The sequence below is a fragment of the Salminus brasiliensis genome, chromosome 23, assembly GCF_030463535.1.
Source record: "Salminus brasiliensis chromosome 23, fSalBra1.hap2, whole genome shotgun sequence".
NCBI classification, from domain to species: Eukaryota; Metazoa; Chordata; class Actinopteri; order Characiformes; family Bryconidae; genus Salminus; species Salminus brasiliensis.
Genome location: NC_132900.1, coordinates 741,552 through 854,051, shown reverse-complemented (window position 1 = coordinate 854,051; position 112,500 = coordinate 741,552). Strand labels below are relative to the sequence as shown.

General features: G+C 42.6%; 6 protein-coding genes and 2 non-coding genes across 10 annotated transcripts in view; 2 read left to right on the top strand and 6 right to left on the bottom strand.

The window, feature by feature from the left end:
* grk7a (G protein-coupled receptor kinase 7a) overlaps window positions 1–5,621 on the bottom strand; it is a 14,250-nt gene extending 8,629 nt beyond the window's left edge. Inside the window, exons 1-2 of the mRNA XM_072668752.1 lie at window positions 5,022–5,621; window positions 4,330–4,767 (exon numbers count right to left, since the gene is read on the bottom strand). Coding sequence (XP_072524853.1) covers window positions 4,330–4,767; window positions 5,022–5,621 — 1,038 coding nt within the window. The remainder of the gene's footprint in view (window positions 1–4,329; window positions 4,768–5,021) is intronic.
* Window positions 5,622–19,832: 14,211 nt separating this feature from the next.
* Window positions 19,833–23,230, bottom strand: fbxo36b (F-box protein 36b). Its single transcript, XM_072669127.1, has 4 exons — window positions 23,131–23,230; window positions 20,824–20,932; window positions 20,501–20,673; window positions 19,833–20,293 (listed from the first exon to the last, which is right to left on the bottom strand). The coding sequence occupies exons 1-4, from the start codon at window positions 23,224–23,226 to the stop codon at window positions 20,048–20,050; spliced, it is 624 nt and encodes a 207-aa protein (XP_072525228.1). The 5' UTR covers window positions 23,227–23,230; the 3' UTR covers window positions 19,833–20,047.
* Window positions 23,231–24,686: 1,456 nt separating this feature from the next.
* Window positions 24,687–42,125, bottom strand: agfg1b (ArfGAP with FG repeats 1b). 2 transcript variants are annotated; one of them, XM_072668298.1, is made up of 12 exons: window positions 41,770–42,125; window positions 35,846–35,939; window positions 35,350–35,465; window positions 34,545–34,689; window positions 34,074–34,230; window positions 31,016–31,150; window positions 30,747–30,882; window positions 30,585–30,661; window positions 30,264–30,359; window positions 29,997–30,137; window positions 29,513–29,589; window positions 24,687–27,222 (listed from the first exon to the last, which is right to left on the bottom strand). In XM_072668298.1, the coding sequence occupies exons 1-12, from the start codon at window positions 41,928–41,930 to the stop codon at window positions 27,163–27,165; spliced, it is 1,395 nt and encodes a 464-aa protein (XP_072524399.1). In that variant the 5' UTR covers window positions 41,931–42,125; the 3' UTR covers window positions 24,687–27,162. The 2 variants fall into 2 exon arrangements, with proteins under 2 accessions (XP_072524399.1, XP_072524400.1); XM_072668299.1 differs by lacking the exon at window positions 31,016–31,150.
* Window positions 42,126–42,677: 552 nt separating this feature from the next.
* Window positions 42,678–50,134, bottom strand: LOC140545519 (probable flap endonuclease 1 homolog). 2 transcript variants are annotated; one of them, XM_072668300.1, is made up of 11 exons: window positions 49,957–50,134; window positions 49,213–49,285; window positions 47,721–47,823; window positions 47,366–47,540; window positions 47,015–47,076; window positions 46,790–46,926; window positions 45,961–46,021; window positions 45,740–45,871; window positions 45,458–45,603; window positions 43,952–44,093; window positions 42,678–43,351 (listed from the first exon to the last, which is right to left on the bottom strand). In XM_072668300.1, exons 1-11 carry the CDS (start codon window positions 50,039–50,041, stop codon window positions 43,301–43,303), a joined length of 1,167 nt encoding a protein of 388 aa, XP_072524401.1. In that variant the 5' UTR covers window positions 50,042–50,134; the 3' UTR covers window positions 42,678–43,300. The 2 variants fall into 2 exon arrangements, with proteins under 2 accessions (XP_072524401.1, XP_072524402.1); XM_072668301.1 differs by having other exon boundaries at window positions 47,486–47,540.
* A 2,545-nt stretch (window positions 50,135–52,679) lies between these two features.
* On the top strand, window positions 52,680–90,796 carry atr (ATR serine/threonine kinase). Its single transcript, XM_072668726.1, has 47 exons — window positions 52,680–52,854; window positions 54,044–54,135; window positions 54,224–54,376; window positions 55,806–56,680; window positions 59,457–59,638; window positions 59,807–59,962; window positions 60,247–60,446; window positions 63,116–63,268; window positions 63,398–63,596; window positions 63,908–64,158; window positions 64,969–65,156; window positions 65,251–65,351; window positions 66,195–66,366; window positions 67,192–67,362; window positions 67,901–68,095; window positions 68,421–68,606; window positions 68,784–68,879; window positions 70,036–70,166; window positions 70,449–70,592; window positions 70,680–70,773; window positions 70,918–71,043; window positions 71,192–71,398; window positions 72,148–72,261; window positions 72,339–72,454; window positions 72,689–72,809; window positions 72,900–73,037; window positions 73,741–73,948; window positions 75,165–75,337; window positions 75,943–76,107; window positions 76,588–76,679; window positions 77,944–78,035; window positions 78,138–78,315; window positions 78,983–79,180; window positions 79,490–79,649; window positions 80,381–80,560; window positions 82,035–82,177; window positions 82,275–82,372; window positions 83,445–83,677; window positions 84,278–84,412; window positions 85,398–85,598; window positions 85,783–85,926; window positions 86,512–86,662; window positions 86,747–86,903; window positions 88,096–88,249; window positions 88,411–88,562; window positions 88,978–89,083; window positions 90,298–90,796. The coding sequence occupies exons 1-47, from the start codon at window positions 52,802–52,804 to the stop codon at window positions 90,469–90,471; spliced, it is 7,908 nt and encodes a 2,635-aa protein (XP_072524827.1). The 5' UTR covers window positions 52,680–52,801; the 3' UTR covers window positions 90,472–90,796.
* Window positions 90,797–92,106: 1,310 nt separating this feature from the next.
* amer3 (APC membrane recruitment protein 3) lies at window positions 92,107–112,363 on the top strand. Its single transcript, XM_072669322.1, has 3 exons — window positions 92,107–92,377; window positions 92,813–95,551; window positions 108,172–112,363. Exon 2 carries the CDS (start codon window positions 92,834–92,836, stop codon window positions 95,531–95,533), a length of 2,700 nt encoding a protein of 899 aa, XP_072525423.1. The 5' UTR covers window positions 92,107–92,377; window positions 92,813–92,833; the 3' UTR covers window positions 95,534–95,551; window positions 108,172–112,363.
* Window positions 96,978–97,060, bottom strand: trnal-uaa (transfer RNA leucine (anticodon UAA)). The gene has a single exon. It is a non-coding gene; the product is annotated as a tRNA-Leu (tRNA).
* Window positions 97,317–97,399, bottom strand: trnal-uaa (transfer RNA leucine (anticodon UAA)). Its single transcript has one exon. It is a non-coding gene; the product is annotated as a tRNA-Leu (tRNA).
* Window positions 112,364–112,500: the final 137 nt, after the last annotated feature.

The window sequence follows — 112,500 nt, the reverse complement described above, 5'->3', positions numbered from 1 at the left end:
CTGGTGTTTTTAGATGGTCAGTTGGTTTTTATTTGGTAGAAACAGCAGTTTCTGGTGTTTTTAGATGGTCAGTTGGTTTTTAGTTGGTAGAAACAGCAGTTTCTGGTGTTTTTAGATGGTCAGTTGGTTTTTAGCTGGTAGAAACAGCAGTTTCTGGTGTTTTTAGATGGTCAGTTGGTTTTTAGCTGGTAGAAACAGCAGTTTCTAGTGTTTTTAGATGGTCAGTTGGTTTTTAGCTGGTAGAAACAGCAGTTTCTGGTGTTTTTAGATGGTCAGTTGGTTTTTATTTGGTAGAAACAGCAGTTTCTGGTGTTTTTAGATGGTCAGTTGGTTTTTAGCTGGTAGAAACAGCAGTTTCTGGTGTTTTTAGATGGTCAGTTGGTTTTTATTTGGTAGAAACAGCAGTTTCTGGTGTTTTTAGATGGTCAGTTGGAAGAAACAGCAGTTTCTGGTGTTTTTAGATGGTCAGTTGGTTTTTAGCTGGTAGAAACAGCAGTTTCTGGTGTTTTTAGATGGTCAGTCGGTTTTTAGCTGGTAGAAACAGCAGTTTCTGGTGTTTTTAGATGGTCAGTTGGTTTTTATTTGGTAGAAACAGCAGTTTCTAGTGTTTTTAGATGGTCAGTTGGAAGAAACAGCAGTTTCTAGTGTTTTTAGATGGTCAGTTGGTTTTTAGCTGGTAGAAACAGCAGTTTCTAGTGTTTTTAGATGGTCAGTTGGAAGAAACAGCAGTTTGTGGTGTTTTTAGGTGGTCAGTTGGTTTTTATTTGGTAGAAACAGCAGTTTCTAGTGTTTTTAGATGGTCAGTTGGAAGAAACAGCAGTTTGTGGTGTTTTTAGATGGTCAGTTGGTTTTTAGCGGGTAGAAATAGCAGTTTCTGGTGTTTTTAGATGGTCAGTTGGAAGAAACAGCAGTTTCTGGTGTTTTTAGATGGTCAGTTGGAAGAAACAGCAGTTTGTGGTGTTTTTAGATGGTCAGTTGGTTTTTAGCGGGTAGAAACAGCAGTTTCTGGTGTTTTTAGATGGTCAGTTGGTTTTTATTTGGTAGAAAAAGCAGTTTCTGGTGTTTTTAGATGGTCAGTTGGTTTTAAGCTGGTAGAAACAGCAGTTTCTGGTGTTTTTAGATGGTCAGTTGGAAGAAATAGCAGTTTCTGGTGTTTTTAGATGGTCAGTTGATTTTTATTTGGTAGAAACAGCAGTTTCTGGTGTTTTTAGATGGTCAGTTGGTTTTTAGCTGGTAGAAACAGCAGTTTCTGGTGTTTTTAGATGGTCAGTTGGTTTTAAGCTGGTAGAAACAGCAGTTTCTGGTGTTTTTAGATAGTCAGTTGGAAGAAACAGCAGTTTCTGGTGTTTTTAGATGGTCAGTTGGTTTTTAGCTGGTAGAAACAGCAGTTTCTGGTGTTTTTAGATGGTCAGTTGGTTTTTAGTTGGTAGAAACAGCAGTTTCTAGTGTTTTTAGATGGTCAGTTGGAAGAAACAGCAGTTTCTGGTGTTTTTAGATGGTCAGTTGGTTTTTATTTGGTAGAAACAGCAGTTTCTAGTGTTTTTAGATGGTCAGCTAGTTTTTAGTTGGAAGAAACAGCAGTTTCTGGTGTTTTTAGATGGTCAGTTGGTTTTTAGTTGGTAGAAACAGCAGTTTCTAGTGTTTTTAGATGGTCAGTTGGAAGAAACAGCAGTTTCTGGTGTTTTTAGATGGTCAGTTGGTTTTTATTTGGTAGAAACAGCAGTTTCTAGTGTTTTTAGATGGTCAGCTGGTTTTTAGTTGGAAGAAACAGCAGTTTCTGGTGTTTTTAGATGGTCAGTTGGTTTTTAGTTGGTAGAAACAGCAGTTTCTGGTGTTTTTAGATGGTCAGTTGGTAGAAACAGCAGTTTCTAGTGTTTTTAGATGGTCAGTTGGAAGAAACAGCAGTTTCTGGTGTTTTTAGATGGTCAATTGGTTTTTAGTTGGTAGAAACAGCAGTTTCTGGTGTTTTTACATGGTCAGTTGGTTTTTATTTGGTAGAAACAGCAGTTTCTGGTGTTTTTAGGTGGTCAGTTGGAAGAAACAGCAGTTTCTGGTGTTTTTAGATGGTCAGTTGGAAGAAACAGCAGTTTCTGGTGTTTTTAGATGGTCAGTTGGTTTTTAGTTGGTAGAAACAGCAGTTTCTAGTGTTTTTAGATGGTCAGTTGGTAGAAACAGCAGTTTCTGGTGTTTTTAGATAGTCAGTTGGTTTTGTAGCTGGTAGAAACAGCAGTTTCTGGTGTTTTTAGATGGTCAGTTGGTTTTTAGTTGGTAGAAACAGCAGTTTCTAGTGTTTTTAGATGGTCAGTTGGTAGAAACAGCAGTTTCTGGTGTTTTTAGATAGTCAGTTGGTTTTGTAGCTGGTAGAAACGGCAGTTTCTGGTGTTTTTAGATGGTCAGTTGGTTTTTAGCTGGTAGAAACAGCAGTTTCTGGTGTTTTTAGATGGTCAGTTGGTTTTTAGTTGGTAGAAACAGCAGTTTCTAGTGTTTTTAGATGGTCAGTTGGAAGAAACAGCAGTTTCTGGTGTTTTTAGATGGTCAGTTGGTTTTTATTTGGTAGAAACAGCAGTTTCTAGTGTTTTTAGATGGTCAGTTGGTTTTTAGCTGGTAGAAACAGCAGTTTCTAGTGTTTTTAGATGGTCAGTTGGAAGAAACAGCAGTTTCTGGTGTTTTTAGATGGTCAGTTGGTTTTTATTTGGTAGAAACAGCAGTTTCTAGTGTTTTTAGATGGTCAGTTGGAAGAAACAGCAGTTTCTGGTGTTCTTAGATGGTCAGTTGGTTTTGTAGCGGGTAGAAACAGCAGTTTCTGGTGTTTTTAGATGGTCAGTTGGTTTTTAGTTGGTAGAAACAACAGTTTCTAGTGTTTTTAGATGGTCAGTTGGTTTTTATTTGGTAGAAACAGCAGTTTCTGGTGTTTTTAGATGGTCAGTTGGTTTTTAGCTGGTAGAAACAGCAGTTTCTAGTGTTTTTAGATGGTCAGTTGGTTTTTAGCTGGTAGAAACAGCAGTTTCTAGTGTTTTTAGATGGTCAGTTGGTTTTTATTTGGTAGAAACAGCAGTTTCTGGTGTTTTTAGATGGTCAGTTGGTTTTTATTTGGTAGAAACAGCAGTTTCTGGTGTGCTGAAGTGCTGAGTTCACACATTACAGACACAGTATGCTAAGCTAGCTTCACCAGGCTTAAGCTAGGTAGTTTACAGAGGTAGTCTGCCTTAGATTGGCCTTTTTTGGCTTCTGTAGAATAAAAAAGGAGTGAATTTACTTGGCAGAAAGTCATAATTTGAACAACTTGAAAACTAAGGGTTTAGGACAGTTATCAGACTAGACAGACTTGAATGTTTATGTATGTGGTTGTTTGAGTCATATCTACAACCTACAAATCCAGTTTCAACTTTCTAAGTTTATTACCACTATAATTAATCAATCAATCAATTAATTATTTAATTAATAAATGTATTGATTACTGATCTCTAAAAATAGGTTTTGTCATTCTGCTAGGATTATCTTATTCATCAGTTTATTACAGATTGTCTGACCATGGAGGCGTTTTGTAATTCTCAGTTCTAGAAAACATATCCATCCATGTACCAGACATTGTGGAGCTGAGGTCCAACAGAGCAGATGAGGTCACCAAAGCTCATTGATCAGGATGCAAATGAGAGTCTTTTAATTGGCGTGGCTATACTCAGCATGAGATCAAATGGGTTATATAATGAATGAAGAGGCATCCCATCAGAGCACTCCTAACAAGGCAGTAATCCCTAGGTTTACTCAGATAGAAAACCAACGGGATGGAGAACCTGGCCACCGTGGGGCCAGTAACAGTGATTTAGAACAAGATCCCATCTACTGTTATTATCCCCTTACATCTTAACCCCTTAAAGAGCTTCTTGAACTTGATAATTGACCTTATATTGTAATCCAAAGAGCGTTTAGAGCACTCTTTGGTATTGCATGTACCAAGTGATCTTCATCAGCATGCAAACCATCCCTGATTGTCACCAGCTGACAAAGTGTAATAGCTCTTAACTAGTTCCTATGGAACCTCATATGGGCGAGCTATGTGTTTGGCGAGCAGGGTGGAAGCAAAAGTCTGGACTGTCTGGTTTGCTCTGAGAATTGGTTGGAGATTACAGGCTAGTAATTTCTCAAATATCTATATTTCAAGGATATCATTACACTATCTACAGGTCTTTCCCTGTTGTGCAATGTTTAGTCTGGTTCTGGCAGCTACACTTTATACAAGTTGGGCTCGAATGTGTTTCGTACTGACGTATACCTGTCTAAATGGTGGCTACTAATTTTACACCAAAGTAATAACTGCTGGTATCTCACCTTCTGGGTAGTAGTTTTCCCATTTGGAAGCTCAATAGCCAGACCAAGATCAGAGAGACGGCACTGGCCCTGGCTGTCCAAGAGAACGTTCTCAGGCTTCATGTCACGGTACACAATGTCCATGGCATGCAGGTGTTGGATGCCAGTAACGATCTGAGCGGTGTAGTAAACGATCCGTTCCATCTCGATACCTTTCTCCCCGATGCTGTAAATGTGATACTTAAGATCGCCACCATTCATCAGGGTCATGACCAAACACAGGTGGGTCTTGGTGTCGTATGCATAGGCCAAGCTCACTATGAAAGGGCTGTTGACCCTTTCCAAGATCTTTTTCTCCAGCAGGGCCATTTTTTCACCATGCTTTTTCTTCAGACGCTTCTTGCACAGCTTCTTGCAGGCGTACATCTGGCCAGTGTTTTTCACTTGCACTGCACATACCTGGGAACAATCAGCATGACCGAGTTAGAGGAAGCCTGGCAGCTATTGAATGCTCTTGCTTTGTCTTTGAGGGGGAATTTCACAAAAACTGTGACTTCATAAGATGCCAACAAGTTGCAATCTCTCAAAGGTACCATTGACCTCTGACTTGTCTTTCTAACCCTTCTAACCTCTCAAACATTGCCAATGACTGATTTTTACTAACTGACAGCCTGTAAAGCTACAGTATCTGCAGGCATGCGGGAAGAACTTACCTCTCCAAATCCACCCTTTCCAAGCGTCCTGAACTCGTAGAAGTATTTGTCAGTGATGGGCTGCTTCTCGTACTCCTTCCACTGCAGGAACTTGTCGAAGAAAGGGCTCGCCTGGTAATCCGTGAGTGGCTTGCTTTTGAGGAACTCCCTTGTTGCTTCTTTCACTTTGTCCATCATCACTTCTTCGAAGTCCTTGTCCGAGACAGCCTTGCACTTCGCCAGCACATCTCCGGTCAGGTAGGACAGAAAACTCTTGGATCCTTCCTTGCAGAATTTGTTGATAATGTTGGTTCGGGCCTTGTCCTTGGCGGCGCCCTCGGCCAGGTTCCAGTCGTTCAGTTCATCCAGGAATTCGGCAGCAGCTATGTATTCGGGCGAAGCCTGACCCAGGTACTGCCTGAAAAGCTTCTGTCCGATGGGCTGCTGTTCGCACAGGGACTCAAAGTCCTTCTCCACGGTGGCCCTGAGAGGGGCACACTGCTCGGCTTTGGGCAGGGACAGGCTCCGGCGCCGTTTCTTCATTTCCTTGTCGTCCCCACCTTGGGCTTTCAGGTAGGCCGTATTGGCCACCAGGTTATCGAGTGCCCCCATATCACACATTTTGGCGGCAGTTTCAGATCAGATCCCACCCTGAGAACTTCGAGCTCCGCGGAACAGCTAGTGGACGCTACGGCTTACTCTCAGGGTGTGTATGTGTGTGTGCCTGTGTATGTGTGACCCTCTCCAAAGCCAAGGCGCGAATGAGCTGCTCAGAAACACGCACCTGCAGGACCAAGACACACTGACAAACCCAGTAATTACTCATTTAGAATTAAATACCTGCCAGGGATTTTCACTTAAGTATCTTTGTGTGGTCTATACTTGGATACTATTCATGGAAAGAACCCATAAGAGGGTTCTCCCCTAAGAAGCTTTATGGCCAACTAAATTTAGCCAGAAGCAGAACACCAACTGATAGTCGTCCAATGGGCGATGCTGCCTAAACATTAAGGTTGATACAATGAGCAGAAAGAAGGTGTGGGAGCTAACAACTCAGCACAACTGAGAACCACAAAAATGCTGAGGCCATCTACATAGCTGAGACTATACTACGCTACTTGGACAAAAGTATTGGGACATCTGCTCATTTAATCATTTCTTTTGAAATCAAGGCTATTAAAAGAGTTGACCCTGTCTCTACTGTCCAGGGAAGAAGGCTTTCGGCTAGATTTTGGAGGAGCATTGCTGTGAGGAGTTGATTAGTTAGTGAGGTCGGGATGCTGGGTGATGATCACCACCCCACCTCATCATTCTGAACTCCCCTACTCATCTCCAGCAAAAGTACTGGATGGAGCTCCACCATCATTCCAGAGAACACAGTTGCACTGCTTCTGCTTCTGCAGTGGATGCAGCTTAAAGTAGACGAATGCATTCCTTAGAAGGGGTGTCCACAAAGTTTCAGCTACTGTTTAACTGGACCATACTGCTCTTGTCGAAAATCGAATGCCAACCACTTTTTTGCATCTTCTGGAAAATGTACACTGAATATCAATACTATCAATATTTTGGTCCCGACAGCCTTTACTGCACACACCAGACATCAGTTTGAGAACTGAAATCTACTAACAGCAGGGTTCTGGGATCTGTACAGAACATCACTCTGCTCCAGTGTGACCAGGTTACTAGGGGAAGATACTCTATCACCTCTATATCTACTTTACTTACACTCCACTTTTTCAAAGAGCTTACCCTCAATCTGGCCCCCTCTTTCTCACCTCTCTCCCTACCTCACGTCCTACGGAGATGGGCTGGACATGAACTAAAATGGATTCACTGACCAGGCCTGCAAAGCTGATTAACCCTAATGAGGTCCACTACTCAGGTTCGACTCAGCTCAGGCTTCTCAGGCTGTTTTATGTGTGTATCATCCAGTCCACTAACAGTCCTCCATCATTTTCTTTTTTTTTTTTTTTGCTCTCAGTAGTTTAACATGAGCACATTCTCACATTCTCTGGCTTTAGTAAATCATATTTTATATACATTGTAGTTTCATTATGGAAAAATCACAACTTTTCTTATACATATCCTTCCATGTCTTTTGCATGCAGCAACTGCCTGAAGCCTCTGACTCCCCAGATTTCACCAGATGTTCAGTATCTTCTCTGTCGATGCTCTGCCAGACTTTTTCTGCAGCCATCTTCCAGGCTTAGTTCCCAGTTTAAGCAGATCTTTCAGGTCAGGTGACTGAGTTGGCTTTGAAAAGCCTCTTTGTTGCTTTGGCAGTATTTTTTGAGCATTGTCTTGCTGCTGGTTGAAGCACCATCTACTGAGATTAGAGGCATTTTGCCTGGATTCTAGCTGACAAGCTGTTTCTGTAAACCTCAGAATTAGTTTTGCCACTGCCGACATCAGTTACATCGTCAGTCATTTGAGACAAGTGAGCCAGTACCTGGGGCAGCCGTGCAGGCCCAGGCTATAACACTACCACCATCATGTTTAACAGATGCAGTGGTATGCCTCAGATCTTGGTCAGCTTCTTTGCACCTGCACATTTTGCTCTTGTCATCACTGTGACACATCTTGGATCAGCTGGACAGTTCATTCAGGCTGTTTGTGAAAACTAAGCTTTAAAAACAGCAGTTTTAAATTCACTGTTTTTAGGATGTCACACATTTACACATTTACACACATTTACCAAAGTAATATAGTTATGGTAATTTATATAACGTATATAAAGATATTAAAATTCTGTGATGCACTGGCTCCCTATCCAGGGGATACTCTTACCTTGTGCCCAGTCATTGCAGGTAGGCTCCAGACCCACTGCAACCTTGACCAGGAAGAAGGATCAGATAAGACGATGGACATTGATATTTTTATATTTATTAAAGTTGATCATTTGTTGGTTTATGTTCTGATGTGAAGTAAAAAAAAAATCCAACGTCTTTCGCACATCACATGCAAAACATCCACCAAAAATGCTAACATCACTGGACGTTGATATTTTGTTGGCTACCTCACACCCCAGTTCAACCGTCCAGTGATGTTACAATGTCTCACGTTGAGTGGATGTTTTGGCTTTCAACATGAGTAAGGCGTTGGAATGTGTCTGGTGAAAGACGTTGGATTTTTTAATACTCAACATCAAAACTGATGTTTAAGTTCCTTCATGTCATAAAAGTTATAGAATGTACATGATTACATCATTATTAACTGATGAATCCACAGCTGCCTCCTGACAAGTGTTTCTGATCTGTTGGACAGGTGCAGGGGGGGGGGGGTTCTTAAGCTGTGGAGGCCTTCCAGTCCCTGCATGGTTCCTAAGCTCACCAGTCCTCTCTTTTCATCTTAATGAAGTTCCAAACAGTTGATGCTGGTGAGCCTCAAAAACATTTCTTCTACCTGTGTTGCTTTGGCACTAAACCTGCAAAATCAGACTCCAAGGGTTACCACAAGTCTAGAATCAAGACTAGATGCTGAAAGCTGTCCCATACATGCACTAATGGACCAGTTAAACACACCTGGGTGATCATACACACCTCTACAGCTTTACCTAAAACCAAAATTCATCAAAATAACATTGATTAAGACATGGAGAATGTGCACTTTCACCACAAGTGACTGGTCTGAGTGGTGCACATTTATAACGTTTGCTATTGGCCGTATTCACTCTAAAGGCTGCAGCCAACACTGCTGCATTACACTACAGATTAGAGCTGCTCCTATGTTCAGGTGTGTGTGTGTGTGTGTGTGTGTGTGTGTAAAGCTCTCACTGTGGCTGATCCTGTCCTTACACATATAATGTCATTAATTCTAAAAGCAGCCACTTCTAAAAGTGTCGCCATCATATCAGAATCCTTCTCATTGTTTAATGACAGTCATTTTCTGTAATTAATAAAAAATAGTAACACAATCATTTCCACTGTGAGGTTGTTGATGCACCTGCAAAAATGTTAGTGATGATAGTAAATCTGAAAACGAGGCCTTCAGAAAATGAGCTCATGTCCTTTCTTTTTGTTATGCCTTATGTCTATGTGTTTTAGTGCTGTACGCGTGCTACGGATGACCTTTTTATGTGCAAGCCTGCCGTTTTTATAGTTCTGGCCTAATCAGCTCCTGATCTGAAGGCTGGCTTTCTCTCAGGCCTTTCACAAATCTCTTCATGATGTTACCTCGCGTCTACCCGGCCTCTTACGTCAAGTTTCTCGCCTGCTCTTTCTCATATGCTCACTGCTGCACCCTGCAGGGAGTACGCAGATCTGTAAGCGTTACCCCATTTCACCCTGACTGACCACTTATGAGGGTCAGCAAGCCAATAATCTGCTTCTTCTGATTGTGTCCTGTTGTGTTATTTAATATATGTGTAATATGTGAGCTGGTCATGTCGGGGTTTTTTTACCTTATGCGATCCAGTGACATCAATTACATCACCTTGGCAGACTGTCCGTTACTGGGCCGGCAGGGAATCTGCATCTAAAGCTGTGCCTCGATATAGGTTGACTCAATGCTTTAGTGCTAAGCTGATATGAGATAATCCCAACCGAAAGAGTCCCGGGCTCCCTAATGGAGCGGGTCTCGTTCACGTACACTATAGTATTACAGAATTAAGATTTTCAACTCCACTTTCCAGGTCACGCTGCCCTGGACTGACATGTTTGCGGTTCACTCTAGAGCTGGAGGTGAGGCTTAATCATCGTATATCGGTATCGACGGTATCGACGGTATCGTAGAAAACATGGTAAAGGTGAAGAGCATTGATATAGTGTATAATCACTGCTTCCAGCCCATCCAGGCCATTTGGGAAAACTGTAAGAAAGCTGCACAGTCAACACATTTACACACATGTACCAAAGAGATTCAGTCTGCAGCGTTTAACAGAGCGCTCAATAGTTTTCAGCCTCTTAAAAAAAGTCCTCACTGGGCTTCAGCACAGCCAGCAGGAGGGCAGTTAGCATGTCTGGAAGTCTCTCCAACATGAACAGACGGCTGGTCTGTCTTGGCTGAAGTGCGACACCCTAAAGTTCTTAACATTAGAGTCTGTACGACTGCTGCAGAGCGCTGTTTACCGCTGCACAGTGCTCGGTGTTCAGACGGCGGGGCATATTAAGGAATCATCCTGTAAGTGTATGTATAGCGTATGTATAGTATGTATAGCGTGTAGTGTGTGTATAGTGTATGTATAGTGTGTATAGTGTATGTATAGTATGTATAGTGTGTGTATAGTATGTATAGTGTGTCTATAGTGTATGTATAGTATGTAGTGTGTATAGTGTATGCACAGTGTGTATAGTGTGTGTATAGTATGTATAGTGTGTGCATAGTGTATGCACAGTATGTATAGTGTGTATAGTGTATGTATAGTATGTATAGTGTATGTATAGTATGTATAGTGTGTGTATGTATAGTGTGTATAGTGTATGTATTGTATGTATAGTATGTCTAGTGTATGTGTAGTATGTATAGTGTACTTACATTTACACCTGTGTAATGTGGTGTGTCAATAAACCTTGTTTGATTTGTTGGCCGTTCAGGCACAGTGTGGTGTATCTAGGGATCCACCCTGACGTTGTATTGTGCAGCGTCTACATCTTTAGGGGTCTTTAGGATTTTAGCCTCTACAAACTGGCTAAGGGTATTTTCTGAGTGAACAGAGCAGCACTGCTGTCAGTGGCTCTGGAGAAGAGCTTCTGATAAATGCCTTTAATGGAAATGTAATTGCACATGAGTACAAAACTACAGGTCAGGTCACAAATGTTACAGCTTACATCAACACAGTTAAACCTCCATCTTTAACCCACTCCTTTACACACTTCAGAAACACGGTGATGGGTCATTTATCAGGTTAAACGCTTGACCCTGTCAAACTGCACAAAAGCAAGAACATTTGCTAAGAACAGGAAATGATCTGGTTTGTAAGTTTGTAAGAACAAATAAGTGATAAATGGAAATATGGCGGTATGAACCATACAGACCCAGATCTGCAGCCCTGTACTAATCCAGTTAACCTACAGAACTTCCATAAAGACAGAATCAAACATACAATTAATCATAGAATGACATAAATATTACATATCCACTATATATCTAAATGTTTGTGGACACCCCATCTAATGAATGCATTCAGCTACTTTAAGATGTGCAAATTCACACACACAGCTTGTCTAGTCCTTGTAGAGAAGTGCTACCAATAGAATAGGACTCTCTGGAGCCATGAACCTATTGGCACCATGCTGCCTAATGCCAGGAATGATATCCATTTTATTCAACATCTTGACCTCACTAATGCTCTTGTTGCTGAATGCAATCAAATCCTCACAGCAATGCTCCTCCTCCAAAATCTATTAGAAAGTCTTCTTCTCTGGACAGTAGAGACAGTTACTCCAACATAAGCAGGATCAACTCTTTTAGTACCCTTAATTTCAGAAGAAACAAGGAATGAGCAGATGTCCCAATACTTTTGTCCACATAGTGTAAAATATAATTTATTCAGTACAAAGGTAAAAACCTGCTGACCTATAGCTTCATCACTCAGCACATGCAGAACACACTGTCCCTGTAGAGACCTCAAACAAGACCTCCTCAATAAGATTCCTACCAGAAGCTTCAACTCCCACCTTCTCTTAAACTGACCTCTCATTTCTGTCCTCTGTACGAGCTCTGCTCCTCACCTGCAATCACCTCCCCTGTGAAGAGAATTATGGGTAGAGGGTGACAGATCATCCATCCTCCATCTGCTCACTAAACCTCTCAGATCAGCAAAGGAATGTTTGTGTTACACTGTTGTGGTGTAAGCTGTTTCAGAATGAAGTTCCAATAACATTAATATCCAGTATGAAGCTCTAATAACATTAATATCCAGTATGAAGCTCTAATAACATTAATATCCAGTATGAAGCTTTAATAACATTAATATCCAGTATGAAGCTCTAATAGCATTAATATCCAGTATGAAGCTCTAATAACATTAATATCCAGTATGAAGTTCCAATAACATTAATATCCAGTATGAAGCTCTAATAACATTAATATCCAGTATGAAGCTTTAATAACATTAATATCCAGTATGAAGCTCTAATAGCATTAATATCCAGTATGAAGCTCTAATAACATTAATATCCAGTATGAAGTTCTAATAACATTAATATCCAGTATGAAGTTCTAATAACACTCATATCCAGTATGAAGTTCTAATAACATTAATATCCAGTATGAAGTTTTAATAACATTAATATCCAGTATGAAGTTCTAATAACACTCATATCCAGTATGAAGTTTTAATAACATTAATATCCAGTATGAAGTTCTAATAACACTCATATCCAGTATGAAGTTCTAATAACATTAATATCCAGTATGAAGTTTTAATAACATTAATATCCAGTATGAAGTTCTAATAACACTCATATCCAGTATGAAGTTCTAATAACATTAATATCCAGTATGAAGTTCTAATAACATTAATATCCAGAAGGAAACTCTAATAACATTAATATCCAGTATGAAGTTCTAATAACATTAATATCCAGTATGAAGCTCTAACAACATTCATATCCAGTATGAAGTTCTAATAACATTCATATCCAGTATGAAGTTTTAATAGCATTAATATCCAGTATGAAGTTCTAATAACATTAATATCCAGTATGAAGCTCTAACAACATTCATATCCAGTATGAAGCTCTAACAACATTCATATCCAGTATGAAGTTTTAATAACATTAATATCCAGTATGAAGTTTTAATAACATTAATATCCAGTATGAAGCTCTAACAACATTCATATCCAGTATGAAGTTTTAATAACATTAATATCCAGTATGAAGCTCTAACAATATTCATATCCAGTATGAAGTTCTAATAACATTAATATCCAGTATGAAGCTCTAACAACATTCATATCCAGTATGAAGCTCTAACAACATTCATATCCAGTATGAAGCTCTAACAACATTCATATCCAGTATGAAGTTTTAATAACATTAATATCCAGTATGAAGCTCTAACAATATTCATATCCAGTATGAAGCTCTAATAACATTAATATCCAGTATGAAGCTCTAACAACATTCATATCCAGTATGAAGTTTTAATAACATTAATATCCAGTATGAAGCTCTAACAATATTCATATCCAGTATGAAGTTCTAATAACATTAATATGAATAATCTGTACCAGTTAAGGTGATTTTTGGGAGGGGGCCTTGATCTGTTCCAGGCCAACAACTGAGAAAGTGTGCTGCCCTCTAGTGTCTAACCTCATTCACTGCTGTGAATGTAATGACCACTGGTCAAAAGAAAACAAACTGCCTTTTAACTACATTTTAATAATGCATAGACATTTATTACAGGTCACACACTCACACACACACACACACACACTCACACACTCACACACTCACACACTCACACACTCATAAAAGCAGCTGTATTTATTTTCACAGTAATCAGCTCTTAAACTCTTCTGTACTCAAATGAGCTGCTGCTGCTGCTGCTGCTGCTGCTGCTGATGGAGTTGAACACATCCTCCACGCTGTGCTGGCTGGACTGGGGGGCGTCCAGGAGAACCCTGGAGGAACCGAGCTCTGTTCTTCAGACTAGCTCACCGACAAGATCTCACTACTTTCTTTCTTCAGAATGAGAAGCTCTTGTTTCTCCTTTTTACTGGATTTATGTTCAGCTGCTTTATCTGTTCTGATGAGATCTGGAGCTTCTACAGTAGAACCCTCTCACTGCTGAGAGACGGGGGGTAGAGTGACGGGGTTAGGAGTGTAAAGCCTCTGAACAGTGCTGCATGTACACCTGCTACCATGAATCTGATTTTTGTGCCTTAATATGAAACTGATCTAATCAGGGATGTCCCAATGAGGCTATTCAGCCACCTGATCTGCAGCTAGAGTCAATCACAGCACAACTACTGTCGACATACTGTCTGCAACTGACCGTGATATTTACTGTATGGACTGTAGATCAGAGAAAACGTGTCTGTGACAGTGTCGTCACGCAACTCTTTAAAAGGTGGTTCTTCTAACCCTGGTTCAGGCTGTTTGCCATCAGCAGCTGGAATCAGAGAGAGCACAACTGGCCTTGCTCTCTCAGAGGTGGGTACCCTACACTACACCACACTGCACTACACCATACTGCACTACACCACACTACCCTACCCTACACTACACCACACTACCCTACACCATACTGCACTACACTACACCACACTGCACTACACCACACTACACCACACTGCACTACACCACACTACACCACACTGCACTACACCACACTACCCTACCCTACACTACACCACACTGCACTACACCACACTACCCTACCCTACACTACACCACACTGCACTACACCACACTACCCTACCCTACACTACACCACACTGCACTACACCACACTACACCACCCTACCCTACCCTACACTACCCTACACTACACTGCACTACACCACACTACACTACTCGGCCAATCAGATCACACACAGATATGGCCCGAGGAGAGACAGTAATGCAAGGCCCATTCAGGACAATCAAGTTTCTAAGCTGGGTAATTGGGCCGCATCCTCCTGATCTCGCTCTGTCCCAGGTCGTATTTTGGCCTCCTCGACCGTGCCAGGCAGAGTGATGTTTGCGTGCCAGATGGACGTGCTGATCAACACCGTGGTGGACAAATCTGTGCTAGCTGTTCGTCCTGTGTTGGTTGTGGGTCCAGTGTTGGGACTGTACAACTCCACAACCACACGATTTCTGAGGCACTGTGGGAGAAATCTGGGCAGCTCTTCTTGGAGCGCTTTGTAGCGCAGACCATAAAACACAGGGCTAAAGCACTGGGCTATGGTTAAGACCAGGAAGGTGGTCAAGGCAACTGCTAGGGAATGGTGAAAACCGGTGATGAGGATAATTGCTGGAAATATGTACAAGATCATTTGCAGGATGTGGATTAGGATGGTACAGCAGGCCTTGCAGGACCAGGTTAAGTGTCCAGCACGGCAGCCTTTGAAGCAGATCAGCAAATAGCTGCCGAAAACGAGAAGGACCATGAGGCCGAGCAGGAGAACAATGCTGATGACGCAGGCCTTGCTTTCCAGAGGTGTAGCACCATCAGTGTTTAGACCAGTCACGTAATCCCATGGTTGCTGGATGCAAGCTAGGATGGTGAAGACCACAGGGTTGACCAAAGCCAGCAGCCAGGACAGGAGGATCATCCAGGGGAAGTAACAGTGGACGAGCACTGGGTAGTGAAGCGGCTTTACGATGGACAGGCAGACGCACATGCACATCAGGGTGAGGGTTATAGTCAGGCAATGGGTCATCACCACCTGCGGACAGTAAACAAACAAACAATGAAAAATGTTCCACCTACACTACCGGTCAGAAGTTTTAGAACACACCCATGTTTTGATCAGTAGTCCAGTGGCCGTGCTGCTCGGCCCAGACGATTTTACTATCTTAGCACAGACTCTTTTACTGCCACTCCACCTGCAGTCCAACCTGCAGCTCCAGGTCTTCTCTATACAGCTGAAACTCAGTCATGCTCCAGTGTTCAGCTGAGCTAGGTATCGTGATGTGAGCCACCTATCACACAAGATGCTGCTGACTCTCAGAAACCTCTGACGCTGTTGTAGATTTGAGAGTCAGGCCTCTTCCTGCATCACCTGTTCTGGTCTCTCCAGTTTCTAAGAGTCTTCTGATGGTGTAGGAGACTGTCCTCCCCTCACTCTGCCTTTATCTGAAGTTCCTCTAAAGGAAAGAAAATACAGTCACAGCCATGAGTCTGTTGTATGTACCTGCAGGTCTAAAAGGATCCAGTAGGTGAGACGTTTGGTGGGCCAGTGGAAGAATCTCAGGCTGTGCAGGATAGACCCCAGGACGTTGAAGCCAGAGATACACACACAGTGCTGGCACAGGAGGAGGTACCATGGGTTCTTATACAGTCGAGACCCCATAACGGTCATTGTGATCAGAAATGTGAAGACTCCAGTGGATATGAAAGAAACTGTGTGGACACACGCCTTCACTGCATCTAGAACCTGCAGGTCCTCAGAGGAACTGTTCAGTGATGCTAATGGAAGAACAGAGGGAGAACACACACATGACTGTTCGCAAACATAGACTCCAACAAATAAAACAAACATGATAATACAATAATACATTAATATCCAGTATGAAGTTCTAATTGCATTAATATCCAGTATGAAGCTCTAATAACATTAATATCCAATATGAAGTTCTAATAACATTAATATCCAGTATGAAGCTCTAATAACATTAATATCCAGTATAAAGTTGAATAACATTAATATCCAGTATGAAGCTCTAATAACATTAATATCCAGTATGAAGCTCTAATAACATTAATATCCAGTATAAAGTTGAATAACATTAATATCCAGTATGAAGCTCTAATAACATTAATATCCAGTATGAAGCTCTAATAACATTAATATCCAGTATAAAGTTGAATAACATTAATATCCAGTATGAAGCTCTAATAACATTAATATCCAGTATAAAGTTGAATAACATTAATATCCAGTATGAAGCTCTAATAACATTAATATCCAGTATGAAGTTCTAATAACATTAATATCCAGAATGAAGTTCTAATAACATTAATATCCAGTATAAAGTTGAATAACATTAATATCCAGTATGAAGTTCTAATAACATTAATATCCAGTATGAAGCTCTAATAACATTAACATCCAGTATGAAGTTCTAATAACATTAATATCCAGAATGAAGTTCTAATAACATTAATATCCAGAATGAAGCTCTAATGACATTAATATCCAGTATAATTGAATAAGTAAATGTTGAGATTTTATTTCTAAGAAATAAATATTCCAATCATGGTGTAGCTGCTCTGTACACTGTGTAAATAACTCTGGATAAACAGATATTAGTCTATTCTAACTAGCTAAGGCTTTTCTTGGGTAAATAGCAAAGCACTTTGTAAGTCGCTCTGGATAAGAGCGTCTGCTAAATGCCATAAATGTAAATGTAAATGTAAATGTAGACCAATAGAAACACTCTAAAATTGCTTGGATTAAACTCTTATGTGTTCAAAGTTAGGAACAGCTTAGCCTTCTCCTGTAAAGTCTCCATTTAGGAGATACATGTTTTTTAATGGACAGAGATGATCTAAAAAGTGACTATGACTTATATAATCCAAAATGGTTTTAGATCTATATTGTATAGATTGAATATATAGATCTTAAACGGTGCTATCTATATAAATTAAATAATAATAATAATAATAATAATAATAATAATAATGATAATGATAATAATAATAATAATAATAATAATAATAATAATAATAATATAATTATTATCTTACCTGTCTGGTTCTCAAAAAGAGAATCCGTTTCACAGCTGAGGGTCAACATCTCTTCACGTCTGGAGAAAGCTCACCTCTGACGCTCTTCAGATGCTCTGAGTAAAGCAAACTGCCATCAGCAGCCTTATATACGCTCCTCAGACTCAGCAGAACAAAACCTGGTGTACAGGCGGGGTGATGGGGTTGACCTGTAGAACTGACACATCCTCCTTCTGACAATTCACACTTTACTGTCATTTACTGGAGCAATGCCTGCTTAACCTTTGATGATGAAATCACCAGTGTTTCAAATTGTCTGCATAATTAAATGGTTAAGATATGAGCATTCACAACAGGTTTGGAGTGAACCGGACCATTCTGAAGAAATCCAGAACTACAGTTCTACAGAGGAGGTTCTAGATAAGCTCCCCCAGTCAGAGCTGGAGTTCTACAGTGGAGGTTCTAGATAAGCTCCCCCAGTCAGAGCTGGAGTTCTACAGTGGAGGTTCTAGATAAGCTCCTCCAGTCAGAGCTGTTCTACAGTGGAGGTTCTAGATAAGCTCCCCCAGTCAGAGCTGTGGTTCTACAGTGGAGGTGAAGGGAAGCAGACGTCTGAAGCTCTAATAAAAGCTCCTCACAGAAAGTTCTTCACCTAATGGTGATGAAGACGCTGCCTGATGCCTGAGACACTGTTCTACCAGAGTTCTGAGAAGAGTTCGGCTCTAGAACCTGCTTTTAGAACCAGATCATTAAAATGGTGGAGGGATACATGCTGCAGGGTGTAGTGCAGCTACAGAAAGTAGTCCCTAAAGAAAACTGCATTAGTTCAGATTCTCTATTCACTATTTTACCTTCATCATCATCATCATCATCATCATCATTCCATATAAAACTCAGAAGACTCGTGTAGCTGCACTGGTGGGTTTGGATAGAAGATAAATTATGGGCTGTATCTGTGTTGTAGTCATGGTGACCGACACCTGCTTCCATTCACCTCCACTGTAGAGAGATCAGAGTGGGTCAGTTTCTCTACAGTGAAGCTCAGTTTCACACAGAACTCGACTCTGAGCTCAGCTCTCACTCTGAGACATGTGGGTTCAGACTGAAGGCTGAGGTACAGAAAGCAGCATGGTGGACGCAGTTCTGCCTGAAAAGCTTAGCAACTGCTTTAATAATCTGTGGTCTTCTGGTTCTCAAAGACAACAAAATAAACGAGCAGGTGTGGGTTACAACCATGACTCAGTCAAACGTCTAATTTCCACAGTTTCCACCCAGCCACGGCATGACTGATGCCTAACACTGGAGCTACGGCACATTATGGAAGCTTATACTCCACCAATTAGCATAGAGCTAACTGCAGGTGCAAATCATCAGACTCGCTCTCCGAGCATGTGGAGGTGTTCAGTAATCTCTAATAAATCTGATTATGTGGAATCTGACTCACTGTTCTCTACAACACAGGTACAAATATGTACAGTCATGGCTGAACTATCACTTTAAAGAAACATCTGTATTTAAATCTCACATTATTTAACTAACCATTTCATTAATGCTTGAAAAAATATGAGATCAAAATATGCAGAACACTGAAACAAGCAAAAATGCTTTTAATCAATATCTCACTCATTTAAATATTAATAAGGCTCTAAATGTAGGTATTGTGATACACACTGAGGAGGCGGAGCTACAGTCTCTCATTAGGGCGAATATTAATAACACTCTAAATGTAGGTATTGTGATATACACTGAGGAGGCGGGGCTACAGTCTCTCATTAGGGTGAATATTAATAACGCTCTAAATGTAGGTATTGTGATATACACTGAGGAGGAGGAGCTACAGTCTCTCATTAGGGTGAATATTAATAATGCTCTAAATGTAGGTATTGGGATATACACTGAGGAGGAGGAGCTACAGTCTCTCATTAGGGTGAATATTAATAACGCTCTAAATGTAGGTATTGGGATATACACTGAGGAGGCGGGGCTACAGTCTCTCATTAGGGTGAATATTAATAACGCTCTAAATGTAGGTATTGGGATATACACTGAGGAGGCGGGGCTACAGTCTCTCATTAGGGTGAATATTAATAACGCTCTAAATGTAGGTATTGTGATATACACTGAGGAGGAGGAGCTACAGTCTCTCATTAGGGTGAATATTAATAACGCTCTAAATGTAGGTATTGTGATATACACTGAGGAGGCGGAGCTACAGTCTCTCATTAGGGTGAATATTAATAACGCTCTAAATGTAGGTATTGGGATATACACTGAGGAGGCGGAGCTACAGTCTCTCATTAGGGTGAATATTAATAACGCTCTAAATGTAGGTATTGTGATATACACTGAGGAGGCGGAGCTACAGTCTCTCATTAGGGTGAATATTAATAAGGCTCTAAATGTAGGTATTGTGATATACACTGAGGAGGCGGAGCTACAGTCTCTCATTAGGGTGAATATTAATAATGCTCTAAATGTAGGTATTGTGATATACACTGAGGAGGCGGAGCTACAGTCTCTCATTAGGGTGAATATTAATAAGGCTCTAAATGTAGGTATTGTGATATACACTGAGGAGGAGGAGCTACAGTCTCTCATTAGGGTGAATATTAATAATGCTCTAAATGTAGGTACTGTGATATACACTGAGGAGGCGGAGCTACAGTCTCTCATTACTGTTCTGCAAAGCTTGTCCACTCTCACAACAGTAGTTCTGGAAGAACACTTCAGTTCAGTCCATGTTTGGTCTCAGTGGTCCAGTCCCCCAGCTTGATCATCGAGTCCACCTGTAGGCCGGCACTGACCATTTCATTCTTTAGTTTCCGGCGGCTGATCTGTTTCTGCAGCTGCAGTTTGTTGGTGAAGAAAACGGTTCTCCAGCCCAGTTCCTCGGCCAGTTCCTCCATCCCAGCCGAGACAGTGCCGCAGTGCATCCTCACTGTCTGCTCCCAGAACTCCTCCGAGCTACAGAGCTGGAAATAATGCACATGGAAAGATGTCAGTGTGTCTGCTGTGCTGAGAATGGACCACCAGTCCATTAATATTTGGACAGTGGAGGGCCTGTGGTGGTCCCTCTCTTGTGATGAATGCAAACCCATATAGTGCACCGATATGGTAGGTGTTTCTGATAAAATGGCCATGATAAACTTAGAAACTCCAGCAATAATCCACAGACAAACCTTTTTAAACCTGGAACAGGTTCCTGCCAGCTGCGCAATGTCCTCTAGGCCCAGGTGAGCCATGATGGTCAGGATTAGAGAGTCGGGCAGACGCTGGATATAATCACCCTGGCCCCGGCACAGATCCCTGGAGTATTGTAAGATGCGTGGACCAAACACCAGCGCCACCTGACCTGAGGGTCCACACCCAATCAGCCTGTTAATAAAACTACTTTATGAATTCATAACCAGCCAATACATATTTAAATACACAGATCAGGTTTAACACATAAAGCTGGAATATCTAACATTAGTTATTATAAACATGTGAAATGCATCATTACTCTGCAGTCTGCTGTCTTCTAAATAATCGCTGTGGGATTCCCTCAGTTCTCCAGGTTTTGTGTTTCGAGATTCAGTCCTGAGAGAAATCTTCCACCACCTCCAGATAACCTAGAACATTATTAAACATGTTCGAATAAACAAATAAATAAATAAACAAAATCAAGTTACATACTTTCATATCATCTACACCTCTATACATGCTCAAATATTAAAATGATAAACCTCCAGATCATCAAATATTACAATTATAAACCTCCAGATCTCCAAATATTAAAATGATAAACCTCCAGATCATCAAATATTACAGTTATAAACCTCCAGATCTCCAAATATTAAAATGATAAACCTCCAGATCTCCAAATATTAAAATGATAAACCTCCAGATATCCAAATATTAGTTATAAATCTTCAGATCTCCAAATATTAAAATGATAAACCTCCAGATCTCCAAATATTAAAATGATAAACCTCCAGATCATCAAATATTACAGTTATAAACCTCCAGATCTCCAAATATTAAAATGATAAACCTCCAGATATCCAAATATTAAAATGATAAACCTCCAGATATCCAAATATTAGTTATAAATCTTCAGATCTCCAAATATTAAAATGATAAACCTCCAGATCTCCAAATATTAGTTATAAATCTTCAGATCGCCAAATATTAAAATGATAAACCTCCAGATCTCCAAATATTAAAATGATAAACCTCCAGATCATCAAATATTACAGTTATAAACCTCCAGATCTCCAAATATTAAAATGATAAACCTCCAGATATCCAAATATTAGTTATAAATCTTCAGATCTCCAAATATTAAAATGATAAACCTCCAGATCTCCAAATATTAAAATGATAAACCTCCAGATCATCAAATATTACAGTTATAAACCTCCAGATCTCCAAATATTAAAATGATAAACCTCCAGATCTCCAAATATTAAAATGATAAACCTCCAGATATCCAAATATTAGTTATAAATCTTCAGATCTCCAAATATTAAAATGATAAACCTCCAGATCTCCAAATATTAAAATGATAAACCTCCAGATCATCAAATATTACAGTTATAAACCTCCAGATCTCCAAATATTAAAATGATAAACCTCCAGATATCCAAATATTAAAATGATAAACCTCCAGATATCCAAATATTAGTTATAAATCTTCAGATCTCCAAATATTAAAATGATAAACCTCCAGATCTCCAAATATTAGTTATAAATCTTCAGATCGCCAAATATTAAAATGATAAACCTCCAGATCTCCAAATATTAAAATGATAAACCTCCAGATCATCAAATATTACAGTTATAAACCTCCAGATCTCCAAATATTAAAATGATAAACCTCCAGATATCCAAATATTAGTTATAAATCTTCAGATCTCCAAATATTAAAATGATAAACCTCCAGATCTCCAAATATTAAAATGATAAACCTCCAGATCTCAAAATATTACAGTTATAAACCTCCAGATCTCCAAATATTACAGTTATAAACCTCCAGATCCCCAAATATTAAAATGATAAACCTCCAGATCATCAAATATTACAGTTATAAACCTCCAGATCTCCAAATATTAAAATGATAAACCTCCAGATCATCAAATATTACAGTTATAAACCTCCAGATCTCCAAATATTAAAATGATAAACCTCCAGATCTCCAAATATTAAAATGATAAACCTCCAGATCTCCAAATATTAAAGTTATAAACCTCCAGATCATCAAATATTAGTTATAAACCTCCAGATCTCCAAATATTAAAATGATAAACCTCCAGATCATCAAATATTACAGTTATAAACCTCCAGATCTCCAAATATTAAAATGATAAACCTCCAGATCTCCAAATATTAAAATGATAAACCTCCAGATCATCAAATATTAAAATGATAAACCTCCAGATCTCCAAATATTAAAATGATAAACCTCCAGATCTCCAAATATTAAAATGATAAACCTCCAGATCATCAAATATTACAGTTATAAACCTCCAGATCTCCAAATATTAAAATGATAAACCTCCAGATCTCCAAATATTAAAATGATAAACCTCCAGATCATCAAATATTACAGTTATAAACACAGAGGGTTGTATTGACTGTGCTAAGCTACAGCTGTTTGTGTCTGAGTATAAAGCCTGTGTGAGGACGGTCAGGTGTGTTCAGGTGTGGTCAGGTGTGTTCAGGTGTGGTCAGGTGTGTTCAGGTGTGGTCAGGTGTGGTCAGGTGTGGTCAGGTGTGTTCAGGTGTGGTCAGGTGTGTTGCTGCAGGTGAGTTAGGCTGGGGAGTGTACCTGTGTGTCTGTAATGTGGAGGTTGAAGTAGTCCTTCAGGGGTGCTGGGCCCTGACCCCCGATGTCCAGCAGACTCCCTCCCTGCAGAGTCGCCATGTTAGAGTCTCGTCGTCAGGGCAACGAGGACGCGCAGACCCGTTGTCAAAGCGACGCAGAGGCGTGGCTAAACCAGGTCCGCCTGCAGGTGACGTCACGACCACGAGCCGAGATAAAAACCGAATAATAATCCAGATTTTATTAGTTATAGTTATAAAACACTACAGCTGCTCCTCGCGGCCTTCCACGCGCTGCTGAACTTCACCAGCAGTTTGGTTATATTAGCGATGACGTATGAGTAAGTAGCTTCCTGATTGGTTGAATATTTTTGACAATTGTTATTAGCAATAAACACCTTACAGATCATTAATAATCAGTTATAACACAAATGAAAGGGGAACAGTGATCTGTCTCACTGAGCCAGGTTCATCTCCACGGTGCTGGTTCAGGTGTTTCTGCTTCCTGCTCCTCCTCAGTCTTCTCGATCAGCCGGGGTTGAAGCTCTTCCTCCATAGGTTTCTACTATTGACCCCCAACCAGGATCAGTGTTTCACCCATAGATCATTTATTAATGAGTTATTAACTCTTATAAACTGCAGAGAGCCTCTCTCAGCGTTCGTTAATGAGCTCCAAACCTGAAGATCAGCACCACCGCTCACAGCTCAGACTGTGAGAACAGGCTCTTCACATGTTCCTGAGCTGATCAGATGATCATTAGTGAGACATCAAAGCTCCTGTTAGGGTTCTGCTGTAGTCAGGTACTAACAGATCTCTGCTGAGGCTGACAGCTAGAACACTGGCTGATGGAGAACCCACAGTAAGATCAGGAACCAGCAGCACCTGAGCTCGAACAGTGTGGAGGAATGAGGGGTACTGAAAGCCACTGATGCTAAATAATGGACTTTAAGTTGTGCATTAATGCTCAGAAGACCTTCTGAAGATGTTCACCATGATGCTCAATCCAACAGACCAGGATGATTAAATACAATATGTCCAAATATTTGTGGACACCCCCCTCTAATAAATAAATGCATTCTGCTCCTTTAAGCTGCACCCATTGCTGACACAGATGTGCAAATGCACACACAGCTTGTCTAGTCCCTGTAGAGAAGAAGTACTGCCAATAGAATAGGACTCTCTGGAGCAGATCAACATCATGACCCTATTGGCTCCACGCTGCCTAATGCCAGGCGTGGGCTAGAGGGGTATAAAGCCCCCCAGGTGGAGCTCCATCCAGTACTTTTAGGATAAGTTGGGGATGATGAGGTGGGGTTGTGATCATCCATCCAACATCCTGACCTCACCAAAGCTCTTGTTGCTGAATGCAATTAAATCCTCAGAGCAATGCTCCTCCAAAACCAGGTAGAAGGTTTTCACTGGGCGGAGCAGGATCCATTAAATCTGCATTAGTTCCTCTCATAGAACATCAGGATTCTCTAAATGGAGTGTTTTTGTGTGACTGTGTGTCTATTACTGAACCAAAACCTACAGCAACCACCAACATAACGCACCAGAGCACATTATACAGTAGTTAAAAAGCTTTAATATTTTTATACATGTATTTATATATGTACACATTAACTTATACACTCGTAATGGTAAATCTGATGGAGGACGAGACAGGTGAAGTCTGCTTCTGCAACTAAAAGCTTCCACAGCAGATCATATAAAAGCCTTATCCATCACACACTTTCTCCTGCTGTGCTGTACACCCCTGCTTTACCCCCACACCAGGGCCCGACCCCCACATCCACTAACCCACGAGCATCCCGTATTAAAAGGGGCAATTCAGGGGAAACTCTGAAGATCACGACTGATGACCGAGCCCAGGTTCAGCCGATGGGCCCAGACGTGTTTGGTATCTGCTGTGTGCTTCTTTAATTTACAACGGAAAATACTAGGCTAACGTCGCTAACAAACACTGGACCCGGGACTGTCACCAATCTCGTCTTTGTAAACACACCCCCAAAAATGCGTCTCTCTCAAAACACATTCAGATCTTCTTTAGGTGGGCGTGGACTGACGGGCGGAGCTGTTTCTATAATTACAATGTAATAAACCTAAGAGCTTGTGTTCTTATAAAAGCACAGAAGAATGCATTTTAAACGGCCCGTTTACTTTTCCTTCAGGTTGACGTACGACAGTGTTGGCTTGTGTACCAAAAAGCAGTCTGGACTGAAACACCCCATATAACTTCAGAATAAATGGGCGGGGCCAAAATGCTGCAAACTAAATAGGCAGATTTGCTAATATGATGGACTCCGCGAAATCACAAATCTGTCAAATTCAAAGAGGGCTGTTAATGGAGGTCATTCAGCATGTATGAGAACAGTACATCCTAAAACTGTGTTTATTTCAGTTTACGTTCAAGTTTAAGAAAAAAAGAAAGAAAAAAAAAGGATAGTATTGTGATTGATTTCTGACCCCAGATTCAACTGATCGGTCAAAACATGTTTGGTATTGGACGCGTGTTCTTTAGCCTACAGCTGGTGATGCTAGGCTACAACTGCTAACAAATACTGGACTTAAGTATAAGAGATATAAATAAAAAGTGCCCATATGACAATATTACGGTATATGAGGGAGTACGGTTCTGTTCACCTACAACTATATGAGTCTCTGAGGTTCTAACCAGATTTAATTATCAGTATTATCGGTTGACAATTTCCCAGCGGTCGGGCCCGACTACACACCTGCCAGTCACTTATCCTTTCATCTCAGTCTTCTTCTCCTCCATATGGAGCTCAGCGCTTTACAACTCCGCTGTTTTGGTTTCAGTCGTTCTACAGCGGCACGCTGGCGGTCCTGTCGAGCAGTGCGGGAGAGAAACCAGTCATTTCAGTCAGCTTCTTCACAGTGTCTCCAACTCCGCTTCACGCTCTTACCGTAAATAACGCATTTAAAAGGATTACAAATATTGATATGCACAAGGAGCTTAACTTCTAGGCGTAAAACATTACTTACTGAATCAAAGCCAAACACTGCCTGCCAAAAGTTTGGGGACACATTGCTGCCCCCCCCCTCCCGAATTTATTCATGTCCAACAGCTTCAACATAATTATGCACACTAAATTCATGTATCTGGAATGAACATTCAACAGCACCAATGGTTTGGTTCTTAAAGTAATTACTACTGTAAAACTAAAAAGATGAAACGTAAACAGAGCCCGAGTTTGGCGGGTTTTGTATGAAACGCTCGGTTCTGGATAACTTTCCCCAGTCAGAGCTGGAGTTGTACAGTGGAGGTTCTAGATAAGCTCCTCCAGTCAGAGCTGTGGTTCTACAGTGGAGGTGAAGGGAAGCAGACGTCTGAAGCTCTAATAAAAGCTCCTCACAGAAAGTTCTTCACCTAATGGTGATGAAGACGCTGCCTGATGCCTGAGACACTGTTCTACCAGAGTTCTGAGAAGAGTTCGGCTCTAGAACCTGCTTTTAAAATCAGATCATTAAAATAATGGAGGGATACATGCTGCAGGGCAAATTATGGCCTGTATGTGTGTTGTAGTCATGGTGCACCTCCACTGTAGAGAAATCAGTGAAGCTCAGTTTCACTCACTGAGTTACGCAGAGAATTCTGCAAAAGTGGAGGAACTGTCTGTTAAACCACCTTTGGGCCCAAAAGTGTTTAAATATGTGCTTTTAAAACAATTACCGAAGCAAAACCTAAACTGACAATTTGAGAATGAATACACTGAAAGCATCAGCACACTGCTGCTTCATCACCACCACTACTGCTGCAGGGAGATTTTTGTACTAAAGAGAGGATGCAAGGTGTCCCCAAACTGTTGAAGAGCATGAATCTCGGAGTTCTGCTCAGACTCCAGAATTTTTGCATTTTTTTTCCTGAACACACAGACGAGGGTGAGGTGAGGGAAAACTTCTGCATCCACGACGCTTACTCTAAAACGGTCATATGCTCAGTGCTGTGAATACAAAATCAGAATCATTTCAGTGTGTAGACGCCATGGAGCTTCTAAGCAGTGGTGTGTGTTGGGTTTAGAGGAACGGGTTGGTGGAGGATCCTCCCGTAGGATATGGTCCAGCTGGGGCTCCACTCTGGAGAAAGAGAGAGAAAACAGTATTAAAGCAATCGCTCTACACTACATTTCCACTGTAGATCCTGTAATGACATTAAGACTGTTGGAGTCTTCTTTCTCAGCTTGAGGTTCTGCTCTTGGGCTGATCCTGCTAGGACAGTCTGATCTGGTCATGTTGGTCAGCTGTTCTTCTTGTACATGATTTGGTGGACAGTGGAACAGTGTCTGATCTCTAACTGTTCTGAGATCTGTTTAAACCCCTTCCCAAACTCCTCTGCATCGGCACCCTTCTTTCTGAAGGCCTCAGAGAGCTCTCTAGATCTGGCCATGATGGTGATCATCTTCACCCCTCACTTCAACCATCAAGATTAGACCAGAGAAACGTGTGAGGTTTAAAATCAGACTCCTCCAGAATAATCTGCATCTGTACCTGATGTTCTGCTCCTGAGTCTGATTCTAGCTACACATTTGAAGGAGTATTAAATGTATTTAGCGTAACTGAGTTTTTAAAATCTGATTAGTTATATTACTAACATCTCTTGATGTTGCTAAAACGGAAAGGACATCAATTTGCTTAAAAAACAATAAGTAAAATTGTTTCTATTATTTGTTTTTCTTCTTCCTTCTTCTATTTGGTCAAATGTGTCTATATCTGGGTTTCACTCCCAAATCACTGACTGTGATGAATGAACTTTATTTGAGCCATACAGAGCGTCCGAGCACTAACTGCCATAACTGCTCCCTAATAGGAGGATGCAGCATGTTTCTGGGTTGCAGTGGGCGATAATGACTGTACCAGCTTTTGTCAACACGAACATGCTATTGTCACCAAGAATAGAGAGAAATCTGACACCACAATAAAATCCTTTAATTGTCTCCAAAGCTCAGATGCACAGGCTTAAAAGAAAATTCCAGTAGAGATTCCATCTCTATTATACAGGTGATGGCAAAACCAGAAGCAATACAAGAACACAGAACCAACACAAACAACCCTGTTAACGGAGACATGGTCAGAATGAAGTCAATAATCATTAGTGCTCGTTTCATTCATCACACAGTCATGACCAGAAGGACTACATGGTCACACCACATTACTTTGAACCTCTGCACTTGTTTTGATCATAAAAATGCTGCGTCCACAAGACCACCAGCCCTGAGGACCCCTGCCACCCAAGCTGCTGCTGGGAGAAGGTACCAGAGCATCCGTTTCACCAAGACCAGAATTCACAACAGCCCCATTCCTAAAGGCTGTCAGATTACTGAACACACTGCTGACCTACACTAACATACAGCTGGATCAACAATCCAATAGCCACCACACACACACACACACACACACACACACACACACACACACACACACACACACACACAATACGGACAAAAGTATTGGGACACCTGCACATTTACCATTTCTTCTGAAATCAGGGGTATTAAAAAGAGCTGATCCTGCTTTTGTTGGAGTAACGGTCTACTGTCCAGAGAACACGACTTTCTACTAGATTTTGGAGCAGAGCATTGCACCCCACAGCTCAATGTTGGGGGGCTTTATACCCCTCTAGCCCACACCTGGCATTAGGCAGCACGGTGCCAATAGGATCAAGTTGGTTCTATTTTATTGGCAGTACTTCTCTACATGGCCTAGACAGCTAAAGTAGCTGAAAGCATTCATTAGAAGTGGCGTACACAAACTAGGGATGCACCGATTCAGCTATTTCAATTATGTTACGACACCAATACATAAACGTTGCATCGGGGTCTATACCCGATACTAGTCCGACAGCATCGCTGAATAGACATTACTTTATATAACAAATCAACACAGATAGAAATGCAGTAAACTGGCATTTCTCATTTATTAATTTGCATATGTAGTTCAGTCTCACACCACCAAATTAAAGTGAAAGGATCGATTCCATGGATCAGCCTAATTATTCGATAGCCAATCCAGCTAATATTGTTAATATCAGGACTGATATTCGATCCTAATATCGGATCGGTGCATCCCTACCGCAAACATTTGGACATATAGCGCAGACTGATCACACATCTCAGACAGCTGCTAATATTAGGCAGCTGGTCTTAATGGAGACGCCTATTGTATTTAATGCTCTGGGCTGGGTTGATCAACACAAACTGAGCCCCGTGTGTTTATTGCACTCTGTAGTTCTGTGTACTGGGCTGCCCACCACACCGCTGCTCCACAGGACCTGCAGAGCGACCTCTCGTTCCACTGCACAGGGGTCAAACTGAGGAATGAGCAGAAAACAACTTGACTTCAGGGTTCAGAAGGTCAGCGTCTGACTCACCATAAACGGGTTGCTGGACATGGCAGGTTGGCCATAGGTCATCGGAGGTTTGGCCTGGCCATATGCAGGGAATCCACCTGCAGGACAAGGAAAGAGAGTACATAAGCTTCTAATGTGGACAAAAGAAATGAACGATGTGGTAAAACGTCACAATACTTCAAGACGAAGAGCGCAACTGGAGGCATACACTCAGTGTAGTGTTGTCCACAGCCAAGTTTTAAACGACACCAGCCTCTTGCTTAAATGAGACTGACCGTTTAGTGCAGTGGCTGCTGCATAATTATGTCAGTAAGGTTCATGTGCAGCAGCTGCATTCTATAGGGACGCCCCGATCCGTCCCAGTGCCTCGAGATCGGAGGCCAATCCAGGCATTTTGAATAGATTGGGTATCGAATTAAAAGGTTCCAATCCTCAAGTTTTCTGTAGCACAGTGCCATCCGGCATCCTCCAGGCGCCATTAATAGACATGATAGTCAGCGCGTACCATTGGGCTGAGAGTAGGCCGGGGGCGGGATGGGGTGGAACGGCCCCTGGCCAGGGAAGGGCTGCTGGAACGTCCCGCTGAAGCTGGTTGGCAGGCAGTAACTGGGGGTGTTCCCAAAACCAGCCGGCATGCTCATGGACCCTGAGACAGAAAGAAACGTGAGAAACCAACAGACACCAGAGAGGGAGAACACACTTCATTCACTTATCCGTCCGTCTGCAGAGACGCAGGGGAGTCAGTGGTCACGCGACTAAAGCTGGTCTCCACCTGAAGCCGAGGATCTACCATTGGTCTGGAACGGGTTAGTAGACATCGGTTCGGCAGGCATTCCGGAAGCCAAGAACGGGTTTGTGGAAGGAGCAGCTGAAACACAGCAGAAAAAAGATTACAGACAGAGATTTGGGGGTGGGGGAATAATTAAAAAAAGATCCCACCATTAAAAAGGGTAACACATTTAAACATCTGGACATGTAAAATGTAATCTAATTAAACTAAATGTTTTTATAAAATTGAATTATTAGAAAAGCAAATTTAAAATGAATAAAAAACAAAATTAAATCTAGGACAACAATGTAAAACATGCCAAACCTGTAAAACCCTGTTGCATGCTAGGTAGTACTGGCTGAGGTGGGGCTGCTGCAGTCCCAGGCACAGCATCAAACACACTTCAGAAAAGTAAAGAAAACACACACTTATGAGACCTTTTTGAAGAGAATTCTGGCTACATTATTAATAATAATAATAATTTACCCCTGTGTAGCTTTCTGGGACGAGCTGAGGGCGCTGTCCAGTTCAGCAAGCGCAGCATAGCGGTCCTCACTAGACATGCCAGGCTGCGCGGTGGGCAGTGCCATGGTAGGCAGTGGGGGCACAGACACACTTCCTCCTTTAGAAACAGATTACACACCGTTTTTCTGAGTGCACAGATCTCACACACTCTGACCTGCAGAGAAATGCTGTATAAACACACGACAAAGCTGTAACTGCCCGAGGCCCGGGCTGGAGACTGGGGTATGTACCTGTTTGGGGGGGCTGAAGGGAAGGCTGAGAGTGGGATGATGATGGCAATGATGATGGTGGGGGGAAATGTTGGGACACAGTGGAGTTTCCAAACGCTTCAAAGTTGGCAAAGTCTGTGGTTGAACTGCTCGGAGCTACGAAACGCCACAGGTTGAACAAAAGACAAACGGATGAACACAAGTGTTGCGGTGTAAAACAGCCAGGAATCCTGCAGCTGTAGAAGACTGAACTTCTAAAAGAACAGGATTAGTCCAAGTTTCATGCTGGATAACAGTTGTGAGAAATGTGGAGGGAGGTTTACAGGGAGATCTTTAATGCTGATCAGCCTATTGGTGGTGGTGTTCTTAAGGCTGTATTTTACCCCATAAGAGCAAGGAGACAGACACTGACCAACATAAATGTCTATTAAATCAGCTGTAGGTTTTACAGGGCCATGCAATAACAGTATTAGATAGAGAGATAGATACTTTATTGATCCCAAATAATAAAAAAAAAAAACTAATATCTAAAGGAAAGTTATGTACTTATTTTATATAAAGATAGAGATTATTATTGTTTATTTATTTATATATATATATATATATATATATACACATATACACATACACACACACATATACACACAGTCATGCCCGAAAGTATTCATACCCCTGTCAAAGTTTGACTTAAATTTACTTTTATTTAACCAGAAGTTATATTTTTGCCTGGAAATGACACAGGCATCTCCCAGGAGATAACACGATGGTGTACAAGAGGCATCATTGTGGGAAAAAATATTTCTCAGCTTTTATACACATTTGAACAAAAAGTGGCATGTCCAAAATTATTCATACCCTTCTCAATAATTAATAGAAAAGCCTTTATTGGCTATTACAGCAATCAAACGCTTCCTGTAATTGCTGACCAGCTTTTTGCATGTCTCCACTGGTATTTTTGCCCATTCATCTTTAGTGATGAGCTCCAACTCTTTGAGGTTCGAGGGTCTCCTTGCCATCACCCTGATCTTTAGCTCCCCCGACAGATTCTCAATTGGATTCAAGTCAGGACTCTGGCTGGGCCACTGCAAAACATTAATGTTTTTGTCTGCTAACCATTTCTTCACCACTTTGGCTGTGTGTTTTGGGTCGTTGTCGTGCTGAAATGTCCACCGGTTCCCAAGGCCAAGTTTCTCTGCAGACTGCCTGATGTTGTTGTTGAGAATCTTGATGTATTGCTCTTTTTTCATGGTGCCATTTACTGCGATCAAGTTCCCTGGTCCATTGGCTGAAAAACACCCAAAACATTAGGTTCCCACCACCATGTTTGACAGTGGGGATGGTGTTCTTAGGGTTGAAGGCTTCTCCTTTTTTACGCCAAATGGTGCACACATCATTGTGGCCAAACAATTCAATTTTTGTTTCATCTGACCATAAAACAGAACATCAGAAGTCTTCTTCTTTGTCCAGATGAGCATTTGCAAAGGTCAAGCGGGCTTTTGTGTGCCTTTTCTGGAGAAGTGGTTTTCCTTGGCCTGCGTCCGTGGAACCCAGCAGTGTGCAGTGTCCGTTGAACTGTCTGCCTTGAGATGTCGCCACCAGCAGAGTCCAGATTCACCAGGATGGCCTTGGTGGTGATCCTTGGATTTTTCTTCACCTCTCTCACTATTCTCCTGGCCAGCACAGGTGTCACTTTTGGCTTCCGACCACATCTTCTGAGATTTTCCACAGTGCGGAACTTCTTGTATTTTTTAATAATACTTTGCACTGTAGCCACTGGAACTTGAAAACATTTTGATATGGCTTTATAGCCCTTTCCTGACTTGTGAGCGGCCACAATGCACAGCCGCAGGTCCTTAGTGAGCTCCTTTGTCTTAGCCATGACTGTCCACAAACCAACTGCAGAGAGCTGCTGTTTTTCTCCTGTTGAGTTGATTAAAACAGCTGTTCCCAATGAATCAGGGTAATTAGGATGCTTTAAAACAGCTTGGACTATTTGGAATGGTATAGAACTTTGGATTTTCCCATATACTGTGACAGTTTTCAAAGGGTATGAATAATTTTGGACATGCCACTTTTTGTTCAAATGTGTATAAAAGCTGAGAAATACTTTTTCCCACAATGATGCCTCTTGTACATCATCGTGTTATCTCCTGGGAGATGCCTGTGTCGTTTCAAGGCAAAAATATAACTTCTGGTTAAATAAAAGTAAATTTAAGTCAAACTTTGCCAGGGGTATGAATACTTTCGGGCATGACTGTGTGTGTGTGTGTGTGTGTATATATATATATATATATATATATATATATATATATATATATATATATATATATATATATATATATATATATATATATATATATATAGAGAGAGACATTTTTGACTGCATTTAGAAGGAGGGCATTAATAATAGCACTCATTTGAATACACATTTACATACACAGTAACAAACTGGTTCATAAACACATGGTCTAACTGGATGTCAGGACGAAATATAAAATAGAACATGAGCTCTTTAATTACCTTCCCCAAGGTAATTAAAATCAGTCATGTGACTTTCCTTTATTCACATTACACTATTTATTCAGTTAATTAATTTCCATCATAATATATGTTTTTATTCCCAACAATTTTTCTATTAAATGTTTATGTTATTAAATCATGTATTTTATTTAGTGTGTGAAAATCTGCATAAAAAGATCTGCAAGCAGAAATCCAGGTGACAATATGGGTCACGTAAAGAGTTAAAAGCCTGCCTGAGGATGATTATATATATAGTTGTGTGCTCTGGCCTACTTTAACCCCTGGATACCTCTGGAAGTAGCTGGAGCTGGAAAATGAGGAATGAAACTTTAACCCTTTGTATACTGGGGTATGTTGAGCATTACAGCACTTTGGTTGAGTCTGTTCCACTGGCCTACTTTACGGCTACTACAGTTACTTTTACACTTAATCACCCACTCAGACGCAGCACAAATCTGTAGGTTTATAAACTTGTTGATTTGGTCATAAAGTATTAACATTAGGTATAACAGAAGACACTGGTGGCTACAGCAGCACTAACGTAGGTGCACTAAGGTACCTGAAGGTCTGTTGAAATGTGCAAAGTTGGCAAAGTTTGAGGTTCCAGCAGAGTGAGACGGCGGAGCCGCAAAGATATCTCCACCCAGATCAGACAGAAGGTCAAACTTCTTCTCCTGCAGGGCAGCCTGAGACTGCGCACGGCTGGACGCCGGAGACTGAGGACATTAGAATAAGAAAAGAGGCGAGAAGTGAATGTTCTGAAGCTCAGATTCATTACAGCTCCATGTCAGCCAGACGCGTGAGAGACTCTTCCTTAATAAGGAGAACTTCACTGCATTACAATGGCCCAACAAAGCTCCTCTGTGCAGCGCATCAAACTCATCCAGTAATCAACACCATTACTGCCATTAACATCACCTGGACTTGATCACAAGCCGTGAAAGACAGTCTCTAGACTCGTTTATGTCGTTTCAGACACCGTATGGCTCACTGTTCTGTACACTGCATGTGTGTGTACAGGTAAAGTTACCTGGCTGGATGGAATCTTGTTTAGGTGCAGTGTTTTGATTGGCTGGGGCAGGACCTCCGGGGTGCTGCTTGTGCTGCTCGCTGAGGAACCAGAGATGGAGGCCTGAACCGAGGCCAGAACCTTCGCCTGTTCTGGAGGAACATACCTGCGTGTAAAGTACAGAGTTACAAAGCGGTCAGGGTGCCCTCAGTTATCTAGATTCCTGCGTTGAGACTTTTCAGTTGCCGGTGCTTGGGGCAGGTTGTAATGTGGTTACGGATATTAAAACCATCGCAGAGCCCATATCTGAGCTACAGACCTATTAAATTTAATCCTTATCACCCTCTAATCTCCTTTTTAATCTGAAATCAAATCGTGATCTTTGCAGTGCAGTGTTTACAGACGATTTGCAAAAATGAATGGAATCGGTTTATGTAGAAACTATCTTCAATCAGCAGCTTCAGGATCATGCTGATGCTCCACTGCCTGAACTAAACAGGGAGAACAGCGTCTCCGTCATTCCCACTCCGGGCCGGAGCGCTGCTGCTGCTACTGCACTATGGAGGTTTGGTGGTGGAGCTGCAGGAGGAGAACCTCTCTCCAGAACTGCTGTGTAATGCTGCAGAACCCATAGTGTCATATAGCAATAGGGTACAGAAGCCTTTCATGGACTGTGGCCTTTACATGTTTGCGCAGGTCAAATAAAACGTCCAGCTTGAACATTAAACTATTTATAACTCTGCGGTAAAGGGGGCTCATTATGTCCTTTTCATCTACCCTCAGCTGTTAAAGCAAGCTGCTGTTGTGAAGAGCGAAAATGACTCACCACCTCTTCTTTTCATACTTCTCCTGAAGAAACTCCTTCACCTTCTGAGGCTCACGGAAGTCCGGCACAGCAGAGCTCCGGTCATCATACAGCCCGAGCCAGATGTGCTTACACACCTGTACACAGAAACCAGGGAGAGGAACAATCTAGAACCTGTGTGTCAGATCCACAACCTGTGACACCTAGGCAACCTCCCTAGCAAGAGGGAGAGTTTTAGAGCACTCAGAGAGCCAATTTCATCTAGTTTGATAAAATAATCCACAATTTATTTTAAAATATCCTTCAGATGGATTTGTAGCAGGTCTCAGTAAACCCACTATACCACTGAAATACAGTGAATACATACAAGTGGAGGGATGCATCACATGCTAGGGGAATACAGAAATATTAATAAATTAAAAATGCACATAATTATAATACAATTGAACTTAATATTCTAAACCTGATGCAGTCACATTCAGATTGATGCTTTTTACACCAACAGTGTACAATGTACCTCATTGCTGTGCTTCTGTAGGAACTCGATTTCCTGCTGTGTGAAAGTGGTCATAGAGATGGACTTCACTCTGTGCGGTGGGTTGAGCCCTCGTCTGAAACACAAACAAACACAAGGGCAGAAAAATAAGAAAGGAGCTCAAACTAAAGACTGCAGGACACCAGGAGCACAGCAAGACAGGAGAAACTCAACAGCTGTTGAGAGAACAGTGAATATCACCAGGTTAAAGCCTTAAAGCTTTCAAAAGGTAGAGTACCCAAAAAAACAATACCCGTCCAAACAGCATTGCGTTTACATTTACAGCATTTAGCTGACGCTCTTTTCCAGAGCGACTTACAAGGTTACTCATATTACAAAGACGGGCCAATGCAGTGTTAGGAGTCTTGTCCAAGGACTCTTATTACCGTAGCACAACACAGTCACCCAGACCGGGAATCTAACCCCAGTCTCCCACATGGTGTAGCTGCTCACTGGCAGGTAGTGGTGTTATCTGTTGTGCCACACCAACCACCGTATTATTCCTGTAGATCGCACAGACCCAACACCAAGTATGAGGATGGATGGTATGACCGAGCATGATGTGAAGATGGAGGACGGGTGCGTCTGGCGACGGGGACGCAGGATAGTTTGGGAATAATTGCGGACTGTGATGGCTATGATTGGGCACGACTAGTAACAGGAGCAGGTATGACTGGGCACTGGAAGGGCATAGCTGTGGTTTGGGGTGGGTACAGCCCGTGGGAATGGCTGTGGATTGGGGTGGATATTGTTGGAGACAAGATGGGGATAAAGATGGGAATGGGGACAGTACAGAATGGGAGCGGGTAGCTACGGGGCAGGATGTGGAGGGGGATGGTTGCATATAGGGCAGGATGTGGAGGAGGGTGGGTAAGGATATGTATGTTGCTGCAGTCAGCAGAAATTGCAGGATGGGAGATGGAGGAGAATAAAAGAAAGAATCTGATCCCGTAACAGATCTGTCCTGAAACCACACACACACACACACACACACACACACACACACACACACACACACACACACACACCCACCCACACACACACCCAATTGGAATGTTAGTTGCGTGTCTTTCTATAGGGTAGCCAAGTGTTTGAGTCGTTTGAACAGGACAGCTCAGTTTAATGAGCAGCAGATTTTAAAGAAAGCATGATTAGCTTCATTTGCCTTAAATACACCAGCACAACGTTCAAACAAACATACAAAGGAATCCATTGTAGCGGTGTTCTCCAGCTAGTGCTGTCTAATTCCTCTCTACATGACCACACGCCAAGCCCGATCTGATACCCTTACCCAGGCTCTGAGCTTATACAGCGCAATCCTGAGACCCACCCAGCTGTAGTACAGCAAACGGGTGCGTCACACACGGGTGTGTACCTGCTGATAAGGTTTACTGCTCTGTAAGCTGGGCGCAGTGATCTTCTCAAAAGCAGACAGAGATGACAACGAGGGATATGGTGCAGTTTCTCAACCCAAGAACACGACAGTACCCATCATCTACTGCCGCAAAACATCCTCAAACTACTGAACACTTACAGATATGCAAAAATCAGAACGGTATTTATATCCTGAGATGTGATCAACACAGAGATGGAGGTGATCTAATTAAACTCACAACTGAAGAAATATCTTTAATCATCATTTATAAAATGGAATTAATAGAAATATTACATAGAAATAAAATAAGTAGAATCAGACTCAGGAGCAGAAGATCAGCTGCAGATGATCAGAACATGGTTGGAGAGGATTATGCTGGAGGAGTCTGGAGTCTGATTTAAACCTCAGACGTTTAGTCTGGTCTGATCTTGATGATTGAAGTGAGGGTGAAGATGATCACCATGGTCAGATCCAGAGAGCTCTCTGAGGCCTTCAGAAAGAAGGGTGGAGATGCAGAGGAGTCTGGAGAGGAAGGGGTTTAAACAGATCTCAGAAAAGCCGCTGTTCCATTGTCCGCTAAATCATTTACTACAAGAGGAACAGCTGCCAGTTAGGGCTGAGCAATATGTAAAAATATAATCACGATACTAAGACTTTTCTTATTAATTGATATTTATTACAATATTGTCATGCAAACAAATTTTGTAGATACTTATATATATATATATATATATCAAATATATCACATACTCTCCTATACTGACTGTACACATTTTTCCTCAATTGTATTTTCTACTCCATCCAATTAAACAATTAATTAAAACACACAGTTGGTCAATATTCTTTAAGTACTACCAACGGTTAAGCTCTAGCTAAGCTAACAAAGTTGGGGCACAATTAAAATGTGGATTTTTTGGGAATAATGTTTTTTTTTAAGCTAATAAAGTCGCAAAGTAATGTTTTACAGCGTTAAATTAGTTTGTCCCCTTTATTTATATAAAGGAGACAAAAACTAAGCTTTCATTGTTTTTTCAACAAAAAAAAAAATCCGCCTTGCAGCAGCAGGCATGGAGCATGAAGGTGGAGCTGTCTTGGTGTGGGGCTGCTTAGCTGCAGCAGGGTCTGGCGAGCCCTCCAACATAGAATCCACTATAAATTCTTTATTGTATCAGAGTTAGCTTGAGGAAAATGAGACCATCTGTCCAAAAGCTGAAACTGCATGATATTGAAGGAGGGAAATAAATAAATAAATAGGATTTCAGTAAATTCACCAAGGAACGGCTCAAAAGAAATGGAAGGCTCTGGAACGGCCAGCTCGAAGCTTAGAACACCTGTGCAAACCCTAAGGGAAGAGCTTCCCTTAGCCAGTAGAATTACTTAAATGTGTTGCATAAAATCCTTCAAGCGTTTAACTTTGCTAAGAGAAAACAGTAAAGAGAAAACAGTGAGTGATTTACAGCCTTTTCTGTTTCCATGACAGTTAAAAATAACCAAAGCGGAAAATAACGGCCGATAAGAACAGCTGCACATTCATATAGCGATAATTCTTTCACATACTGGTTTTCATGCGGCCGAAGTGCCTGTATCTCATATATATATATATATATATATATATTTTCATAATTTTATTTATAAAAATTTAATTAATTTAAAAAACATCCTTTTTCAGCTCTTTCCAGGACAGGAACCTAGAGCAAGGAGTGCCTGCCAGTCAGTGAACAGACCAGCCCACACAGAAGACTTGTGGACATGGAGAACGCCTCCCACCACAGACCGGAAACTCCCAGTTGCAAAAAATCTCAGTGCCATCAGAAGCGTCCCGCTGCAGGTAAGGCATGGTAACACTGTGTGGAGCGGCCAGGATCTTAAACTGGAGCTCAAACTGAACGACGGTCAAATCTGTACTCTCTTAATAACTGTAGCTCATTTAGATGGTCTAGAGGATTTTCTCCCAGATACACTGTTGCCTTCAAAAACCTCTTACGGGCCCTGGGCGGTCCAGCGGACTATTGCGCCGGCACTGTGATAAGAGGGTCGCTGGTTTGAATCCCGATCATGCTGCTAGCCATCAGCAGCCGGGAACCCCAAGAGAGCACAACTGGCCTTGCACTCTCTAGGGTGGGTAGATGGCACGCTCTCTCTCTTGCTCCCACATCACTGTAGTGCAGTGCTGGCCGGCGCTGACCGTCACTGGCGCCTGCTAGCCGGTGCGTCAGTGCCTGGTGACGTCACATCGGCAGCAGTTCAAAAAAGGTGTGCCTGGCTGCGCACGTGTCAGAGGGGGCGCGTGATGGGGTGGAAAGAGAATACGTACGGGTTGGGTAACTGGAGAGCTAAATTGGTGCGAAACCGAAATTAATTAGAAAGGAAAGAAAAAAAAACAAAAAACTTTTGTTTCTCAGCGTTAGGGTGAGGTTTTGGGCAAGACTCCTAACGCTACATCAGCCCACCTCTGTAATACCAGTTACCTTGTCAGGCTCTGGAGCCTTAAACGTTAACATGTGTGATTCAGATCAGCTAAAATTAACAGCTCTGACGCCGTTTAAAGAAAACAGAGAGAAAGCACATGCAGTTAAGCACAGCACTGAGGCGCTTTACACACCGTTTTTTTTTATTATTTTCTCTTAGACAAAATTAGGAGGCCTCAATTATAACTCTATACACCAGCATTAAACACTAACAAACTCAAGATTCATTAACCAGGAGCTGGCAGACACGTGCAGTTACGGTCAGAGATGCTGGAGACAGGCTCGCATCCTCACTGACGTTCTCCTCACTCTGGCTGGTTACATCGGTTCCAGGCCGAATAAACAGATTCTCTGATATCATGCTTTTAAAAGTTAGACTCGAACTCAGAGTGTGAATCAACCGGACGTGGCTCTCAGAAGACATGAACACAGCTGTGTGACCAGTGTGTATCATTGCTGCCCAATGGAAAATTACACATACACCCCCCAGCCCCAATTTGAACCCTGTAGAAACTCTGTAGAAGCACTGTTAATAATCCTGAATGAAGATACACAGAAATTCACTGGATACTAAAACTATAACTACAATTAACTACAATAAACCATTAGTCTATTCTAACTAGCTAAGGTTTATTTGGGTAAATAGCAAAGCACTTTGTAAGTCGCTCTGGATAAGAGCATCTGCTAAATGCTGTAAATGTAAATGTATATTTTACATGAACTTCTATTGCAAGTTCGAGGCATTTTTGCTGTCGAGTCACTATTTTAGAAATGCATGTTTTTCATTAGACAGTGCGGCATATATGTAAAACTACCTAAATAATACAGCAGGTAGGATAATCTGATGTCCTTTTAGGCTAATATCACAAGATCATACCGCCTTTAAATCATCAGAATATCAAGCAAGTCATATCAGGAAGCTAAAATACACTGAAAAAAGAAAAATACACGTAAAAAAGTAAGGATATGCATATACGTGAGCCGCCGAACAGCACGTATTGAAGGACAACGTGCACAACCGATCCGTTTTAGTCGTGGCATGTGCTCGGATGGGAATTTCTGAAAGGTATGAAAACCCAGGCTTGGCTGTACCCGTTCTGTAAGGTACCTGCTGCGGGACCGTGCCACGGTCCGACCGTCAGCGAAACGACCTGCCAACAGAACCCAACAGAAGCGAGATCCCCTGTAACTGGGCCGATCGTGATCCTGCTTAGGTCATCGCCAACCTAAAACGACGTGCGTCTCCGCAGTCGCTCAATCAGACTCTGACTCATCTCTCCGACGTCTCCGGCGTTCCTGGGTGGCGCACCTGACATACCACAGCAACCCCCTGGGAGCGGTCTGGCCACAGTGACACTGCCAGGAAGTGGAAACCACTTACGCTGCTGTTTTTCAGGAAACACCACGTTTGAGTCATAATCTGAGCTTTTGGGTCATAAAAGAGGGGAAAAGGGAAGTTAAAAGTAGAAGAGATGATTTTTGATTTTTGTTTTAGTTATGAAAAATTTAAATATGCAAAATTAATATGCAAAAACATAATTGCAGTAATTAAGTTGTGTGTTTTTTAAGTAAGTTTTTTTTTTATTTGAGGATTAAAAGTATGTATTGATTAGATGAACATGGTGCTGAAGGGGAATTTGATGATATGCAGGCCTTCCTCAAGAACAGCTTCGGAAACGGTTAAGCTAAGCTAAGCTAAGCTAACTAGCTAACGAAGTCGGGCACAATCAAAATGAGGATTTATGAGGAATAATGTTGTATTTTTAAGCTAATAACGTGCTGAAGTAATGTTTTACAGCGTTATGTAATTGTTTTAAAAATTCTATATGTATATAAAGAGGGGAAATAAAGCTTTCGTTGTTTTTCGAATTTTTCCGTTCCACCTTAAATGGGGCGGCAGTTGCATTCTGGCGCCTCAGGCGCCAGAATGCAACTGCCGCCCCATTTAAGGTGGAACGGAAAAATTCGAAAAACTACCGGTGCTTACACGAACGTCCACGCAAAAATAAAAGAAATGAACCCCCAAACACACACCATTTACCCCTTAACCCCCGTCTACTCACAATATGCCCGAGCAGGTGGTGCAAACGAAGGAGCCCACGGTCATGTTGGCGTATGTGGGTCCTCTCTGGGCGCAGTCGAAGCAGCTCCGGTTGGGCGGCAGAGTCAGCATCTCCCGCAGAAGCTTCAGGTGCTGCTCCTCTTGCCGTCGTTTCGCAGCCATGGCTCAACCTCAGGAAAGGCTTCAGGGAGGGGATCAGGACGGGGTAGGGGGACAGGTCAGGCTTCTACAGCCCCAAAACCAGGGGGACAACGCGGGGGCAGAAGGGCTGGAGCCGCCAGGCACGGCCATAAACACGCTCTGCTTCTAGCTCTACCACTGAGGCCTTTATGGGGCTGCGTGTGCTGCCCACTAGAGGATGGGAGTGAACTGTGGCTGGTTTGGAGGTTAGCTGTTGTACTGAAGATAGATTTATAATACTTAATAATCAAAGTCACATTAAGCATTTATTTAGTATTCAAACCGAACCTACATGTGTCTTCTGAGGATGTGAATTATGGTAAGACTGAACTGAACAGCTATTTTGCACTATGACTATTTGCACACCTGTACAGATGTTCTTTTCTGTAAATATATTTTCAGCTCTTTATTACCTTTAGTACTTTTTACTTTTTTAATTTATCCCCTACCCTGTTTATTGTTTAGTGTCATTTTCCTTTAGTTTAAGACTGTAAATAGTCTGTGTTCTGTGTTTTTTGTTACTTGTCATACGTGTTGCTCTCACCAAGACAAATTCCTTGTATGTGTAACATACTTGGTGAAATAAAGAGATTCTGATTCTGAAATAGTGGAACACCTAAATAAATAAATAAAGAGATTTCTTTAGGAGCTATTTTTGCCGCACTACACCCTGCAGCATGTATCCCTCCACCCTTTTAGGTTTTAAAAATAGGTTTTAGACCACAACTCAAACTTTCAGAACTTAGATTTTCTCTTTACATATATCAGTCGTAAAGGTACAGTAACAGAAACAGGTTATTTAAATTAAAAGTAAAGAAAAAGATGTAAACTGTACATTTACAAACACAAATGTTGAAGCTCAAGTAAAGCTCAAGTAAAAGCAACACAAGAAAAGACAAAAAAAAGTAAGTTATGGGACTCTTAAGTACGTTCATAAACATTCGAACCCGTGTCTTCTTAAAGGATAATGAGTCAATAGCACACTCTTGTATTACTGCATAGCGTAAAAAAAAAAACGCCTTTGTGTCACCCCCCCCTCAGCAAATCATATTCAGCCCAAAGACTTGAGCACAAAATGTTGTATATTTTAAGACACATGATTTAAAGTAAAAAAGGTAAACAATGTGAGGTTCCACTGTGTCTAACATTACACATACTTATATATATATATATGTATATAATTTTTTGGCATCATTGAAGCAGCATATTCCAGAAAAACATAATCACTCAGTAGAAACTAACAGTAGAAATAAAAACCCTCGCACTGTCATGTCCAGCTATAGCTGTCTGGGTTGACCAAATGATCTTTTAGAGGCATGATTCTCGTCCAGCTCCAGCTCCAGGGGGCAGTGTTATTTAGTCTTTGCTCGCTTTTCCGAATCAGACAGCACAGCATCTGCAGACTGAACACAGCAAGGCAATGTCAGCACAGTACAGCACAGTAAATTCAGCTGAAACAGGAAAGATTGGTTACTGTGACTTTAAGACTGATATATGTAGATGATCTATGTTCTGATTGGCTGCCCTTTACCATGGCTCTAATGGATCCATTTGATTCTAGGAATGGCCAGAAATCACGTTCCCTCCAATATCTGATGCACATGGCCTACAGAACAACACTGCACATGACTGGGTGGGGCTAAGCTGCTGAAAGCTGAATGGGCAGGGCTTATAAATAAATTGGCGGAAAATGTAAATATGTAAATATGAGTTCATGACTGTAACAACCAAGATAAATTTAAAGCAAACCCTTTTTAAAGCGTAATGTCCAGATGTGTACTGTACGGAGAACACACTGTATACAGTTACTTTTTTTCATTTCTTATTTGTAGTGTTTAAATTAAATAATGTCTAAATTAAGTAATGTCTAAATCTTAAAGGTATCTTTGTATTATTAGTCTATTCTAACTAGCTGAGGTTTTCTTGGGTAAATAGCAAAGCACTTTGTAAGTCGCTCTGGATAAGAGCGTCTGCTAAATGCCATAAATGTAAATGTAAATTACCGATCTCTTCCGTGTCACTCGAAGGAATTCATCCATACGTGACTGTCTGGTTCGTCCTTCTCTCTTCTCCTCCTCCCTCTGTTTTCTCTGTTTGCTGAGATTCTGACGAAACTTCTCCATCCGGCCTCGAACCCTCTCCTCCCTGAAAGAGAAGGCGACGTTACGCCCCTAAACAGCTGGTGTGAAAATCACATAAACAATAGAGGCCATATCGCCCCCTATGCTTCCTGCAGTGTATTACAGTCTGTCAGAATGAGCGTGTGGATCATATGAGCATTATAGAGCGCCCCCTACGCTTCCTGTAGTGTATTACAGTCTGTCAGAATGAGCGTGTGAATCATATGAACATTATAGAGCATTATAGAGCGCCCCCTACGCTTCCTGTAGTGTATTACAGTCTGTCAGAATGAGCGTGTGAATCATATGAACATTATAGAGCATTATAGAGCACCCCCTATGCTTCCTGTAGTGTATTACAGTCTGTCAGAATGAGCGTGTGGATCATATGAACATTATAGAGCATTATAGAGCACCCCCTACGCTTCCTGTAGTGTATTACAGTCTGTCAGAATGAGCGTGTGGATCATATGAACATTATAGAGCATTATAGAGCGCCCCCTACGCTTCCTGTAGTGTATTACAGTCTGTCAGAATGAGCGTGTGGATCATATTAACATTATAGAGCATTATAGAGCGCCCCCTACACTTCCTGTAGTGTATTACAGTCTGTCAGAATGAGCGTGTGGATCATATTAACATTATAGAGCATTATAGAGCACCCCCTACGCTTCCTGTAGTGTATTACAGTCTGTCAAAATGAGCGTGTGGATCATATTAACATTATAGAGCATTATAGAGCGCCCCCTACGCTTCCTGTAGTGTAATACAGTCTGTCAGAATGAGCGTGTGGATCATATTAACATTATAGAGCATTATAGAGCGCCCCCTACGCTTCCTGTAGTGTATTACAGTCTGTCAGAATGAGCGTGTGGATCATATTAACATTATAGAGCATTATAGAGCGCCCCCTACGCTTCCTGTAGTGTAATACAGTCTCTGAGAATGAGCGTGTGGATCATATTAACATTATAGAGCATTATAGAGCGCCCCCTATGCTTCCTGTAGTGTATTACAGTCTGTCAGAATGAGCGTGTGGATCATATTAACATTATAGAGCATTATAGAGCGCCCCCTACGCTTCCTGTAGTGTAATACAGTCTCTGAGAATGAGCGTGTGGATCATATTAACATTATAGAGCATTATAGAGCGCCCCCTACGCTTCCTGTAGTGTATTACAGTCTGTCAGAATGAGCGTGTGGATCATATGAACATTATAGAGCATTATAGAGCGCCCCCTACGCTTCCTGTAGTGTATTACAGTCTGTCAGAATGAGCGTGTGAATCATATGAGCATTATAGAGCAAACGAGAGAGAACGAGTGAGGGAGAGATTACAAACATAGTCTATTAGTTGGCAGATGTGCTTCAACTGCAACAAATATTTACTTCACATGTTTCTCCACACACAGGAACTTCACCAGTCCCTCCTCATCCGGGTCGCTCCAGGCCAGCTCTGAAGTACCAGCCTGAGGTGCCTCCAAAAACAGCCTGCGGGCAGCCTGGTACTGCCAGCCTAAAGGAACTGAGTGTGTCTGTGGAGAGAGCAGGCTGTTAGATTACTACTCTGAGTAGTAATTCTTCACACAGCTGGTGAGAGGTGTCTCTGCGGTGCTGGCATGGAATACTTTGGGGCTGTGTACCATAAAACAGCCAGTGTAGTTCAGATACCTTTCTGTTGATGTTCTGCAATACGTCCTCTATGGTTCTGTGCTGCTGGATCAGCTTCAGCGCTCGGGTGGGACCCAGTCCCGCTATTTTATCACAGTAATCACAGCCCAGTAATATACACAGGTCTACAAACTGAACCAGAACACACACAGTGTCATTAAGACTGGTCTCCATATCTCCATACAGTCAATAACATCATTCACACACATACTGGCACTAACCTCTTTCTGTGTCAGCTGCAGAGTGTCCAGTAGCTTTGGTAAGGAGTACTCTGTGACCTCGCTGAAAAATCAGAACAGCTTAATTCATATTTAAATAATATTTATGAATAATTCAGTCAGAGCAGATTAATCTTAAGCATGCATAATAATGGTATGGTAAAACAATCATATATATATTAATATTAATTAATATAAATATATGATTGATATTAATGTTTCATTAATATCATTACAGATATACAGCTTCATTACAGATATTAATGTTATTAGAGCTTCATGTTAGATATTAATGTTAATAGAACTTCATACTGGATATTAATGTTATTAGAACTTCATGCTCAATATTAATGTTATTAGAGCTTCATGCTGAATATTAATGATATTAGAGCTTCATACTGGATATTAATGTTATTAGAGCTTCATACTGGATATTAATGTTATTAGAGCTTCATACTGGATATTAATGTTATTAGAGCTCCATACTGGATATTAATGTTATTAGAACTTCATACTGGATATTAATGATATTAGAGCTTCATACTGGATATTAATGTTATTAGAGCTTCATACTGGATATTAATGATATTAGAGCTTCATACTGGATATTAATGATATTAGAGCTCCATACTGGATATTAATGTTATTAGAACTTCATACTGGATATTAATGATATTAGAACTTCATACTGGATATTAAAGTTAATAGAATTTCATTCTGGGTATTAATTATTTCATTGAATATATTGATCCCATACTTTTGAACAGTAGTGTAGATTTGGTTAATCACTTGAATTAATAAACTATATGACTCATTTTTTTTTGTTCCTCACCTGACCCTCTTTGCATTGAGCTGACGGAGGAGGATGGTTCCTCCAAACGCCAGCGTGTCCATGTCCTCTGAGGCCACAGCGTGGGCTACACCACTTCTGACCAGGTTAGCACACAGCGCCTCTCCATCTGCAGGAGCCTGGCAGGACCAGGGAGGAGACAGGCTATTGTACAGCTACAATATGAGAGCAATCTGAATGATCTGTAGCTAATAAATGTGTAATTACCATGATGTAGGGCACACCCATGAGCTGCAGGAGACGCAGGAATTCCTGGGTTTTGGTGGACACTGGAGGAATGTGGGAAAATATGTAAACACACAGAAGCTGCGTTTATGACTGATGATGAGGAAGAGATGCAGTAGTTTTTTCTGAATCCTCTCTGAAAGGCAGTGATGTACAGACAGGCTTGTTTTGGAATAAGAAATCAATCACTGTTATTTTGCTGTTTTATACTTAAAAAAAAAAGAAAATCTCAGAAGTGCAGACACAAACCTGCCCACCTGCTTATCTACATCATTTACTTTGTGATTATTAATGTAATTGCGTGTGAGTGGTGCTGGAAAATGACGGTAATACCTCTGGAGTTGTAATGGTCAACGTGGGCGGACGGTAAGAGGGCTGGTTGGCTGTAGATTCTCTCTGAAAACAGAAGCTGAGCTGTTCTTTTATTCAGTACAGATCCCGTTCTGCACTCACCTGTGTCAGAGCGATGGGAGCTGTTCCAGCCCGCGCTCTGCGCTCTTTTCTCCAGCTAACAGAGCAGAAACAGGCAGGAATGAACAGTTTGGCTATTTTAAATGCATGTTTACACTGAGTCCTCACTGAGACTAATATATTAGAATCAACCAGCAGATTTCACTAAAAATACATCAAATTTGCTATTTTAACTTTAAAAAGTGAGGTTAAGAAATGGGATAAATAGGATTCTCACCACCGCTCTCTTCTGACTCGGCGGCTTCCCATCGAACACGAAGACTGGCTTGATGTCATGCTCCAGAAAAGTGAGGGTGCGGAAGAACAGGCCGAGGAGAGGGCTGCAGAGGAATCAGTGTTATCAGGACTAAAGCACACGAGCACGACTGCTGCAGAACCCCTCACCAGTTTCACAGCGGGCTTTCACAGGGGTTGTGATGGTTGTTTTCTTTCCAGTGGGTTTATTTAAAGGCGTGGGTGTCAGATGCCACCACCTTAACCATCAGCCGAGACCTATGGCCTGCTTTCCAGAACATAGATTGAGCCTAGTCCTGGACTAAACTGCAGTGCTGAGGGTAAATCAACACTGCAAATAGTTTCTAGTCTAAGCCAAAGCTGCCCATAGTTGACCAACTAAGGAGTTTCTCTAACAGCACCCCCTCACCCAAACAGGGAACATGTGTTTTAATAACTTTTTGGCCCTGAACCACCACAACTGTGCTTTGGACCCCCAAACATGATTTGACCTGGGACGAGATCTGTTATACCACTGGTAGAACTGAAGATCTGTTCTTGGTCTAGTCTTAAGTTTAAAGTAAGTGTGTGTGTTTATTTACATTTACAGCGTTTAGCAGACGCTCTCCTCCAGAGTTCTTCCAGAAGAGATTCACTGTTTACTGAAGAAGAAGCTCAGCTAGTTTAAATAGACTAAAATTTAAAACTCCTCTAATCTTAGACTCTACTAAACACAAGTCAGTATGGAGACCATAGTACTCTACTCTTCACCCAAGTCCTCTCAGAAGAGGAGGGTCTTCAGTCTGGGTTTGAGGACAGTGAGTGTTGGACTCTGCTGTTTGGACACCCAGGGGAAGTTCGTTCCTCCACTTCGGTGCAGGACAGTAAAAAGTCTGGACGCTCGTCTTCCGTGGATCTTAAAGGATGGCGGGTCGAGCCGAGCCGTACTTGAAGCTGGAAGGGCTCTTGGTGCGGATCAGCTTCTGACCATCGCCATCAAGTACGGAGGGGCTGGCTGGTCCAGTCTTGGCTTTGTAGGCCAGAGTCAGGGTTTTAAATCTGATGCGGGCAGCAGCTACAGGAAGCCAGTGAAGAGAACTCAGCAGTGGAGTGACATGGCTGAATTTAGGGACATTGAAGACGACCCGTTCTCTGTGTTCTGGATCAGCTGCAGGGGTCTGATGTTGAGCAGAGGGAGACCAGCCAGAAGAGAGGAAGGGTGGAATTCTCCGGATGTTGTACAGGAGGAATCTGCAGGACCGAGTCAGAACTGCAAAATGACCCGAGAACGATAACTGATCATCCATGACTCCACCAAGACTTCCAGCTTGTTATTTATCACAGGGTTGTGGGTTTGATACCCAGCTCGACTGAGCTGCTGATTAGGGCACCGGGGGCGCTGTGGCAGGGCTGACCCTGGTACAGGTGTGTGTGTATGACAGTTAGTTAAATCACATTAGTGTTATATTACATGATGAGGTGCAGGGTTTACTGACCTGAGCTGAAGACTGGGCACAGCTGAGCGAAACTGGTTCACAATAATAGAGGTGTCGAGAGCAATCACTTTCCCTAGAAAACACAAATAGTCATTTAAAAGCAGTTCAGCACCATCAGAATCCACATGCACATGCTAAACTAACACAGCTAAGCCTCATCATAAAGCTGGTGAGTTAGGTGGTGAAGCTGGTGAAGCTGGTGAGGCTGGTGAGTTAGGTGGTGAAGCTGGTGAAGCTGGTGAAGCTGGTGAAGCTGGTGAGTTAGGTGGTGAAGCTGGTGAGGCTTGTGAGTTAGGTGGTGAAGCTGGTGAAGCTGGTGAGGCTGGTGAGGCTGGTGAGTTAGGTGGTGAAGCTGGTGAAGCTGGTGAGGCTGGTGAGTTAGGTGGTGAAGCTGGTGAAGCTGGTGAGTTAGGTGGTGAAGCTGGTGAAGCTGGTGAGGCTGGTGAGTTAGGTGGTGAAGCTGGTGAAGCTGGTGAGTTAGGTGGTGAAGCTGGTGAGTTAGGTGGTGAAGCTGGTGAGGCTGGTGAGTTAGGTGGTGAAGCTGGTGAGTTAGGTGGTGAAGCTGGTGAAGCTGGTGAGGCTGGTGAGTTAGGTGGTGAAGCTGGTGAAGCTGGTGAGGCTGGTGAGGCTGGTGAGTTAGGTGGGGCTGGCTGTCTGCGCAGGGCCTGGGTGGGTGTTATTACTGAGCTAAGCTAAGCTAAGCTAAGCTAGCGCTGTGCTGTCCTACTGTTTCACACATGTTACCGATGTAATCTCCGATTTCCCTGTGAGACACAGCACCTGGAGCGGAGCCACGAATTAGATCAGCCAGCTTCGTGATTCCCATCATTAATGATCAGGTTTAAAGCACAGCTTTGTTAAAGAAACAGCAGCGCTAATACTTTTATTTTGCCCGGCCAGCCTCGCAGCCTCGCTTTCACCCCGTTCCCATGGCAACTCCATTAACCTTCTACTGCCCAGTATGAATTAGGCAAACTGTCCCAGTTCTGGACGGTCTAATGCAGGGGTGTCCAAAACGGTTTGCAGTTTTGTACCCCTTTATCTTTCAGAGTTAAGGTAAAATAAATTCTACAACCACCTTGACGGTGGCCCAGAACTTTACAACCCCTCCTTACTGTGGCCCAGAACTTTACAACCCCTCCTCACTGTGGCCCAGAACTTTACAACCCCTCCTCACTGTGGCCCAGAACTTTACAACCCCTCCTCACTGTGGCCCAGAACTTTACAACCCCTCCTCACTGTGGCCCAGAACTTTACAACCCCTCCTCACTGTGGCCCAGAACTTTACAACCCCTCCTTACTGTGGCCCAGAACTTTACAAGCCCTCCTTACTGTGGCCCAGAACTTTACAAGCCCTCCTCACTGTGGCCCAGAACTTTACAAGCCCTCCTCACTGTGGCCCAGAACTTTACAACCCCTCCTCACTGTGGCCCAGAACTTTACAACCCCTCCTTACTGTGGCCCAGAACTTTACAACCCCTCCTTACTGTGGCCCAGAACTTTACAAGCCCTCCTCACTGTGGCCCAGAACTTTACAACCCCTCCTCACTGTGGCCCAGAACTTTACAACCCCTCCTTACTGTGGCCCAGAACTTTACAACCCCTCCTCACTGTGGCCCAAAACTTTACAAACTCTTCTTTACGGTGGCCCAGAACTTTACAAGCCCTCCTCACTGTGGCCCAGAACTTTACAACCCCTCCTCACTGTGGCCCAGAACTTTACAACCCCTCCTCACTGTGGCCCAGAACTTTACAAACTCTTCTTTACGGTGGCCCATAACTTTACAACCCCTCCTCACTGTGGCCCAGAACTTTACAAACTCTTCTTTACTGTGGCCCAGAACTTTACAAGCCCTCCTCACTGTGGCCCAGAACTTTACAAGCCCTCCTCACTGTGGCCCAGAACTTTACAAACTCTTCTTTACTGTGGCCCAGAACTTTACAAGCCCTCCTCACTGTGGCCCAGAACTTTACAAACTCTTCTTTACTGTGGCCCAGAACTTTACAAACCCTCCTCACTGTGGCCCAGAACTTTACAAGCCCTCGTCACTGTGAACCAGAACTTTACAAACCCTCCTTACTGTGGACCAGAACTTTACAAGCCCTCCTCACTGTGGCCCAGAACTTTACAAGCCCTCCTCACTGTGGCCCAGAACTTTACAAACTCTTCTTTACTGTGGCCCAGAACTTTACAAGCCCTCCTCACTGTGGCCCAGAACTTTACAAACTCTTCTTTACTGTGGCCCAGAACTTTACAAGCCCTCCTCACTGTGGCCCAGAACTTTACAACCCTTCCTCACTGTGAACCAGAACTTTACAAACCCTCCTCACTGTGGCCCAGAACTTTACAAGCCCTCCTCACTGTGGCCCAGAACTTTACAAACTCTTCTTTACTGTGGCCCAGAACTTTACAAGCCCTCCTCACTGTGGCCCAGAACTTTACAAGCCCTCCTCACTGTGAACCAGAACTTTACAAACCCTCCTTACTGTGGACCAGAACTTCACAAACCCTCCTTACTGTGGCCCAGAACTTTACAAACTCTTCTTTACTGTGAACCAGAACTTTACAAACCCTCCTTACTGTGGCCCAGAACTTTACAAACCTTCTTCACTGTGGCCCAGAACTTTACAAGCCCTCCTCACTGTGGCCCAGAACTTTACAAGCCCTCCTCACTGTGGCCCAGAACTTTACAACCCCTCCTCACTGTGGCCCAGAACTTTACAAACCCTCCTTACTGTGGCCCAGAACTTTACAAACCTTCTTCACTGTGGCCCAGAACTTTACAAGCCCTCCTCACTGTGGCCCAGAACTTTACAAGCCCTCCTCACTGTGGCCCAGAACTTTACAACCCCTCCTCACTGTGGCCCAGAACTTTACAAACTCTTCTTTACTGTGGCCCAGAACTTTACAAGCCCTCCTCACTGTGGCCCAGAACTTTACAAGCCCTCCTCACTGTGGCCCAGAACTTTACAACCCCTCCTCACTGTGGCCCAGAACTTTACAACCCCTCCTCACTGTGGCCCAGAACTTTACAACCCCTCCTTACTGTGAACCAGAACTTCACAAGCCCTCCTCACTGTGGCCCAGAACTTTACAAACTCTTCTTTACTGTGGCCCAGAACTTTACAAGCCCTCCTCACTGTGGCCCAGAACTTTACAAACTCTTCTTTACTGTGAACCAGAACTTTACAACCCCTCCATACTGTGGCCCAGAACTTTACAAACTCTTCTTTACTGTGGCCCAAAATACTAAAATTAATCAGAATTATTTAATGAAAATTATAATAATAATTATATAATTATTAACATTATATAATTAATTATATAATTATAATTATGAAAGTTATACATATAAATAAATAAAAACATTGCTGAAAATAAATGGGTTAAATGAGAAGTCGCGTTTCGAAAATAGGGGAATTGTCCCTGCTGGGCTGCCGTTCGGCGTGTAGCTTTTGAAAGCACAGCTACAGAGATGTGAAGTTGAACACACGCGAGTTAATATGTGTAATATATGAATTATTATACGTAATAAACTCCGTTTAGGCTTGTTTCTGGTTTGTTTTGGGCCTTTGTAAGATCGTCAGAATGGAGGGACTGGAGATGTCAGCGATGATTCCTGCACTACAGGAGTTAGCAAGGTATGTAGTGCTGGTTATAGGTGTGTACAGTGTTTACATCCAGATTGGGAATAAACCGAGAGGTGTAGAGTGTCTTATAGCAGTTATCTGGTGAAATTATTGTTTCTATAAATAAATAAAATCATAAAAACAAGCAGATGTTGGCTTCATGTTGGAACTCTCCGTTCCACCTTAAATGGTGCAGCAGTTCCATTCTGGCGCCTCAGGCGCCAGAATGGAACTGCTGCACCATTTAAGGTGGAACGGAGAGTTCGAGCCCAAGCTGTTATATTGAAGCCAGTTTAAGCCTCGTATCATATCCTAATCCATCCAGCATCTCTTAGCTTAGTAAATAAAGTGTGTTAGACTATAGTATTCATATTTTTAATCATTTTGATGCAAAATAATACACTAAATCTCCAAAAAGCTAAACACAGTACAGCCAGCAGTGCAGTAAAGTGCTCCAATAACTGAACTGGGCAATATGACAATATTTTATCGTATTGTGATACATTTTGTTATTGTGGTATATAATATGCTTTTATGAGTGTGTCGTAGATATCCTCAATGTAAAAATGCAATGTTAAATACCCCCCCATGTGCAATTAATTAATATTGTTATATATAGTGGTATATATATATATATATATATATTAGTGTGTAGAGTGTCTTGCTATCCCTTTTCTGCTGTGGTACTGTGAGGAGATAAGGACTATCTTATCTTATATTGTCAGTGCTTAAAGAGCACGTCTTAAAGATCTGCACGTCTTATTTAATTTAATAGAGTGAAGCATATTTTGAGTATAAACCACGGTACTTATTAAGGGAGAGTATTTGGATAGCATTTAAAAAAAAAAGTTTGTTTCGCGAGAAATGTTGTATATCCTTAAAAATGTATTTAAATATTGTGATATACATTTATATATACAAATATATAAATATACAAATATACAAATAGCACTATATATATATATATATATATATATATATATATATATATATATATATATATATATGCTAAATTTACATGTGTGCAATTGAGAAATGAATTATGTGCAAAATTGAGCTAAAGAAACTTACTAATATACTGAAGTATAAGTAATTTGTTTAGCATTTTAAAAAGCATTTTATTTGTTTTAATGCACATTTTAACTACATGTTAGTGATTGCTTCATTACACACTAATGTAAGCAACGTTTCTTTATGTCAGTGCCACGTCAGAGGAGTACAACCACACTGTACAGAAGCCACGGCAAATTCTATGCCAGTTCATTGACCGGATCTTGACAGATATTGATGTCGGTAAGCTGCACAATAATATCACATACAGAAATTCTATAGATTAAATCTATAAACAGTCCAGGTTATAATGTTGTTTCCTTTCTTTTAGTGGCCTTGGAGCTTTCTAAGAAGACCTCTGCTGAGCCGGCCTGCGTCATGCTCCTGGATTTTGTTCAGCACATCGTTAAATCCTCATCATTAATGTTTATAAACCCTGCATGTCAGTCGGAGCAATTTAGGGACGTGGAGAATAGCTGCGCTGGTAAGTCCTCAAGTTCAACCCTAATGAGAGACTGTAGCTCCTCCTCCTCAGTGTATATCACAATACCTACATTTAGACCGTTATTAATATTCACCCTAATAAGAGACTGTAGCTCCGCCTCCTCAGTGTATATCACAATACCTACATTTAGACCGTTATTAATATTCACCCTAATAAGAGACTGTAGCTCCGCCTCCTCAGTGTATATCACAATACCTACATTTAGAGCGTTATTAATATTCACCCTAATGAGAGACTGTAGCTCCTCCTCCTCAGTGTATATCACAATACCTACATTTAGAGCCTTATTAATATTTACCCTAATGAGAGACTGTAGCTCCTCCTCCTCAGTGTATATCACAATACCTACATTTAGAGCGTTATTAATATTCACCCTAATGAGAGACTGTAGCTCCGCCTCCTCAGTGTATATCACAATACCTACATTTAGAGCGTTATTAATATTCACCCTAATGAGAGACTGTAGCTCCTCCTCCTCAGTGTATATCACAATACCTACATTTAGAGCCTTATTAATATTCACCCTAATGAGAGACTGTAGCTCCGCCTCCTCAGTGTATATCACAATACCTACATTTAGAGCGTTATTAATATTCACCCTAATGAGAGACTGTAGCTCCGCCTCCTCAGTGTATATCACAATACCTACATTTAGAGCGTTATTAATATTCACCCTAATGAGAGACTGTAGCTCCTCCTCCTCAGTGTATATCACAATACCTACATTTAGAGCGTTATTAATATTCACCCTAATGAGAGACTGTAGCTCCGCCTCCTCAGTGTATATCACAATACCTACATTTAGAGTGACCAGGAGTGCCCTTACTTACACTATATATGCACAAAAGTATTGGGACACCTGCTCATTCACTGTTTCTTCTGAAATCAGGGATATTAAAAAGAGCTGATCCTGCTTTTGTTGGAGTAACTGTCTCTACTGTCCAGAGAAGAAGACTTTCTACTAGATTTTAGAGATGCATTGCTGTGAGGATTTGATTGCATTCAGCAACAGTAGCGTTAGTGAGGTCAGGATGTTGGATGATCACCACCCCACCTCATCATCCCCAACTCTCTATCCCATCCCAGAAGTACTGGATGGAGCTCCTCCACCATCATTCCAGAGAACACAGTTTTTCCACTGCTCCACAGCTCCTCAATGCTGGGGGGCTTTATACCCCTCTAGCCCACGCCTGGCATTAGGCAGCATGGAGTCAATTATCTGCTCCAGAGAGTCCTATTCTATTGGCAGTACTTTTTCTCTACAGGGACTAGACAAGCTGTGTGTGCATTTGCACATTTCTGTCAGCAATGGGTGTAGCTTAAGGAAGCTAAATGCATTCATTAGCAGCTGTGTCCACAAACATAAGTCCTATTACAGTTTCTCTTAATAATGTCTTGTGTTCTGCAGACTTCAGTAAGTGGATCATCACCCGCCTCCTGAGGATCGCCGCTGCTCCAGAATGTGGAAGTCTCCATGAAAAGATCTCCTCCGTTATCTGCTCACTGCTTCATCTGTTCCGAGCGAAGGGGCCGGTCATATTTGGGGCATTTGGGAGGGAGTTTATCGGGATGGTTCAGGATCTGCTGCATCTGCACGCACAGCCCGGCACACCCCCTGCCAAGTGGCCGGCGCTAGTGGAGCGGTTCGGTGTTCATCCTGGACCTGCTGTTACTTATCTGACCCCCACCACACTGCAGCTAAACTCCAGAGCCTCAGCTCAGGCACTTCTAGCAACTGCACTGACGGTGCTCGCTGACGTCCTGCAGGGCATATTCTTCCCCAGGGAGGTGGGGAGAATCTGGGACGCCTCCTGTTTCCTCCTGTGCGCCGGTACCCCCAGGCTCAAGGCCGCTAGTGTGGTGCTGCTCACCAGAATTGTGACTCTAGGAGGCTTTCCTGAAGATCACTCGCAGGTGTTCTTCACTGCTTATCTGTCAGTGCTGGACTCCCTCGGCACGTGCGAAGAATCTGACGTTGCTGTCTACAGCTCAGAGTTCCAGAAGCTGACCCGGTGTGTTTTCGTCCCGGAGAAAGGTGCACACACCCGTTTTGAGAAAGTTCATCTCAACATGCTAATGGACAGCCTGCACAGGCTGGTGCTGAGCGAAGCCGTGGAGCGGATGAAGCAGACGGAGATCAGGACCACTCTGTGTGAGCTGTTCTGCTTTATGCTGGAGTTCGTGCCTCTGGGATACGAGTCCGCTGCTCTGATCCGGAAGGAGAGGGTGACGGCCGTCTGTAAAGCCATGGTTGATGCTATCGGAGCTCAGAAAGACCAGCAGGTGAATGCAGTAAATCATGTGTACACTGGTAGGCTAGCTACATAGGGACACATGCACATGCATTGAGTAACATTGGTATAACTTACAGCAAAAATCTTATATTATAATCTTATATTGCCATACGTGATGTATCAGAATCATAAAATCATAAATTAAATGCTCTATAAATAAACACTATAAATAAATGCTCTATAAATAAACACTATAAATAAATGCTCTATAAATAAACACTATAAATAAACGCTCTATAAATAAACACTCTAAAATAAACACTATAAAATAAACACTCTCTAAAATGAACGCTCTATAAAATGAACGCTCTCTAAAATAAACGCTCTATAAATAAACACTAAAATAAACGCTCTATAAATAAACACTAAAATAAACGCTCTATAAATAAACACTAAAATAAACGCTCTATAAATAAACACTATAAATAAACGCTCTATAAATAAACACTATAAATAAACGCTCTATAAATAAACACTATAAAATAAACACTCTCTAAAATGAACGCTCTCTAAAATGAACGCTCTATAAAATGAACGCTCTCTAAAATGAACGCTCTATAAAATGAACGCTCTCTAAAATGAACGCTCTATAAACTGAACGCTCTCTAAAATAAACGCTCTATAAATAAACACTAAAATAAACGCTCTATAAATAAACACTATAAATGAACGCTCTATAAATAAACACTATAAATGAACGCTCTCTAAAATGAACGCTTTCTAAAATGAACGCTCTATAAATAAACACTAAAGTAAACGCTCTATAAATAAACACTATAAATGAACGCTCTCTAAATAAACACTAAAGTAAATGCTCTATAAATGAACGCTCTAAAAAAAAAACACTCTCTAAGATAAACACTCTCTAAGATAAACACTCTAAAATAAACGCTCTATAAAATAAACATTCTCTAAAATAAATGCTCTATAAAATAAACACCATAAAATAAACGCTCTATAAATAAACACTCTCTAAGATAAACACTCTAAAATAAACGCTCTATAAAATAAACATTCTCTATAAATAAACACTCTCTAAGATAAACACTATAAAATAAACACTCTATAAATAAACACTCTCTAAGATAAACACTATAAAATAAACGCTCTATAAATAAATGCTCTATAAAATAAACATTCTCTAAAATAAATGCTCTATAAAATAAACACTACAAAATGAACACTATAAATAAACGCTCTATAAAATGAACACTCTATAAAATGAACGCTCTATAAAAAACAAATATATATAAATGATATGAATTTAGTAAAGTTGCATAGTGGTAATAACTGTGATAATAAATATGGGAAATGATTTCACACATTATATTGATTTACAGCATATATGAACTGTATAGCTTGAGTATTGCACAGATGAACCGTAGTGTCACGCATGGAGGGAGGAGTTTGAGGGTCACGGGTAAGAATGACCTTCTGTGGCGCTCTGTGGTGCATTTCGGGGGAATGAGTCTGAATGTGCTTCGGTGTCTCATCACCGTGTTGTAGAGAGGGTGGGAGCCATTATCCATAATTTCATGCAGCTTAGACAGCATCCTCCTCTCCGACACTGCCATCAGCGAGTCCAGCTCCACGCCCACAACATCGCTGAGCTTGCGGATCAGTTTGTTGAGTCTGTTGGCGTTAGCCACCCTCAGCCTTCTGCCCCAGCATGCAACAGCGTAGAGGATAGCACTCAGCACCACAGGCTCATAGAAGATCCTGAGCTACACAGTCATATCACAATCCTGGTTTGGAATGGACTCGGCCTGGGACGTTCCATTGTCTGCCTTCTTACAGCGTCGCTACAGTGTTGTCTGAAGGTTGCACTGTTTACATTTTCTCAGCAACGTTGGATGAGATAACTTCTCCTCTTGGTCGCAAGACTACCTTCTCCTTTTTCGTGTTTTCCTGTTTATGGAGGCATTACAAGTAAAATCCTTATATTCTCTTTAACTGTTGAATAACATTAACAGACTGTGTACATTAAGGGTATAGTAAGACTACCTTCTGACCGCTCTCCAAAATGAAAGTCATGATCCACTATTCATTTTCTAACAATAGAACACGTCACATATTTCAGAACATGGTGCATTTCAGCGTAGTGACAATGCTGTGGGCACCAGAACAATAGGTTATCACAGCGTAGCCGTGTTTGTGTAAATAAGCGAGCGCACCAGTCAGCTGTAGCAGAGGGCAAAACCATCGCCATGGGCAAAGGAGCCGCTTCAACTGAATGATAATAGGGTACCAGGTGAAGGGTAGTGGCATCTCGGAAACCGATAACTTCACGGAAGTTCTAGAGCCGCTGTAGTGAAGGTGGACTTCTCGCATATTGAGTGCCTCCCAATGGCATAGCAGTGGTGCCCCATGGGCCATTGATGCCAGAGGGGAACAGAGTGATCAGCGCTGCACTGTGGAGCAGCTAACCTCTATAGTGAACACCTTCCATCACCATAATGCAGTCCTAATGCAGGCACAACGTCTCACTATTGTCACGCAAGCCAAAGGTGGTTATTCCCACTGTTAGGTAGGTGGTCACAATGTTCTGATATGACTGTGTATATCATAATGTTTTGATAGTGTGCCTGTTTGTCTGTGATGTTCTGTTCTCCTGAGTTGTTTGTTCTTCGTGTTCTTAAAGCACTATATAAATATAATTTATTATTTTTATTATTATTTTATTTTATTATTATTATCTTGTTTTAAAAAGCTGACCCTTTACAGTCCCCACTGATTTCTGATTTATTATTAATATTTTCACATAGTATGTGGAGGGTTATCTCTGTGCTGCGCTGAAGACCGAAGGCCTTGCTGTTGTTCAGGATGCACAGAGCAGTACATGTGATGTTGTGGAGCCCCCTGGTGGATATGATGAGGAAATTCCAGCTAAAAGGAGAAACGTCTCTCTCCAAGCTCTGTCCGGCAAGGTGGCCACTACACAGCCTATGTAGGTGAAATCTGCATGTATCTGTGGTTTGGCATGTAAATGATTCAGAACCCTAAACCTGCAGTCAGTTACGCTGTATTTGCTGGTGTGTTTTCTCACTGTGCGCCTTCATTCAGCATGATTAGTGTACTTTGTGGAACTGTGTTGCCTCTGTGTGCCCGCTGACAGTCAGGTGGAGATGAGGAGCAGGAGTGAGGTTTGGAATGCTGTACACAATCGGCTGGAGGAGATGCTGAAACAGCTGAGAGAGGCTCCCGGCCAGCAGTGTGTGAACCTCATGGAGGGCCTGGCTGTCATCTTCCACCTGGCTGCAGTCTGCTCCAAGTAAGACCTACCTGGATCCTTCATATTCTTATTCTATTAAGGCATGGAGGGGTATGGATGTGTAGATGAGGAGGCTATGGGTGTGAGTAGGTGGAGCTGGGAATGGGCGTGGATGGATATTCATTGCATGGTATTGATGATGGTATGAATGGGAACATTCTGGCTGATAGACTACATGTTGGGGTCCGGGGTGGGGTTGGGGGGGCGTGTACTGTAAATGAGCTTTTTGGCTGAACTATGACTGTAATGAGTTGTTGTGGTGTTTGACTCCTCCATGACTGCAGTGCTGGCCAGTCTCCTGGTGAGAAGTCTGCAGATCCGTCCTCCTCCATACACACGGCCCAGCTGGTCTGGCTGAAGCTGGAGATGTTGACCCAGGTAGTGGAGAGCTGTCGCACTTTCTTGGCCAACACCACTGAGGACAACCTAGAGCCACTGGTGGACAGAGCCATCAGGATACTGGACGCCATTCTTTACCTGACCAGTGAGTCATATACTGTAGATTCAACCTTCTCAGAGAGTAGTGAGAGTATGAATCCACCCACCAATCCACCCACCAATCCACCCACCAATCCACCCACCAATCCACCCACCAATCCACCCACCAATCCACACATCCATCCATGCACCAGTCCACCCACCAGTCCACCCACCAGTCCATCCACCTATCCACGCATCCATCCACCCACCAGTCCACCCACCAGTCCACCCACCAGTCCACCCACCAGTCCACGCATCCATCCACCCGCCAGTCCACCCGCCAGTCCGCCCACCTGGACCAATCCACGCATCAATCTACGCAGCAATTCACCCACCAATCCACGCATCCATCCACGCATCCATCCATGCACCAATCCACCCACCAATCCACCCACCAGTCCATCCACCAGTCCATCCACCAGTCCACCCGCCAGTCCGCCCACCTGGACCAATCCACCCACCAATCCACCCGCCAGTCCGCCCACCTGAACCAATCCACTCACAAGTCCACTCACAAGTCCACTCACAAGTCCACCCACCAGTCCATCCACCAGTCCATCCACCAGTCCATCCACCAGTCCATCCACCAGTCCACGCACCAGTCCACGCACCAATCCACGCACCAATCCACGCACCAATCCACGCACCAATCCACACGCCAATCCACGCATCCATCCACCCGCCAGTCCACCCGCCAGTACACCCACCAGTCCACGCACCAATCCCCCCCACCCATCCATCCACCCACTTATCTACCCATCCATCCACCCACCAATCCACCCACCAATCTACCCACCAATCCACCCACCTATCCACCCACCAGTCCACCCACCTGGACCAATCCACGCACCAATCCATGCATCCATCCACCCGCCAGTCCACCCACCCACCATTCCACCCACCCACCAATACACCCATCCATCCACCCATCCATCCACCCATCCATCCACCCACTTATCCACCCATCCATCCACCCATCCATCCACCCACTTATCTACCCATCCATCCATCCACCCATCCATCCACCCATCCATCCACCCACCAATCCACCCACCAATCCACACATCCATCCACCCACCAGTCCACCCACCAGTCCACCCACCAGTCCATCCACCAGTCCACGCATCCATCCACCCGCCAGTCCACCCGCCAGTCCGCCCACCTGGACCAATCCACCCACCTATCCACGCATCAATCTACGCAGCAATTCACCCACCAATCCACGCATCCATCCATGCACCAATCCACCCACCAATCCACCCACCAATCCACCCACCAGTCCATCCACCAGTCCATCCACCAGTCCACCCGCCAGTCCACCCGCCAGTCCACCCTCCAGTCCGCCCACCTGGACCAATCCACTCACAAGTCCACTCACAAGTCCACTCACAAGTCCACTCACAAGTCCACCCACCAGTCCACCCACCAGTCCATCCACCAGTCCATCCACCAATCCACCCGCCAGTCCACCCACCTGGACCAATCCACGCACCAATCCACGCGCCAATACACGCATCCATCCACCCGCCAGTCCACCCGCCAGTACACCCACCAGTCCACGCACCAATCCCCCCCACCCATCCATCCACCCACTTATCTACCCATCCATCCACCCACCAATCCACCCACCTATCCACCCACCAGTCCACCCACCTGGACCAATCCACGCACCAATCCATGCATCCACCCACCCGCCAGTCCACCCACCCACCATTCCACCCACCCACAAATAAACCCATCCATCCACCCATCCATCCACCCATCCATCCACCCACTTATCCACCCATCCATCCACCCATCCATCCACCCACTTATCCACCCATCCATCCACCCATCCATCCACCCACTTATCTACCCATCCATCCACCCACCAGTCCACCCACCAGTCCACCCACCAATCCACGCATCCATCCACCCGCCAGTCCACCCGCCAGTACACCCACCAGTCCACGCACCAATCCTCCCCCACCCATCCATCCACCCATCCATCCACCCATCCATCCACCCACTTATCCACCCATCCATCCACCCATCCATCCACCCATCCATCCACCCATCCATCCACCCACTTATCCACCCATCCATCCACCCACTTATCTACCCATCCATCCACCCATCCATCCACCCATCCATCCACCCACCAATCCACCCACCAGTCCACCCACCAATCCACCCGCCAGTCCACCCACCTGGACCAATCCACGCACCAATCCACGCACCAATCCACGCATCCATCCACCCGCCAGTCCACCCGCCAGTACACCCACCAGTCCACGCACCAATCCCCCCCACCCATCCATCCACCCATCCATCCACCCACTTATCTACCCACCTATCCACCCACCTATCCACCCACTAATCCACCCACCAATCCACCCATCTATCCACCCACCAGTCCACCCACCTGGACCAATCCACCCACCAATCCACCCACCAATCCACCCATCCATCCACCCACTTATCTACCCATCCATCCACCCATCCATCCACCCACCAATCCACCCACCTATCCACCCACCTATCCACCCACCTCTCCACCCACCTATCCACGCACCAATCCACCCACATTCCCCCCAGCTGGTTAGCTGTGGCTATGCGTTTTTCTGATTAAATTCTCTTATAAAAACTGTCAGTTGATTTTCATGGTGGTTCTGTCCTCTTTGCTGTCTTAAGTCCACAGTCAGTCTGATGGCAGCCTGTTCCGGAGTGTGTGTGCCCTGCTGTCAGTTCCCTGGGTGACCGAACACTCCTCCCTCTCAGCCTATCAGATGGCTTCGTTTCCTGCCAGTTTGACCGGACTGTCCCAGAAGCTAGCTCCTGCTTACAGTAAGCCACAAAACAGCGTCTTTTGGACCTTTTGTTTGTGTTTGTGTGGAATTACGGTCGGCTGAGTACCTCAGCAGGAAATCAGATGTACCTTCGTCAAACGCTGTTCTGTGGTGGTGTCGTCCGCAGCCCCCCAGACCCGGGCGCGCTGTGTGTTCCTGCTGGCTCTGCTTCCTAAGCAGACGTGTTCTGAATGGCGCTCGGCCGTGTTCCGCTGGGCTCTGCAGAGCCAGACTGAGACGGAGAGAAGCAGCGCTGTGAGGGGCTTCCCTCTGCTGCTGCACAGACTGGGGGTCAAATACTACAGCCTCATCCACGATGCCCTGCTGTACGTATTAACGCTCTTTACTCCCTCCAGCATCCTGAGGATTTTGTTATATTTTAATGAAATATGTTTTTGATGTAATTTAAAAGTGTGTGACTCTTTAATTTTAAGGTTTTTATGTGTTTAATTATTATGTACTATATATTCAGTAACTCCTATTAATTGTTCCATGTCTACTATGAATAACTCAGTGTGATCTACTGTGTATTATTTAGTATCTCTTATTAATAATTCGGTAACTCCTATGAATTGTGTGTGTGTGTGTGTGTGTGTGTGTGTGTGTGTTTGTGTATGAATGTATGTACTGTGTGCAGGACCAGGCTGCGGGACACCTCCCCCCAGGTGAAGATGGAGTTAGCTGGTATAACGGGCTCTCTGCTCTGCTGTCTGTCTGAAAGCTCCCAGCTCCGGATCTCTGAGGAGATCAGACCTCCCCCTGGATTCCTCTGTGAATGGGTCAGAGTTTCAGACGCCCACTCTGGCCGACCCACCACGGTCGGAGCGTCCATCCTCACACCCTTCCTCCAGCTGCTCAAACCCAGCGAGGAACAAGAGGTCAAACAAGGTCAGAAGTGTCTGTGTTCATTTGTGTCCAGCAGGACCTGGATAAGCACGTCATCAGTGAGAGACTTTACTAAATTTCATTTTGAATGCTATTGGACGTTATTCTCTGAGCCTTTTTCAGTTTATTTTTGTTATGCTATTAATTATTTAGCTTTTTTTTTTATTTATTTATTCCCAGTACATTTAATTTATTTTTATTCATTCGAATTTCCTGCCTTGCTTTTATTTAAATTTTTTCCTCTCAAGGCAAATTGATTTGTATTTGCAATGTGTGATTGGAACCATATTTATTATATTATTAAATATTATATAATTTATACATATAATAATCATTTGAATTTATTATATTATAATATAATATTATTATATGCCTTTTATACAATATAAATGAGTATAAAAGTATGTTATTTAGGTTTTTTTTGTGCAAAAATAAGAATCTAAAGGTACAGTATTTCAAAAGGCCTCCCTAGGAATAAAGTGGGAAATTGTCCATAACATTACACTTTACACTCAGAGAAGTTACTTTCGACTAGCAACTTTGACAGACATTTCAGACCTTTGTTCAAGTGTCTAAACTGCTGTTCAGTAACAATAAGAAACTACAAGCAAAGGTAATTTAAATAATTACATAATGAAAAAGGAACAGCAGAGCATAGCACTTCCAGTACTGTTGTTTCTGCTACTGTATGGGTTCCTCTGTACAGATTTCAGCTTCAGAGTCATGCTGATGGTATTTTTTACATATTGCTGCTTTAATGCTTTTTATTGAAGACACATGATGTTCTGTTCTCCTCTGTTTTTGTTGTTCTAGCTTTCATAGAGAACATCAGTCATCTGTGTAAGCATGTGGACTTGGCCAGCAGTGACCCAGACACTAAAGCCCTGCTGAGCGCTGTTGTCAACCTCATAGAGGACCCAGAGCAGGACGTTCGAATGCTCTTCAGCCAGAACATCAGGAACCTGCTGCAGGCCTGGAGCGGAGACGGCTTCCTGAAGGAGGTGCGTTAGATCTTTTATTAAAGCGATAGTTTCATAGTCCCCCTCTGTAGACTTATGTTTGATTGACTGGCTTTACGTGTTCTTGGTTCCACAGCTTCTTGTGTCCAGGCTTAAGGAGGCCTATACAAATGCAAAGACAGCCAGAAACAACGAACTGAAGAACACTCTGATACTGACCACAGGCGAGATTGGGAGGTAGATCCAATGTGTGTTGTGTTTTAGTGTGTAGAGCTGTTGATCTGCTCAGTAAATCACTGATATCAGAATAAACACTAATAATAACACTCCTACAGAAAGTGGTGGAGGTTCTCCATCACTGTGTTCATCATTAGAACATCTCCAGAGTTCTCCTCATGGAGTCCAGTATTATTTAGAGTTCTCCTCAGATCAACACCTGGTTTGGTGGTAAATCAGGGCTTAATGATGGTAAATCAGGTGAGCTGCTGCTGCTGCTGCTGCTGCTGCTGGAGTTGAACACATCCTCCACGCTGTGCTGGCTGGACTGGGGGGCGTCCAGGAGAACCCTGGAGGAACCGAGCTCTGTTCTTCAGACTAGCTCACCAACAAGATCTCACTACTTTCTTTCTTCAGAATGAGAAGCTCTTGTTTCTCCTTTTTACTGGATTTATGTTCAGCTGCTTTATCTGATCTGATGAGATCTGGAGCTTCTACAGTAGAACCCTCTCACTGCTGAGAGACGGGGGGTAGAGTGACGGGATTAGGAGTGTAAAGCCTCTGAACAGTTACTGAATGTTATTATTACTGTGAATAATTAACACATTAATTATTAGTGGATTATTATTGTTCTTTTTTTCTAATATTTTTGTTTTGGGTGATTATGCTGTTAAGCAGCCTGTGCAATGAGGAAGAAATGCTGCCGTGGGTGATTGGTTTGTTTACAGCTTTAATTAAGTGATTAGTATTTTTAAAAAGTTTATTATAAACAAATGTGTTTTTGTAAATTGATCATTTGATGATTTGATCCCACACAACTCACTGTGTTAATCAGATGCTGGTGTGTGTGTGTGTGTTTGGCAGAGCTGCTGAGGGCAATCTGGTGTCGTTCGCTCTGCTGCGGCTGCTGCACTGCCTGCTCTCCAAGTCCACTCAGGTGTCTGTGGTGGCTCACACGGAGATCCAGGCGCTGGCCACGTCCAGAGAACTCAAACTGCAGTCGTTCTTCAACCAGTACAGGAACCCCGTCTGCCAGGTCAGCGCTAAACCCTGAGAATACTTTTACTCAACTGGTGACACCATCTGGGCCATTTTGTGGGACACTACAAAACCACAGATCCTGCTTAACTCTCTATATCCAGTCCCTGATTCTTTAAAACCTGTTAATTGTTTATGGACAAAAGTATTGGGACACCTGCTCATTCACTGTTTCTCCTGAAATCAAGAGTATTAAAATAGTTGATCCTGCTTCTGTTGGAGTAACTCTCTCTACTGTCCAGAGAAGAAGACTTTCTACTAGATTCTGGAGGAGCATTGCTGTAAGGATTTGATTGCATTCAGTGAGAAGAGTGTTTAATGAGTTCAGGATGTTGGGGATGATCACCAACCCACCTCATCATCACCCAACTCCCCAACTCCTCCTAAAAGTACTGGATGGAGCTCCACCACTATCATTCCAGAGTACACAGTTCTTCCACTGCTCCACAGCTCAATGCTGGGAGTGCCAGGTGTGGGCTAGAGGGGTATAATACGCATTAGGCAGCATGGAGCCAATAGGGTCATGATATTGATCTGCTCCAGAGAGTCCTATTCTATTGGCAATACTTCTCTACAGTGACTAGACAAGCTGTGTGTGCATTTGCACATCTGTATCAGCAATGGGTGCAATGTAAAGTAGCTGATAAATTTATTAGAAGGGGTGTCCACAAATATTTGAACATATAGTGTATTTGCTGTATGTTTGTGTATACATTCAGAAAATGACTGATTTTACCCTCAGTCTGACTGTGTGTGTGTGTGTGTGTGTGTATATATGTGTGTGTGTGTGTGTGTGTATATGTGTGTGTGTGTGTTTATTCAGTTCCTGGTGGAGTCCTTACACTCCCGTCACGTGTCGGCTCTGCGCTGTACACCTGATCAGAGCAGTGAGGCGCTGCAGGAGGAAGCAGCTCATCAGCGGGAGGTGGCGCTGGACATCCTCTCTCATGTAGCACACGTCTTCGACTTCCCCGACCTCAACCGCTTCCTCAACGTAGGCCTGCCCTGCCTCATAATGTCACATAATGCTAATGGTGCTAACAGTGAGTGAAAATGAATAGCCAGCAGTTTGTGCTGTGCTAACGATGATGTGCTAATCAGTTAGTAATGCTGGGAGGTTTAATTAAATTAAACTTATATAGATAATTAAATAATATTTTTTTGATCTTGGATTGCTGCATTTAAACTCCTCTAATCTTAATTCTTATAAATCTGTTTTTGTTAATTAAGCCCAAATTAATCAAACTTTAAAAATGTAATTTCATCCATAGCTTTTTCTTATGAAACTACAGCTTGCTAGCAAACCCCATTTTATCAGTACGGACGATTTCCATCACTGAAAGTCCTTATTTAAAACTTTTATGTTTATTTTAGGTTATTTTTATAACCTTTTTATGTATTCTGAACCAAAAGCAGCCATATTTCATTTTTCCAGTACTACTGTCCAATCTCTCTTTACTCTTTGGAAAGAAATGGGCAGTTCTGTTGCAGTGCCCTTAAGGCTGGTTTTCTTTGGTCTTCCTCTTTAATAGCGCACTCTGCAGGTGCTCCTGCCGTACCTGGCAGCTAAAGCCAGTCCCACAGCCTCATCCCTCATCCGCACCATCGCTAAACAGCTCAACGTCAACCGCAGGGAAATCCTCATCAACAACTTCAAATATATCTTCTCCCACCTGGTCTGCTCCTGCACCAAGGAGGAGCTGGAAAGGGCTTTCCATTATCTAAAGGTGTGTTTTAACATCTCATTTATGTGTAAGTGTGTCTTAGATACGGTATATTAGTATTGATTACATAATTCTTAGTGCAGACTGAATAATTCATAGTGAACACACTTTTTTACATTAGAAACTGAACAATTCATATTATAAACTGAAAACAAATATAGTGGATATGGAATCATTCATAGTAGATATTGAATGCAAAATGTATAGTGAATAAAAAATAATTGATAGATATTGAGTAAATTATAGTGAATAAAAAATAGTTTCCAGTAGCTACTGAATAATCAGAAAAGTATAGTAGACCAGTAATGTCTTCTTCCCGCTGCTGTAGAACGAGACGGAGATTGAGCTGGGCAGTTTACTCAGGCAGGATTTCCAGGGCCTCCACAACGAGCTCCTCCTCCGGCTAGGAGAACATTACCAGCAGGTGTTTAATGGACTGGCCATTCTGGCCTCTTTCGCTTCCAGTGATGACCCCTATCAGGGTCCACGGGACATCTCTACTCCAGAGCACATGGTACGACCACTTCGCCTTCCTCATAAACTGAACCTTATAAACGAATTCAGTAGTCCCAATAGTTAATTACAGGGAATCAGGTGGATTCAGTGTGTCATTTTTTACGTACAAAAGAAATGATAACATGTATAGACATTTATTGTTTAAAAAGAAACTGATTGTTGATTTTCCGTTCAGGCTGATTATCTACAGCCGAAGCTTCTGGGTATTCTGGCCTTCTTCAACATGCAGCTGCTCAGCTCCAGTGCTGGAGAGAAGGAGAAGAAGAAAATGGTAAGTCCTGCCAAGGCAGTTAGGGTTCCTTTGGCCAAAACAGCATTATTGTTATTGTACTGCTTATAATGCACTGTGCAGAGCCATGTGCAGGAGTATATCTGAATAGCTTAATGCTTAAAATAGTGCACAGTAAGGCTCAGTCAAAACACTGGAACTGCAGATATTAGTATATGAGTGTTATCTTCTGAGAAGATGCTCCTCACTGCTGCCGGCTGGGAATAACACCTGTTTGTAGAGCATCTGACTCAGTGGCACAGCAGCAAAAACAAAGGATCAGACCTAAAATAGCCGTTAATTAAAATATGCCTGGATCAGCCCTGATTCCTTAATATTATGTGTGATTATGACTGGGTGTAGGTAAATCCTGGCCTGCAGTATTTTGATTCTAATTGTATTATATTATATTTTTAAACCATGGTAATCTGGACTGGTGCTGAGGGCTCATCTGCATATTGTATCCTCCTGCAGTCTCAATTCAATTTAAACATGAATTTGTGGTTTACGTTTTCTGCTTCTGTTTGTGTCTCTTCAGGTCTCTTATTTAGAGAGATTGAAATCTGATAATGGCTTAAGTCTGATTTAAGGAACCAAATAGTGTTGTTTATGTTTGAGTGGTCAGATAACTACCGTAACCAGTGTGCATTTATCAACTCTTCAGAAACAAAGGCCAGTCGTTTGACAGTGGGTGTGTCCATACCATAAGCCCCACCCCATCCTCCAGCTTTACTGTGATTGGCTGCATCTGTGTGCCCTTACATGAATGATAGACAGTGGGTGCTGCTTAGTAAATGAATCAAATTAAGAAATATTCTATAATATATATATATATATAAGTGTATATATAATAATAATATATAAGTTCAGACTCATCAGCCTGCATCTCTAATCTTAAAATTCCATCTTAGAGAATATTACTGATATAGGAGATCAATAACATAATCAGAACCAATAAAACAAACACAATACATCATCTCTGAAAGGATTCAAATGGTAAAGGTCTATATGGAGACTGTTCCTTCCTGGAGAAGTTTCAGGGCAGCGACAGAAAACGCCCGATCAGCCTTCAGATATTTAGATTCAGATATTTTCATGTTTTTAAAATATAATAAACTTTAGGAATAATTGATAATTAAATTAACGAGTTCTCTCTCAGGCTTTGAACAGTGTGATGGCGCTGATGAAGCTGATGGGCTCAAAGCACATTAGCTCTGTGCGGGTGAAGATGATGACCACTCTGAGAACAGGACTGAAATACAAGGAGGACTTCCCCCAACTCTGCTGCCAGTGAGTTTACACACCACACACACACACACACACACACACCACACACACAGGACAGTAGTAATAGTAATAATCAGCAGCGTTGCACAGTGCACAGTGTACCACACCAGCAGCACATCTGTACTGTCGCACTTTCACACAGCACAACTGCCTGCTGTAAGATCTGTAAGAGTGTCGGTACGAACCAGATGGACTGGACCAGCTTGCATCATCAAAACTTAGATGACATGAACATGAATTTGCATGAACTGCTCAGAGAAACCCTTATTATTCCCTTTTCTTTAGAACGTGGGATTGTTTCGTACGCTGTCTGGATCCCTCGTATTTGGGGCCGTTGCTGAGTCATGTGATCGTTGCCCTGTTACCTCTCATCCCCATCCAACCAAAAGAGACAGCTGTGATTATGCACTACCTCATCGTGGAGAACAGGTGGGTTCTTCTGCTCTTCACGCTTATTATGAGTGCTGATATGAGTGTCCTGCTGCAGTATTTACTCTGCCTGTTATCTTATACCAGGGAGGAAGTGGAGGACTTTCTCCATGAAATCTACTTCCTTCCTGACCACCCGGAGCTGAAGAACGTCCACAAGGTTCTTCAGGACTACCGGAAGGTAAGCTGCAGAACAAGGAACTTAAACATGAAATGCTGTTAGACCTCTATTGAGAGAAGATGATATGATGAGGATGATGATGATGATAATAATAATAATAATAATAATAGTAAATAAAAGCTAACGGCGTTTGTGTTTCTGCAGCAAACCTCTAAAAGCACTGATCTCCAGGCCGCTCTGCAGCTTTCCATGCGCGCCATCCAGCACGAAAATGTGGACGTGCGTATCCATGCCCTGACCAGCCTAAAGGAGATGATGTACAAGAACCAGGTTAGAAAATACCAGATTCAGTAATATTTTATATTATTTTTATATTCTAATCATTTAAATGCTGAAATGTTCCTTCCTAAAAGAACCTTTAAAACATTTAATTAAGCTTTAATTAAGCTAATTGCTTTTTTTGACCCCTTTACTTTAGGACGCTCTGCTGAAGCACATTCTGGACAGTGAGATGGTGGAGCCAGTGATCTCTCAGCTGGTGACAGTTCTCCTGCGTGGTTGCCAGGACGTTAACCCCGAGGCCAGGCTGCTGTGCGGCGAGTGTTTGGGGGAGCTGGGGGCTGTGGACCCTGGACGCCTAGACATGACCACCACACATACACAGGGCACTGGGGCGGTGTTTGTGGTGTGTATTTCCTTACACAGTGAATGACACTATCCCATTTCACTGGCAGGGACAGATCCTAGATTAGCACTTCTGCCATTTGTAAGTTTGGACCATTCTGCACATGTGCACAGTCCTGTCTGTACAGTGGGGTTTGGTGTGAAACTGGTTCTAGATAAGCTCCCCCAGTCAGAGCTGGAGTTCTACAGTGGAGGTTCTAGATAAGCTCCTCCAGTCAGAGCTGTGGTTCTACAGTGGAGGTGAAGGGAAGCAGACGTCTGAAGCTCTACTAAAAGCTCCTCACAGAAAGTTCTTCACCTAATGGTGATGAAGACTCTGCCTGATGCCTGAGACACGGTTCTACCAGAGTTCTGAGAAGAGTTCAGCTCTAGAACCTGCTTTTAGAATCAGATCATTAAAATGGTGGAGGGATACATGCTGCAGGGTGTAGTGCGGCTACAGAAAGTAGTCCCTCAAGAGAACTGGATTAGTTGAGACTCTCCACTATTTTACCCTCATCATCATCATCATCATCCTCATCATCATTCCATATAAAGCACTGGTGGGTTTGGACAGGAAATAAATTATGGGCTGTATCCGTGTTGTAGTCATGGCGACCAACGCCTGCTTCCATTCACCTCCACTGTACAGAAAAAAATGTATGTAGGTCCATTGGTGGTTTTAAGTAAGCACTGTATCAAATGTCATGTGTGATGGTTTTCAATCCAACAAAAAAAAATTATGTGTTTTTTGGTCTGGTCTGTGATCAGAGTGGCATTGATGATCCGAACTTTGCCTTTGGGTTGCTGACCGAACTGACCAGGACGTTTCTGGCGTATGCAGACAACGTGCGGGCGCAGGACGCTGTAGCTTACGCCATGCAGGTGATTGTAAGGTGCTGTAGGTGGTGTTTGCTGTGTGAGTATGTTGATATGAACACTAATCCTAAGTTCTGTTTCAGGAGCTTCTGTCTGTGTTCGAATGCCGTGAAGGCCGGACGGACTCTCCGGGCCGCAGACTGTGGAGGAGATTTCCAGAGCAGGTTCAGGAGATACTGGAGCCACACCTCAACAGCAGGTCAGTCGGGGTCTTCTAAATGAGTCCAGATTAAAATGTCTCTTAACATTAATATCCAGATGAAGATAAATAGAGAACATTAATCTGCTCCCAGAAATCTAGAACACATTCTGGTTCTTCTGGTATTATTGGTTTGTAATACAGTTGTTCTTATTTTTTTATTATCAGTTATTAATAAGACCAGATTTTTTGGGCTAATGGAATTGGGTAAATGCTGTTCTGTATTGATATTAGGTACAAAAGCTCGCAGAAGGTGGTGAATTGGTCCAAACTGACAAAGCCGATATACCTGAGTAGCCGTGGAAGTAAATTCTCGGACTGGTCAGCCACCTGGGCGGGTTACCTCATCAGCAAGGTTGGTCATCTTTCATTACCTCATAACCTCGAGACGTATCTTCTTCAGCGTAACCATTGCTTTAAAATGACTGATCTCTAATGTTTGTAGGTGAGACACGAGCTGGCCAGTAAGGTGTTTAACTGCTGCAGCTTCATCATCAAACATGACTACAAAGTGACCATCTACCTGCTGCCCCACATCCTGGTGTACTTCCTGCTGGGGGCCACTCCGGACGAGCAGCGGGAGGTGAGAGATCCCCCTAACCCCGGGGCTGTAACGCTTAGAGGTGTATAGTTATTACTCGATTTCCATAATTCTATGCTTCTCTTCCTCTTCCCTTTACCGGGGTTCTGCTCTAGGGTCTCGGTTCCTTTCATTGATTTGCCCTCATGTTCTTATGTTCTCCTTTTGATTCTTGGTTCTTCTCAATGGTTCTTCTTCATCACGCTCTTAGGAGTCTCAGTTCCTCTCATTCATTTGCCCTTATGCTTTTCTAATCAATTCATATCAGATTTATTTTATTTTATTTATTTTGTATAGCTTTTATAATGGTTGTTGTCACAAAGCTGATTTTCACCATCAGTAAAAAGACAAGAAATGAACAGCGTTAGAAGACATGAAAACCTGAGACCCCCAGTGAGCAGCCACATCCTTGGATCAATTAAGCTAGGACTAAAATAAATAAAAGTCTTATCTTAAAAAAAAATACATAAAAAAAATCTGCATAATTCAGTGTTTGAGATTAATTAATTCAGAAAGTGTTTTTCCCTAAAATTAAATTCAGTTTAGATTTATTTATATAGTGAAGGAAAGGAAAAACTCGCTCAGAGCTGGAGGAAGAAACCTTGGGAGGAACCAATGGGAGCCAAATAGTACCCTGTTTCAGTTCGCTCAGGGACTGCTTCTGTGTTTACTCACAGCATACAGTAATGAACCCTTCTGTCCGCAGGTGACTGAGGAGATGATGGCCGTGCTAAAGGGGGATGATCCAAGGCTGGCCCGGCTGCAGGAGAACGCGTCCAGCCTGAGTCAGCTCAGTACTCAGACCGTCTTCTCTATGCTGGACCACCTCACCCAGTGGGGGCGCTACAGGCTGCAGACCCTCAGCACAGCTAAAACCTCCAGCCGGCACACCCGTGACCAGATACAGGCCAGCGGTCAGTTCACTCACACCCTACACAAACACTGTACTGCTGGAGTTCAGCAAGCCCTGCAGTTTATAGATGATTTAAACTGGGACTGAAATAAGTACATAAAGTCTAATCTAAAACTAAAATCTGAAAAAATATATAAATAATTCTGCATAATTTAGTGTAAGATTAATTCATTCAGAGAGTGTTTTTTTGCTTAAAATTAAATAATTTTTAAAAAAATTATTTATTTGGTTTTTTTACAATAAATGTTGTCACAAAGCGGCTTTACAGAGATCCAGGTTCGAGCCCCTTTTGAGCAGCTAGTGCTGACAGTGGCAAGGAAAAACTCCCTCAGGTCGAGAAAAAGAAACCTTGAGAGGAACCAGAGGAACCCGTCCTCGTCCAGGTCGACACCGGATCATCATCATAATAATAATAATAATAATAATAATAATCAAAACATAAATAAAAACAACAATAAAAATAAACTGAATTAAGAGAAAATAGTAAAAGATAAGAGTGTGAGAGAGATGATAAAGTTCCTGCAGGTAAAGAGTCAGAAGCAGAGTCCTGCAGTGAGGGGAGGATGGATCCATGCAGGACCTCAGAGCAGGACAGTGGGCTGCAGGGTAGTGGAGAGCCAAGTCAGGCGAAACCAGGATGGAACAGTTGAAACTGGGCATCTCAGAACATGAAAAAGAGCGAGAGAGAAAACAGAAAGGAGGGAAAAACACAAGGGCTTAGGAGGCACGAGCAGCCAACCACAAATGGACTTGCGTCAGCGGCCAGCAGACATCAGGGGGCAGCTCAGCACTACACCCTGCAGCATGTATCCCTCCATCATTTTAATGATCTGATTTTAAAAGCAGGTTCTAGAGCCGAACTCTTCTCAGAACTCTGGTAGAACAGTGTCTCAGGCATCAGGCAGCGTCTTTAGGTGAAGAACTTTCTGTGAGGAGCTTTTATTAGAGCTTCAGACGTCTGCTTCCGTTCACTTTCATGATTATATTATCAGTGTTGTATTAAAATTGAAAAGCAGCAGCTGCTGTTTACATAATCAGCCCGACAGAAATAGTCCAAAATCCAAAAAATAGATCTGGTTGATCTGGCTACTGTCCATCTCTGTTGATGAGATTTCTTCAGTCTCGTGTAAATGGAGTTTCTGATGGCAGTGATCTGAAATGCTGGTGGTGGTGGTGTTGATGTTGATGTTGATGTTGAAGGTGTTTTGTCGTGTCAGGTGTAGAGAACAGCGAGTATCAGTGTGTGGTGTCGTTCCTGAACGGGATTCCTCAGGACGCTCTGGCTAAAGCCTCGTTCCGCTCTAAAGCGTACACACGGGCCGTCATGCACTTCGAGACGTTCATCAGGGAGAAGAGGCAGAACATTCAGGACCATCTCACCTTCCTCCAGGTGAGCGCAGCGGGACACAGTCCATTGAAGATGTTAGGGCCAGTAACCCGGACATGGATTAAGCCTATGGTTCAGGGTGGTCCGGGATTTAATTTGAGCTTTTTCAGTATTCTAACTGTTCTATATTCTGTATATAGAGATTTGTTCTTATCTCTTAGGTTTATAATTTATCTCTATATAAATGATCTGTAATAATAAATAATAATAATAATCTCTGTATTTAAATTTGTACTTTATATATTTATGTATGTGTGTGTATGTATATTTATATTGTATATTTATTATTTAATTCCTTCTTTATTATTATTCATAGCCATCTTGTTCTACTGATCCAACAGTCGCCTAGCATTTCACTACAAGTTGTACCATGTATAACTACGTACATAAATGATAATGTGATTATGTGATTAGATAATATTGATTTGTGGCTTTAATATTCCAGTAAATGCTCCAAAGTCTAGAACCTGGTCAGAATGATTACTTATTTCAGTTATTTATTTTTTAGCAATCATAAGAACTAAACTACAGGATTTACTTGTGAGAAGGTCACATGCTGCGTTTGAGACCACTTACTGACCCTGTTATGTGTCCTGGTTATGTTGTAGGCTCTGTACGCAGCGATGCATGAGCCTGATGGAGTTCGGGGTGTGAATGCTCTGAGAAAGGAGGAGCCGTCATTACGGGAACAGATTCTACAGCACGAGAGCATCGGCCTGCTGCGAGAGTCTACAGCCTGCTATGACAGGGCAATACAGCTGGAGTCTGACCAGGCCAGTAACACACACACACACACTGCTGTGGTACTGCTGTGGTACAAACGCCATACAAACACCAACCTCTAGACACTCTTTGTAGAATTACCATCCTTTAACCCAGTGCTCGCCAACGCTCCTCCTGGAGAGCTACACTTCATGTCCAAATATTTATGGACACCTCTTCTAATGAACGCATTCAGCTACTTTAAGCTGCACCCATTGCTGACACAGATGTGCAAATGCACACACGGCTTGTCTAGTCCCTGTAGAGAAGAAGTACTGCCAATAGAATAGGACTCTCTGGAGCAGATCAACATCATGACCCTATTGGCTCCATGCTGCCTAATGCCAGGCGTGGGCTAGAGGGGTATAAAGCCCCCTGTGGTCAGTGTGTAGCAGTGTAGCTAAAAGGCTGGATGTCAGATGAAGTATACCTTTATTGTTGTGTGGTTTAATAAATGATCATTGTGGGTCCTTTGTTCTCCTGCTGTACAGATTGTGCATTACCACGGTGTGATGAACTCCATGCTGGGTCTGGGGCAGCTGTCTACTGTTATGACTCAGGTTAATGGAGTTTTGGCCAACAGGTGAAGTGTACCGACTTTTACACTTGACGTGAACCTGGATGTGAAATTGCTGCACTTCAAGTTTCTAAACTGGAATTTCTTGAATTGCTCTGAATTGTGAATTTAACCCCCTGAGACCCGGACTTTAGCTTGGAGTGCATTTTTAATTTCTCCAGCTATTAGGATTAGTAGGACCTAGTTTTATTAGGAAAGTATTAAACTCAGTCTTGGTACATTAAGTCATTTTTGCAAAAAACAATGTCCTCATATGAGGACAATAGGTCTGTCTCACTGTGTGATAAAATAAAAAAACAATTTTCTGATCATTAACTGTCAGGTTATGAAAAGCAAAGTGCAAACAATATAAACTCTTTATTTCAAGCCCTAAACGTGGCGATTCAATAGTGCAACTATTATTATTGCAGTTATGAGGAAGTAGCTGACAAATAAATGTGTTCAGAGTAAAAAACAATATTTGCCTCTGAAATGCAGCAAAGTAGAGGTACAGGCAGTGTCTCCACATGAGGTCAAAGTTTTTAAAAAATGAGTGGTTGGGATACAGAGTATGATGGTGCAGAGAAGCCGAAATGTAACGAGGACACAGGATCTCAAAAACACCAGTTAAAAGCTGTTTGGTCAGGTTTAGCAGGATTCTGCTTCCCTACCTGCACGTGTTTCTGTATTGTGGCAATTCTGAATTTCCAATTTTTACATTTTAAATTTTTTATATCTCAAATGTGCAGCTCCTCAACCAGTAACGCTGCTCTTTCAGGCTTGTTAGATCGTATTTGGGATCAGATATAAAAAAGTACAACCTATAAAGAGTGAAACTCTATAAATATCAGGAGTATCGAGTCAGAGTTGGTATTGGTACTCGGTATACTTGAAAATCGGGTATTGGTATCGTACAGGGAAAAAGTGGTATCGGTGTATCCCTATTAGTTGAAGTATGTGTAATACAGCACGATAATGTGGTATTATTGCTGTTAGGAGTGACAGTGATTCAGTATGCTTTGATGTGAGTTACGTTAAATTGTGGAATGTTAAAATTAATCATTCAAATGTAATTTAAAATGCATAAATAAAATGAGTAAAATACAAACTTTGCTATTTTCAGATCCATAAAACCTGTTTTGTTTTTATTGCCTGTATTCCAGTACAGTAATCACCTCCTCCTGTCACATTTGTGTTCAGTGTATTTTTAGAATTGTTATAATTTGTAGTGACATTTTAAAAAAATTAAATTTCAAAATTCAATCTTAACTAATTCGGACTCTTCCTCAAGGCCTCAGTGGAAGTCTGACCTCAACACCTATCGCGTGGAGGCGGCGTGGAAGCTGTCAAAGTGGGATTTAGTCGAGGACTATCTGGCGTCTGGTAAGTTTGAAGCGCCTGATCTTAAAACTGTATAGAATTCACTGTGACAAATCGCCCGCTGTGAACGCACACTCTGGTGTAATCTGATCTCACCTTTTACAGATCAGAAGTCTAATACGTGGGGAGTGAGGTTGGGCCAGATGCTGCTTTCTGCCAAGAAACAAGATTTGGAGGCATTTTATGAAAAGCTGAAACTGACCAGAAAAGAACAGGTGGTCCCGCTTTCAGCTGCCAGCTTCGAGTGCGGGACCTACCAGAGAGGATACGAGTACATAGTCAGGTACGCTCCTGTTGAGGAGAGGTAGGAATGTGAGGTTTCCTTCGACATGGCATGGGAAATAATTACATTATAACTAGAGGTGGGGGATATGGAAAAAAATATATCACAATATTTACAGTTTTTTACGATATGCAATATTTTTTGCTGTATTTTGTCATGTAGACAAAATGCACCAACAGCTTATAATATTTAGAAACTGCTATTTAAATACTCTCCTATACTGGGTACCATGATTTTTACTCAATATATGCTTCACTCCATTGAATGAAATAAGACTGATTACACTCTTTGTAATGAAACGTGCAGTTGCTCTTTAAGCACTGCTGATATCCACGATACACTCATAAAAAACATATTTTGTACCATGACAACACCAATTATCACGATACGATAAAATATTGTCATATTGTCCAGCTCTAGTAATAACATAACAATGACTAATATTTACTAATATGTATTAACTAATAGTATTTTTATTAGTAAGCATTGAATTAGTCACCTGTGTTTTAAGAAATGACAATAAATAATCCTGCCGTGTGTTACTGTGTGTGTGTTACTGTGTGTGTTACTGTGTGTGTTACTGTGTGTGTTACTGTGTGTGTTACTGTGTGTGTTACTGTGTGTGTGTTACTGTGTGTGTTACTGTGTGTGTTACTGTGTGTGTTAGGCTGCACATGCTGAATGAGCTGGAGCACGCCTTCACTGAGCTGCAGAAGGAGAGTGGTGGGGCTGGGGGCGGAGTCAGGGAGCCAAAAACGGAGCTCATGCTGAACTGGGACGCCCGCCTTCTCATGACCCAGAATTCCTTTAGAGCTAAAGAGCCACTGCTGGCTCTGCGGAGGGCCCTGCTGAGCCTCAGCAAAGGGTGAGAACAGCAACACAGCAACAGTAACAGACAAGTGACCGTAACCTTAATGAAAATGAAAGTTAATGGACTTAATAAAAGTATTAATTAGAATAAACTGAGATAGTAAAAGAAAAACAAAGTATATAAAAAGTTATAAAAAAGATAATACTGGGAACTGTGTGGTTATTACTGTCTCAGCCTTCTTCAGCATGATGATGATGATGTAGGGATGCTCTGTACTCTATACCCATATACTTCTGTTGCCTATGACCCACATGATTGGGCTAACCTGCTGTGTGTGTATAAGTGTATAAATTGTGCCCACAGGAGTGTGTGTGAGGAGCAGGTGGGCGAGTGTTGGCTGCAGAGTGCCCGTGTCGCCCGTAGAGCAGGACACCACCAGACTGCCTTCAACGCTTTGCTAAACGCCCAAAACTCTCACATCTCTGAGCTCTTCGTGGAGAAGGCCAAGTGGCTGTGGTCCAAGGTACTGTTTGTATACACAGGACCAGAACAGGGCTGTCGGTACCAATAACCTGTTACCCCACCTACATATATATGATCTATACAGTCATTAGGGGGGACTAAACCATAAATATGATGCACACTGTATGTCTAAAAGTTTGTGGACACCCATTCTAATGAATGCATTCAGCTACTTTATGTTGCACCCATTAATGATACAGATGTGCAAATGCACACTCACACACACACACACACACACACACACCACTGTGGAGATATACTGCCAATAGAATAGGACTCTCTGGAGCAGATCAACATGCCAGGCTTGGGCTAAAGGGGTATAAAGCCCCCCAGCTTTGAGCTGTGGAGCAGTGGAAGAACTGTGTTCTCTGGAATGATGGTGGTGAATGATGGTGGGGATGAGTTGAGTATGAGGTGGTGTGGTGATCATTTAACATCCTGACCTCACTAACTAACTAACGCGTTTGTCGCTGGATGCACTCAAATCCTCACAGCAATGCTCTTCTCTAGAATCTAGTAGAAAGTCTTCTTCTCTGGACAGTAGAAACAGTTACTCCAACAGAAGCAGGATCAGCTCTTTAATCCCCTTAATTTCAGAAGAAACTATGAATGAGCAGATGTCCCAATACTTTTGTCCATATAGTGTATGATCTAAAGAGCCATTAGGGGAGCAGCTGAATCAGGCCACTGTGTGCGTGTGAACATAGTTAACATTTCCGTTCTGTGTGACAGGGTGATGTGCACCAGGCTCTGATCGTGCTGCAGAAAGGGGTGAAGCAGTGCTTCCCTGAGGATCAACCCCTCACTGACCCAAAGAGGATCCAGATCAAAGGGAAAGCCCTGCTGCTGGTGGGCAGGTACATGGAGGAGACAGCTAACTCTGAGAGCAACGCCATCATGAAGATATACAGGGTACTGCAGTCTGGCTTGTACCTGAAAGTTACATTGTAGCACATGGTGGCCATTCACCATCTGACCGTCAGCAGAGATTTCATGATCATTAACCATTTATGGTAGGAGGGAAAAAAAGAACAGTAATTAAAATAGACTGAAACACTAGAAGGAACCTCTTTGTAAGATCTGGTATAGCATTGTAAACCGTACTGTGGGTCTCATGTGTTGAGGTCAGACAGTCAGATTATTGATTTCGAAGGAAATGTAGCAAATGGCTGCGTCCCAATATGCAATCTAGGGAAAATGTTATTAATAGAAAATGAAAGTATTTAGTAGTTATTAATGGTATTTTTAGGTGAAGCGGCAGAGACTAGGTCACAGCACATTAAATTTAACTTTATTGTTTTTGAGAAACTACAAGTACAAGATAACATGAATGTAGCATCAATAGAGTTATGCTTTTTTTCATACATTTCCATTGTAGGCGTTGAGCAGATGCTCTTCTTCAGAGCGACTACAGAAGAGCTTCACTGTTTATCCAGAAAATACTCTTATCTTGTTTATATCAGCTAGAATCTAAAAGATAACTCTAATCTTAGACTCTACTAAACACAAGTCAGTATGGAGACCATAACACTCTACTCTTCACCCAAGTCCTCTCAGAAGAGGAGGGTCTTCAGTCTGGGTTTGAGGACAGCGAGCGTTGAACTCTGCTGTTCGGACACCCAGGGGAAGTTCGTTCCACCACTTCGGTGCAGGACAGAGAAAAGTCTGGACGCTCGTCTTCCGTGGATCTTAAAGGATGGCGGGTCGAGCCGAGCCGTATTTGAAGCTGGTGCAGATCAGCTTTTGACCATCCATAGAACCATACCCGGTTCTGCTGGGTATCTAGGCTATCTAGGCCAGGGCTGCTCAGTCCTGGTCCTGGAGATCTACCACCCTGCAGAGTTTAGCTCCACCCTGAATCCAACACACCTGATCCAGGTAATGAAGGCCTTCAGGAGCAACTGAACATTAGAGTCAGCTGTGCTGGATCTGAACTCTTCAGGGTGGTAGGGCTCCAGGACCAGGATTGAGCAGCCCTGATCTTGGCTTTATTAAGTTAGCTGGTCGTGTACAAGATGTAATACATCAGACACGTAGTCATTCTGAAATACCGCCCTCATTTTGAGATACCGTGGTGTGCGATAGTACCGTTATTCCAGATGCCCTGCTGCTGGTGGGCAACCAGATGCAAGTGCAAATTAGCGAGGACGTAAGTACGATGCAGCTGATGTGTGTATTCAGCATTACGAGGTAAAGTGTGTGAGGTGCAAGTAAGGAACTGTGCAGAATAAGAGAAAATCAGGGCAGTCTAAAGTGAACAGTGTGTGAATTAGGTGAAAGTATGTCCTCCCCATGTCTCACTGAGGTACTTTTAAACCATGATATTAACGCTCTTAAGAAGTGTAGTTTTAGCTCTAAGCTCTATTTACTCTGGTTCCCCCTGCAGGAAGTTACTACGCTGTTACCGGAGTGGGAAGATGGGAATTTTTACCTGGCGCAGTACTACGACAAGCTCATGCCAATGATCACCGACAACAAGATGGAGAAGCAGGGCAACGTCATCCGCTACATCGTCACTTATTTTGGAAAGTAAGTCAGGTTCACGTTCACTGTGCCAGCGCTGGAAATGTTCCTCTCTTCAGATTTGCTTAAAATAAAATAATTTCTGTCTCTGATGATGTCGTAGAGCCCTTCAGTTCGGGAATCAGTACATTTACCAGGCGATGCCTCGCATGCTCACACTCTGGCTCGATTTCGGTGCCAAAGTTTATGAAGTTGAGAAAGGTAAGACTCAAAATATCATTCTAACATTAGAGAGGCATTTAATCTGGAGATCGCATTTACACAGCCCAGCTGAAGAGTGTACTGTGTACTGTAGATGTGATGGTGGGCCAGGAGTGTACTGTAGATGTGATGGTAGGTCAGTCAGGAGTGTACTGTAGATGTGATGGTGGGCCAGTCAGGGGTGTACTGTAGATGTGATGGTGGGTCAGGAGTGTACTGTAGATGTGATGGTGGATCAGGAGCGTACTGTAGATGTGATGGTGGGTCAGTCAGGAGTGTACTGTAGATGTGATGGTGGGTCAGGAGTGTACTGTAGATGTGATGGTGGGCCAGTCAGGGGTGTACTGTAGATGTGATGGTGGGTCAGGAGTGTACTGTAGATGTGATGGTGGGTCAGGAGTGTACTGTAGATGTGATGGTGGATCAGGAGCGTACTGTAGATGTGATGGTGGGTCAGTCAGGAGTGTACTGTAGATGTGATGGTAGGTCAGGAGTGTACTGTAGATGTGATGGTGGGTCAGGAGTGTACTGTAGATGTGATGGTGGGCCAGTCAGGGGTGTACTGTAGATGTGATGGTGGGTCAGGAGTGTACTGTAGATGTGATGGTGGGTCAGGAGTGTACTGTAGATGAGATGGTGGGTCAGTCAGCAGTGTACTGTAGATGTGATGGTGGCTCAGGTGTGTACTGTAGATGTGATGGTGGGTCAGGAGTGTACTGTAGATGTGATGGTGGGTCAGTCAGGAGTGTACTGTAGATGTGATGGTGGGTCAGTCAAGAGTGTACTGTAGATGTGATGGTGGGGCAGTCAGGAGCGTACTGTAAATGTGATGGTGGGGCAGTCAGGAGCGTACTGTAGATGTGATGGTGGGTCAGTCAGGAGCGTACTGTAGATGTGATGGTGGGTCAGTCGGGAGTGTACTGTAGATGTGATGGTGGGTCAGTCAGGAGTGTGCTGTAGATGTGATGGTGGGTCAGGAGTGTACTGTAGATGTGATGGCGGGTGAGGAGCTTTGAAGTTCTTAGACATTCATCTCTCAGATCATGAACTCGTCCACTCTGCTTTTTTGCAGCCGGCCGCTCGGACAGGTCTCAGATGCGTGCGGATCTCAGTAAGATAAACACTGTGATCAGTGAACACACCAGTAACCTCTCGCCATACCAGTTCCTCACAGCCTTCTCCCAGCTCATCTCCCGCGTCTGCCACTCCAACGACGAGGTCTTTTCTGTGCTGATGGAGATCGTAGCTAAAGTCTTCCTGGCCTACCCTCAGCAGGCCATGTGGATGATGACCGCAGTATCAAAGGTCAGAGGGTAGATTTGTTGAGCATTGTGGAACATTAGGACACACAGACAGTTTAAAGTTAATAAATAATAAATACGGACAAAAACTTCTCTATAGAACATCCAATAACTTTACAACTATTCAGCACGGGGCGGAGAGAATAGATGGTGTACAGTGGTGTATTGTTTTTATTTATATATATATATATATATATATATATATATATATTATATGAAAACTTTTTGCAATATAATAAAATGCAGCCATTTTCATCAGAAGTCAATGATCCAACTTGTCATGATAATAATAATGCACTCTGTGTATCCTAGATTATAGTAAGAGTAAGAGTAATCTGCTAGATATGTCATAGCACATGAGAACAGTGCAAATTTTCCTTTTGAGTCAAGCAGCATAAAGTTATAATTTAATAAAATTTGTCATTATGGGACATTGCCTGTCCTGCTAAAACGATATATAGCAGTGCAGTGTTCTCTGTATATTTTGATTTCTCCTCTTTATATGTTTATACATATATATTTTATTGTCTGTGTATGGATACTGCTAGCTTTTCCTCCGATGTGAGACTAATAAAGGATTATCTTATCTCTTATCTGTCTACAGTCCTCCTACCCCACCAGGATGAACAGATGTAAGGAGATTCTGAAGAAGGCCGTCAGTCTGAAAAGCTCTTTTGGGAAATTCATTGAAGATGCGAACAGACTGACGGACAAACTGGTGGAGCTCTGCAATAAACCGGTGAGGAAATCGGTCCCCTCACGCAAAGACCTTTCCAATATGTTTCAACCTTCTGTTCTACATTTACCATAAATGTATTATCCTAATGAAGCAGCGCTGTGTAACGTTAATCATATGTTTTGTAGACGTTTTTACTTTCTCAGGCGTGTCGGATGTAATTGATTGTGACTCTGTGGCTGTTCTGAACCGATACAAGAAAATGAGGTTTATTTAAATGCCCTTTTCTGATTTACAGGGTGGATTTGAGCTCAGCGAGCAACATTTGTAGTGTCAGCTATACTTTACATAATCCCAGTTATACTGGAAACAATCCCAGAGCTTTCTTCTCTACCCTGCAGCTGTTGGGGGCAGTTGTGCTCAGTGGTTACAGCTTCAGGCTAGTGATGACAGGGTTGTGGGTTCAATACCCGGGCTTGGCAAGCTGCCACTGTTGAGCCCTTGAGCAAGGCCCTTCTCCCTCTCAGCCCCCCGGGTGCTGGAGTTGGCTGCCCACCGCTCTGGGTGCGGTGTGCTCACTGTCCCTAGTTCACTAGTGTGTGTGTGTGTGTGTGTGTGTGTGTGTATTCACTACCACAGATGGGTGAAATGTGGAGGACACATTTCGCTGTATGTAGTACAGTGACAAATACGTGCACCTTTACCTTTTGTCACTGTCTGGCAAAAACCTAGTATCTTCTTTTTTGGCGTTTTTCACTTTTCTCTATAATGTGAATCTGGCAGTTGTTCTTTTTCCTGTATCAGAATTTTATGATAATTGGACCAATAGAAATGCTCCAAGATTACCCTGAGGAAAATATTTAACGTTAACTTCCAGTGAAAGTTTTTTCTTAAGAAAACATTAAGAAGCTGCTGCTCTGGAGATACAAGGTTTCAAGGGTTTTGAGTGACAGCAGCTATTTGATTCTTCGTTAGCAGGTTTAGCTGGTTCATACCCTCCAAAACCGAAACTGGACTCTTTACTGGTCTTCTTTCGTCCTCTGTCCAGGTTGATGGGAACAGCTCCACTCTGAGTATGAGCATCCACTTCAAGCTGCTGAAGCGTCTGGTGGAGGAGTCGAGCTTCAGTGAGATCCTGATCCCGCTGCAGTCTGTCCTCATCCCCACCCTGCCCTCCACCGGCGGGGCTAACCCCCACCATGACGCCTTCCCCGGACACTGGGTCTACCTCTCTGGCTTCGACGACAGTGTTAGTCTTCATATCTCACACACACTGACCAGCGAAAGATTCAGTTTTCCAGTTTTGACTGAAGCTGGTGCAGATTGAGCTTCTGTAGATAGTCTGAGCAGCATCCTCAAAATAAAGTGTGACTATTTTTAGATAGTGCTCAGACCTCGTGTCTAAACAGATTGTGCTGATTTTCTATTTTAAGGTGGAGATCCTGGCATCCCTCCAGAAACCAAAGAAAATCTCTCTTAGGGGTTCAGATGGAAAGTTCTACACCATGATGTGTAAACCCAAAGATGACCTGAGGAAAGACTGCAGACTGATGGAGTTTAACTGTCTTATTAACAAGGTACATAACGGAGCGCTCTCTATAATGCTCATATGATCCACACGCTCATTCTGACAGACTGTAATACACTACAGGAAGCGTAGGGGGCGCTCTATAATGCTCTATAATGATCATATGATCCACACTCTCATTCTGACAGACTGTAATGCACTACAGGAAGCGTAGGGGGCGCTCTATAACGCTCTATAATGCTCATATGATCCACACGCTCATTCTGACAGACTGTAATACACTACAGGAAGCGTAGGGGGCGCTCTATAATGCTCTATAATGATCATATGATTCACACGATCATTCTGACAGACTGTAATACACTACAGGAAGCGTAGGGGGCGCTTTATAATGCTCTATAATGATCATATGATCCACACGCTCATTCTGACAGACTGTAATACACTACAGGAAGCGTAGGGGGCGCTCTATAATGCTCTATGATGTTCATATGATCCACACGCTCATTCTGACAGACTGTAATGCACTACAGGAAGTGTAGGGGGCGCTATGGCTTCTGGTGTTTCCTTTTTGAGGATGCTCTATAATTCTCATATAATGTGGTTAAGCCCACTGTGTTTGTTTTATCTGCAGTGTCTGAGGAAGGATGCAGAGACCAGGCGACGAGATCTGCACATTCGGACGTATGCGGTCATTCCTCTGAATGAGGAGTGCGGCATCATTGAGTGGGTCAGCAACACGGCTGGCCTCCGCCACATCCTCACCAAACTGTACAAAGAGAAAGGTCTGCTGCGGTGGAGAACCCAGTTAGAGGTTATCTAGCTTATATCATTTATGATGTTCCAGTTATAACTTTTTTTCTTCTCAGGGATCTATCTGACTGGAAAGGAGCTGAGGAAGATGATTTTGCCCAAGACAGCATCTTTACAGGAGAAGATGAAGCTGCATAAAGACGTGCTGTGCGCCAGGCATCCTCCTGTGTTTCACGAGTGGTTCCTTAGGACGTTCCCTGACCCCACATCCTGGTAATGGCGCTCTACCGCTGACTCTGAGTTCTCAGAGCCTCACTGTGTGGTGTTGTGTGTCATGTTTGTGGCTTTTTGTTTTTTTACACACTGTATCTGATACACTACATGGACAAAAGTATTGGGACACCTGCTCATTCATTGCTTCTTTTGAAATCAAGAGTATTAAAAGTATCTCCTGCCTTTGTTGGAGAAACTGTCTTTCTACTAGATTTTGGAGGAGCATTGCTGTGAGGATTTGATTGCATTCAGCACCAAGAATGTTAGTGAGGTCATTGGATCATTCCACCACCATCATTCCAGAGAACACAGCTCTTCCACTGCTCCACCCCTCTAGTCCACGCCTGGCATTAGGCAGCATGGAGCCAATAGGGTCATGATGCTGATCTGCTCCAGAGAGTCCTATTCTATTGGCAGTACTTCTTCTCTACAGGGACTAGACAAGCTGTGTGTGTGCATTTGCACACCTGTGTCAGCAATGGGTGCAACTTAAAGTAGCTGAATGCATTCATTAGAAGGGGTGTCCACAAACATTTGGACAGTGTTTTTTTATTATTGATGGCTGCTAAAATGAACTGCAGTCAGTCTAGGTAAAAGAAAACACATTTAAAGGAGCAGTTCAGTGAAACAATATCTCTGATCGCTTCCTTAGGTTACAGTGGGAGAGGCTAGGCTAACCATGCTAACAAACACTGGATTAAGACTGTCACTAGTTTCATCTCTACAAACACAGAATCAGTTTTGCCTCTGAAATCTGTCAGAACGTGGTCAGTAAAGCAGCCTGGATAGACCTCATCTACACATTTTATCTAGAACCAGAACATCCTCCTCCTCATCACGTCCCGCTCTGTAGAGCTGCTCCTCTCTCAGACCGGAGCGCAGTGGGCGGAGTGATACCACAGACTGCACTGAGGTGAAGGTGGTTCCGGTTCCTCCAGCGTTCCTCAGCTCTGTGGTTCTGGTTCTGTTTGGGTTTATAGACTAAAGGAAGTTCCACCATCTCCTAAACCTCATCCATCTACCAGCTGATGAAGATCTGGAGGAGCTCTGAGAGACGCGCTGAGAGACAGATGATGGGTGTCCAGTGTTTGTTAGCAACATTAGCCAAACATACAACCAAACATGTCCAGACTGATTGAGGGAGTCAGGGCCATGAGTGAAAAGGTTAAAGTCAGTGGTGTTTCTGCTGCAGGTACAACAGCAGGTCAGCTTACTGCCGCTCCACCGCCGTCATGTCCATGGTGGGTTACATACTGGGACTGGGCGATCGGCACGGAGAGAACATCCTGTTCGACTCTCTCACCGGGGAGTGCGTCCATGTGGACTTCAATTGCCTGTTCAACAAGGTCAGATCAGCCGGACGTGCAGTGTGTGTGTGTGTGTGTGTGTGTGTGTGTGTGTGTGTGTGTGTGTGTGTGTGTGTGTGTGTGTGTGTGTGTGTGTGTGTGTGTGTAATGGTGTGACTGCTGATGAAGTGTCCTGATGGGAAGCCTCCGGTGTGTTTTAGGGGGAGACGTTTGATGTTCCGGAGGTCGTTCCCTTCCGGCTGACGCAGAACATGGTGCATGCGATGGGGCCAATGGGAACCGAGGGCCTGTTCAGACAGGCCTGTGAGGTCACTCTGCGACTGATGAGGGACCAGAGAGAACCCCTAATGAGGTTTACACTGCTTACACTTCTCTTCTCTACAGGGACTAGACTAGACTCTGTGTGTGTGTGTGTGTGTGTGTGTGTGTGTGTGTGTGTGTGTGTGTGTGTGTGTGTGTGTGTGTGTGTGCATTTGCACATCTGTGTCAGCAATGGGTGCAGCTTAGAATAGTTGAATGCATTCATTTGAAGGGGTGTCCACAAACATTTGGACACATAGTGTACGTAACTCTTGTGAGAATGCTGTGTTCTCAGCTCCTCCTGAAGATACAGCTGGTTATTAATAATAACAGTGAGGGGTGTAACCGGTCCTGCTGTCTGTGATGATGTGAGCTGTATATTGATTATATGTAGATGTTTATTGATGATCAGAATGTTTGGCTTTTTCCGGTCAGTTGTAAATCGGACTCTGTGTCTCTGATCTTAGTGTGCTGAAGACGTTCCTCCATGACCCTCTGGTGGAGTGGAGTAAACCAGTGAAGGGCTCATTAAAAACACAAGCTAATGAGTCCGGGGAGATTGTGAACGAGAAGGTATTTTGTCCTTTATTACCTACAGAGATCTGCAGCTGCAACCTCACATCTATACTCATACACAGAGGCGACTGAATAATTCTTAATATTTAATATACGTTTATATCCGGAATGAAGTTCTAATTCAGTTAATTTCTCGAGTGAAGTTGTGATAAAATACATAAAGTTAAAATAAAAATATTTTAAATCAAATTTAAATAAAGGATCTAGAATAAAGTTCTCATTAAATTAATATCCTGATGATGATGTAATGAGATATAATCAAGATGAAGATAATTACACATATAAAAATGTAATTTAATAAATACCTTTTTTATAAATAAACTTTTATTCATATCTTGAAAAATGTTCTACTTGATATCCAGAATAAAGTTGTAATAAAATGAAAATCAAGAATAAAGTTCAAACTAAATTATTAAAAAATCCAAAATGACATCAAAGAAAGTTAAGAATAAAATCAACTTCTAGAATAATGATTGTATTACATTTATATTTGAAAAACATTTTTTATTGAATTGAATAATTAATATCCAGAATAGTTGCAATAAAATTCAAATCAAGAATAAAGTTCTAATAAAAGTAGATTCTAATTGAATTAATATCCATAATAAAATGTTAGTAACACTAATATCTAGTGTCGGCCGTACAAAGTTTTAAGTAATTTGTCCAGCTAAGGTCCAGCAGATTACAGTAAACAGCTCTCAGTAGGTTTTATTAAATACTGTTTACTTTAGTAACATTTTAATCAACATTTATCTGTTTAGTTTTATGTTGTATTAAATGTTTATTTGTCACACAGAATCATACACGGTCACTGTCATTTCACAAGCAACAGAATGCTTTGACAACTGAAAGATAAATAAAAAAGATAAAAAATATATATATTAAATAACGTTTATTAAATATCTTTAAATGAAGGAAAAAACAAAGAAGTAAAAAATGAAAAAGATTAATGCAAGATTATTCTGTGCAGCTGAGCAGGAGGTAATAATAATATTCAGATATATGTACAGTGATTCCAAACTTTTGTATGTGTGTATGGTAGGTGTTTCTGATAAAATGGCCAATATATGTATCTGTACCAACAACAAAAAAAAACCGGGCAGCCTGGTGCGCGTTGTGTTTGTACATTGATGTGAGTGTGTTATCACTGCTCTGGGCGCGGGAGGCATCTGAATGTTGAGACTAAAGGCTTTCACTGTTCTGCTCTCCAGGCTAAAACCCACGTTCAGGACATTGAGCAGCGGCTGCAGGGGGTGATAAAGAACAGGAATAAAGTGATGGGTCTGCCTCTGTCCATCGAGGGACACGTCCACTACCTCATCCAGGAGGCCACCGATGATAACCTGCTGTGCCAGATGTATCTCGGCTGGGGGCCGTACCTGTGATCAGCACCACGGCACCTAATGATTTCTGACCTGTTCGGATCTGTTTATTGATTGGGTTTATTGGAGCTGTTAGAAGCCTGTAAAGAAGAGGTCTGTAATGGTTAGTGAAGAGGAGAGCGCTGCAGAGCTTTACTTTGTTCTGATCTAATCTAAGAGCCTGTTTTCTGTCTCTGGTCTCCCAGTAACACAAGACTTCTCCTTCACACATTAGAAAAGAGGAAGATGTTTAAATGTTTATATTTTGCCTGTGCGTTTTTTATGGCTACACCAGAATTCTATCTGTATAATATTTGTTTGTATTGCTGCACATTTGTAATAAAAGACTTTCAGACACATAAAGAGTTTAATAAACTAAAGACTGTCTTAACAAGGTCACACATTACACAACACCCACGACCGTCTTCATCCAGTACTGATTAATAAACAGCCGCTGCTCACATTTTATTTACTGCACAGATTTCAGTTTACTGTGTTTACCTCTAGCTTTACACCACGGCTCACTACCAGCTATTTTAGTGGTGCACCAGGATCTCACGCTTCTGTTCACCACAGTCCTGGATGCTCTGTAAAAACACTGAACATTGTCATTAAGATAAGATAATCCTTTATTAGTTAATAATAAATTAGTTATTAAGTATTAATTATTAAGTTATTAGTAAATTCTCAATTTAATGGGGTTATTAATGGGGTTCAGTGGGTTTATTTAATGTCTGCTTAGTTTAATGAAGGTTTTGAAAGTTAAGCCTAAAAAAATTTTAATTTTTTCATTTCATTTTTTTTCATTATTAGAAACAACCTGTCTAGTTAAACCCTGCCTGGCTTATTTTTTTAATTCAGTTTTCATGTTCAAATCACTTGTTTTGCTGCGATTCTGAGACTTTTATTTTGAAATTTGCACTTAAAGTTTTAACCTACTGCCAAAATATTATCTATAATCTAATGTTAATATAATGATCATTAATCATAATATCATAATAATATAAAATCATAATAATATAATATCAATTATTATATGATATATCAAACTTTGTTGGAATTGTTGACGCACTGTAAGCAACAGAGCTAACAGCAGGATCACAGTCATAGTGGCTATATTTGATGTAGTTCTTAGAAAATAAAAAAATAGGTCATTATTTGACCACATACAGAAAATTCATCATTTAAAAAAGGTAAAAAAAAATTGCTAACACTGCAATAAAGTGAGAATATACAGACAGGCAATTCTTCCACTTTTCAGGGATTCCTGTAAAATTAGAAGGTATAAAATAATATGTATATCGCTCAGTTTAATAAATTGTTCCAATAAATAAATTAATCCCTCAGTGTCAATGTCATATTTAATAAACATTGTCATTAAATATGAACTAGTTCAGCCAGTTAATAAACCTCCCTTAATTTAACAAATCGCTTCCTCAAATATCCTTACTGTAATAAAATATTGCCTGTATGTAATTAAATCGTCTCCTGTAAACTGAGGGAACAGATTATGCTTTAAATATTATTTTTCTACCCTGATTATTTAGGGGCTCCGCACTTTCCTGCCACTAGAGGTCGCGGTTTCCCGCGGTGTTTCCTCCAGCTGCTCGGTGGGCAGGTACGGTCTGCTGCTGCTGGACGGGTCTGACCGGCAGACGCTGCAGTTCTGGAGCATCGGCTCGGCTCCGGCTCGGATTTATGGTTCGTGTGACTGACGTGTTAAACGTAAAAGCGCAGTGACAGCCTACAGCTGACCACCGGAGACCGGACTGTAATCCAAACGGAGCTGAAAATATGAAACCCAAACAGGAGGGTGGTGTTTGTTGCACTGGTGCTGTTTCCCCTGCAGGATGGTGATCCTGGAAGCCTGATGGAGGAGGAGTGCGCTCTCTGCCTCCAGCCTGATCTGCACTGGGAAGGTTTCCCCGCTGTAAGTAGACTGAGACACTGAGTCTGGAGGTGTTTCTGTTTTATTCAGGAGTGTGAGGGATATCAGTATATACTGTGTAATGAAGCTGAAATAAAGCCACACACACACACACACACACACACACACACACACACACACATTACACTGTGTTTAAAAAATACATAATTCAGGTATTTCATATTTATTTTAACAGTTGACATTTAAAATGAGTTTTCTTTCAGTGCATAACGGTATTATACATAAATTAAACTATTAAATTAATAAATATTATAAATCCAATTTAACACGATTGCACATAGCACTGTGGCAACAAACTCAATATATATTATTACTATTATGCCACATTATTATATTAAAATAATATAATTTTATAATTGTATCTATCTTCTATTACCAGCCTGATTTGTTGTTTCTGGTTTGTCTTTCTGTTTGCAGTTATGCACGTGACCCGGCTGTATGGAGCTGCCGAAGAGCCAAAAGCAGCCTCAAGGGGGCAGGACCAGCCCCAAAACCGAGCCGGGAAAAAGTGAAATTCAGTCCGACTCAAGACATGAACCTCTTGTGCCCCCAGATCATAACAGAGTGGTTGTTTCCCCAGGAACTCTTCCAGCTACAGACACCCTGGACACACCTTCACCAGAGCTCGGTGCCGGTCCAGAGAGTCGGACTCCAACCTGCAGCACTGTTAAGAAGAGCAGAACCCATGACTGTGTAGTAGAGAGAGCAGTAATCCCCGGGTACACAGATGGGGTTTGGACTCCTACCACACATCATCGTCACAGGCTGGTCAACAGCGCCAGCTTTTGCGGATTCGGATCGGCTCATATGGTGCTGCGTGAGAATCAGAACACTCCTGGCGGCACCCGGGAAATCCTCGATTACCGCAATCTAACACCTCAAGTACCGTTTGTGCCTTCCATCGCCAAATCCATTCCAAAGAAGAGGGTCTTTCTGAGGAAGCCCAAGAAGACCATCAAAGACTTTTTTGTTCAGAAGAAGCAGAGCGACGAGAAAGCTCTGTCACCGTGTACGCCAAGCGAGCGCGGATCGACGTCCAAGCGGACCAGGAGGCCCTCGAGACGCCGGAATCAGAGCAGGACCTCTCACGAAATGACGGACATGCTGACTTCTGACTCCTCAAGTGAGTGCAGCGCTGACGTCTGCGAGGACTCCGTGTCTCTGAAAAGTTTCGGCTCTCAAGCCGGATGTGGGGAGATTTTTGTGGATGAAGAGTACCTGGTGTCGCTTGAGGCAACGCCGAGGATCGAGGCTAGCCGGGACGCAAGTGGAACTCCGAGGCCCAGTCCGACCACTGCTGCCTTTCAGGGTGGCAAAGAGCAGCTGGCGTCTCCGGCTCAACCCGAAGTCTTAGACCTGTTTGGAATGTGGGAGACCTTCAATCGGACCATCCTTGTAGGGCAGAACTCGAGCTGTGATAGTAAGACAACCCCGACACCAGCTTCTGTCTCGCCTTCCACGAACGAGAGCGCTAGTCCCCTAGACAACCGTTCTTACCCAGATGCAAATATCATGAACACTAACATGGAGACGCCCAAAAGTGAGAACCAAGAAAGCACCAGTGATGAGGGTTACTGTGAGGACCACACCAGAAGCTCCCTAACACCAGTCCACTCTGGAAAGTTCCCCAGAGACACCTACAGTGGAGATGCTCTGTACGAGCTTTTTTATGATCCCAGCGAGGCAGAAATGACCCCCATTTTTGATGATGAGATGGACTTAACCCACAGCATCATAGGCCAATCAAGCGACCTTCCCTTATCCATGTACAGCTTCCATGTTGGAGCCGAGGAGAATCTGGCTCCCCCTCTGGCAGTGGACTTCATTAGCCATGAGCTTCTGCAGAGCAACTGGGCTGGGAAGGACTGTCTGCTGAAACTTTGCGACACAGAAATATCCTTGGCTATGGGTATAGTCAGTTGGTTGAAGCAGAAGACACTCAGGGGTGTCCCTGCAGAGCTGGGTTCTCCCACGACCAGCACCGGCGATAAAGGAGATACATGGGAAGAGGGCAAATTCCAATCAGCAGGGACTACAAATGTACCTAGAGGGCTGGGTCTAAGGCCTTCCAACAGTAGAGAAGACATGGCTGACTTTCCATCGAGGGAAACCTGTCAGGTCGATCCCGGTCCAGATCTTTCAGTAGGCTCTCCAAAACAACACGATGGAGTAATTTCAACGGTTGCAACACCAGAGAGTCTGCCCAGGACTCCAGCAAGTCACGTGTGCTTCCGGATATTTAATATCAATTCTCCTTTGACTCCTACGAGGGATCTGCAGTCTCCAATGGCTCGTTCTCCTGGCTCTGGAACAAGCTCCTTGTTTGTGCTCGCTGTAAACAAAGAATCCCTTTGTGAATCTTGCAAGGCCTCCCTGAAACAGGGTGCCAAAGAGCTGCACCTGTGCCATTCCTGCACCTCCTTCATAGAGCGCATAAAGACGTCAGAGCTTTGGGCCAGGGCCACCCTCCAACAATCCAAGCCTGCAGGAACTCCTCAGCCATTAAAAGCAGGGCTGCTCCCGTCTCCTGGCAGCAGTTGCGGGGTAGCAAGTGACATTAGCCTTCTTTCTCTAGTGGAGCAGTGTGCAAGCCAGGTGTCTTCACTAAGAATTAACACGTGTCCTCACCTGTCCGAGTTTGAGAGCAGAGCAATCGCAGAGTCAGCGAAAGATACGCAGCCGAGGAAAGATCCCGCCAAGAAGTACCTCAAACCCAAGCACAAGAAGAAAGGAAAGGCATCAGCGAGAGTTGGATTGTATCTTGGCGACTATCCGAACATTAAAAATGGCGTCAACCACGAGGCTCACAGTCCGTCTGTTTTGGAAGCAGAGGGGCTCGGCCTGGTCACGACGAATGAATCAGATGACTTAGTTCTGGAATCGTACAGGAGCCTGTGCTACCCACTAACCCATACACTCAACGCCACAGACCTATCTCCAGCCTCCAGGCCCACCTCTCTTCCACTCTCGAATGCTGCCTGCTCTGAGTTTTCTAGAAAAGAGCATCACAAAGTCAAAGAGACACCGCACGAAAGATCACGACGACACAGAAAGCCAGCAGCCAACAGAGACGGACTGTCTGACAACGTCTTCCCGGAGGAGAAGAAGGTGGAACGAAAGCGCAGGATGAAGAAATGAGCTGCTGTCGTCTTTCAGGTAAAGTCTGCATGCTGAAGTTTATTGGCCGTTGCTTTGTGTGTTATCCGTCGACTCTGAGATCACAGCACAATCTGACTAAGCTAAAGTTCTGCCAGTACAGGGATGGGAAACGGGAGCTGAAGTCCAGCACAGTTTGCTGATTGTCCTGCTCTTACAGACCTTCTAAACCTGGCATCAGGAAAAGCACGAAACTGCAGGCATCCTGCACTCCAGCACCAGATTTGCCCACCCGGTCCCAGTGAACCACTGCATTTGACAGAGGACCAACCTTTTTGGTTATAGCAGGAGTGGGGTTCTAACCCTCATGGACATTTGTCCATTGGTTTTCCAAGTCCGAAGCCATCCTTGTTCATGTGTGTAGCTTTTCAGTCATTCAGTGACACTAGCTTGGGGTTTTAAATGCCCTAAATCCTACTGGCACCCAATCCAGGCAGTAGGTTTCACCCTCACCTTCACACTAATTGCACCTTTCAGCATCCAGTGTCACATGACTGCAGTGTGTGGTGTAAATCAGAGGTTTCTAGCATCAGTTAGTGTTCAACTGAGGTTGAAATGTGTAAAAGAGGAAACACAGCATGGCATGTCCCAAAGGGTATCGTCTACACCCCATGATTTCTGGGGGAAATCTGGGGGTGTATCTTCTGGATCTGGACCTTCAGTCAAGTTTCCAGTCCTGGACTTCGATGTTGCAGGAGGTCAACGTAATTGACTGGCCATGTGACAGTGTGACACCTACCAAGGTTTACAAAGTCCAGGACTGTGAAGTGGATTCAAGGTCCAGATTTGAAGACGTCTGATCTACACAAACATCAAGGGTTTCCAGAAAGTGTTTCAAGAGGAAGTGATCAATAGAGAACAGCATGTCCAGTACCAGACTGGTTGACCCACTCTTTACCAGGAGAGGGGTTCGAACCATTGGATCTTAAGTTCAATGCCTTAGCCATGCAGCTGTCTTGGCTCATGTGCAGTTTCTCTTAGAAATATCTCGACCTAAAGTGTTCACAAACACAACAGCTTATGATCTAGTGCTGTTTTGTCTCTGCCATCCTGGTGTGGCTTTTCAAACTGGACAAAATAATTGAAACATCTCACAGTACAGGATATAGAAGAGTGGTGCTTGAACCCTATGAAGACCTGCTGGTGACATCCCGCATGAGTAAATCCACCTTTACACAAACTACACATTCTAACATGCAGTGTCACATGACTGCAGTGTGTTTGTTACAAATCAGACGTTTCTAGTATTAGTTAGGGCTCACCTGAGGCTGAATAGTGTGAGACAGATAATCGTAGTATGGTAATTATCGTTAGGCATGCTGGTTCTGATGTCTCCCAAAGGATGTCACCCACACAAATGAGTGGTGTGAAAGGAAGCATCAATAGAGAACAGTAAGCCCAGTGCCACACAGGTTGACCAAGTTCTTACCAGGAGTGGGGTTCGAACCCACATGGACATTTGTCCATTGGATCTTAAGTCCAACGCCTTAACCACTCGGCCATCCTGGTTCATGTTTGTGGTTTCTAAATGAAATATTCTGGCCTAGAGTGTAGAAAAACATCTAATGATCAATATGGCTGCCTGCTGCTTTTCTGTCTCTGCCATTCTTTTCAAACTGGCCAAAATGATGGAAACATCTCACAGTACATAATATGAATCCAGGAGTGGTGTTGGGACCAAGGCCATAGTCACAATATATGTTGGGAGGGACATGTCCCACCATACCAGCACTTTGCAGAAAGTCTTACTGGTTGACTTACTCTTTACCAGGAGTGGGGTTTGAACCCACATGGACATTTGTCCATTGGCTCTTAAGTCCAACGCCCTAACCACTCGGCCATCCTGGTAGTTGTACTTTTTTGGCCAAAATAGTGGAAATATTTAATATATAACATAAACGACCAACCAGGGCATCCCCTCTTTCAGAAACGGTTTCAGTTCTTCTCAGACTGCTGAGATAAACGTCCTGTAAAGCATGTTCTCAAACTCAGCCTCAGGCAGACAGTCCACATTTTAGCTGTAACCCTGATGACCCCTGCTGGGTTGGAGTAAAATGTGTGTGGTGTGATTTTGTCAAATTTCTAAAATATTCTTCCCGTTTGCTTCTGCCAGTTAACCCACCCGTTCATAGCACGCCCTAGCACTAGCAACACTCCCATCATTTGGGGGGTAAGGACATGTGAAGCAAGCCGCCACCCCTTTCGAACTGCCACCAATACGGCATCACCAGGCGGCCGACATGCTCAGAGGAAAGTCCCGGGTCTACGGCTATACCGTACCAGTTAACAGACCGGCCAACATCGTCTAAGAGTGATGAGGAGAGAGAGAGAGCGCCCCCCACCGGACACATAGTCATAGTGGAAGCACATTAGACCGCTGAACCGCTCCAGGTTCTTTAAGAAATGGGGGATGATGACAGGAACTGCCACTAAAGCCTTTATGACGTTGATCTGCTTGAAGCAGGACTTTCAGTCACAGTGTGATGAAACGGTCAAACCAATCGCTTGTCAGTAAAAAACGCAAAAACATTGAAATACAGACAAATCTCCACCCTGCAGAGCAAGGAGAACAAGACCTTCCTCCCTGGACAGTGGAGACAGTTACTCTCAACAAAAGCAGGATCAGCTCTTTTAATAGCCGTGATTCAGAAGAAACAATGAAAAAGCAGGTGTCTCAATACTTTTGTCATATCGTGTACCTTCAGCCTTCGGCTGGCGGAGCTGAAGCAGTGCAGTCCTCACACAGGTCATTAATATCGAGCGTGAGCGTCGGCTGAGTGGTGAAACAGACACTATGATAAGTGATGCCTCTCTGAGGCCTCGGGGGAGGCTGTGTCCTTGTCTTCGTCCTGCTGCCAGTTCCTCACTGTGTAGAAACGCTGTCAGCCATCGGCTGAGGGTAAACTGGGTTGCCATGTGTTTAGCGTGGTACAGATAATGTACACAGGCAGAGCCTCACACTGCCTTCTTTACTGTCTCTCACACACCAGCTGTCCTCAGTCTTCAGTCTGGTCAGAACTGCTTCACATAACACAGAGGAGTTGCTCTGATCAGATTCTCTTATTATCAGATTATCCAGCTGATTATAAGCTACAGACTCCCTGACCTTTAAAAGGCCTGATCTCCCCGCTGTGTCGGGGTATATGTTGCTCTAAACGGATCAGGATATGGGATTTTTCTCCTCCCCTGAAGCGTCAGTGAGGGCCGAGCTGTCAGAGCGGGCTCGTGACGGAGACAGTCGGAGGTGCAGCAGCGTTCTGCAGTGTTCAGCACAGCTACTTTAGGCTTTGTAATAATGAGCTGGTGCCTCTGTCAGTCAGCCTGGATAGACTGGATCTATAATTAGGACGCCAGCAGGGAGCCGGCTCACTGATGCTCTATTATTAGCCCTTCCTGTACACTGTAGCACCGAGCAGAGCCACCCTCCAGTGTTTACTGGGAGGAAAATTCAGCAGTGCGTCTTAATATTCAGTCTGAAGGAGACAATCAGCTGCCTTGAGTGGGGAGCAACAAGGGAGCGCTTCACTGCAGCCATAACATTAAAACCACAGCAGATCGTCCTCATGCCACCAAAACAGCTCCCACCATTCAGAGGCATGGACTTCACAAGACCTCTGAAGGTGTCCTGCTGTAGTATCTGGTACCAAGACTAACGTCAGCAGCAGATCCTTTAAGGCCTGTAAGTCGTGAGTGGGACTTTCTTTATTGAGCATCAGTGATCCTGTAATCAATTCCAGAGGGAATCAGATGTAAACGCTGGGCTGTGAGCGGCCATTCAGTGGTGCTGAGGTTTAATGGTAGCTGGGAAAGGAGAAATCCATTAGAGCCAGAAATACTTTATTGATCCCAGCAGAAATTACAGTTGTTACAGCTGCAACCGTTTGTGTAAGAATAAAAAACTCAACACAATAAAATAAACACTTTAAATAAAAACTCAATAAAATAAACACTCATAAATAAACACTCTTTAAATAACCACTATAAAATAAACACTCAAAAATAAACACTATCAAATAAACACTCAAAATAAACACTATAAAATAAAAACTTTAAATAAAAACTCTATAAAATAAACACTCATAAATAAACACTCTTTAAATAACCACTATAAAATAAACACTATCAAATAAACACTCAAAATAAACACTATAAAATAAACACTTTAAATAAAAACTCAGTAAAATAAACACTCATAAATAAACACTCTTTAAATAACCACTATAAAATAAACACTCAAAAATAAACACTATCAAATAAACACTCAAAATAAACACTATAAAATAAACACTTTAAATAAAAACTCTATAAAATAAACACTATAAAATAAACACTTTAAATAAAAACTCTATAAAATAAACACTATAAAATAAATACTCTTTAAATAAACACTGTAAATAAACACTATATAAATAAACACTATAAATAAACACTAAATAAATAAAATAAAAAAATAGAATAACTTGAAATGTAAAAATATGTATAAATTAAATGACTTTAGTAAAGTTGCATAGTGGTAATAACTGTGATAATAAATGTGGAAAATTATTGCACACATTAAATTGAATTACAGTTCTATTATTATTGCACATAATAATGTGAGCTGGAGATCTGAGTATTTTCTTCAAGAGCTGTTTATTAATCAGAGGCTGTTATTTAAAGACGCCGCCTCTCACGAGAGAGTGAGTGGAGCTGAAGACAGGGAGGAGAGGTGGTGAATATCAAAGCTCTTTTCCAACAGGATCTCAAGATCTCCTCCTCACAGCTCGCTGCTTGCTGGCCGGTAACCATGGCAACAGCGCATCACAGAGAAAGCTGACGGCATTACTGCTGCAAGTCGGACGGACGCAGCATTGGCCACTTAATTATCTCAGACGCAGTATACAGTAACAAGCTGTTCTACAGCAGGTAGCAGAATCTGATTGGCTGATTTTAATAAACAGTGTGATACAGTGTGATCAATACACCAAGATCTCCAATCAATAAGTGTATTAATAATAATGATATTATATTTAAGATTTAAACATTCAGAGTGGGGGGCTAGGTCAGAGTGGCCTGCTGTGAAACGGGCTGAGTCAGAGCTGTGGTTCTACAGTGGAGGTTCTAGATAAGCTCCCCCAGTCAGAGCTGTTGTTCTACAGTGGAGGTGAAGGGAAGCAGACGTCTGAAGCTCTACTAAAAGCTCCTCACAGAAAGTTCTTCACCTAATGGTGATGAAGACGCTGCCTGATGCCTGAGACACGGTTCTACCAGAGTACTGAGAGGAGTTCGGCTCTAGAACCTGCTTTTAAAATCAGATCATTAAAATGGTGGAGGGATACATGCTGCAGGGTGTAGTGCGGCTACAGAAAGTAGTTCCTCAAGTAAAGGAGTTGTTACATTGTACTCTACGCAGAAAGGGTTTTATTTAGTGCTGATTGAGAGTTTCCATTTACAGCATGTAGCTGATGCTCTTATTCAGAGTGACTTACAAGGTCACTTCTATTACAGAGGAGGTCAGTGTAGTGTTAGGAGTCTTGCCCAAGGACTCTTATTGGTGTAGCGCAGCTCAGTCACCCTGACCGGGAACCGCTCACTGGCAGGTAGTGGTGTTATCAGTTTAGTGTAGTTTTACTCAAAGCAATAGTAGAACCCTTTTTGCTGCTATGTTAAAACATACAATAGAGAAGATGAGTATCTAATAAAGTGATTACAGTGATTTTATGGTTATTCGCTTTTAAGAGGCCTGAAATCAAGATAAGTAGGATCACTATAATCGTTTTATTCTACAGCCCTCTGCTGATCCGCAGAAGCAAAGGAAAGGCCTCACTGTGTTCTCAGTGTTCTCATTAAAGCACTGTGGAGCACTGATCTGATCTATTTCTCAAACCGTTCACGTTTTAATGCTGCCAATAACTATTATTAACTATTAACACTGCTGAGGTACTTTGGTGACCTTTTTTCTCCAGCCTGTTTAATAATTCAGATGTAGCTTCAGTGAAAATAGAAGCTAAAATGGAAGTTAAGTAGAATTCACATTAATAATTCAGCCAGGCCGTCTGATGGCTGCTAATGGCTCCAAAGAAGCCGTCCAATCGAAGCCCACTCTGCAGTTCCGTCCCTGCTGCTTTGTTTGGATTCAGGGATTCTTAAAGTTTGACTCCTGAGTGCTGATCTTTGTTGATTCTTGCGTGTGAAGAATGAGAGGCACTGATCCTGAAGCTGCAGATATCTCCCTTAGTTCTCAAAACGACTCTAGCGTCACTGAATGACCGCTCAACCTCAACCACCTGACCCTTTCAGCCAGCCGGGCGTGGGGGATCGTCTTGGCCAAAAGAAAGGAAATAGTGTGAAGGATAAATCTGGTTCCTGGATCTAGATTTAGCACATCACACAGCTGTCCATAAAACGATGACGTTAAGCCTCTTAATGCCTCCTGAAGGAAAGGCCAGTGTTTACCAGGTGGACATCTGAGAGTAGTTCCTTATAGGTCAGAACTTATAGGTTATTTGGAGGTTATTTCTAGGGGCTTCTTCCAGAACCTCTCAGAAGTGCCTTTGAGAACCTTTGGAATTCCTTTGAAATCTGGTTCCTCAGATTTGTTTCTCTTGAACAGTTCTTAAGGCACCTTAAAAGCTTCCTTCACGAGCCTCCAAACGTTCCTTCAGCAGTGTAGTTCATAAGTCCAACAGCTTAAGCTCTCGGCCATGGCTTGAAGAACTGCCTTGGCCATCATTTTGGATGTGCAATCCAGAACCAGAACAGCTTCAGTTGCTCTCAGAATTCTGTCATAAAAATGTGCAGTGGAGCCTCTTGGCCATCCAATTGTTAGTTTTTGTACTGGCCAAAATATAAGAAACACTGTGTAGTAGGTATCAGGTACTGTGTATTCAGAGGGATCAGTCATTCTTAAAGTGCAAAATCCAAGGTTTTATCAGGAGTAGGGTTGTGAACCCAAATTAACATCTAACCTCTCAGCTCAAAATAATGGAAACACCCAGCAGTTCTTCTTGGAATTGTGTCATAAAAGTGTTTGGTTCTAAAATATGTTTTTGGCATATCATTATAACGGCCATCCTGCTGTGAATTTCTGACTTGGACACACCTAACACACCTAACACTTTCTAGGCCTCCTAGCCACCTAGTGGGCTTTGGTAGTACTGTAAGGATTGCGTTGGTCATTCGTTTTTGGTTTGTTTAAAACAGAAAACACAATTTTCTCCATTTTTGAAAATTGTTTTGTCCACAGAGACACAGAACCTCATAAAGAGAGACACCACAAATCAAAACACCACAATTGCAGGCTGCTACCTATGTAGTGTACTATACAAGTCAGCAACGTATAGATTCTGAATCTGAATAGAGCATTATATACCTGTAATAGAACAGTACATACATTTACTCTTGTGGAAATCTGTCTGCGTGTAGACGCCAGAAGCATGCATGCATTTTAATAAAGCTCAGTTTTTCCAGTCCACACGACAACACTGACACCAGACCAACTACCTCCACCCTGGAGCGTTTTCATAAAGCTCAGTTTTCAGTGACCAAAACACTGTCCAGTATCTGGATCTGGAGGACCGGACATACAACATGCTGTGATTAAGATTTTACCATTTTGGGAGTCTGGGTCACCCTGAGGATGAGGCTAGAGTAAAGGTCATACGGTCGGCACAATTACAAAGACTCTCTGGCTCAGACAGGGCGGAGTGATTGGTGCTGCAGCTGAGATGAGTAAAGCTGCTGTTTTTACTAAAAACAAAAAACCTTGAAAACCCTAAACAACAAAACCCCCCAAAAGATTTGTTTTTCATGGGGAGGTGGGGTTATGTAGTTATTACCCCACTGAGGTCCACAGGGTTTTTAGTCCTGTCCAAACAAATGTGGCCTGTCAGTCATTGTAAACAGTAAAACTGTAAATAATGTGTAAACAGTCCGTCATTTATTTGTGGAAAATTCGGGTTTTGGGCTGTTTTCTGTAGTTCGGAGGAGCTGGAGGACGCACAGAGTTTCGATGTGCACAGATACCTCAGGTAGTTCAGGTCTGTGTTAGATCCAGAAGACGAGCCTCAGAGCCACGACAATGCTGCCAGATTTAGGCCCGTTATTGTGTAGCGTAGCCTTTAGCCTTACTCATTACTTACTGACTTACGGCAGTGGTGCTCAGCGGTTAGAGCAGTGACAGGGTTGAGGGTTTGATACCTGGGCTTGGCAAGCTGCCACTGTTGGGCCCTTGAGTAAGGCCCTTCACTCTCTCTGCTCCCTGGTGCTGCAGTAATAGCTGCCCACCGCTCAGGGCGTGTGTGTTCACTGCATGGGTGAATAGATGGGTTAAAGGCAGAAGCCAAATTTCATCTGTGTCACAAATGGTGAAAATGATTGTCTTGTAAATTGAGCAGCCCTTCCCATCTCAGTCATTTAGGCTGAACAGTGGTAACGGCTCTAAACCGATTTAAGTTCATTCTAAACATTTGGTGGAGGTTCAGGTGGAGGTTCTTTAAACTTGAACTCAAAGAACTCAAAGGTTCTTCACTCTGGCACGTCTCACTCACAGTAGTAGTTCTATAAAGAGTGGTCTTTTGAAAGGATCTTGTATGGCACTGTGCACAGAGCTCTTGGCAACAAGGGTTCTGTATAGTACTGAAGGAGTCCTTTGACACAGAAGGTTAGCTGTGACATCATCAGGTATTGAACCAGCAACTTCCTGAAGATGAAGCCAGCACTCAGGCGACCGATGCACTCAGGAGCGTTAAACAACACTAATAATGATAATAACTGTTTTCACACTTCTCCATTTTTTATCACTTCTCTGAAAATGAACAGCTAAACTGAACCATTTCAAAAGGAGGCAAGGCGTCCAAAAACTTATGACATGCCGTGTAAAACAAAACCAAGCAGTGTTGAGTTTAAACAGTCTGAGCAGAGTGAGCCAATGACAAATGAATATCACACACAAACAGTGTGTCAGGGTTGCCATGGTTACCACCTTCAATGAACTGCCGAGTCTCTGAGACTGAGGCTCTGTTTATCTGCTGTGGAGGATTTGTGTGTGGAGGCCCTGGCAGCCGATATGAAGGCTAATAACGACAGTAATCCTGACCGAGTAGAAAACCCTCCTTTCACTCTCACCTTCATTCAGAGCAGCGACTCGTCAGTTCAGTGCCAGGAGTGTTCACGCCACTCTGACACCAGCTGCTGTTTAATCTGCGGCCAGCTCTCCGAGCAGCGTGGAAGGACCTACAGCAGGCCGAGCTCTGAGCGCTCGCTCTCTCTCCGACTCTCAGACTTAACAGTAGCTTTATACCCAGACTGGCAGGCCAGCTCCTTTCTGGCACCACAGCCCTGGACTGGGCAGTTATACATACACCTGTACTGTACTGACACTAGTGAGTTTAGAAGAACATTGAAAAAAATGGTTAGATTTAAGAACCCCCCCCCCCCAGCAAACTAAGACAGTAAAAAGACTGTATAGTCCAAAAAGGTTTCATACAGTTTAACAGTAAAATACTGTAAATATATATATTATATATAGAAATTATAGGATTTTTACAGCTCTTTTCTGGAAAAAAGTTTCTAGAGTTTCTAAAGCAAATATTTCATCATTCTAACACTTAACATCTGCATTTTTTGTGAAAAATAAATTTGGTCTCATTGTGTTAGTGCTCTGTAAAATATATCAGTACATTTCACAGGCTGTGGTTACTGTATAGAAAAATAGATATACACCATAAAAATATTTATAATAAAGTACTGCCATACAGCCATAATGTATATTACATTACATTATGCTTTTTTAGCAACTGTACGTTTTATATTCATAAATGTAAAATTTAATGACAAAAATTGAATGTATTAATAACAGAAATATGCCATTATTTATATAACTGCCAACACTTAAAAAGCCCACTACTCATTGTTTTATATAACAATCAATACTATACATTTTGCATTATTTATTAGTTGAAAATACATAATACATTTTTATGTATTTCTTAATCTTTTCCCACCCTAATATAAAGTCCATTTTAAAAGAACCACATACAATAAAGTATTTTGATTTTATTAACAGTTCAAAGCTTAGGCTGAGGTTGGGCGGGTCCTCGGTCGGGCCTAGCGAAGCTGTGTGGTGACATCACTGGAAACTGTGGCGGGAAATTGTCTGCTTTTTCAATTCTTGCGCAGAGAACTGTGGGTACTGTCCTCCAAATCACCCCGACCTGCATTTCTGGCTGTATATGAAGGGAAATGCAGCCCACCTCGACAGGTCATGTGCCCTGATGCTTAATCAAGGCTCCTCCCCACACCTGAATGCTCATGTCTGGACGAACTGGGCCTCTGTAGAAGCCTCTGTGCTTGCGCTGCTGCTTGGGAAGTCTCTGTGGTCCGAGGTGTGTCTGTATTACTGGGTTACCTGGTTTTTAATGCGGTGGTCTTGCTTTCTGCCTGTGTGCATTGACCCCTGCTTGATTTTATGCCCGTTGGTTTTGGATGAGCCCTAATGAAGCCACGGCACATAATAAAGGAGCCTGCCTCAACCCCTTCAGTTCAGTTCATATTGAGCTATTTTATTTACGGTTATATCAATATTATATCAATATTATAATAATATATATTATATGAATATAGATTATATAAGATATAACAATAAAAGAACACATATTTTGTATTTGTATTCTTTACTGGTGTTTGTAATCCTGCATTAAAAACAGTATCGTTCACTTTTACAGCAGTAAGATACTGAAAATGTACAGTGCCAAGCAACCATACTGATGTACAGTTGCTAAGAAAGCGAACTGTAATATCCAAACCATTGTAACTCTACATTTTACAGTGAAATTCTGGCAGCCACAGATACACTCATACTGTAATTTTTCTGGCTTTTTTGCAGGGTATATTTTTACTGTATATAAAACCATGATATAAATAAAACTGTCTGAATGCCCAATACTGTCTTCACCTGGTTAAATGCAAGAGATCTCTGTGTCTCTATGTTCTTGTCTGTGGTTTTTTAAAGAACCTTTTTAAAAACAGTTCTATGTACTAAACAGGTTGAAGAACCCTTTTCCAGTACTATATAGAACCCTTTTTGTTGGGGTGTGTGGCATCGTGCGCAGAACCCTTTTCAGCACCGTTATTGTTAGGAGCGTTCTGTCAGATGGACAGCTGTGTGAGGTCAGGGCCACAGGAGGGCCGTCAGCAGTGAATGGTCATTTTATTCCATCGTTTACGTTCCCACTCGGTTCTCCCTCCCCGCAGCTGTCCACATCTGGAAAGTGTGAGAGAACACTTCCTCTCTGAAGACCCCGGAGGGTTCCCCGCAGTTAAAAACACACACCACTGTTGTATCAGCCGTATTTAGCCTGGGTGTGTCCTCAGTGTGTTTCTGTGATTACCTGAACACTGAGTACGACTGAAGCTCGCTGTTGGTGTGAAGGGTTATATCCATGTTAACAGGCTGCAGGGTTACACAGAACTAATCAGTGCCACACACGTGGACCAGAGTCTACCAGTTTTCCAGGATACTTCTTACAACTGCTTTTGTAAGTGAGATTGTGTGTGGACTGTGTGTCCATATATTTGTGGACGCCCCTTCAAATGAATGCATTCGGCTACTTTAAGCTGCACCCACTGCTGACAGAGATGTTGTCACACAGCTTGTCTAGTCCCTGTAGAGAAGTATTGCCAATAGAATAGGAACAGTGAATAAGCAGTTGTCCCAATACTTTGGCTTCCTGAAGAACCATGCTTTAAAAAAGAGAGAGACATTGCCTAAAGGCTCCGTACCAGTCATAAACATTGCCGTTATGTGTGAGTTTCTTTTCCTGCTTATATAGTTATCCTATGTTCTAGTATACGGTTCTTTAAAGAACCGTATAACTGTTTGGAAATTGAGTTCCAGCTCGATTAGAAGGAAACCCTTTAAGACTGAACACCCCTGATGCAAAATATATACAACCATAACCAGTACCACCTTTCTGCCACTATGTGGCAGTGTTTACATTTGATCTTTAAATAAACTCAGTAACATACACCAATCAGCCATAACATTAAAACCGGCAGTGTTGCCTGTCCACGGGTGGATCTACATATCAGTCAGTGAGTGAACAGTCAGTTCTTGAAGGTGATGAAGGTGATGAAGGTGATGAAGCAGGAAAAATGGACAAGCGTAAGAATCTGAGACACTTTGACCAGAACCAGATTGTGATGTTCTAGACAATGACTGGGTCGGAACATCTCCAGAACATCAGGCAGGTTTTCAGTATGCAGTGGTCAGTATTTTCCAAGAGTGCACTAGGGAAGGACAACCGGTGACCCGGGACAGGATCATGGGCACCCGAAGCTCATTGATGCTCATGAAGGCCACACCTCCCAATTTAAAGGGTTTACAGGATCTGTCTTGGTGCCTTGGTGGGTACCAGATACCCTCAGTACCGTCAGAGGTCTTGCAGAGGTCATGCCTCAACGGGTCAGAGCAGTTTTGGACCCTTTTAGCTTACAGCGTATGTTGATGTTCTTTAGAGTTTTAGAGCATTGGTTTCATTCAGAAATAAAGGTGTCACGCCGCTGAAGAACCCACTCCTTTAATGGTCAGAATGCCTTGTGAAATCAACACCTCTGACCTTCTCTGCTTCATTTCTTTACAGATTCTCAGTCTGTGGTTCCAGAAGCTCGTCCACACTGCTGACCTGAGTCAGAGTCCAGTGGAGAACACTGTATTTGGCAGCTAAAACTTCCAGCAGCTGTCAGAACATCTACGATACGCTGGCGTTTGGTCTCTGGACTCTGGACCACACTGCCAACCTGATCATCTGTAGCTCTTCACCTGAACTGTTCGACACCTGACACCTGTGATGTGGGAATTCTTTCTCTTTCCCGTTCTACCTGCTTCCTCTACTCACGGCAAAGTGATGTCAGTAGTAGCTCTGATTCAAGGCCGTGTTTTTCTCGCTGGACTGTTTTCACTCTTTTATTATAGATTCAAAATCTGAGACTAATTACCGTCAGTTTCCAGCTCCAGTCCTGTCGTCCACTTCATCCAGCGCTGCTGAAGACCAGAGCGGCATAAATCCCATTAAAAATCATGGATATTTTGAGAAAAGGGTTCTAGATAGTACTGAAAGGGGGTTCTTTGACATGTTGTGACAGTGGAACCCTGTTTAGTGCTATATAGAACCATTAAAAGATGTTTCCTTGTTTTCAGTTTACAACCTTCACATAATGTAAATGTTCCACACTTTAAGCAAAAATGGTTCTATATAGTAGTACAAATGGTTCTTTGACTTTTGCCATGATAGAGGAACCCTGTTTGGTGCTATATAGAACTATTTTAAAAGGTTAATGTTGTCATTGTTCTTCAGTTTAAAGAAGAACCTTTGAATAATGTAAATGTTCTACACTAAAAGGGTTCTGTGTAGTTTAGAAAAGAGTTTTCGGATTCATAACAATAGTGAACCATATGTAGCAGTTGATGTACTGTAGTGGGACACAACATCAATCAACTTTCTGAGATTCTGTAAACAGTGGAGGAACCTTTCTAAGGTGCTTTAAGGAACCTTCAGGAAAACATTCTTAGAAGAACCTATTCTTAAAGACGAAAGTCTCGAAGGTTTATTTCAGTGAGAGAAAATTCCTCATAGTTCAAAACGTTCCTCATAGTTGGATCTAAATAAAGTAGCCTAAAGATCCTCTAGGAACCTTCATTTGGTTCTTTGATGTATTTTAATGAGGAATTTCCAAAAGTTCTTACAGGCTCCTCTAGGAACATTGGAGAATATTTGAGGTCTTGAGGTTCAGAGTTCATTCAAGGAACTAATCATTTTTCACAGAGTAGACTTTGATTTCCAGGCCACCATGCTCCACCAATAAGAGTCATTGGACAAGACTTCTAATGGTTCTGTAAGTTGTCAAGGTTCTTAATAACACATTTCCCTTTACTAATTATTAACTGCTTAAATTATTGTCTTTCTAAAAGTCCCTTAATGTAACAATACTTCTGTAACAATAATTCTGAAAATCGTGATCACTTCCCTACTAAGGACCAAGCCCTTTTAGAGCTCAGTCAGGTGTGCTCGAACTGGAGAACACACACCTGTACAGTTTAGGTGGATTACAGGACTAGAGCTGGGACACACTGTGTTAATACAACTTTCTGGAGTTTGGTGTTCTGCTGTATTTCACATTATGGATGGACTTCTTTGAAAGAACATGATCAATCCTCGTAATGTAAGAGATTAATGATAGCGCTAGCAGTCTAGAACTAGCAGTTAGCCCGTTCTGATTTTCTTTCTATTCCCCCCAAAATGAACGTAGTATCAAAGAGTTTAGACAGTGAACACCTTCTGTCTTTGCTAGGATGTGTAGTGGAGGGTCACAGTTTTCTATTTGTAGCTCTGAGGTAATGGAAGCCTATAGCAGTTAGCATTAGCATGGTGCTAACTGCATGCCCACCTGCCCTCAATCTGTGTTAAGTAAACTTTAATAGACTTCTGATTAAGGTTCAGCTTGACCTGCATGGCCATCATAACTACGCTGGTTGGCACGTATGACCAGCTTGACTAGAGCGTCTAGAGCAACGAGAGCGTGGGCTGGAGGGGTGTAAAGCCCCCCAGCATTGAGGAGCTGTGGAGCAGAGGAAGAACTGGAACTGGTGTTCTCTGGAATGATGGTGGTGGAGCTCCATCCAGCACTTTTGGGATGAGGTGGAGTTGTGATCATCTAACATCCTAACCTCACCGATGCTCTTGTTGCTGAATGCAATCAAATTCTCACAGCAATGCTCCTCCAAAATCTAGTAGAAAGCCAGTTAAAGACAGTTCGGATAAACTCACTTTAATACACTTGATTTCAAAATAAACAATAAATTATGTGTCCCAATAATTTTGTCCATATAGTGTAGGTTGCACTGTGACGGTAATACTGGCAGCTAATAGCTTCCACCACTTGTTAGCTAGCCTCGTAGGTCCACTACAGTGCTGAAGAAACAAACTTCACTCCCTAAACATGTCCTAGCTGATCAACTACGTTTGGGGTACGGTGGGGTGGAAGGGGGAATCCATTAGCATCACTGGGTGCTTATAGACAAACAGATGAAGAGTGTAGTGTTAAAGTCAGATGTGTGGCCTATTGAAGCGTGCCAGAGCGTATGCTAATGAGCGAATGAATGAGGAGCTGTTCGTATTTGAGAAAGCGTCTGTGATCTAGTTGATGTGAGCTGAATTTGGTGGCCGCTGTTCAAAAGAGACCCTTTCAGACTCACAGCGGCCTTCAGTCCAGAGCACGCAGGTGGCGCGTTTCTGCCAAAGTCTGCAGCCTGGGTGTAATGAAACTCTTTTACTGTACAGATAATTGACCATGCTAACAGGCTACGCTACTGAAATGGCCCGTTGTCTTTAGTTTGAGGAAACTGTTTGAAGTGTTTCATCTTAAATTTATGGACATGAATTACATGCCAATCATTTCCCTACCAAAAGCAGCCTGGCCAGCTCAAGCTGGTCCAGCTGGTGGGGCTTAAGGACATGTTTTCGCTTGAGTTTGATGGTTAAGCTGGTCAACCAGTATGACTAAGCTTGTCGACAAGCATGACCATAATAACCGTACCAGTTGACCAGCTTGACCAGTATAACCAGGTTGATCAACAAGCATGACCAGCAAGACTATCAGTATGACCAGCTTGACCAACCTGGTCATCTGCTTTTACCAAACTAATCAACCAGTACAACCAATCTTGCTAACCAGCATGGCCATTATGACCAAGTTTATTAACCTTCATGACCAAGGTAGTTGACAAACATGACCATCATGACCATGCTGGAATGACATACACTATGCTGGTCAAGAGCTAAGCTGGTTTGTAGGGTATGTTTTGGGCCTGGATGACCAGCTTATCTACCACTTTGGACCAGCTCAGAACATCTAATACCAAAAATCAGATCTTACAGATAAACACTGCCTGTCTAAAGATCACCCTGCTGAACAGTCCAGCTAAAACTAGCTTTTGCTCTTTGAGGATCAAGCTGGTCACCCAGGTGAAGAACCTATAACTGGTAAACCAGCTGGATAAGATGCATGTTTTCATTGGATTTTCATTGATAGGTTAGCAGGTCTATCAACATGACCAACTTCTGGTCTGGTTTTGGTGGTCAACCAACTTGGTCACATTGGTCCAAAAGTGGTTCCCAAAACTTCCGGCAGGCAGTAGAACATCATACATCATCTTCCACTTGGCAATAATATACATGGGTGAAGGCAATGGCAATGTAAAGAATGTTGTTTATGAATAAGCTCCTAATGTAGCTGTCCTTTGTTTTCCTAGATCATATGACACCGTGGGCGAGCTTCCCAGAGTAAGATTAAGCCTAAACCTAGACTAAAAAGAATTTCCAATAGCTCTGCACTGTAGCCCAAGACTAGACTTAATCTGGCTGTGGGAAACCAGCCCCAAGATTTTAAATTGAGCCACGAATCTGCTTTGTACTTGCCTACTTGTGTTTTAATAATGTACTTTCTCAGGTTTACCGAACTGTTGAAGTTAATCAGTCCATTTGACAACTGAGCATCTGCATGCAAGGTGATCATTTAGAGCACTAACAGTATAGGATTGCTGATTTCACGAGTAATAAATATGTTGCATGATAATCTGTTGTAGGCGATGTAAAATGTTCTAGTGACCTCTCAGTAGAAAGTCATTTTGATGGAATAAACTGAATGGAAAAACAGTATATCTCTTTCTGGTGCAGTGAAGTCTCTCTGATGAGGGAAGGCAGCTGTTATTATTTGTGAATCTGTGCAATATCTCTGCCTGGCTGTGTCCTGACCTTTCACAGTTATTAAAGTAAATAAAATGGTTAATAATAATAAACCTGTGGATTGTGTTGATATAAATGGTCAGCCGTCTGCTCCGGTTATAGAGCTACTATTGTAGGGATTGGTCTACCATCAGCTAGAGCATTACATAATAGTTTGATATCATGACT

Coding starts and splice junctions, on each gene's coding strand:
- fbxo36b (XM_072669127.1), bottom strand. CDS start 23,226: ATGGCGACTCTGCAGGGAGGGAGTCTGCTGGACATCGGGGGTCAGGGC. Junction 20,933..23,130: donor TCCACATTACAGACACACAG/GTACACTCCCCA, acceptor ATAATGTTCTAG/GTTATCTGGAGGTGGTGGAA. Junction 20,674..20,823: donor AGAAGACAGCAGACTGCAGA/GTAATGATGCAT, acceptor GTGGACCCTCAG/GTCAGGTGGCGCTGGTGTTT.
- agfg1b (XM_072668298.1), bottom strand. CDS start 41,930: ATGGCTGCGAAACGACGGCAAGAGGAGCAGCACCTGAAGCTTCTGCGG. Junction 34,231..34,544: donor ACAAGATTCCATCCAGCCAG/GTAACTTTACCT, acceptor TAATGTCCTCAG/TCTCCGGCGTCCAGCCGTGC. Junction 30,138..30,263: donor TGGTAGATCCTCGGCTTCAG/GTGGAGACCAGC, acceptor TTTCTGTCTCAG/GGTCCATGAGCATGCCGGCT.
- LOC140545519 (XM_072668300.1), bottom strand. CDS start 50,041: ATGATGGGAATCACGAAGCTGGCTGATCTAATTCGTGGCTCCGCTCCA. Junction 47,824..49,212: donor GTGCCCAGTCTTCAGCTCAG/GTCAGTAAACCC, acceptor ATTCCTCTGCAG/CCCTCTCCTCGGCCTGTTCT. Junction 47,541..47,720: donor CGAGTCAGAAGAGAGCGGTG/GTGAGAATCCTA, acceptor CTGCTCTGTTAG/CTGGAGAAAAGAGCGCAGAG.
- atr (XM_072668726.1), top strand. CDS start 52,802: ATGGAGGGACTGGAGATGTCAGCGATGATTCCTGCACTACAGGAGTTA. Junction 52,855..54,043: donor GCACTACAGGAGTTAGCAAG/GTATGTAGTGCT, acceptor TCTTTATGTCAG/TGCCACGTCAGAGGAGTACA. Junction 72,455..72,688: donor GAGCCACACCTCAACAGCAG/GTCAGTCGGGGT, acceptor TATTGATATTAG/GTACAAAAGCTCGCAGAAGG.
- amer3 (XM_072669322.1), top strand. CDS start 92,834: ATGGAGCTGCCGAAGAGCCAAAAGCAGCCTCAAGGGGGCAGGACCAGC.